The sequence below is a fragment of the Eptatretus burgeri genome, chromosome 6 (assembly GCF_056783735.1).
Source record: "Eptatretus burgeri isolate ZD-2024b chromosome 6, Ebu_testis_v1, whole genome shotgun sequence".
Taxonomy (NCBI): Eukaryota; Metazoa; Chordata; class Myxini; order Myxiniformes; family Myxinidae; genus Eptatretus; species Eptatretus burgeri.
This window is the reverse complement of record NC_140966.1, coordinates 100,503,388-100,647,566: the sequence shown is the minus strand read 5'-3', so window position 1 is coordinate 100,647,566 and position 144,179 is coordinate 100,503,388. Positions and strand designations below refer to the sequence as shown.

Genomic DNA, 144,179 nt, shown 5'->3' with positions numbered 1-144,179 from the left:
CTCTGTGACAGAGTTTGAGGATTATCACAAAGTTGAACAAATCATGTCAGTGTTTTTAATAACAGGAGCCTTTACTGAAAGTCTTTGAACAAAGATTGCACTGCAAAACCATCCTTGACCTCCCTCCATTAATCATTGTGACCGAAAAATAACGTTTCATATTAAACTTCAAATAGCACTAAAATGAGTTGACATTTCGTTATCGGAGGACCCAATGATATAATTCGTTAAGAGTCGATGAGTTTGGCATTTCAAACTCTGCCAAGTAGTGAGTTCCAGGAAAGATTTTAAATATGGTGTGTGTTGCTTCCTTGCTTGACGTGAAACATTTAAAAAGGATTGAACATGGATATATACAGAGTGAGGATGGGAATGGGGGGGTGAGGGGAGAGAGATGGGAGGAGGATAGAAAGGGGAAGAGAGAGAGAGAGAGAGAGAGAGAGAGAGAGAGAGAGAGAGAGAGAGAGAGAGAGAGAGAGAGAGAGAGAGAGAGAGAGAGAGAGAGAGACAGAGAGAGAGAGAGAGACAGAGAGTAAGAGAGAGAGTAAGAGAGAGAGTAAGAGAGAGAGTAAGAGAGAGTAAGAGAGAGAGAGTAAGAGAGAGAGTAAGAGAGAGTAAGAGAGAGAGAGAGGAAGAGAGTAAGAGAGAGAGAGAGTAAGAGAGAGAGAGAGTAAGAGGGAGAGAGAGTAAGAGAGAGAGAGAGAGAGAGTAAGAGAGAGTGAGTGAGTGAGTGAGTGAGTGAGTGAGTGAGTGAGTGAGTGAGTGAGAGAGAGAGAGAGAGAGAGAGAGAGAGAGAGAGAGAGAGAGAGAGAGAGAGAGAGAGAGAGAGAGAGAGAGAGAGAGAGAGAGAGAGAGAGAGAGAGAGAGAGAGAGTAAGAGAGAGTAAGAGAGAGTAAGAGAGAGTAAGAGAGAGTAAGAGAGAGTAAGAGAGAGAGTAAGAGAGAGAGTAAGAGAGAGTAAGAGAGAGTAAGAGAGAGAGAGAGAGTAAGAGTAAGTAAGTGTAAAAATAAAAACCAGATGCCGATCAGGTGTGTGTGTGTGTGTGTGTGTGTGTGTGTGTGTGTGTGTGTGTGTGTGTGTGTGTGTGTGTGTGTGTGTGTGTCGTTGATTGGTATCTACATATGTGAGTTTTAGAATGTGGAATGGAGTCCTCCCAGGGCAGGCTCAAAGCATCCACCTTCATTTCAGTAATTGGTCACGATTCATGGTCCAAGCTGTGGAATTTTCTGTTCTCAAAGTTTTGTTCCGTGGGCTCTTTTCAGGCCCCGGATAGCTTCCAAATGTAGTTTGTTATAAAGTTCCCAGGGATGGGGAGCTTTGTTAGGGTTAGCTCACCTGTAAGGTAGTTCCATGGAGCTTTTTGAATGGTACATCGAACGTACGTACGTCCACAAATACTTGCAACTTCTTCTCAGAAATTACACACACGATTTAAATGAAATTTGAACACAACCTTCATCACCCCTGATGGCATAAAAACAAAACGTGGTCTGAATGGGTCGAGAGAGGGAGTTTACCGGGTGGGGGGAGTGGGTTGCCTCCCCAAAGAGGAATTTACGTTCTTCTTAAACGATACACATAATTCTAATGAAACTTCACGACAACCTTCATCACCCATGACCTACCAACGTTTGTTCATAACATTAGAAAAATCTGTTCGAAGGGGCTTTAAAGGGGGTTGCCCCCCACAATATGTATTTGCTTTCTTCTCCAAAACTACATACGCAATTCCGATGAAACTCGACCACAACCTTCTTCACCCTTGATGTGCCAAGGTTTGTTCATGGCATCTATATTAATATTTCGGCAGCCCCCTTTCTTTGTTCCACCATCAGATTTTTGTTACTGCATGAAATGAAACAAAATTTGGCACATATACTAATGATATTATTGTCTTCCTAAAGAGGCCCCTCAAAATTCGTTTTGATGCATTTTCACAAACTCCAACGGATTCCATTCAAATTCGGTACGATTATGGCTTTTGGTCCAACTTTGGTCATTGGCAATAAATTTTTTCCATAACACTTCCGATATTCGAAAAAATCGATAAATCGATATCCCTTATGGGATTTTCCATTCAAATCCACTCAAGTTTAAGGCCTACGGGGGACGCAAATTTCCACTTTGCCCCGGGCGCTGTTTACCTCCGCTACGCCAAGCTGTTAGGGTTAGGGTTAGGGTTTGGGTTCGTGTTAGGGTTAGGGTTAGCTACCCAAACACTAACCCTAACAGCTAACCCTAACAGCTAACCCTCACCCTAACCCTAACCGCTAACCCTAATCCTAACCGCTAACCCTAACTGCAAACCCTAACCCTAACTGCAACCCTAACCCTAACCGCTAACCCTAACCGCTAACCCTAACCCTAACTGCTAACCCCTAAACGCTAACCACTAACAGCTATTCAGGAAATTTGCAAGAAAGCCTGGGCAACGCCAGGCTTTATTGCTAGCCCGAGCAACGCCGGGCATTACTACTAGTTAAAAATAATCCATAGGAATTTACTTTTTCTCCATTATATATTTTGTGGGTCATCCATGCCTGCCGATGGTTGCCTGATTATCTTATCTAGCCACTACCATGTGAGCACCCGGGGGTATTGCCCCTATGTTTAATATCTCTGTGAGGATCTTTGTCATCATTCCTGTAGGTCCAGCTATCACTGGGACAACTTTGGCATTATTCAGCTTCCCGGATCTTCTCACTTCATTTTTTAGGTCCTGTTGTTTGGTCATTTTCTTGATTTCTGCATCATTTAGTCCAAAATCAGTGCTATTAACGTCTCAATAAGCAATGCCTTCTTCTCTGTTTTTTATACCTAAAGGCCCTGTCACACCTTGATGTTTTAGCCAGCGTATGAAAAATTGTTCTAAAATGCTGGCACACGTCGATTACGTTATGGGTAAGTTTTGTATCCGTTAAGAGCACGCTGAAGCACGCTGGCATACGTCGTAGTATGCCAAGGTCGTCAACAAATTTTAAGCATGCTCTAAATTTCTCGACGTGCTCGGCGTATGACTCACATGTTCCGCATACGCTGGCCATTAGTTGTAGGCACGTTATGCGATCGTTGACACGTGTCGACACACTTTACTTGTAAGTTACTCATAAGTCGAAATACGTCGAGGTAATGTCTCGCGTACCCGAAACTTATTTCTAACCTATGAGTAACGTGCTTTGAACCTAGATGTGTAACGTATCTCAAACACATATTGACGTATTTGACGTCTTCCGGACGACCACAGAACTTACTGAACGTGTTTCTAACTTACAGCTCCGTATAATGGCGTATTGGCAGCGTTTAGGGGAATTGGTATATAAAAATGGGGTTTACAGGAGGAACCCGTCAGTGTTCCAGACCCCATGTTGAGTAGATGTCCATGTCAGTAGTATCAGTAGTAGTAGTAGTAGTAGTAGTAGTAGTAGTAGTGGTAGAAGTAGGTCCATGTCAGTAGTAGTAGGTAAGCGTGATGGGGAGGGTGTGGGTGATGTTGGATCCTCCTTGCGTCCGCGTCCACGGCCACGGCCAGGAGACTTCTTTACAGCATTCTTCGAAGTTTTCTTCGGCATGACGGTGATGTTGACACGTTGATGTCTAGCTTGGTTATGATTAAAATCGTCGAGCGGCAGCATCCATTTAAATAGTCGAGCGTCAACGATTTAAATCGTTGAGCGGCAGCCTATTAATAGACTACGCCACGTGATAATCGGCGATACGCTGCCGTGCGCTATGCATAAGTTAGACTATCGTTGGGCATAAGTTGTGAACGCCGACAACACGCTAAGCATTCGTTGGTAGAAGTTATCTATAAGTTATCGAAACGTTCTGTGTACATTACTAATACGTTATGCATACGTCCAACTCGTTATGAATATGCCCAAAACTGAAAAAAAAATCAATGGTTCAGCATACACCAGCGTTTTACAGACATTTTGATACATTGCCATATGCTGGCTAAAACGTCAAGGTGTGACAGGGCCCTAAGTATGAATACTGGTCTCAATGCTTTGTTTTCGATGTTCACGCTCAATGGGATCGTTAGTTCATACTTGAGCGGAAGGCACTTCCATGTTTTTAGTGATGACTCTTGGTTCATGTTCCCACAAATTTTCTGGAACTGGGACATCAAAGCTTTTGCAGATGTGCCGGTGGATTATATGATAAACTCTGTTGTGTCATTGTGTGTACAGCTGTTCTGACATGAGTTGTTTTTTTTTTGTGTGTTCAGTCATCAAGCATAACATATCATCCTCTTTACTCACTCCACCTCCACTACTCACCTTTCTGTTGTTTTTTTTTCATTCTCTCTCTCTCTCTCTCTCTCTCTCTCTCTCTCTCTCTCTCTCTCTCTCTCTCTCTCTCTCTCTCTCTCTCTCTCTCTCTCTCTCTCTCACACACTCTCACTCACACTCACACTCTCCCTTTCCTCCCTCTCTCAACCGCCCTCCTTAATACATCCCGTCAGCAAAGTGACGGGTTGTATTTGCTTGTATAACATAAGCTCAATTTTGGTATCTTCATCAGATCATCCAAAGTAATGTTTGCACAAATGGAAGAATATTGTAATGAATATTTAAGATATATAAAATATATTATTCGGTTCCTTTATTTATTGCTCCATATGAAGAGATTGTTGGAAAGTTAAGTTAATTGAAGCAATTTCCACAAAGCAAACAACAGTTATATTCAATCCTTTAATATTTCTCATGTGATGTCTGGAATGATTTTGTAATAAAAAGTGGTTATATCGACTCTTTAATCATTTTAATATTATTGATATATCAAAAGGTATGGGGGTTAAATAAGTTACATCTTTGAAATTAGGCTGACTTTGTGTACTTTATATTTTCCTCCAGGACGAAGAAAAATGTCCCGTTTTTTGAAAAGTGTTGGTAAATTTGTCCGTAAGTACAGTGCACAATGACCTCTGATTTAATGCCAATGTTCTGCATTAACCACATATTTACAACTATCAAATACAACCTGTCGATTTTTTTTTTTTTTTTTTGTATACCTTGGTCGAGGCTCGTATGAGAGCTAACACACAACTCACAGCAAGGAGGCATGAGACAAGAGGGGCGGGAGTGGAAGGGACAAAACAGTGGGGAACAGACACATTAGGTGAACTGTGGAAGGGAGAGGGATGGGGATGGGACGGGGAACATGGCGAAGAGAAGATGGACATTACAGGGACTTTCAGGAAGGAAAGCAGGAGAATTGAAGGAAGTGGGCTTGGGTGGATTATCGGGGGTAGAAAAGATCGAGGATTTGGATGGGGGAAGATAAGAGGTGGTGGTGAACAGCTGTTTTGAAAGCCTGGAGGGAAGAATGGGAAAGAATAGAGTGAGGAAGTTTATTCCAAAGGCGGGAAAAAAGAGGAATGAAAGAGTGAAGATGAGCAGTGATTCGTGATTTTGGTAGTTTTACCAGAAGGGGGTTGTTGGCGGACCTTGAGCGCCCTGTGGAAATGTGGTTGGGACAAATAGCAGAGAGAGCAGGGGGGGCAAGGCTGGAGAGGAGTCGGTAGAAGACAGAAAGACCACCGACCAACCTGCGGTGATTGAGTGAGAGGCCCAAAGACTCAGCTTCATTGCGGGAGATGCCAATGATCTTAAAATCCCTGGTTTCGACAGCGTGAAGCCGAGAAAGGTGGGAGGCAGGAGCACCAGCCCAGAGGGGAGAGCAGTACTCCATCAGGCTACGGACAAAAGCTTTGTAAGTAGTCAGGAGCTCAAGAGGGCCGAGGAAGGACTTTGCACGACAAAGGAATATTACACGATTGCACGATTCGCTGATTGGAATATTAAGAGGGGGGGGGAGAGAAAGAGAGAGAGAGGAGGGATGGGAAGGAGAGAGGAGGGAGAGAAAGAGGGAGAAAGGAGGTATGGAACGGAGGAAGAGAGGCAGGAGAAAGGAGGGATGGAAAGGTTAAAGAGAGGATGGAGGAAGGATGGAAGGAATGGAGAGAGAGGGTTAGGGGTGGGAGAGGCAGAGTGGTGAGAGAGTGTGTCGGAGGAAGGGGGGGGAGGGGGAGAATTCCGGCAGATTTTTATACCCAGTTTAACGTCCATCCTGGAGATGGCACACACAATGATGAGTCACCATGCCAGTGAAGGACCGGGATGAGAGTTTATAACTGGGTCAGGCAAGACAGCTGAGAGCGAACATGCACACCTTTTGACTCTCCTGCCCTGAATGAGACAGAGAGAGGAGAGGAGAAGAGAAGAGAAGAGAAGAGAAGAGAAGAGAAGAGAAGAGGAGAGGAGAGGAGAGGAGAGGAGAGGAGAGGAGAGGAGAGGAGAGAAGAGGAGAGACACACACGGACGTGAGCGGATGGGCATGCAGCATGAGTGAAGGGGAAGGTGACATGAGGGGTCAGGAAGGCAGCACAAGTGGGGGAGGGGTGGGGGGAGGAGGCGCAAGGGGAGGGGAAGGCAGCACAATGGGAAGGGAAGGCAGCACGAGGGGTTGGGAAGGCAGCACGAGGGGGGAGCGCAAGGTGAGGCGAAGGCAGCACGAAGGGAGGGGAAGGCAGCGTGAGGAAAAGGAAGGTGATGTGAGGGGAAGGGAAGGCGACGTGAGGGGAAGGGAAGGTGATGTGAGGGGAAGGGAAGGCAACATGAGGGGAGGGGAAGGCAGCGTAAGGGGAAGGGAAGGCAGCATGAGGGGAAGGCAGCATGAAGGGAGGGGAAGGCAGCACAAGGGGAAGGCAAGGCAGTGTGAGGGGAAGGGAAGGTGACATGAGGGTAAGGGAAGGTGACATAAGCAGAAGGGAAGGTGTTGTGAGGGGAAGGGAAGGCGACATGAGGAGAAGTGAAGGCGATGTGAGGGGAAAGGCATGCAGCATGAGTGGAGGGAAAGGCATCATGAGAGGAAGGGAAGGTGACATGAGGAGAAGTGAAGGCGATGTGAGGGGAAAGGCATGCAGCATGAGTGGAGGGAAAGGCAGCATGAGGGGTTGGGAAGGCAGCATGAGGGGGTGGGGGAGGCAGCACCAGGGCAGGGGAAGAAAGTGCGAAGGGAGGTGGAGGCAGCACAAGGGGAAGGAAAGGCAGCGTGAGGGCAAGGGGGGAGTCAGCGCAAGGGGAGGGGAAGGCAGCATGAAGGAAGGGGAAGGCAGCACAAGGGAAAGGGAAGGCAGCATGAGGGGTAGGGAAGGCAGCAGGAGGGGGGCAGCGCAAGGGGAGGGGAAGGCAGTGTGAAGGGAGGGGAAGGCACCATGAGGGGGGAAGGCAGGGTGAGGGAAGGGAAGGTGATGTGAGGGGAAGGAAAGGCGACCTGAGGGGAAGAAAAGGCGACATGAGGGGAAGGGAAGGTGACATGAGGGGAAGGGAACGCAATGTGAGGGGAAGTGAAGGCAGCATGAGGGGAAGGGAAGGCAGCGTGCAGGAAGGGAAGGCAGCACGAGGGGAGGGGAAGGCAGCATGAAGGGTGGGGAATGCAGCATGAAGGGTGGGGAATGCAGCGTGAGGGGAAGGGAAGGCAGCGTGAGGGGAAGGGAAGGTGACATGAGGGGAAGGGAAGGTGACATGAGGGGAAGTGAAGGTGACATGAGCGGAAGGGAAGGTGACGTGAGAGGAAGGGAAGGCAACGTGAGAGGAAGGGAAGGCGACATGAGGGGAAGTGAAGGTGATGTGAGGGCGAGGGCATGCAGCATGAGTGGAGCGGAAGGCAGCATGAGGGGAAGGCAGCATGAGGGGTCGGGAAGGCAGCACGAGGGGGGGCAGTGCAAGGGGAGGGGAAGACAGCGTGAAGGGAGGGGAAGGCAGCACAAGGGGAAGGGAAGGCAGCATGAGGGTAAGGGAAGGCAGCATGATGGGTCGGGAAGTCAGCACGAGAGGGGCAGCGCAAGGGGAGGGGAAGACAGCGTGAAGGGAGGGGAAGGCAGCATTAAGGGAAGGGAAGGCAGAGTGAGGGGAAGGGAAGGTGATGTGAGGGGTAGGGAAGGTGATGTGAGGGTTAGGGAAGGCGATGTGAGGGGAAGGGAAGGTGATATGAGGGGAGGGGAAAGCAGCATGAGGCGTAGGAAAGGCAGCACGAGTGGGGGGGGGAGGCAATGTAAGGGGAAGGGAAGGCGACGTGAGGGGAAGGGAAGGCGACGTGAGGTGAAGGGAAGGCGACGTGACGGGAAGGGAAGGCGACGTGAGGGTGAGGGAAGGCGACGTGAGGGTGAGGGAAGGCGACGTGAGGGTGAGGGAAGGTGACGTGAGGGGAAGGGAAGGTGAAATGAGGGGAAGGGAAGGCAACGTAAGGGGAAAGGAAGGTGACATGACGGGAAGGGAAGGCAACGTGAGGGGATGGGAAGGTGACGTGATCGGAAGGAAGGCGATGTGACGTGAGGGGAGGGAAGGCAATGTGAGGTGAAGGGAAGGTGACATGAGGAGAAGGGAATGCGAAATGAGGGGAAGGGAAGGCAACGTGAGGGGAAGGGAAGGTGATGTGAGGGGAAGGGAAGGCAACGTGAGGGGAAGGGAAGGTGATGTGAGGGGAATGGAAGGTGACATAAAGGGAAGGTGACGTGAGGTGAAGGAAAAGCGACATGGGGGGAAGTGAAGGCAACATGAGGGGAAGTGAAGGTGACGTGAGGGGAAGGGAGGGTCAAGTGAGGTGGTGGGAAGGTGACATGAGGGGAAGGGAAGGCAATGTGAGGGGAAGGGAAGTGGCATTAGGGGAAGGGAGGTGGCATTAGGGGAAGGCAGGTGGTGTGAGGGGAAGGGAGGTGGTGTGAGGGGAAGGGAGGTGGCGTGAGGGGAAAGCAGGTGGTGTGAGGGGAAAGCAGGTGGTGTGAGGGGAAGGCAGGTGGTGTGAGGGAAAGGGAGGTGGCATGAGGGGAAGGCAGGTGGTGTGAAGGGAAGGAAAGGGAAGGCAGAATTAGGGGAAGGCAACGTTTTTATTTTTATTTGTATTTTCGATGCCAAAATGATGGGTCATATCATGAAAGAAGTTCATGAAAAAAGGGGAAAAATGGTGTGAAATAAAATTCCCCACTTTCAGCAAGCCAGCCATCGCCTGATACACCGAAGAACAACATGGGGCCAATGCAGGTGAGTGGCCCCTGAACATTGTTCAAGTCAATCAACACACAGTATTCAGTGACAGTGCAACTCTTGTAGAGCACTCGCCAAGTGGTTTATGCACTCTATTGAAACAGTACATAAGGATCAGCTGGCTGGACAAGTGATTAGTGATTGCCAATCCATCATATTAAACACACACCTCTCGGGGACACCCAAATTACAAATTTTGTCCGAATGAGACAAATGAACACTTTTTAGCAGTCAGAAATGCCGCGAAGTTCAATTCTGGAGCTTAAATTTGGTAGTTTGACTTTGTTTAAGAGATTAAGAGATTCAATAGGTATCCTGGTCAGCCTGTCTCTTCTGTCTGGTGTGAATCAAACAGATGAGGTCAAAAACAGAAAAGACTGACAGTAATGTCAGGCTTATGAAAAACTAACATAACCCGCGCTCTGCGCGACATGTTGGGGTGGGTGTGTTTGAGAAAGGAACTGATGCAGAGTATCAGTAGTAATTTTACTTTAATGCAATAAGTGGAATACGATTTCACTGTTTCAGAACCATTTTATTTACTTTTTTTGTACCTTGCACCTCATATGGTCTTTGAGATAATGTAAGCCGAATATCACGTTACTCGAGCGCAGAACAAAGTCGAAGATAGCGCGACACGAAACCACAAACTCGGAAATAATATACAAGATGCAAAAGCATTCAGTGTCAGAATGAATCAGTATGTTTTTCAAGTACTTGTAAAGCTGTTTATAAAAAGTGTAATTCCTCTCAATGTTTGTGTTGTCAAGTTTTTTGACCTTGTGAAACATTTGTTTGTCATGTGGCAGGTAACTCTTTTGTTGTTGATTGTGAATGTTTGTTGGGATGTCAATCAAAGTACATTATTTATCTTCTCACTTGTTGAGATTGTGGATTGCAATATGTTGGTAAAACTTCTCAATGTTTACCTCTACGTTTGAAAGGACATAAATTACGTCTGGTGTGTCGTCTGGTATTAAGGTATATTCATTTAAACATTTCAATGAAGTTGGGCATGTTTTTAGTCGTTGTTCCATTCATATTATAGACACAGTAAATGTTAATAATTTTTATAATATAGAGGAGTGTAATGTTGAGCTCGGACGTAAAGAGGACTTTTGGGTCAGCCATCCAAGCAGTGTGTGATCTATCCTTTGGGCTTTAATGACAAGGTACAAAGCTCTGGGTCAGTTTCTCTCGGTCATGTTTTCAGTGATGAGTATTTTGCTCATCGAATCAGGAGACCCAGAGGTCATGGGTGTCATAGTCTGTGTCGTACAGCTCCAAAAATGGAAATTTCAGAGAAAATTGATAAACTTATAGGTTTTTATTAAGGAAAGGTTTTTCATGATTTTTATGTTCTTCTGAGCTCATGTTCCAAACAAGTCAAACCTAATATTCTCTGGAGTTTAGCAGGTTCATACGACATTTGTTCAATTTTTATCAAAGCTTTTTGTAGCAGGGTTCTGAAAAAAATACGTCTCCTCCCAAAGTTGATGGGATCCAAGAGTTCTTCATTGGAGATTTTTCCAGCAAGCTGGTAGACAGGCTTCAGCTCCATTCTATTTTTAGGGATACCAGTGTGGAGAATTTATTACCAGATGAAGTGAGGGAGTGAACCACAATGAAGGTTAATGTCACTTTCACTAAGACCCCAGGACAATCCTTATTCAATTACAGTAAATTTCTTAAAACTCTTTGTGTCGAAATAGGAAAGGACATTTTGGAAACTGACTGTGTATGTTCGTCTTCCCCTTTTTATCTGGTCCTTGTGGACACGTAGTTTCTGGGGAGTTGAATATAATTAGTAATCGTGAAATTAGGGATCTGATGAAAATGGGAGATAAATATAGGGAAACAGTAACGCAACCTTGGAGCTGCATTATATCTACAATTGTGGATTCTGTGTCTAATTTTGTTAACTTGCACTTGGTGCACATTTTGTAATCGGAAAACAGTTTCAATGCATGGTTTAACAGAGTTGTGGAAGTCCTGGATAATAGGATTAAGTTTGTTTTATTGGTCTTAAGGGTCTTCCTTTCACTGGGTCGGACAAAACCAGTGTGGAACAAGCCGAGTGTTTGTAAAGATATTTGTGATCTCCATGAGAGCTACATTATAGCTTCAGTGGCTCAGGCTGCCAATAATTTTGTTGTGGTTTGTGAAAAGTTTGATGCAGAGGTTTACAAAAATAGTTTGGGATTCATATGGTTTCTTTCACGAGTATAGTAAATGGTATGTATGTTCCTTGTCACAAGTCACTCCAAGATATTATCTCTGAGCATCAGGAAGTTTTCCTTCATAATTTCAGTATTAAATGCAAAGAGGTAAATCTTTGTATTCCTCAGCTTTTTTGGAGCCCAAAGCTTCATAAGAACCCATACAAGTATAGGTTTGTAGCGGGTGCCAGGCAGTGTCTGAACAAACAGTTATCGGTTATCGTCAACTCTGGCATACAAGTTGTTGGGGAAGAGTTCAGGAAATATTGTTTTGCAATTGAGAATAATTCTGGTATTAACACTTTCTGGAGCATTAATTCTTCTTTCGAGTTCTCAGAGAGAATTAGATGCCTCAACATCAAGACAGTTATTAAAGTTATTGATTTTTCAACTTTATATACAAATTTGGATTTCGTACTAATGAGGGATTCACTCTTCAAACGAATTGACAAGGTTTTTCACTGTTTTAATAAGTGTTTGTATGTCAAATTTGATAAGATCATTCTTTTCTTAAAACAAATACTCAACTTGTCATTGTTTTGAAAAGCAGAAGTTGAAGGATAAAAAAATAAAAAATGACCGTTTTTACAGCCATTTTTCCCTGCTGTGCAGGGGTTTGGCTTTTTCTTGAGGCAATGTTTTATGGCCGGATGCCCTTCCTGACTCCAACCCTGGTCGCCTCTTACGACACACAGGGATATGGTACACCTATTCTAACCGGGGCATACACCGGGACCAGTACACTGGCACTCATTTCGCCGACCTCGGAAGGATGACAGGCTGAGTCAACCCCTTGGTGTTAATTCAGCAGCCAACGGGGCTTGAACTCAGGACCCTGGGATCCCAAGCCACCATCCTAACCACTAAGCCAACACCAGGCTTCAGAAGTTGAAGGATGCTGTTCATTTTAGTTTATTTAATACTTTTGTGTGTTTTTGTGGGATAATGTTTCAACAGGTTAAGGGCATTCCTTTGGGTGGGAATTGCAGTCCCTGTACGAATGGATATTTTTCTTATTTTCTGTGAATTTTCATTAATGCAGAAACTGATGAAGGACAAAAAAAAAGCAGAATTCGCATAAATATTATCTCATAGATGTCGTTATATAGATGTTATTTTGTGTGGTTCACAATAATTATTTTTGATTGGCAGCTTCACAAGATTTATCCAGAGAGCCTGATTGCAAACATGAGTGGTAATGATTGTATCGTTGCTGCATTTCTGGATGTGTTGGATAAGGTTGCAGAATGGTTTTAGTAGAAGTGTGCAGCATAAAGTTGATGATTTCAGTTTCTCTGTGGTCTTGTCCAGCTTTCCGTGTTGTAATCTACCAAGTAAATGGGTTACAATTTCTTTTCATCTCAGCTACTTAGATTCAAAAGAATTTGTTCAGTGAAGGGTGATTTTGTGGAATGTGCTGATAAGGTTTTTCCCCATCACAACAGAGGATATTTGGCTGATTATTTTACGAGGTCTTGTGAGAATGTCTTCAGACTTCGTCACCTTTTATTTATGTTTGGTCGTTTTTCTTGTTAACAAATTCCTTTTGCATTACATTTGTTATAAAAGCTATTGAATTAATTGTTTTTGTGAGGTAAATTCTTTAATTCAGGTTGTTAATTAAACAAGTACACAACCGGTCTAAAGTTTTAGAACACCTCCATTTTTCCAGTTTTAACTGAAATTTAAGCAGTTCAAGTCCAGTGAAGAACTTGAAATGGTACAAAGCGAAGCGGTAAACTGCCAGAGGTTAAAAAAAAGTTTAGGTCACCAAAAACTGAAAATTAATGTAAATTTCAGAGTTGTTAAAAAAGGCCCTTTTCAGGGAGCAAGTAATGGGTTAGCAACTGCAGCTGTTCTGCAGCAATGGAAGTAAATTAAACTTTGAGAGTTGTGCAAACAATTCCTACAGGTGTCTCAACTTTTGTTGATTCGTGACACACAAACAAGCTCATCGGAATAAAAGCAGTGTTCGAACAGACTGTGTTGCTGCACCCTCTGAAGCATTATTTGGACAATATTGCACTGCAGGAAGTAGTATATTGTTGTCATAATGGCGAGAAAAAGACAATAAATAAAGGGAGACAGACATACCATGAAACCCTTAAAAGTGTAGGTCTTTCCTTCAGAGAAGTTGCATGGAAAGCCAAGGTGTCAGTGAGTACAGTTTCCTACACCATGAAAAGGCACTTGGAAACTGCAGGAAACTCTGACAGGAAGAGGTCTGGCAGACCCAAAGCCACAACACAATCAGAAGACAAGTTTCTGAGAGTCAACAGTTTGCGTGATCGGCGGCTCACAGGACAGCAGCTTCAAACACAGCTTAACATCGGTCAAAGTAAGGAAGTCTAAGTTTCAACTGTGAAGAGAAGACTTCGAGCTGCAGGTTTGACAGGTCGATTGGCAGGAAGAAAGCCATTGCGAAGATGGCAAAATAAGAAAAAGAGGCTTGCCTGGGCCATGAAGCACCGCCAGTGGACTACTGAAAACTGCAAGAAGGTCTTCTGGACCGATGAATCAAAATTTGAAATCTTCTGTTCATCACGCAGAGTTTTTAACCTGGTGTTGGCTCAGTGGTTAGGGTGGCGACTTGGGATGCTAGGGTCCTGAGTTCAAGCCCTGTTGGCCGCTGAATTAATACACCAGGGTGTTAACTCATCCTGTCATCCTTCCGAGATCGGCAAAATGAGTACCAGTTCCAGTGTGTGTACTGGTAGAGGGGCACTGCGTCAGCGACACAGTCGTGCTTCAAGAAATGATAGCTTCCCCGGCAGCTAAGCTGCCATATGACCACCACGCAGGGTTTTGTGATCATGAATGTGTGTGATGATTTGCGTGATGCGTTGATCACGCATCACACAGCAATCATTAATGAAAACCAGAAAAAGAACAAGGCACAGAACACTCACTGCCTTGAGGAACTCTCGCAGGAGGAGCTCTTGAGGGACAGGAAGAGGGGATGAGAGAACTCCTTGAAGGGCCACACTTTGGTTGTGACAGGAGAGGAAGTGTGCGAGCAATGAGTGGAGATGTCCTTGGACAGTAATGGAAATGAGTTTGGTGAGCAGTGCGGGGTGCCAGACCTTATCGAAGACACGAGATATTTCCAGGGAGATGGCTCTGATTTCATGTCTGGCATTGAGGACCTCAATCCATTGTTGGGAGTGCAGAAGCAGCATAAGCAGGGTAGAGTGAGCTGGTCGGAATCCAAATTGATGATGAGAAATCATTCCATTGGAGATGAGGAAGGATTTAATGTCAGAAGTGATGATGGATTCCATAACTTTGCTGATGATTGGGAGAAGGCTGATTGGACTGTCGTTGCAGGGATTTGTTTTTGCACCTTTTTATGCAGAGTGGTAAATGCTTCCTGATTTCCAAGCAGATGGCAGATGACCTTGAGCAAATGAGAGGGTGAATAGAACAGAGAGAGGGTGAGCAAGAGCAGTAGATCCGGTTTTTATGACATGTGTGCTGATGCCATCTGGACTGGTTGCAGAATCAGAGTCGAGCTATGACAGCAAGTTCGCCACCTTGTCAGGAGAAAAGGACACAGAGTCTGGCACTGAGGTGGTTCTCTAATAACAGCCAGAGAAATGTCCACTTTGACAAGCATGTGTTAAGATGAACTGATTGGAGTGGAGGGAGAACAACAGATATTTTCAGGGAAATTGGTCAAAATCAGATGCAGAAGAGATGGCGTGCCATTGGTTGAGATCCAGTTTGGGAAGTTGACAGATTGTGTCACTCCGAATGAGTCACAGAAGTGTTTTGCTGAAGTGCCATGGCAGGTGAGAGAGTTACTCACACCCAGGCAACTGGCATGATGCCAATTAATGACAACACATTTGAAGAAGAAAGAGTTGGGATGAGAGGATAGAAGTTGGTCCACGTTTTCAGAGAGTAAGATGCAAATGGAGTCATCACTGTTTGGTGGATGGTACAACACACGTACAAGCATGAGATGGGAGTGGAGGGGAAGACTTAGCCAGAGGTATTTCTGGGGGTGTGTGGGAGAGTGGGCAGTGCATGGTGAGTGAGGAATAGTCTTTGATGAAGAGAGCAACTCCACCACCAGGACGAGGCTCAGGTCTGTCATACCGGAGGAGGGAATAATCAAGAGATAAACTCGGGAGTCAGAGACGTCTTGAAGGAGGAAAGTATATGTTAAGCAGATTGTCTGGTTTGTCAGTGGCAATTTGTGTGGAAAAATCTGTCAGGTTTGAGCGAAGGCCCCTAATGTTTGATGTCCACACTGTTAAGGAAGAGGGAGTGGAGGAGGTTTTGGTTGCAGGGGAGGGGGAAGATAGGACGAGGGACGAAAGGGAGAGGTAAGGAGAGTTGAGAAAGAGTGTTGAGGATTGCAGAAGAGTGATGAGAGAGGGCCAAATGAGGAGAAAAGGCTTGGTGGTGATGGGTTGAGATACAGTGGGGAGTAATAAGGGAGGAGGCAGAGGGCAATTGAAGATTGGAGGAGATGGAATGATGAGATTGAAGAAAGAGGGTTGGGGAAGGAGGTGGCTTTGTGGATGTGAGTGGGGGAAACCTTGGGAAGGGGGAGTGAGGGGTAAGATTGGAGGGAGAAGTGGGAGAGGGGAGTTTTTTAGAAAGGTGAGAGGGAAGCTTGGATGAGGAAGAATGTGAAGCTTGTTTTGAGAGGGGGGGAGAAAATGAGAGCAGGCACGGCCAAGGTGCAGGCGGGCAATGGGAGAGGTGAGGAGAGGGTAAGGATGAGACTTGGTCTTGGTATGGTGAAGAATGGAGCGGGCAGGGGGAGGTACAAGATTTGAAGGGTTGGGAAAAGGTGGAGATGTACTGAGAGGAAGGAAGGAGCATGTTTGAGGTGGTGATGAGTGTACTGATTGAGAGGATGAGATATCTGTTTGGTTAGAATGGAGCCCACAGATTTTAGAACACCACACACTTTGGGACAACAGAGGAGGAGCTGATACTGAAGCAGAAGACAGTGAAGATGTGGCAAGAGCGGAGGGAGGATGAAGGGCAAGGTGGGAGGGGTAAATAGAGGGAATAATATATGAGCGGTGAGGAGGAGGTAGATTTAAGGAGGTGGGGTGAAGTGGCACTGAAGTTGGAAAAAAGGACGATTGATGGAACACGAAGATACATTGCAAACTGGGATGAAAATTTTTTTTCCAAGTCAGAGATGCGATTAAAGACATTATGTGAGGGATGCAAGAAAGGAGAATGAAGAGAATGGATAAAAGAAACGTAACAGTGGGACGTTTTTGACACGGGATGAAGTGAAGGTCGAATTCAAAACAGTCTTTTAAAGAAGAACAAGTGTCATGCATTATGATACAATATCAAGAACCACATGTTTGAAAGAGGAAGTTGGAACATTTTTGAGACTTTTTTTTTTAATTGTAATGATTATGTCAGATTAAGTAAAGGAAAGGTTGAAGAAAAATCATGCATGTGTTTGGCAAATTTGCATCGGCAAACACAGAACAAAGCTGGTATTTCGATGAAAGTTATGGGGAGAAGAAGAGGTGGTAGAGAAACACGTGGTTACGGGTGGTGTAATGTGAGAGGTTAATAGAATAAAGAATTTTATTTTTGTTTTAAGATGAGGTAAGGTTAGTCAAAGGAAATGTTGAATAAATATGCTCAAATGAGCTAAGATCCTCATCCTCTCAATGATGACGTCATAAAAACGAATATGACGTCATTGTGATGTATCAGGTTTGCGATAAATTATCTGTGCTAATGCCCAGCTTGATTGCCGCAAATAAAATTCAAACAGCTCGCCTAATTTCGGAGATAATGGTATAGGCGATTTCCATTAGCGGCGATATTATGACGTCAACTTTTTTCGAGGAAGAATTTCCAAAATCAGAGATGGTTACTGCCTGCGCGTGGGCTTTCTGCATATACATGGCAAGTTTCACGAAGATCCGATGAAAACTCTGGGTTGTGAAAATAAAAATGTCAAAAAATAAGAATGACGTCATAAAAATTGATATAACGTCATAGTGATGTATTATATGTGCGTTAATTCATCCCTGCTTATGCCCTGTTCGATTCCCGCAAACAGAATTCAAAAAGCTTGCCTCATTTCAGAGATAATTTTTAGGCGATTTCCATTAGCGGTGATCTTTTGACGTCATAACTTTTTTTTCTTGGAGGAATTTTCAAAATCGGAGATGGTGACTGTCTGCGTCGGGTATTTTTACATATATATGCCAAGTTTCAGGAAGTTTTGATGAAAACTGGAGGCTGTGAAACAAAAAAGTCCACAAGAAGAAGATGAAGAACAACAACGTGAGTAAGACTGAGAGATCCTCCACGAGGATCTAAAAATCGTGAAGGTGAATGGTGAATACGGGTTGGCAAAAGATGGAGATGGTAGATCAGCAGTAGAAGGAAGAAGAAGAGTCGGTACAGGAAGTCACGTGGTGACATGGGGAATGCGAGGTAAAAGGTTTTTTTTTAATTGTATTTTTTATGTTTTAACACATGAAACGGATGGTTTCGTGGAGAGGAATAGACGGGGGGCGGGAGGGGGGGGGAAGTGGAGAAAATATAAACTGATGGTAATAAGGAGAAAATACAATAAACACGATCGCGCGACAAACGGGAAGAACGGTAGGCCTCAAGGAAACCCGATATGTATTCAAAGGGTTTATATTTTATTGTATGTTTATTGTTTATTTTATTGTTTATTGTATTCAAAGGGCGGAGGAGCTCCTTGTGAGCCAACGGTCATCCATATCTTGTGCCCAACTGTGTCTGCGGACGTCCTCCTGCAGTTGGGTTACTTCTTTTGAGGAGGTTGGTGGCAGGATTTGCACTCCAGCCACCGTAAAACCCTTCATTCCGCAAAACGCAAAAACGCAAAAAAATCTGAAAACCCACTCCGTGGGAGTACCTCCTGTGCAGCTTCCCTTCGCAGGACAGCTCACCGGATGACGGGATTGGGGCAAAGCCTTCGGGACCCCCAATCTTTGATGATAGGAGGGAAACCATGGGGTAACATCCCTGGGTCAGATTGTGGGAGAGTGTGTCGGAGTGGTGCTGAGGTGTCGTCCACCAGATGGCGGTCTCCTTGGGTTAACCTGAGGCGGTCCCTTCGGGTGGGTGCCTGGAATGTCCTATCCCTAAGAGAGGATGATCACCTGTCTCTGTTATCATCTGAGCTCAAGCGTTTGGACATCGGGATTTCAGCTCTCTCTGAGATTCAGAGACCGGATTGCGGCGAGATAATGGTGGGTGGTTACACCTACTATTGGTCTGGTCGCTCTGATGGTTACCATACCCAAGGAGTTGCTGTAGCTATGTCCAATAAGCTGACCCCAATGATAATTGAGGTAACACTGGTCAATGAGCGTATTATGAGATTAAGGATTCGTCACTCCTTAGGTGTCATTTCCCTGGTCTCTGTTTATGCTCCGACTGAGGCGAGTGATCTCACCGTGAAGGATGCATTCTACGCCACACTCGAGTCTGTGGTTGATCAGTGCCCCAGACGAGATACACTTCAAGTCTTGGGGGATTTCAATGCATCGACTGGAACTGATAGGGATGGTTATGAGGTGTGTGTTGGTCCCCATGGGTCAGGAACTATGAACCAGAATAGCACTAAGTTCCTTGACTTTGCAAGAAGTCATGGACTTAGGGTGGCTGGTTCATGGTTTCAGCGCCCACAAGCTCATCGCTGGACTTGGTATTCCAACGCTGGCGGTGTGGCAAAGGAGATTGACCATGTCCTCATTGACGGTCGTTGGAGGATGATCCAGAACTGCAGGGTCTACCGGAGTGCTCAGTTCCTCAATACTGACCACAGGCTTGTTGTAGCAACTCTAAAGCTGCACCTTAAATCCTGGAGAATGGTACCATCCCAGCCTAGGCTGGATGTTGGCAAGCTCAGGGATGAGAGAGTAGCTGAGGAGTTTGCGAACAGTCTGAGTGGACACTTGGCGGGTCTGGGTGCTTTGGGGGGTCCTGAAGAGTTGTGGAGTGCCTTCAAGACCACCGTCCTTGATGTTGCCGGTGGATGTCTTGGAACTCACCGCAGGGCAAAGAAGAATTTTGTGTCTCAAGGGACACTGGACACCATTGATCAGAGTTGCAGGGCCAGGCTGAATGGCAGAGCTGAGCTGTTCAGGGAGCTGAGGTGTAAAACTGTACATGCACTGAGGGTGGACAAGGAGGCCTATGTAAGAGGAATCTGTGAGGGGGTAGAGCATCAGCTGTGGACAGGTGATTCTCGTCCTGCTTACAGAGGAATTTGCGCATTGCGTTCATCCAAGCCCATTGCTCGGAGCACTGCAGTTAGAGCAGAGAGTGGGAGGCTCTTGACAGAGGAGTCTGAAGTGAAGGCCCGCTGGGCCGATTACTTTGAGCAGTTGTACCAGGCTGATCCCCCAGCTGTCGAGTTGGACGTCAACGGTGTTACAATCCCTGTTGCTGACCCTCGAATCAACTGTGGTCCACCTTCGCTTGTGGAAACACGGGCTGCGGTGAACCAGTTGAAATGGGGCAAAGCTCCAGGGATCTGTGGCATCCATGCTGAACTTCTCAAGGCTGGTGGAAATGCTGCACTCGTGTCGTTGCGTGCAGTTCTGTGCTCTGCCTGGAACACAGGCATCATCCCAACTGATTGGAAGAGGGCCTCGTTGTTCCTCTCTGGAAAGGGAAGGGTGATCGCCAAGACTGCAACAATTACCGAGGGGTGACGCTACTCTCAGTGCCGGGCAAGGTCTTTGCTCGGATAATTCTTGATAGGGTTCGCCACCATCTGCTTGAGCAACAGCGTCCAGAGCAGTCAGGCTTTACTCCAAAGAGGTCAACGATTGACCGTATCCTTGCTGTTCGTGTCCTCACCGAACGCAGACGAGAGTTTCGGCAGTGGCTGCTTGCAGCCTATGTTGATCTCTGTAAGGCGTTCGATTCAGTGAATCGGGATATCCTATGGAGGATTCTTGGTCTTCGTGGGGTGCCACCAAAACTGATCGATCTGATTTCTGAACTCTACTCTGGCACTGAGAGTGCTGTGAAGTGTGGTGGTACCATCTCTGACTTATTTCCAGTTGTTACTGGAGTTCGTCATGGATGTGTACTGGCCCCCACACTTTTCAGCACTTGTATGGACTGGATTTTAGGGAGGATGTTGGAGAGATCAAGCTGCGGTGCATCGTTTGGGAATGTCAAGATCTCGGACCTTGATTTTTCAGATGATGCAGTCATCTTTGCGGAGACTTTAGACATCCTCTTGGGGGCCCTCGAGGTGCTGAATGAGGAGTCGGAGCCGCTGGGATTACGGGTTTCTTGGGTCAAAACTAAGATCCAGGCTTTCGGTGACATCTTGGATGCTGCTGTCCTGTCTGTGTCTGTTTGTGGTGAGGATGTTGAGGTCGTGGAGAGATTCACTTACCTTGGCAGTGATATTCATCTCTCTGCTGGCTGTGAGTCAGAGGTCAATAGACGTCTGGGTCGGGCCTGGGGAGTCATGGATTCACTGGATCATGGGGTGTGTGCTGCCGGTACCTGTGCGGGAGGACGAAAGTCCGAGTCTTCAGGTCCTTGGTACTTCCAGTCTTGCTCTATGGATGCGAGACTTGGACTCTGACCAAGGATTTGAGACGAAGACTTAATTCCTTTGGTACCAAGTCTCTTCGGAGAATCCTTGGCTATCGCTGGTCGGATTTTGTGTCCAACGAGCGGTTGCTGAGAGAGACTCGGATGAGATTTGTTACCTGCATGGTCCGTGAGCGTCATTTGCAGCTGTATGGACACGTGGCTCGTTTTCCTGACGCTGATCCTGCTCACCAGATTCTCTCAGCGAGGGAGTCTCATGAGTGGAGGAGGCCAGTGGGCCGACCACGTGCCTCGTGGTTGCAGCAGGTTGACCATCATCTCAAGGAGATGGGGATGGGCCTGGCATCAGCCTGGGGGATGGCCAGACGGAGGCCCCTGGAGGACCGGCGGAAAGTGGACGCAGCGACGCGCTGTTCTGGCACATGCTCCCATACCTGACCTGACCTGATCTAAAAATCGTGAAGGTGTATGGTGAATACGGGTTGGCAAAAGATGGAGATGGTAGATCAGCAGAAGAAGGAAGAAGAAGAGTTGGTACAGGAAGTCACGTGGTTACATGGGGAATGCGAGATAAAAGGTTTTTTAATTGTATTTTTTATGTTTTAACACATGAAACAGATGATATAGTTGAGAGGGATAGATGGAGGGTGGAGGTTAAAGTGGAGAAAATATAAACTGATGGTAATAAGGAGAAAATACAATAAACACGATCGCGCACACAAACGGGAAGAAGGGTAGGCCTCAAGGAAACCCGATATGAGAAAAAACTTATTATGTATCAGTCTTGGGTTCGCAGCAACAATGTCAGAGCACATGTTTTATTGTATGAATGTCAGGCTGCCTTTCCTGTCTGCATTATAATGTATCTTTTGACCACAATTTGCTTTTTGTGTGCTGGTGTCAAAACGACATTCACTGTATTTTGTTTCATAAGCAAACCCTCAGTGTGTGCGACAACTGGGATAATGATTTTATCATGGACACATTGCATTGGCTAAATTATCTTTACCTGTGCCTTGACGAACTTGTTTTATAACTGAACAATTTATATAATGTAACAGTTTTGGTTCTTGTTGTACAGCTTAGATTTATGCACTTAAACTATTGTTTTTAACTTCGATGCTGTTTTCCTTTTCCCTTTTTTTTCAATCCAAATCCTCAAGATATCTTAACACCTGAACCTCCACGTAAGTCAAAAATATTTTAACTTACACTTTATATCAATCAGTATGATGAACTACTATGATATTTGTAAAAAATCGAAAAATATTTTTGTTTCTTTCCAATTATGCTTCCCCAATTGCCCAATTTCTGTAAATGACATTTGTCTGTATCCAGCTTGTTCACCTCTTTGTCCTCATGCTCATCCTCCCCCCAACCCACCCTGCTCTTGTTCTTCACCATGTGCTTTCTTCTTCCATCAATCCTTCAAACATGTCCTTCTAACCTTATATTGATGTGTTATCCCCCTCCATTTACACTGTTTTATGCATACTTTTATCTCCTGCTCCATTCTATGCTTTCTCCATAAACCTCGATTCTGTCTCTAAAAAGTTTTGAAGAAACATTAAATGAGTATGATGAGCTATTTTCTGATTCGTGAACATGGAGAAACCGTCAGAAAAGGAAGATAGTGGAGCCAAGTTCAACACAATCACAACCCATTCTTTCATGATTTGATTCTTGTACTGTGAGAGTCACAAACACAAAGTTCAAAATGGAAGGTATCACCAACTAAGTAAAGATTTCAACAGGGAAGAATCATGAGGTCTTAATTTTAAGTTTCAACCAGCAACTGATTTTCATGAAGGACTGTGGAGGCATCGTGTGACAGGAATCAAATATGAGCAAATCTTACAGCAATTGACCATTTTGAATTTGAAAGAGATGCAAAAAAAATGGGGAATTGGTCATTTCGTCAGACAACAATGGCAGAGCTGTCGTTGTCACAGTGATTAATTATCATGAGAATACGAGCAGGCTTGTTGATGATTTCTGACATCATGACATGACATGACATTTCTGACATCACGCATGTACGATAAGCTCAAAGATGACCCAATCCAGAGGCAGAAAAGGGATTAAAACAAGGGATGCTTACACAGTCCAACAGCAACAAAGATTTTCACAATATAGCTTCCTCGCAGGGGCGACCCAGTGCTGCCTGGTCTAGGGGAGGAGGGGTATGATACCGGGCGCTGCCGAACTGGGTTCGTATTCCCCGACAGTGGCATGTGGACATGTTGGACATCGAAAAGCGATGGAGTTTTTCGCCTCATTGTGGTTACAATTTGCCTACAGGCCGGTGACAGCACTGCCTGACCCCTCTTCCAAATATACACTTTATGGCGGCCTTTGGTAGCTTCAAAACGGATGTCAAGGCCAACATGTGTTTGCTTAAAACCATGCCCAGATTCTGAAGTACCTACACCCAAATCTTTGGGCCTTTAGGTACTATGGTTCGACCCTGAAATAACTTCAGAATTTGGCAAGGTTATAAGCTACCTCCCTTCCTCACCCACAAAATCCCCCATCCCCCAAGGAAATGCTGTGTGTGTATGTTTGTGTAGTTATGAAAACGATCGAAAGAAAATGGCTTGGCCAATCTCCAACAGTTTTGCAAAAGTACTGGGGTACCCAGGTTCAAGCCAATGGTACAAAAACAATAACGCCAAAATTAGCATGTTCCCCACCCCCACAAGGAAGGTATTGCAAATAAAGCATTGTGTCCAGACATAGTTCTCAAACACAAGAAGGAAAAGTCAGCATTGTTGATCAGTTTCAGTTTGCAATGACTTTTGACCAAATGCCACAGAAATCAGGAAAATGACCAAATACCAGGATCTGAAAAATGAGGTAAAGGAAGACTTGGAAATTAATGAAAGCTGAAATTGTACCAGTGATAGTTGGAACTGCAGGAATGACAAAGAAAACCCTAACTGATTATTTCACAATCATTCCGGGGAATCTCACTGGAGGCTGTCAGAGGTTCAGTGAAGATTCTGAAAAGATCCCTTGGAATGAGGCTCTGAGAATGAAACTTCACAGTTTGGTTTAGGAATTGTAATCCTTGACCAAAAAATAAATTATAATCCTTTCAAATCCCATCAAAAAATTGCACATTCATTTGGTGAACTTAAAGGTCATTACGATTCCAGGATCCCTACTTTTGACTGCTTCTCAAAAAGTATTCACCTGATTTTGATAACTTGGTGGGAATCATCTCTGCATTATGCTTTCACAAGTTTGTTCAAGCCATCACCTTATGGACATATTTTGTGGGTTATCCACGCCTACCAGTGATTCCCTGGTTCTACCAGGTGAGCCGAGGGGCATTGAGCTGAATTAACTCACCTGGAACGTAGTTCAGGGGAGATTATGCGATGGCGTGTCGTCCGACCGTACATTTGTCTGTCCATCTGTCCGTCCACAAATACCTATAACTTCTTCTCTGAAACTACACGTATGATTTCAATGAAACTTTACCACAACATTCATCACCCGTGATGTACGAAAATTTCTTCACAGCATTAAAAAAAAAATCGAGGTCTCTGGGGGTCTATGTCGGGGGTTTATGGGGGGTTACCCCTCCCCCCCCAAAGAGTTATTTGCTTTCTTCTCAAAAACAACACGAACAACTCTGATGAAACTTGATTACAACCTTCATCAACCATGGTGTACAAAAGTTTGTTCATGCCATTAAAATTTTTGAGGTCCAAGTGGGTCTGGGAGGGTTGCCACCCCAAAATAGGTATTTGTTTTCTTCTCAGAAACTACACGCACAATTCCGATGAAACAACCACAACCTTCATCACCTATGAGGTGCCAAAGTTTATTCATGATATTAGAAAAATCGGGGCATCATGGGGTGTTAGGGGGGTTGTCCCCAAAATATGTATTTGCTTTCTTCTCAGAAAGTACACACACAATTCTGATGAAATTTGACTCCAACCTTCATCCCTCATGATGTACCATAGATTGTTCACGCCATGAAAAAAATTGGGGTCTGGAGGATCGATGGGGGGGGCAGTGGAGGGTGGAGGGTGGTGTTGCTCCACATAATTGGTTCACAAGTCAGTAAGTGACCACTATATTCGTTATTGGTGTGTGTCTGTCTGTTTGTCTGTCTGTCTGTCTGTCCTGAGCATTGCTCCGTGGTTTTTGATCCGATCCTGATAAAATTTTGGTGGGAGGTTTATATCATGATCTCGTTGTGTTTTCCTGAGAATGGGCGTGGTGCGCCAATTATGGGCGGAGCCACGCCCAAAAAACTTGTGTTTTTAAGGGGTAGCCAGTTTCAAGTTACATCATCTCCGAGGGGTTTGTCGAATCTAGCAGTGGTTTCGTTATTTGGTTCGTCCAATGGCACCTGCATAGCCCCACGGAGCTCGATTTTTCATTTTCGTCCCAAGGTCAAGGTCACAAGGTCACGAACTTAGAAAATGTCAAAAAAAATCAATAAATTGGGCATCGAGCTCCTAGGGTTTTCAACTGTTTCGAATGAAAGTTAGTATGCAAGTCATGCTCTTCGAGTACGACAACTTTCATCATTTACGTTTTTCCCAATTCCCGCCATAAAATAATTTAAAAAATGGCGAACTAGGTTGAGAATTTCGCAATTCGTGGTCGATTTGTAGTGCTCTTCGATTCCTACAACTTTCATCATTTACGTTTTTCCCTATTCCCGCCAGTTTGCCCGTGGCCTGTTTCGAACGAAAGTTGGTATGCAAGTAGTGCTCTTCGAGTACTACAACTTTCATCATTTACGTTTTTCCCGATTCCCGCCAAAAAAAATTTAAAAAGGTGAACTATGTTTAGGATTTCGCAATTTGTGTTCGATTTGTCGTGCTCTTCGATTACTACAACTTTCATCATTTACGTTTTGCCCGATTACCGCCAGTTTGCCCGTGGCGTCCCCTCGAAGGTCAAAAAATAAAAAAGGCGAACCGTGTACATTGCTCGTGAACCATCGCCGTCTCCAGACTTGTATAAATTTGCTTTCTTCTGAGAATCTACACAGAATTTTAATGCAATTTGACCACCACCTTCATCACCTGTAATGTCTTAAAGTTTGTTCACGACATTAAAAAAAAATTGGGGTCTAAGGGGTTCTATGTGGTTTGCCCCCAAAATATGTGTTTGCTTTCTTTTCTGAAACCACACAGACAATTTCAATGAAACTTGACCCCAACATTTATCTCACGTGATGCACCAAAGTTTGTTAATGGCATTAAAAATACATCCATAGGTATTTACTTTCTTCTCCATTACATATTGTGACGTCCACGGGACTTGAACAGTCCCGCTAACGTAGAATGAGCCGAAACGATGGAGGCGGTTTATTTATTTATAACCCAAACATGGCGGTTCTAATCGCTCTACCGCAAACGGGATGAGGAAGGTGGCACGAGTCGCTTTTCACTGAGTTGATGATGTTTATTTGTTTTTATTTTTAACCAGGAATAACAAGGCTCGGCAAGAAGAGGGATGCGGGGCGATTCGACGGGATGGTGCGGGATCGGGCGTGGGGAAAACACAGACAATTCCAATGAATATACAAATCTCAAACCCTCTAAGGCGCCAGGTACACACACACACACACACACACACACACACACACACACACACACACACACACACACACAGTAGCTATTTCTGGTGGTCAGGCTGGACCGTGGTGTGGACGCAACTGTCCCTGGATGGGCGTCGGACGAGCTGGCCTTGCTCTCGTCAGGGGGGCAGGAGAAACCGTGGTGCCGTCGACCTCCTGGTCTTGGCCCGAGTCCGCTCACAGCCGCCAGGGAACCAGTTCTGGCGCCAAATTGCGAGCAGGAGAGGGAGGCAGGTCCGCCCGCCGTTCGACCCCGTACTCTGAGCCAGCAGAACCCCAGAGCCAACCAAGGTGAGGCACGAGGCTCAGCAAGGCTCCAAGACACGATGAAAAACAGGATCGAATCAGCGCAACAACAAGCACGCTTCCAGCACAACGGCCTCCACCACAAAAAAACACGATCTTTAGGTCCCGATCATCTTCCTCTTCGTTTTCGACCCCGAACAGAACCTTTTTATGCTCCCGTCCTCGTCACTTCCAATCGAGCCGTTTATTGGCCCTCCGCCATCGCCTTCTGCCAATCGTGATCACGGGGCGGAGCCATCCGCAGCACTGTCCTGTGATGTCACGGCAAGCCTCCAGAGAATACTAAAAAGGGTTTACGCAGACACACTTACCCTATCCCGTATCCCTATCTAATTACGTGACAATTATCATTTCCGTCTTGAAGAAATGGACATTTACTAGACAACTTATCACCACTGAATTGCTACTTATTACATCGAGATCCTGGTACACTTGAACAGCATGGCATACCTAATTAAACATCCTAATTACCCTTTGAATGCATACCCCCCCCTCAAACGTAACACTGCCCCCTCCTCTGGTACCGCAGCTCCTGCAAGGTATATCACAGGCGCTACCGTACCAGCCTTAACACTTACTGACTCACACCTATTTAACCTAACAAAATAAAGTAGGAGGGGCAATGGGCAGTGAGTCGCAGCTAACTTACCTATCCTGCGTAATGTACGACCCCCTTATGGCCTTATCCTCGCCTAAACAATCATTCATTTTTTTTTTAATTATATTTTATCACATGAGAGCACTGAACGAAGTTGCACTCCACCCTCTGGATCATCGCTCTTGCCCAACACTCATCCAGTGATCTGGGGAGGGGAAACAAAAGGTTCAACAAAAACACAACACTTATTATGTACTTTACATTCCTACTCTAAGCCTTAACGACACTATTCACAGGATATTTACACTGGACCGCCTCCCCCAGTGGATGCTAATAGACCCAGCGTTACCTGGGGAGCCAATTTTCAAATTTGCTTGCCCCAAAATTATGCGGACATCATGCCCGAGCTTCACCTGTCAAGTTGTGCGGGATCGAGTGGGACTCATACATCTTCACAACACTCACACCATGGTCATCATCACATTTCTAGGTCATGGTCCTCATTTTAATCATGCAGGCTGAATCCCGTCATGGCCGTGGGGTGGGTTACCACAAGATGATGGGGGCATCTCAGGTGCAACCATGCCCACAGGTAAGCTTTAGTCCAACCCGGACGTTTCTCCGCCCCGCTCCCTTTGATTCCCACCCCCCTGGTAGCCATCAGCTCTCATCCCGTACAACACACTGGAAGGGGTCTCACTGGCTCCTCTGGCCTTCCTGGGTCGCCAGGGTCCTACCCGCCTTGGTCGCCCAACCAGACCCTCTCCCAGTTTCCTCCAGACACTGTCACCATTAGCCACCAGGGGTGAATCTCCTTGAAGTGGGTCGCAATTCCCGCTCACCGTGAGCTTCAGCAATCCCTGCGGACAAGCACATCATCCCCACCCACAAAACCCACATGACTCCCCCCACCCCATCGGCCTTACATGTGACACCTGCATTTCTAACACTTCACCGACCATGACCTTCCCTGTTACCACACCATGTCCAATAAAAAAAATCAACGTGAGCACCATACATTTCACTTCTTAACTTGAAACAACTCACACAGCACTTCTCCTCACCCGATCCACACACCAGCCATTGGACAGCCACTCGTGCCCGCTTTGTTACCAATTACCCACTGTCCCTATTGTCACTCTAAAACCCAGCAGAACTTACAAACCCATGCCAATTTTCCCACAATTCACTTTTTTCACCAAAGGAGGGCACTTCGCCACAATCTCAGCAGCCGAGCATGGCCCTATATGCTCAGCCCAATCTAGTCTCCCCGACCCCCGACAGTGATCTCCGGACTCGACCTATGAAAGGGCACCTCGGATAGACCTGGCGGTTCAGCAGGAGGATTCATCTCCTGAAGCATTTGGGTAATGCCAATTTCTCCCAGCCCCCCTCCCTGATCCCGAATCTCCGCCTGTCGGATCGTCACCGATGGCCTCTCGGGCACCCGACCCGGCCGCCTCCACGAGGCCAGCCTGGCCGCGCACTCGGTGCACGGTGGGTGGATCCTGTAGCTCTACTAGCGCTCGGACCTCAGGGTCAGGAAGAGCAGCTAAAAATTTCTCGAGTGCCAGTCTGTCCCACGCCTCCACTGTTAGGTCCCGATACGCAATCCTAACTAATTGGTAAATGTCCTGTGCCAGCTCCTGCACCGTCTCACCCGGCTTTAATTTGCGGTGCTGGAGCTGGGCCCGCACCAGATCACAGTTTGCTGCAAACCCAAACCGACGGCTCAACGCCTCGCAAATGTGGGAGCTGGTCAACATCCCCTCCGCGATCATGTTTAACACATCTGCGGCTGGTCCCCGCAACGTTGCCACCAAATTCCCTGTACGTTCCCGCTTATTCCACCCGTTTAGTCGGGAAATACACTCAAATTGCGTCAGAAAAACTTCAAGGCTCCCTGACCCGTCAAAATTTACCAGGGGGATCACTTTTACGGTGGCCCGCTTCTCAGTTTCTCCCTTGTCCGAATCCAGCCCAGGGATCAAACACCCTTGTGGCTGCGTATCCAATTTCAGAGCCCACTGTGGCCAAAGATGTTTTGTGGTGAGGGTCTCATGGGTCAATTTTCCCTCCTGTTCCAAACGTTGAATGGACCGATTCACCTCTTCCCGCAGGATCTTCTGGGCCTGCACAACCTCCTCCAAGGCTCCGTCGCGAGTTTGTAACTGCTCCTCAACCAACCCGGACACCCTACTTACAAAAGACGGCTCTACCAGGCCTTTATCCAAGACTTCATCTTGGCTCATAATTTTATCTTGTTGGTCCAAACGAGCCTCCAACCCTTTTACCTCCTCCGCCAAATTCATCCCTTGCTTCCTCAGCTCTCCCCACTCTTCTATTTGCAGCTGCATACGAGCATCCATACAGGCACGATGACGTTCCAGGCTTTCATCCACTTTATCAACCCGAATGTTCGTTGCATCAATTTTATCTACCAATTTTTTTCGTATATTTTCCCCCTCCAATGTAATTTCTTCCTTTGTTTCCTCCAATCTATCCTCGAATTTACTTTGTATTTCTCCCAATTTAACATCCACACACTCCTGCATCTCAGTTTTCATTTTCTCCATCTTCTCCCCCAATTCATCCCTCATTAAATCAATCCGTGCACCCAACTGTTGCCCCATTACCCCCAATTGATCTGGCATTTCTGCCCCCTGTGCCGTCATGTCTGCCCTCTGTGTCACGAATTGATTTTCCATTTGTGCCGTCATTTCTGCCATTTGTGCCCCCTGTGCCGTCATTTCTGCCCCCTGTGCTGTAATTGCACTCATTAAACGTTCCAACATTGTCCAGATCGTCATCGTGCCGGTTTCCGGCACTGCCGGCTCCGTTACGGGCGATGAAGCACGGTCCACGCTCGGAATGGGGGAGGTTCCAACCCTACCCCCGTCTCTCCCTTCTTCCCCCGACTCGCTGCCAGACACGTGGCCTTCCTCCTCAAACATCTGCACATCCGCCATGGTGCAGAAGTCCCGTTTGCCACCAATGAAATTTAATTTGAAAAATCCCGCCAAAATTTTCCCGCGCTTTTCTGTAGTAATTTTATATTCCAATTCGTGGCGAGATTTCAGTACTGGTATATTCTCCCGATACCGAATATAATTTAGAGGGGTTCGAACATCCAACACCCTGACACCAATGTGACGTCCACGGGACTTGAACAGTCCCGCTAACGTAGAATGAGCTGAAACGATGGAGGCGGTTTATTTATTTATAACCCAAACATGGCGGTTCTAATCGCTCTACCGCAAACGGGACGAGGAAGGTGGCACGAGTCGCTTTTCACTGAGTTGATGATGTTTATTTGTTTTTATTTTTAACCAGGAATAACAAGGCTCGGCAAGAAGAGGGATCCGGGGCGATTTGACGGGATGGTGCGGGATCGGGCGTGGGGAAAACACAGACAATTCCAATGAATATACAAATCTCAAACCCTCTAAGGCACCAGGTACACGCACGCACACACACACACACACGCACGCACACACACACACACACACACACACACACACACACGCACACACACACACACACAAAACGTAGCTATTTCTGGTGGTCAGGCTGGACCGTGGTGTGGACGCAACTGTCCCTGGATGGGCATCAGACGAGCTGGCCTTGCTCTCGTCAGGGGGGCAGGAGAAACTGTGGTGCCGTCGACCTCCTGGTCTTGGCCCAAGTCCGCTCACAGCCGCCAGGGAACCAGTTCTGGCGCCAAATTGCGAGCAGGAGAGGGAGGCAGGTCCGCCCGGCATTCGACCCCATACTCCGAGCCAGCAGAACCCCAGAGCCAACCAAGGTGAGGCACGAGGCTCAGCAAGGCTCCAAGACACGATGAAAAACAGGATCGAATCAGCGCAACAACAAGCACGCTTCCAGCACAACAGCCTCCACCCCAAAAAAAACACGATCTTTCGGTCCCGATCTTCTTCCTCTTCGTTTTCGACCCCGAACAGAACCTTTTTATGCTCCCGTCCTCGTCACTTCCAATCGAGCCGTTTATTGGCCCTCCGCCGTCGCCTTCCACCAATCGTGATCACGGGGCGGAGCCATCCGCAGCACTGTCCTGTGATGTCACGGCAAGCCTCCAGAGAATACTAAAAAGGGTTTACACAGACACACTTACCCTTTCCCGTATCCCTATCTAATTACGTGACAATTATCATTTCCGTCTTGAAGAAATGGACATTTACTAGACAACTTATCACCACTGAATTGCTACTTATTACATCGAGATCCTGGTACACTCGAACAGCATGGCATACCTAATTAAACATCCTAATTACCCTTTGAATGCATACCCCCCCCTCAAATGTAACAATATTTTGCATGTCATGCATGCCTTCCAGTGGTTCCCTGGTTATCTTATCCAGCCACTACCAGGTGAGTGCCCAGGGGTATTACCCCTATGTTTTTAACTAAGATGTGTCGCAGGTCTACAATATCTCTGTGTGGTTGATGTTGCTGTTGTGGTTCTTGTTGGGTGGTCAATTTTTGAAATATGCACCCATTGGTCAGATAGCTGCAAGACCTCACCCACATTTGTCACTTGCCTCCACTCACCATGCCACCCAGACAAAATAATATGGCCACCATCATGGTTTTCTGGTGGGCCAAAGCCAACAGACATGTCGGCCTCTGCTGCTTATGCAGTGCCCAGGTTTGTTGCGTCAGATTTCCATTGTCTTTGTTTGGGTCGAGTGTGACTCACGATGATGGACCCAAAAAAATCTAATCATATGTCAAATAACAATTATTAGTAAGGTTTAATCAAGACCTTCATCAGGCATGGTATGTGACTCTCTCAAGCCGTTCTTGAGGTAATTTTGTTGAACATCATTTAATTTCCATTGGCTTTGTTACTCACAATTCCTTCTGCATTTGTCTTCTGTTACCTCGCTAAAATGTCTTTGGTCACGTGGTCTGTCAGCCATATTGGATTGAAGGAAAATATTTTAAAAATTATTTATCTAAAACCGCCTAATCTATCCATGCGAATCTTTGCCAATATGATCCAATACTATTGCCACACACATGCGAAAATGATGATGTCATCAGTCATGTGGTTTGGCAGCCATATTGGATCGAAAAACAAACCTTATCCAAACAAAATGAAACAACAAATATGAGACTACCCCATGGGAAACAAGTTTTTTTAAATTTATGGCATCATATATCATGTGGTCGGGCAGCCATGTTAGATTGAAAAAAACATCCTTTAAAACCCTCTTGCCCAAAACTGCTTAATAGATGATGTGAAAGTTCACATATATGATCGAATACACATGATAAACAAAGTTTGATAACTAAAACGTCATTGGTCACACAGTCAGCCAGCAATATTGGATTGAATATAAAAGCTTTAAAAACCTTCTAATGTCAAACAGCTGGACCAATCGATGTAAAACTTGAGGTACATCATCGAGTATCCATGACAATAAAAGTTTTATCACTAAAACAACATTGGTTAAGTGGTTTCAGAGAAAATGTTTTTATCGGTTTTCCTTCAAACCAACATGGCTGCCAAACCATATGTTGCCAAACCATGTGTCATTGCAATCACAACTTTCTCCACAGTGGATAATATATTTCAAGTTGCACCTTCATCGGTGAATTAGCTCCAGAGAAAAACATTTTGACATTTTCGATCGATCCAATGTGGCTGCCAAACCATGTAAACTATGATGTTACACTTATCAAACTTTATTCTGTCTCACATTTTTGTAAGTGCCAACGTAGAAATCATTGCTTGCAGTTATAAGTGGCGGTTCTTGGGATGGACGAGCCATGAAAAATATAGTTTGATCAAAATGAAGAAAAAGAATGGCATCATCAGAGCAACAGGCGGTGTGGGATGGCATCGTCACTGGCACGGGTGGCATTCGGTAACCAGCATAACTGCTCTCAGTTATAATTGGCACATCTCGTTGGGGTACCAAGGATTCGATGTTGATACCCGATTGATTTTATTTTGTATATTTTTCAATATTTTATTTCCGTCATTGTTGGATGTTTATTTGCTTTTAAATTCATTTTCTCTGCAACTGCTTGTCTCATTTTCATTGACACAAAATTTTCAAACTAGGAGCGACGACTCATGTATGATTTTTTAATGATAATTATGACATCATATGTCACATGGTGTGGTAGCCAGGTTAGAAAAAGGGAAAATTTTAAACTTCTTATTCTCCGAAACTACTTCAAGGAAAAAATTGAAACTTGGCACATGTCAAGTACAGTAAACCCTCAAATATTGCAGGGGTGAGGTTCCTGGGAAATGCCACGATATTTAAAACCGCGATAGTGAAAACCACCGGCCAATGGGAAAAGTTCACTTCCTGAGCTTCGAAGAAATATAGAGGAAGGTCGGCGGCAGGCAGAAATAAACACATCACAATTGAAACAAACACGTAAAATAGTGAATCAATGAGTGGTATTTGCAGGTAATCAATAAAGCTACAGATAATGGAAATACATGGAACATAACATAGTGCATGGATCCATCCATCCATCTATTGGGACCATACTCTGTGAAGAGTATTGGTGCTTCCGAAGCATTCTCCTTGGCTATTGGGTACAATCCTGGATGGGTCGCCACTCTGACTCAGGATACCAGGAAGCTGGCACTCATTTTGCTGACATCAGAAGGATGACAGGCAGAGTCAACCCCACCTGACATTAATTCAACAGCCAAGGGGAATTTGAACTCAGGATCCAAGGATCCCAAGCCCACCACCCTAACCATTAAGCCAACACCAGGCATATTCAAGCTTCTGGGTCTCACTATCTGCCATGACCTTCATGGGAAAGGCATATTTTCAACCTGGCCTCCAAAGCAAGTCACTGGCAGACTGGGCATCCTCCGTCATGCAAAGTCCTTCCTCGGCCCACGTGAGCTCCTGACCAGATACAAAGCTTTCGTCCACAGCCTGATGGAGTACTGCTCTCCCCTCTGGGCCGGTGCTCCTGCCTCACACCTTTCTCGGCTTCACGCTGTGGAAACCAAGGCATTTAGGATCACTGGTATCTCCCGCGGTGAGGCTGTCTTTGGGCCTTTCACTCTCTCACTGCAGGCAGGTCGGTGGTTTTTCTGTCTTCTACCATCTCCTCTCTGGTCTCGCCCCCTGCTCTGTCTGTGATATGTCCCCCCCCTCCCATTTTTCCGCAGGATGCTCAAGGTCTGCCAGCAAGCCCCTTCTGGTGAAACTACCAAAATCATGAATCACTGCTCACCTTCACTCTTTCATTCCTCTTCTTTCAAGTCTTTGGAACAAACTCACACACACTCTTCAATCCCACTCTTCCCTCCAGGTCTTCAAAACAGCTGTTAACCAACAACTCTCATATTCCCCCATCCAAAACCACGATCTTTTCTACCCCCGTTAATCCACCCCAAACCCACCTCCTTCAAATTCCCTGCCTTTCTTCCTGAAAGTCCCTGTAGTGTCCATCTTGTTTACCCTGTGTATCCCACCCCATCCCTTTCCCTGACAGATCTCCTAATGTCTCTGTTCCCCACTGCTTTGTCCTTCCCTCTCCCCCACCCCCTCTTTTCTCCTGCCCCCCCCTTGTTGTGTGTTGGGTGTTAGCTCTCATACGAGCCTCGACAATCTACACACAAAAGAAAGAACCCTTTGCCCCCGAAGACCCTTTCGATCCTTTCCAACCGTAATTCGCTTAAGAACCTTAGACTCCTTTCTACCCTTTGGACCCTGTTGGCCTTCACAGGTTTCAGACCTTTTCATACCATTGAACCTTTAGACCATTTTTATATGATTTTTGACCTTTTCGACCCATGTATACCTTAAATTACACCCGTTAGATTCCTTCGACCTTTTAAGACCATTTCGGTCATTTAGACACATTTAGACTTTTTCAAACCTTTAGACCTTTTGACCTTTACACCATTTGATCATGACACCTTCACAACTACATCATTTACATCTTCCCTTTGCAATCAATGATCTTTCATTTACAATAGTCCATCCTGCCATTTATTTGCCACACAAAAGAAGTCCTGGTGAGGGTATGCAATCTCTGATTGCTCTTTCTAGTTTGTTTGTTTTGGGGAGCTCCGTCATGACCATCAAGTCATGTTGATGAAAACTAATGTCTGTATCAGTAGACAGGTGGAACAATGGATGAAATCACCAGGACATTGATTGAGGTATGCCCATTGCCACGGGAAGTAGGAAAAACCTGATGTTTTGGGTGTTCACCCTTCATTAGACCAATGATAATTTATTCCCTTCTTTTGTGCTGACAAAGCGTTAATGCCTGAAATATCAGCTTTTTTTTCTTCTTCTTCTTTTTTTAAAATACTAGTGCGGGCCCGTAGGTGCGCGCCCATAGGTGCGTGCCAGTATGTGCAGCTTCATTCCTTCGCTCTCGTAAACGACGACTGGATTGGGGCATTGTTTCAATTAGATCGGACCAACCGTATCATAAATGGCCATAACTTGGGAAACACCTGGGAAACATACTCAGGTCCCCGGCGTCAATTGTGACGTCATATCAAACGAAGAAGAAGAATTGTGCTGCCCCCTCTCTCTCGCACCCCCTCTCTCCCCCCCTCTCTCGCCCCCCTCTCTCTCCCCCCTCTCTCCCCCCTAGTCTCGCCCCTCCTCTCTCCCCCTCCTCTCTCGCCCCCTCTCACCCCCCTCTCCCGTCCCCTCTCTCGCCCCTCCTCACTCCCCCTCTTAAATTGTGACGCCCCTCTCTCTCACCCCCTCTCTCCCCTCCTCTCTCCCCTCCTCTCTCCCCCCTCCTCTCTGTAAATGTATTCACAAATGTCTACCAAGCACAACAATTAATTCAAACCTTGGGAAAAACAGCTTTCAAACCCTTGGGAAACGGCTCTTTCCCTTGGGAAGATTCAAACCTTGGGATTAATTAATAATTTGAACAATTAATTCAAACCTTGGGAAAAAACAGCTTTCAAACCTTGGGAAACACTTGGGAAACAGCTGAAACGGATGAAGAACGATATCAAACCTTGAAAAGGCACATACTCAGGTCCCCAGCGTCGATTGTGACATCATACCAAACGAAGAAGAAGAAGAATTGTGACGTCAATCGTGAAAAAAATGAAATAAAAAAATAAACATTTATTGTGATGTCATTCGTGACGTCATAGCACCGTGTCTTGATATGACAATGGTTGACATAAATGGCCGTAACTTGGGAACCGCTTGTCCGATTAATATCAAACCTTGAAAAGGCACATACTCAGGTCCCCAGCGTCGATTGTGACGTCATACCAAACGAAGAAGAAGAAGAATTGTAACGTCAATCGTGCAAAAAGAAAAAAATTAACATTAATTGTGACGTCATTCGTGACGTCATAGCACTGTGTTCTGTCATTGGTTGACAAGTAAATGGCCGTAACTTGGGAACCGCTCGTCCGATTGATATCAAACTTCGAAAAGACGCATCCGCGGGTCCCCAGCAATATTCCTGGCAAGTTTCAATGAGATCAGGCTTGGGCTCGTCAAGAAACAGCGGTCGCATACAGACAGACACACACACAGAGATTGCTGGAATTATAGATAGATGCAATGTCAAGGGTCGTATAAGAGCTAACACACAGAACGTACAATCAGGGGAGCATGAGACAAGATGGGTGAGACAGGGAAGCACAAAACAGTGGGGAACAGAGACATTAGGAGATCTTTGGAAGGGAAAGGGATGGGGTGGGATACACAGGGTAAACAAGATGGACACTACAGGGACTTTCAGGAAGGAAAGCAGGGAATTTGAAGGAGGTGGGTTTGTGGTGGATTAACGGGGGTAGAAAAGATCATGGTTTTGGATGGGGGAAGATAAGAGATGGTGGTGATCAACTGTTTTGAAGAAACAGCTTTTCTGTTTCTTCAAAACAGCCCCCCAGCTCAAAAAAACAGCCCCCAAGCTGCTCTTACATACTTCAATTCACCTAATGTTGATTTCATCCCTACTTCCAAATATTTGTTTTCTCTCAAATAAAAGGTGCACATGTTTGTTGAATTATTTATTGTGTATGATTGTGTAATATTTAATTATTTTATTTTCAGCACTATTGGACGAGCCAAAAAGGCAAATCAATTGGAGTGCAGAGTAAGTAAACTTTTCATTTAAAAAAACATTGACAGTATGATAAAGCATTGGATTATTCCCATCACAACTTTTCTACAAACAAAATTCTGGCCATTAATAACTCTGATTACAGATCCACATTCATTAATGGTTTACTGAAAGTTCATGACAAACAGGTTTAACTTCCCAAACAACATTTTGATGTTGAATGAATGAAGCTCAAACCAATAATAATCAACTGAACAGTTCAGGTGAAAGCACAATTCCAAGCACACGTTTAATATTAATGAGCAGTTGGCCGTGGTAAAAATACCACAATAGAAAAACATAAAAAGGAAGCCTTTTATTTGTGTCCTGGTGGAAAGAGCTTAAAAATGGGAGGTTAAAAAGGAATATTTTCAGGTGCTCTATGCACCTGGCACTCAAAGAAAGGAAGAGAGCAAAATAAATTTAACAACTTTGGATTGGGCAAATCTCTGTTCTCAATGTTGCACTTTATATGTGTGAAGATGCAATCACTTGAGTACAACGTTGTTTTTGCCTGAGACTCCGCAGGTCGACAAGAGCTCCACATGGTTGTTGTTGTGGTTGTTGTTTGGAGTCGATTTTTGAAAACGGCACCCATTGGTCAGATTGCTGCCAGACCCCTCCTACATTTGTCCCTTGACTCCACCCACCATGGCACCCAAACAAAATTATATGGCCGCCATCTTGGTTTTCTGGTGGGCTTAGACATCAGGCTGAGAAGCCCCTACTGATTATACACTGCCTGGGTTTGTTGCATCAGATTTCCATTGGCTTTGTTTTGGGTCGAGTGTTATTCAAAATTTGGTCGAGTGTTACTCAGATCTCTGAAAAATAATATGGAATAGGCAAAGCCGAGAAGCAAACGTAGAATTCTTCTTACATTAACTTCTCACTTTACCTATTACTTGTTCACAACTGTATACTTGCCAACTATACCGTGGTACGTGTTAGCGCCGCACAGCTGATGATTTTGACGCAATTTCCGGTTTCTTCTGCCTGGATTCGGGATCAGCGATCAAATAATGTAAATCACGATTGAAAAATATTTTTTGATGATGCGGGAGATATCTTTATTAAAATTAACTTTGGGAAAAAATAATTGAATAAATAAATAAACGATCACTTCTGGTCAAGAATAAAAGAAAATAGAAGTTCTGGAAAGAGTTTCAAAATCACTCCCGATAATGTTAAATACAAAATAAACACTTCATGTCATGAAAAAAATCACTTTCGGAACTATGAAATTAACTTTGGGAAAAAAATAATTGAATAAATAAATAAGCACTTCCGGTCATGATCTCCCAGCATGCATCATTTAATTATATGTTGAATAAAATTATTAGTGAGGCTTCATCAAGCACAAGCTGGTGTTGGCCGAGCAGTTAAGGTGGCTCTTTTGTGACCAAAGGGTCCTGAGTTTGAGCCCCTTTTACTGTTGAATTAACACCAGGTGGGAGTGATTCAGCCTGTCGTCCTTCAAAGGTCAGCAAAGTGAGTACCAGTCTCCTGAATTAATAACAAACCAGGGTAACCTGTGTCAGAGTGGCAACCTCTCCAGGACTGTTCTACTTGCTAATTAATCTTCCCCAGCAGCCATCTGCACCTTCATGGTGTGAAAGGAATGGTTATAGTATTATTATTATTATTATTATTATTGATATTATCATTATTATTAATCAAGCCCATCAGTATGCATGGATGCACTTCGTGAAAGGCGTTCATGTGCTTATTTTGTTTAATTAACATCATCCAATTTGTATCGGCTTTGTTATAATGCATCAGCTAGGGGGGTCCGCGTGTGCAAAAAATGTACCCTAAGTTACCCACTGGAATTTTGAAGTTGACCACTTCCCTTGACAGAAAATCTTGGTTACCATTTCCATTATCCGGCAATAAGTGTGAAAATGGTGCCTCTTTTGGGGGTTCCAACGGAAATTGTTGGGCCAATTATTCGGGATAGTGGAAATGAAAACGACTGTTACTTTGCAGTCTTACACCCTATAAAAACAAACTACCTCTCAAAATGTGGGCCTTGAGATCCTCTTTCATATGATATGCAAATTAGGTTCATTGGTTCAAGAAACATGTCACTCGAGGTCAAAAGGTCACGAAAATTTGGGTCAAGTGAAAATCTTACCTGAATCTGACCTGACCTCTGAAACATGCCCCACAGAACATGCCACATCCATATTTTACCCTTTCTGAGGGTCTATCCCATCACCATAGGTGCCAAGGAACACAATCATATGAATAAAGTGGAATTTGTTGCAATAAAATGAAAACAGCACAGAATGGAAAGCGGTCGACTTTCAATCTGATCACTTTTTGGCTACCACTTCAATGATTTCCTGTTGGGAAACTTAAATGGTTATTATGTCACGCCCGTTCACCCAAGATAGACAAATTAACCCTTAAACTGTTTGCCTTCGAAGACTCTTCCATGTGATATTACCTTTGTGGAGATTGGGCCAATAATGAGGTCACTAGAGGTCAAAAGGTCACGGAAATTGGGGTCAAGTGAAAATTTCTGTGGAAAATGCACAACAGTACATGCCAGATCGATATTTTTTCATTGATGAGAATGCCAAAGGAACACAATCAAATCGGTAAAATACAAGGATCTGCTCGATACCCTCCTGCATTTGAAAGAAATGGCAGCGAAATCTCCCAAGAGTGTGCCCCTCCTTCACACATGCCAGGATCACATCGGCTCTGAACTTGTAGACGAATTTGAACGATTCATTTCAAAGTGTTGTGAGGAAAGTGAGACATTCAGTTAATGGAACACCTTTCCACACCTGGTGTTTCATCTTGCGAACCTAATTTGGAGTGATCGCGAGGGAAACTGGAACCTTCAAATACAAGCCATTCAAGATCTGCTACCCTTGTTTGCTGCTTTTGATTCCACGAACTACTTGAGATGGTGCTCCCTCTTCCTTGAGGACATGAGGAGGCTGCCTGAGATAGCACCAGAAGTGCATTCAGAGTTTATGGAGGGCAGATTTGCCGTAAAATGAACAATGGGACGTTTCAAAGCGGTTGGAGCAGACCTTGCGTTGGAACAGACAATCAACAGAGCCCAGAAAAGTGCATCAGGAATAATTGGTAGTTCAAGAAAGAAGAAGTTTGTTGCCAAGTGGGAACATATATCATGAGATGCTTGCCATCACAAACCTTCACAGAGAACTTGCTGGTATAGGTAGTTCCTCCCATGAGTTAGAAGTCAACAGGTCATTGCAGCAAAGCAGCAACCAAGTTTGAGGAGGCCAACATTCAAGCCATATTAAATGTCATAGAGAAGAATGAGAATCCCTTCCTCACTCCCCCAAAAGAGAAAATGCTCCACAATATCTTAACCAAGGAAGTCTTGTCAGAAGATATCAGAGAACAGCTGCTCAATGTGGAGAGAATCGGCAACGATACCTACGAGAAACTTCGTAGAGAAAGGTACATAGAGAAGACCGGTCGACTGTCAGACATGATTCATCGCACCAACCTTAAAACCTTCGCTGCAATCCACAATAATTCATTCCCACACAAAGGAAAAGCAAAACTCAACAAGCGAGATGCTCAGATGAAACGTACACAAGAGATTGCAAAGAAACAAGGACGGACTATGGAGGAACTCCTGCAGTACGATGTGTACAACGTCTCCTCTCTTTGATGACGAAAGCCTAATAGGCCAGCGGTATAGGTCAGCTTTTTTGGTACTTAATCAACCGGTTTGACACAAAGCTACAAGAGGTCTCATATGAAAGATGGGGATCTCAGTAACTCATTTTGCCCTGTTGTCTTCATTTTTTGGTGTGCGGCCCATGAAATATTCACACCTGAAGGATACCCCCATTCGAAAATGTTGACCATTTCCGAAAATCAACGAATTAGCCATAACTCCAAAGCAATGCACCCTATTTTTACATGATTGGTATTGAAATGTACAGAATGAACAGGGGAATACTACTAGTTACTTAATGGAATACTTCTAGATAAATGTATGTACATTTGAGTGCTTTTAATAGAAAAAAGACGTAATTTCCGGACCGCTAACTTCGAAAAACATCAACTACAGAAACAAACATCTGCCAATTGTCATATTTTTTCTTTATTTTATGTGTTCAGTTTACCATATCAATATAATGAGAATATTTTGAAACAAATTTCTACTAGCAAATTATACGATATAATGACTGAAGTTTGCACAAGTGATGTGATAACTATATGTTACACCAATACACATTGTTCTACAAGAAATTAACTAAAACATGCATTTTGAGCGAGTGTCCTCGATATGTTCAACCATCACTGTCCGTGTCATTTTGGTCACCATGTGACAGTTCGTTGCCACACTGCCTGTCACTGGTGGCACACATGCACTCGTTAGTGCAAGGCAAACTGTCTTGTGAGCAGCTGCAGCTGTTGGTACATGGTTCACTACCACGGCATGAACACACAAGACCATCTAACATCTCCAGTGATGTGGGTCCATGAAACAATGTGGGATGCAGCACACCTCCTCTGTACCATCCACGACCCTCTGGTGTGGGAATTTCTGGATTTGCCAGGTGGGCATTCATCCATACTCGGGTTTGGTGAATGGATCTCTTCACATGTTCGAGAAAAGCTGTTTCGGACGGAGGCAACTTATGCACTGGGACATCTTTGGTCGCTGTGAGTTTCTCCCGAAGATCATTCAAATTTGTGTGTGCATCCATATATTTCCCTTGAGAATCATACATGGCACTGACTAAATGTCTTGAAGCAGCCACTACCTCCTGGAGATCGTCAGTGGCGAGGACTTCGAGGTGTGGACCATTATTCTGAAGATGCAGTCTTCATAGCTTTCCATGCTTTCTTTTTACCATAGCCGAAGAATGCTGATACAGTCACATCCTGTCAGGGCATGAAACGCAGGAAGCCGGGTACACATTTCTGGAAGAAAGCTGTAACATATCTGATGGACCGGGATAAGCTTGCATCCTGCTGATGTTCTTTTCTCTATCCATATTTCAGCAGTGTCCCACAACTGTGGAAAGTAGTGGACTGCTAAGCAAGCACATCAGTGTCTGCTGATTTGATTGTAATGCACCCACGCACATTGTTACGTCTAAACTCATCATCGGCATGCTTCACATGAATAAATATTCGAGAATCTGCCTCTTCCTGCATTGATGCGAGTTGACTGTCATGATACATTCTTGCAGATGAAAGGCATGCTGTAAGCGAACCATCAGAGAAGCCACCAGCCAAATAGATCCGCTTTTCTTGGTGATCTGAAAGTTATTTTGCTGCTGGTACATGCTGCGTGACGTGACTACAGATGAAGTGTGTCAAGGTGGATTTGTTTGATGATAGAGCCATGAATTTCGTCCATTGTGGTACTGGGATAGCTCAGGACATGCTTCATGTTCAGGTCAGGGCGGACTTGAGTCAATAGCAAAGCACGGCGGAAAACCATTTCCGGGTTGATTGCTACCAATGCTTTCTGACCCAAAATCAGGATTTTTGTTTTCTTTTTGGAAATCGAAAACGTTTTGAGTTTGGATTTTGGGATTGGCTGGGACATGCTTCTCTGCTGCCCAGTGCAAAGAGATTCTGTGATGTACTCTTCCATCTGTCTTTTCCCCAGGTCATGGACAGACAACAATGACTTCTGAATATCCTTGGAAGTGATGACACCACTTGATATATTCACAAGATGTTCATCTGGATGATCAGTGGTCCGGAACGGATGTGTCATATTATCTTCGACATGACAAATCAATCGTTGTACATGCTGTTCATCACGGTTCAGAGCTGCAGGGCACATTTGTTCATGACCCATGTCGTCCTTGTGGATGGTCCCACTTCTGGATCGTATGGCAGATGCATATTCTCCCAAGCTTTGTCGTGTGATTGTCCACCGAAGTAGTGCAGACTCCTTTCTTGTTAGTCCAACAATGCCACCGCTGCTCTTAGCATCCCTATCCCTAACCCTAACCCTAACCTAAACCATAACCCTAACCCTAACCCGAACATATAATGATGTGGTTGTGATACTACATTATTCTCCTGTCCAATCGACACATTTCGACACCAAATGTGTTGGAAGAGGGATCTTTGTCTTGTAGTTTATGGGAAATTATGTGATTTTCTGAAATGGTCCAAATATTCAGACGGGTGTATCCTTCAAATGTGAATATTTCATGGACTTCACACCAAAATATGACGACAACAGGGCTAAATGTGTTACTGAGATCAGCATCTTTCATATGAGACCTGTTGTAGCTTTGCGTCAAGCCAGTTGATTAAACTCCCAAAATGTAGCCTTTTATCGAGGTTTACCTCTGGCCTATAATGACCAAGCCAATTAAAAGTGAAATTGTCCATGAATTTGAAGCTCATCTCAGCGACCAGGACCCAAGAACACCGAGACCCGATGACTCAATGGGAACATGCTGTATAATTGATGTGATGGCAAACATTCGCAAGATCCAAACAAAGAGTTCAAAATTTTTTAGTGACTTCTGTGATGCCTTTCTAGGCTATGTTGCCTCTACAGCAAAGGGTGCTTTGAGAATTGATTTTGGGTTTGATTCCTACATGGGAACGTCTTTGAAGGATTCTGAGTGGCAAAGACGAGATAAGAAGTCACCCATAGAACTGCATGATGTGTCCAGGGAAACCCCTCTCCCTCGAGAAATGGACATGTTTTTGTCATCTAGTGTCAACAAAGCAATATTTGAATCCCTCATTCATGCAGAGGTGCTGGTACGGAATTGGAGTACCCCTACGTTGGAGATTATAGTCAGTCATTTCTGTGGACCAGACAGCATCATCGTTTCGTGCTGGTCCATGACATCGAGACCTGTAAAGGGTTCTACAACTCAAGTGTAATGTAGAAGAGGCTGACATGAAGATTAATTATATCACATGCAATGCATGCTATTAAACAAGGTTAAAATCGTATCATAGTCCTATCGTCAAACACGGATGTGTTCATTTTGCTGACGTTCTACTGGAGCGAGCTGAATGCGAACGGCCTCGAAGAAGTCTGGGTGAAGGGGTTGGTGACTCAACAAGATACATTCCAATACATATCCTTTCAAAGAGGATCGGACGAAGTTTGTGTCAGGTTTTGCCCGCTGTCCACACGCTAACTGGGTGTGACTGCACAAGTAAAGTTGGAACCAAGCATGCTGCTCTCATAGCCAATCCAGAGATGTACTTAAAGGACTTTGTGGTGGCGACAGGTAACCTGGATACAGTAATTGATAAAGTAGAAGCCTATCTGACACAGGTCCTGAAGAAAGGAACAACGATGAAAACCATGAACCAGCTCCGAAGCCACAGGTATCATCATGCCAAGCGGTCATGTTTGGATGACCTGCCATCCACAAGTCATGCCATTCGGTTGCACATTTTGAGAGCCTACTTTGCGACAAAAGAGATGGTGTCCCTCCTCTCATCATGCGAATCCTCTGACCCAAGATAATTTGGTTTCGAATTTATCGATGATCTTCTGGTCCCAAGCAGGGGAAACAATCCAATTCCTGAAGACATTGCAATCCACTGCACATGTCAAAAGTGTGGAACTCGGAGATGCCCTTGCCGTGGTTGCACATCCCTGTTGTACATTTTGCACTTGTCAAAGTGACTTGGAAAAGTGAGGATGTCAAAATGTATTTGGTGTCGTCAGAAAATGAGTGACTGACTCATAAGTTTATACGCATTTCCAAACCAGAATCACATTCCACCAGTTGGTATGTGTTTACTTACTATGTTGGAGTGGCAGGTTTTGTTTATTGTTTAGGCCCTATGGTGGTCATTAAGTACATTCCATTCATATCTGTCCATTCCTTTCTGTATTTTTTGTATCTATTCCAAAAAACTGACCCCAATAGAGGACAAAAATATGGATCTGGCTGGCATGTGCTGTTGTGCATTTTCCACAGAAATTTTCACTTGACCCCAATTTCCGTGACCTTTTGACCTCTGGTGACCTCATTATTGGCCCAATCTCCACAAGGGTAATATCACATGGAAGAGTCTTCTAAGGCAAACAGTTTAAGGGTTAATTTGTCTATCTAGGGTGAACAGGCATGACGTAATAACCATTAAGTTTCCCAACAGGAAATCATTGAAGTGGTGGCCAAAAAGTGATCAGATTGAAAGTCGACCGCTTTCCATTCTGTGCTGTTTTCATTTTATTGCAACAAATTCCACTTTATTCATATGATTGTGTTACTTGGAACCTATAGTGATGGGATAAACCCTCAGAGAGAGAGAGAGTAAAATATGGAGGTGACATGTTCTGTGGGGCATGTTTCAGAGATAGGTCAGATTTTCACTTGACCCAAATTTTCGTGACCTTTTGACCGCCAGTGCTATCACTCTTGAACCGATGAACCTAATTTGCATATCGTATGAAAGAGGGTCTCACGACCGACATTTTGAGTGGTAGTTTGTTTTTCTAGGGTGTAAAACTGCAAAGTAACAGTCGTTTTCATTTCCACTACCCCGAATAATTGGCCCGACAATTTCCGTCGGAACCCCCAAAAGAGGCACCATTTTCGCACTTATTGCCGGGTTATGAAAATGGTAACCAAGTTTTTCTGTCAAGGGAAGTGGTCAACTTCAAAATTCCAGTGGGTAACTTAGGGTACATTTTTGGCACATGAGGACCCCCCGAGCTGATGCATTATTACTCAGGATGTGGTCCGCATGTGTATTTTGTTACCTCTACCACAAATGAGTAAAATGTGCTTCACTCGTGATTAAAACTTACCACCACTTGGCGAAAGTCATCTGCTCAATGTATGTGTTCTTTTGGAAAGTATTCCTCATCAACATTTGTGTACAATTTGTTTGTTCTACATAAAATAAATGCACAGTAAAATAATAGCATAAATGAGAGGGGGAGGTGGGGAGGGGGTTCCCTTTGTTCTTTACGTATCATTTTTTAAAATCAATCAGACATTCACCTTGTGCTCTACTTCCCTTGGAATGTTGTTTTAGACGATCAGTTGTGCCAATCTCAATTCACATATGCAATGCTAATGTAAAAAGTGTATAATACAACCTTAAGAATGAACTTTCAAACTTGTCTCCCTCCTCTAAAACCTGGTGTTGCCTTGTAGAATTTGTCTCTGGTGTATGCTCCCCTTTCCATCACTTACCACTCTTCAAATGGCACCACAGAAGACTCTGCTCATGAGAAGACTGATTGCCTCAATTCTATGTTTGCTTCCAAATCTTGTATCCCCAACCCTTCACTCTTTGTACCCATCCTTCCCTGTCATACCCAACTGCTCCTGGATTCATATAGAGATTGAAGAAGGTTCTTTCAACCCTCGACTTTGATTCTGCAACTTGACCGGATGGCATTCGCTCACGTGTCATAAAATGCTGCTCTGCTGCTCTTTCTCATTCTCTCACTCCCCCTTTCACCCTGTCATTTCCTCTCAGTCATATTTCATCTGCTTGGAAATCCACCAACATCACTGCATTACATTTAAAAGTGCAAAAACTGATCCCCTTCACTGCAAAACAATTAGCTTACTTCCATCATCATCAAGGTCATGGAATCCATCATTTCAATTGAAATGAAATCCTTCCTTTTCTCCAATAACCTCACTTCAGTTCACCAATTTGGTTTCAGACAAGATCATTCCACCTTAGACATGCTGCTTCAACTCATCTAATAATGGCTGGAGGTCCTCAATGTCAGAGATGAGATCAGAGCCATCTCTCTAGAGATATCTCCTGCCTTGTTACCATTTGACATCCTGCCTTATTCTCCAAATTTTCTGCCTATGGTATCCATATTCTGTCTTTGATAAAAACGCACCCTTTTTCAATTGAATTGCTAGCAGTTGAAATTTTTTGGCGTCACATGGACAATAAAGAATAATGAAATGAAAGGAAATACTCCCTCCCCTCGCATGCTTCCAACCTTGACCCTCATGTGGTGTGACGTGGCCTGTCATGCAAAGGCTGTTAGGGTTAGCACTCATCAAGAGGGAGGGCCCTCCAGTGGGGATCGTGCAGGTGATGATATCGCTGTGATGGCATCACAGCCTCAGAAATGTGCCAACGTTGGAGGGAGGGGGAGAAAAGGGATCTAACTTTGCTGCATTGTCATGCTTGGAATGTAAAGATCCCTACCTTTTCTAGCTTGGCCTTTTCCTGTTCAAATAGCGAGACCAGGTCACATGACCCCTGAAGCGAGATGTCCTCTGACTGCTCACCACATTATCTCTCCTGACAGCTTACATTTACCAACCTCGCCTGAACATGAAATTCTTAATACAGAAGAGGGAAAAATGAACCACTCTTTTTGAGCACATGTCCATGCTAAGGCCTTACACATTAAGAATTGCCCCCCTGTGCCCAATAAACATAATATTTTTCACCACAGTTTGAACTTTCCTCATTGTTGTAGTTCTATTTTGAAGAATATAAATAATCAAACTGACATCTCCTTTTCTGAATAGGAAGAGAGATGAACTTTTGGATGACATTATAAGTTTCAAACCAGAAGCTGAGAGTGTACAATCTGCCAAAATACTGATGCTTGGGCATGTAGGATCGGGCAAATCCAGCTTCGTGAACTCGATCAACATGGTTTTTGCAGAACGCCTTTACCAGAATGCCCCAGTTGGTACTGCAGGAGGAAGTTTCACCTTGAAGGTAAAGTTCTGTTTCAATTGAATGTGCGTTAATCTCCTCTCTCAGAATACAATGTACCACAAAGCAATTGCAGTCTTCCCTCGACCATTCTCATGTTGTTACCTCCAACACTGAAGATGCGCAGATGTTATGTTTTTACCACTGTCTGTCTGTCTGTGAACATGACATCTCAAAATGTTGTGGAAGGATTGCGTGAGAGGTTGGGTGTGTGACAAGGATAAAATGATTCAAGTTTGGTGAAGATCGGGATCTGGATGCAGATGCTGGAATATTTTAAGTGATTCTTCACCATTGAGCGATCGGGCCAAATGCGATATATAGTACAATATCTCAAAAAGTTGTCGACGAGTAGGTTTGCTGACAAGAACAAGCTGATTCGATTTTGGTTAGGGCCTCAATCCAGATCCTGCCCATCATTGGGATATAAAATGTAAACTTTTCAGCCTGGCGGAGGTATGCGCTCGTTGGAGTGCCATTCTTTTTGATAATACTTTGTAATGTGCGAAGAAAGAACTCGATGCAGATATATATTATAAAACTGTGTGATGACGATGGTGATTTGACAAGTTGATTGTTCTTCACTAGTACTCTCGATTCAAACTCTGGGACACAACATCTCCTTTAAGATTCAATGGAATCTCAGGGGAACTTAAAAATACACAATTCTCCTTCTGCTGATCAGTTTCAAATTGTGACTGGTATAAACCAACTGCTTTGTCCAACATTTAATTTTGGGATGCAGTGTAAAACTCGAATAGATTTAAAACGAATGTGATAAATTATAAATCTCCATTTCATTCAAATTATTTATAAGACCATTAAATAGTCGCACCAAGCATTTGTTAAATTATCGTGACATATTTCTCTTGTCCTGCTTCATTGGAGATTGCATTTGAAGAATTGATTTCAATATCTCTCATCAACTTTCATCAGATTTTTACTATGTTCATCATCTTTCTCTCTTTAAGTGATGATGGCTCTTTGTTGAGAAATATTCAGCTGCAATTCCACTTGAGAGTAAGATGTGAAACAGACTGACAGAAGGTTTACACAGGATTTTGTTTCTTCAGAGCAGACATGGCATAAATAGGCTTCATTTTTGATTGTCTTTGAATGCAAATGATAGTCTTTGAAAACTTATGATAGCCTTTCAATGCTAAACTGTAGTAGAGCTCAAGCTCTCAGTGACAGCACCTTCCTATTAATAATATTTTCATTTATGGAGCACCAAAATCGAATCCATAATTTTTCATCAGGGGAAGATCCCTGGGAATGTCTTGTGTTAATAGTAACAGACGGGAGGATCTACAACACTGTTTTTTATGAGTAGAATTGTCAAAATACAACAGAATAGGTGCAACAAAGACAACATATTCAAATATTTAAGCAATTTGTATGAATGGGGGCACTAAAGGAACTTGCCACTCGTAGACAGATAATGATGATAAAATTGGTGGTTCTTCCACAGCAAGGAATTTCGTGATTTTGATACAATATGTGGAAGAAGTTACAGAGAGGTGTTTCTGGACATTACAGAGGATTTGTGTTGACAAACATTGGAAAAGGGCACAACACTCAGGAATATAACCCAGGTATGGAGGAAAATGAAATGGCAAAGGTAATCTGTCAGAAGAGGTTTGGAAGAGAATAGAAAAGATGAAAGATGGAGGACGACAACCAGATGAAGGCTTCTTGTACTTGTATTGCACTTGTACATGCAGAAGAAGAAAGCAGCAAAGAGAGAGGTGAATAGTGCAAGTAATGAGATGGAAGCTGTCGTGCACAAGTTGGATGAGGAGGGAGGGAAGTAATTACATGAGAAGGAAGGTTCCACAGCAAATAATTACATAACTTTGATACGACATGAGAATGTTCAACTCAGCAAGTTGTTTAGTCATGTTCGTGAAATAACTCGACTTTCCCCACTTTTGGCGCAAGAGCAGCATTCATCCTCTTCATCTTCATTTGTCCTCTTAATCCTCTTCTCCTCACTTTTTAAAAATACATACATTTCGTACATTTAACATGGTCCGAGTATTTGGTTTGTGCTTTATTTTGCAGTCATCTGTTGTAAATGTTTGTTCAATGTATTATTGTATTATTGCAATTATTGTTGGTATTATTGTAATTATTGTGCTCGAGAGGACAGTGCGTAATTGTATCACTGATAATTCAGTGTGATTTCATTGCTTGTAAATATTTCCACCTTTTATCAGAACATCGTACAAAACTGACAATTGTTCAAGTCATTAATTGATGACACAATCCAAACAAAAGCACTGGATAGACAACATTTTCTCAACAATATCACTTTTTGTTCCACAGTTTCGCTTCTGGAATATTAAAGCTGTTCAAGGCAAGGCTCTACCTGTGCAACTTTGTGATACCATGGGATTGGACAATAGTGACAAGAATGGAATTAGTGAAGAGGACCTCATGAGCACCATCATGGGACACGTTCAAAAAGATTATGTGGTATGTTTGTGTGTCATGTTACGTTTTGCTTTTTGAAGGGTTAAGGCTCAGAAATTTTTTCCAAATCTCAAACACAGCATTCCGAAGGTGATGCTTCACTTTCAACTCAAGATATAATAAAATAATGAACAAATCATTTCGACTCGACTCAGTGCAGCATAATGGTAACTGAAATCTCTTAGCAGCTTTTGAATTTTTTTATTCACTTGTTGAGTATGTACATCATTGTGAGGTCTGTTGGGCTGACAGGATGGCCTCGAGTTCCGCACATTCACTTATCAGCTGCTTGGCCTGGGTTAGAATCCTGATTCAGCTATAAACTGTCGTGTGTATGTGTGTGTGTGTGTGTGTGTGTGTGTGTGTGTGTGTGTGTGTGTGCGTGCGTGCGTGTGTGTGTGTGTGTGTGTGTGTGTGTGTGTGTGTGTGTGTGTGTGTGTGTGTGTGTGTGTGTGTGTGTGTGTGTGTGTGTGTGCGCGCGCCATCCCTCGAATTTATATTAAACGGATCTCCCGTCTGCCGGCCATCGTGTCCTTTGTGAAGAATAGGCGAGCTATCGCTGACACCATGAACAAATTACAAATTCCTGCCCTAAGGCCGAGGTCACATTTGCCACGGCGGCCGTGGGTTCTCCAAAATCTATGGCCACTTACAATTATACGGCGGCCACAGTATTTCCACGGTCACACAATGTAGTCGTCACATATGTTTTTATTTTTCGGGTAGCCGCACGGGGTATTTATAAATTGTGGAGACCGAAAACGTGGGGGTGCCGTATGGTCTTTGATTTGATGTCACACGGTGACCTTAGGGCGTTCCTGCGGCGGCCATAGAACTTTCAAAGCAGACGCAAGGTGCCCGCAAGGCGACCGCAGGGGGATCGCAGGGGGGCCCTAAGGCGAACGTGCGGCCAGATGGACGGTAACGAGTGGGTTCTTTTTTTTTTACCAGTTCTTTTGTTTCGGCTTGTAGAATTGCTACGGCGAATGTAGGAATGAAAAAAGTTATAACTCCGCGCTATAATTCCACGGCGACCCTACGGCCTGTAAAATATAGCCATACGGCGCAGGGCCACCCTGAGGCCACCTCAGAAACTCTGCGGCCGCTGCATGTTTCTGTCAATTGAGAGGGCTTACGGCCGCCATATCCTCGCCGTAGAGCAAATGTGACTTAGGCCTAACCAGCAGAGGGTATTGCAGTCGTATCACAGCCACACCCTCAGCCAATCATGTTATTCCAGAATATTGTGCTGCACACAAAGAAAAGAAGAAATGAGGTCTGCCCTGAAACTGGAGGTAAGCGTTTCAACCTGACCCTGACCGAGTCATACTTCAGATTTTTAAAAAAAAATTTACGTGTTGCTTCCTTGCTTGATGCTCAGCATTTAAAAAGGATACTCCACGAACAAACGACTTTATGTTGACAATCATTGTTCAGGCTTTTTGGACCTCAAGTACTCTTGCAATGTATTTCCTTGGAAGGAACTCAAATGTAGTATAATGAACAAATATTATCAATTACCCACTCATGATGTGTAAAATTGCTGCAAGGAACAAGAAAAAGAGCAATCAGAGATTGCCAACCCTCACCAGGACTTGTTTTGTGTGGTGTATTTTGTATAATGGAAGGATGCACTGAATGAACGGTCATTGATTGCAAATGACACATCTAAATGTTTTCATTGTAAATGTGTAACAGTCACAGGTCTTCAAAGTTGTAAAGATCAAATGGTCTGAAAGTTGAAAAGTTGAAAGGTTGAAAGGGTTGATATAAACTGTGATAGCCTTTCAATGCAAAATGAAGATGAAGATGAAGACCTTAATGGTCTCAACTGTCGAAAGGGTCTTAAAAAGTCGAAGTGGTTTAAAGGGTACAATTTAAGGTCTAAAGGGTCAAAGTTCTCTGAAAGAATCTAAAGGGTCTTAAAACGTTTAAAAAGGGTCTAAACTCCAAAGGGGTTTACAGGATATTACAAGGTCAAAAAGATGTGAAGGTCTTAAGGCTGAAAAAGGTCTAAAAGTTAGAAAGGGGACTTAGGGGCTCTGAAGGATATGAGATAATCTAAAGGGTCTTAGAGGTCTCAGGGTCTCACGGTTCTAAAGGCTGAAATGTTATAAAAGGTGAAATGTGGTCTTAGGGTTCTAAGTGGGTATATAGGTTTTATAGGTTTCTAAAGAGTCTTCGGGTCTTTGAGGTGAAAAGGGTCGAAAGGATCTTAGGGGTATTAATGATTCTTAGGTGTCTTGGGGTCTTAAAGAGTCTGAAAGCATCTAAGGGTTCGCAAGGGTCTAAATGATCTTATGGGTGGAAAGGGTCTTGTGGGACTGAGGGGTCTTGAGGGTCTTCGTGGTCTTTAGGGTCATAAAAGGTCAAAAGGATATTGAGGGTCTTAGAGTTCGTTAGGGCCTCAAATAGTCTTAGGGTGAAAAAGGCTCTTAAGGTTCTTGGGGGTTTTCGGTGTTATAGGGCTTCTGAGGGTCTCGGGGGTCTCAGTGGTTTTAGGGGTCTAAAGGGTTTTTTTGCACACATAACACTGAAGAACAAATTTCAAAAAAATTTTTTTACTGGAGATGTGTAAAGTGATTAAGACTAATTTGGGTACGCTGATTTCAAAAATCATAACCGTTTTGCTGTATCACGTCAGGATTTTCAGGAACAGAAATATTCCCATTGCCTGGAAGTCAGGATTTCAATGAAATTTACATATGTCTTTAACATGTCTATTTCGTACAATTGTTGTTAACTTGTGTTATATTTCTTTCTTTCAGATAAAGATGAGTAGGCGTTCCTGCACCAATCATCCTGACAACTTCTGTTATGTCTGTGGTCGGTATACCAAAAAAGATCAACAGCGAAGTATATCTACAGCAGTGAAAATGAAGGCCGCCTACTTTCACTACTTCGGGTGTAAGGTGGGGGACCAAGAACAGAGCTGGGCACCACACATCTGCTGCACAAGCTGTCACACAACCTTGACTCAGTGGTTGGTGGGCAAGCGCGCGAGCATGCCATTTGCGGTGCCCATGATATGGCGTGAGCCACAGAATCATCATGATGATTGTTATTTCTGCTGCACAAGCATCGCCGGCTTCAACAAGAAGAATAAAGGTCACATCAAGTACGCTGACTGCGTCTCTGCTCGTAAACCTGTGCCTCATGATGACGAGAACCCCGTTCCAACACCTCCAGCTGATCAGAACATAGCTGTAAGCAGTGATGAAGAGGATGGTGATGATGAACCTTTTGAACCCAACACTCAAGAATCACACCTTCTGAACCAGGGAGACTTAAATGATCTTGTAAGAGATCTCTCGCTGTCAAAGGCGAAGGCAGAGCTGCTTGGATCAAGGCTGCAGCAGTGGAATCTACTTGAACCTAACACCAAGATATCCTTGTTCAGAGCACGTCACAGAGACATGGCTGAGTTCTTTGAGATGGAAGACACGATGACATTCTGCAGTGACATCAACGGTCTGTTGAAAGAACTTGGGTGTGATCACGATCCTGCAGACTGGCGCCTCTTCATCGACTCGGGGAAGAACAGCTTGAAGGCTGTTTTGCTCCACAATGGCAACGAGAAACCATCAGTCCCACTGGCTCACGCGTTCGGCATGACAGAGACCTATGAGACTATGTGGCAGCTGCTTGATTCCATCAAGTACAATGACTTCAACTGGCACATCTGTGGAGACTTGAAAGTGGTGGCGCTGTTGTTAGGGCTGCAGTCAGGCTACACGAAATACATGTGCTTCCTTTGTCTCTGGGATAGCAGAGACGACAAGAATCACTGGACGAAGAAAGATTGGGAAGAGCGAAAAGAGCATGTACCTGGTCGACACAACGTGAAGCATGTCGCCCTTGTCGACCCAGCCAAGGTTTTCCTTCCACCACTCCACATAAAGCTCGGCTTGATGAAAAGTTTTGTACGGGCAATGGATCTGAATGGGCGTGGGTTTTTATACCTCAAGGAAAAGTTTGGCAACACCTTGTCGGAGGCCAAGATCAAGGCTGGTGTCTTTGTTGGACCGCAAATCCGACAGATTATGAAGGACGAAACTTTTCCGACAACTCTAAACCCCAAAGAGCTGGAAGCGTGGAGGAGCTTCAAAGCTGTGACGGACAACTTCTTGGGGAACGAGCGCACGGACAACTATGAAGAAATAGTGCAGCAGCTGCTGGAGTCCTTCAGGAAACTTGGCTCCAGGATGTCCCTGAAAATCCATTTCCTACACCAGCACCTGAACTTCTTCCCTGACAACTTGGGAGCAGTCTCGGACGAGTACGGTGAGCGATTCCACCAAGAGATTTCACTCATGGAGACGCGTTACCAAGGGCGGCACAACCCGAACATGATGGGCGATTTCTGCTGGTTCCTGCATCGTGAAACTGACACAGAGCAGCACAAACGCAAAGCCAAATGCCTAAAGCATTTTTAATTACATTCTAGTGGAGCTTTTCTGTAATTTCTATAATTTTGAAGCATTCATGATGAAATAAATGAATAAATGAATTTTTGTAAATTTCATTGAAATCCTGACTTCTAGGCAATGGGAATATTTCTGTTACTGAAAATCCTGACGTGATACAGCAAAACGGTTATGATTTTTGAAATCAGCGTACCCAAATTAGTCTAAATCACTTTACACATCTCCAGTAAAAAAAATTTTTGTTGTTCAGTGTAATCGAGGCTTGTGGAAAATCAAGTAAATTGTATGGATCAGGATGTAACAGACAAAACAGGATGCAAAACACGCATGCACGAGGTGGACAAGATGGATGCAGAGGATGCACGGGGTAGAGAAGATGGATACAGGAGGAAACTCCAAGGAGGGAAAACTGGAAAATTAGAAGGAAGGATTTGTGTGGTGTTAATGGGGGTAGAAAATATCATGGTTTTGGATTGGGGACAAGCTGAGATAGTGGTGAACAGCTGTCTTGAAGACTTGGAGGGAAGAATGAGATGGAAGAGAATGTGGAAGTTGATTCCACAGGTTGGAAAAAATAAGAATAAATGAGTGGAGGTGAGCAGTGATCTTGGATGTCGGTAATTTCACCAGAACGGTGTTGTTGGTGAACACTGTGAGCCAGACAGAGACTTGGGGAGAGGGATGGGGGGGATAATGAACAAAAAAGCAGAGGTTGCAACACCAGAAATGAGGTGCCATAAGACAGAGAGACTACCGACCTGTCTGCAATGGCAAAGTGATAGACCCAAAGACTCAGATTTGTTGCGAGAGATTCCAGTAATGTTAAAGGCCTTGGTTTCCACAGCGTGAGCCAGGGGAGCCAGCCGAGAGGGGAGAGCAGTACTCCATCAAGCTGTGGATCAAGGCCTTATTGGTAGATAGGAGTTCAGGTGTGCAAAAGGGACTTTTATGATGGAAGATGCCCAGTCCGCAGCTGACTTTGGAGGCCAACTTTAAAATGCGGCTTGCTCAAAAAATTCATGGCTGATATTGAGACCCGGGAGTTTGAATGACAAAGAATAGTTTGAGTCCAAATCAGACATGCTTTGCATTTTGAGATTTTTAATACTTTTATTGTTTTAATGCTTTTGCTGCCCCTTTCCTGAGTTTGATAGCTGTTTAAATGTGTTGGACTTCCATCGGACATGTTTGTGGCCCGTTGTGGGTTGTGTAATTAGCAGTCAATTGCATGAACTCAATTTCCATCACTGCATCCATTGCAATTATGTCTTGTGTTGGTTGAATGGTTGGAGTAGTGGGCTTGGGATCCCAGTGTTCTGAGCTCAAACCCTGCTTGGCTGTTGAATTAATACCAGGTGGGGTTGACTCAGGCTGTTACCCTTCTGAGTTTGGCAAAATGAGTACCAGCTTGCTGGGATGATTGAGCAATTTGAGTATCTTGCGTCAGAGTGGTGACCTGTTCAGGATTGTGCCCACGAGCCAAGGAGACTGTTTTAGTAGCACCAACACTCGACACAGAGTGTGGTCCCAATGGATTTGGATTTTTTTTTAATCCATTTCATTGTGCAATCTCTTTGCCTTGGGAAAGACAAGACATGCAGTTAGGAACCAGCCATTTAGAGGAGCTTGCATGTGGGATTTGTACGTGCATTATGGATTGATCATCGTCATGTTGCCAGCTGCTGAAGCTATTGTCTTCGTGATTGTACAAGCGGTATGCTTGGTGGTCGGAAGAATACTTTTTTGGGATGATTCAGAATAGAAATGAATTATACTTTGTTAGATTTCCTTTCAACAATGTGGTATTTGTTATTCTTGAGGTATCTGTGAATTTAAGGGGAGCGGGAAGAGGCGATGGGAAGGAAAGATTCCGTGTCTTTCAATTCTGAAAGCATTTTGAACATTTTTTTTTCTTTTTGAGGAAATGTTGGCTGTTTATGTCATGTTTGACATTTCATGACGTTGAATCATCCTTGAGGTTCCATAAATATTTGCATGTTGTTATGTCACGTGACTTGCTTGTATCTTTGTTTCTTCACTGCTGACTTCATATGAATTGATGATTTCTGGATAACATTCAAGTGGTATATCCATGTGTCATATTTTGAAATGATAACTATCTTGACTTGACATATTCTGGCCACACGTAACTTGATTATATTCCTCTTTTTTACGTTTCTTCTGCAGTACAATCCAATCCAATCCATTCAAATGAATGATCCAAAATACACACCGGATCCACTGTTGGGAGATCAAGTGCATTGTGTTGTGTATGTGATCAACTGTTGTGACATCTCTGTTCTGATTGAAAAAATGTTGAACAAATACCAAAACCTCCGGAAAACCATCAGCAACAAAGGTCGGAAAATTATTTTTTAAACTAAAACACTTTTGAAAAATACAGGATAGAAAATATGTTAAAGGTATTTTTGGATTGGTAATTGTCGAGTGGTGAAGATACTGAACAAGTATCTCCAAGAGTGGTTAAAGGTTCAATTTTTATTGTGAGCAATAGTATTAATGGTTTGGAACAGAAGATTCTGCAAAGAGAGATTGTCTCAGGAGAATCAGCATGTTGCTATTGATTTGTTGGTAAAACACTATAAGGCTCATTGGTGACCTCCAAGGATGGAGTTATCTGCCTTCCTCATGTGATGTGAATTTGATGTTCTGTATCTGGTGTTTGATGACGAAACGAAGACTCACGAGCTGTGTCGATAATCAATCTGAAGGTTTCCATCCGAGGAGCCTCCAGAAAGGTCCTGTGGATTCGGTGGCAGGAAATGGTCACCATTGTGGAAGTATTCGGAAATATACCGTACTCCATTCCTCCTGGCAATCAATAAAGTTTGTAATTGTTTGTCAGAATGAACCAAGTACAGCACATTTTTCATTCGGAAACAAAACTCAGCTGTTCACCACCATCACAGTACATTCCCCATCGAAAACAGTGGTTTATCATTCATTCCCATTAACCCCTCCCCCCACCTCCACCCCCCCACCTCCACCCCCCCCCACCCAATCCCACCTCTTTCTTTGCTGAAAATTTGCTTCTCCATCTCTCTCTCTCTCTCTTTCTCTATTTCTCTCTTTCTCCTCTTATTTTTTGTTTTGTTGTCAAAAACTTATCTGTCGGTTTTTGTCGTCAAATTTTATTCCAGCCTTGAAAAACTAAACCAAATAAAGATGGCTACAATCGAAAAGCGGAAGCAGGATCCACCCTGAACACATTAACACACTGTCACACTAATAGGAAGGAAGGCATTCCAGATTATTGGAAGTACTGTGGCATCATGCTTCTAAGTCATGTCATGAAGTTACAAGAGAGGATTCTGGATGGGAAGATGAGGAAATGACAGGCAGGCAGAGCAGAAGATAGGTGAAGAACAATAAGTGTTTAAAGAGAGTTGATGAGCAATGGATGGGATGTTTCTGCTGAGATAGTTGGTTGTTTTTTCACATGTCGCCTACAGATGCTGGCTGCATCATTTCTTGAAGCATGGCTTTGACACTGATGCAGTATCTCTGTTACCAGTAAATGGTCCTCATTTTGCCGATCTTGGAAGGATGGCAGGCTTGGTCAACCCATCTGGTGTTATTTCAATGTTACAAGAGGAGCTTGGACTCAAGACCCTAACATCTAAAGCCAGCCACCTTAACCATTAAGCCAACACCAGGCTTAGATAGTTGGTGGAGAAAAGGTTGTATGTGCAAGGGGGAATGGCATTACGATTTGTGGACCTTGAGAAGGCTTATGACACTGTCCTGAGAGAGATGGTGATGGAAATGCTCATAAGGATCGGAGTGCCTGAAGCAGAAGTTGGCTTGATGGAAGCTATGCAGGAGGGAATGAAGGAAAGAGTTTTGGTTAGTCTTAGGTTTGCAGAAGAGTTCAGTGGGAGATACCCATGATCATCAATGCCTTGGTTTCCACAGCATGAAGCCGAGAAAGGTGTTAGGCAGGAGCACCAGCCCAGAGGAGAAAGCAGTACTCCATCAGGCTGTGGATGAAAGCTTTGTATCACTTAAAAAATTATCATAGCTCGATCCAGATCTTCACCAAAATCGAATGAGTTCATCCTTGTCACACACCCAAATTTCATCTGAATCCGTCCACAACTTTTTTAGATATCCTGCACACAAACAGAGGAAAAAAAACAGCAAACAGACAGACAGACAGGGGTGAAAACATAACCTCCTTCTACCTTCGGTGGCAGAGGCAAATTATACAATAAAAAGTAGATCCCCCGAATGGTGCCAATACTGGACTCGCATGAACAGTGAGGACAGGTGAGGACTTCCAATTGAATGAGCAACCACATCTCTGTTTGCCACGGCAAATCCTGGTCGTCAGCTGTCACCATGGCACTTTGATACAGCAAGGCTGTATGAATTGACAATGAGCTGAAGCGATAAATGAAGAGTTAGCTGAGTGTCCTCAAGCTGACAAGCAGAGACCTGGGCAGATGTTCCACAGCTGAGGGATATCGCAAGCCAAGAGGAAGAGAGGATGTTGAGGTAATTTGGGTCGCACATACATGGCCGTGGATTTTTTTTCAGCAAAGGACCACCCTTTAGCACGCAGCTGGTATTGTGATTGACTGTTCTACCTCCCGAGAGGGGTGCCTCCACGTTGTCCCGCCCACTCAATGTTTTCCCATGCCATTGCTGCAAGCACACTTTTCCACCAGGTGCGTAGTCCTCTTCAAATGAGTCAGTGCGGAGATTCCCCAAGCCTTACACATCGTGCTTTTATTTGTCCATGTTCACTTCCCTCAAGCCCTTCACCTGACCTCACCTGTGGATTAGAGGTTTTGCACAATAAAGTCCTTACCCTGCACTGTTCTGTGATGGATGATCACTACATCCCCAGGTTACATATTACATTGAACTTATCTCTTATGTGTCCCTAGTAACAGGGGCAAATCTATCCTGCTCGAGCATATCGATGTGCTATTGGAAGTTGCATGAACATGAAGAGAGTTAACTATGAAATTGTGTTCAAACCTGGCCATCAAAATGTGACTGCAGACTGTTTATCATGGTTACCACTCCCCATGACAGAGCCTTACCATGAACTGGATGTAGAAATGGTGGCTTTAGTGTCCGGTGACTGTGCTGCTCTACCTGCGGAACAATTCAAAGAAACTTGCAATATATTCCCTATTCTATAGAAGGTGCAAAGATATGTCTCCAAAGAATGGCCTTGCACTGTGAAGGGCATTGACCCAACTGTACTTTCCTACTTTCACATTCAGAAGGAACTGGCTGAACAGGAGGATTACTTCATTTGGGGCACTCGCCTTGTGATAGTGCCAACAGAACTTCAACCCAAGTTAATCCAGCTTGCCCATGATATGCGTCAAGGTATTGTAAGGACTAAACAAAGGCTGCATGACCACTACTGGTCTACTGGTGGACTCCCAAGTGGAAGTTGCCATCAAGTCGTGCATTATTTGCCAAATGCATGATAAAACAGCTATCACTCAGGTTTCAACTTTGCAACCAGGTCCGCTTCCTAATGCTGCTTGGGAAAAGCTTGCCATTGATATAGTGGGACCACTTGATAACGGCCGAATGGACTGTCATTATGTCATTACCTTAATTGATTACTTCAGCAAATGGCCAGAAGTAGCCTTTACGTCCCAAGTAACATCTCCTACAGTTATCAAGTTCCTGACTCCAGTATTCAGTCGTGAAGGAAATCCGTGGGAACTTATCTCTGACATTGGATCTCAGCTTGAGTCAACTGAGTTTGAAACATTCCTGTGGGAAAGAAACATCAAACACTGCCATAGTTCCATATATTACCCACAAGCCAACGGAGAGATAGAACGATTCAACAGAGTGTTTAAAGACTGTTTACACACTGCAAATCTCGAAGGGAAGCCCTGGAAATCATTCGTACCCAACTTCTTGCAAAGTATTGAGCTACATGATATGCACCAACTCATCAAACCCCTGCTGAGCTTCTACATAGATGTACATTGCACACCAAGTTGCACATTGGGGACCATTAAATCAGCGTACCTGCTGCAAGACTCAAGGATGTGAGACAATGTTCAACAGAAAAAAGAGAAGTATAAACGATACACAGACAAGCGTCGGGGAGCGAAACCTTCCACCTTTCAATGTCATTCTTTCGTGCGAGTTCAGAAACCTGAAATTCACCAGAAAGGACAACACAATTTTATCCAACCCCTCAAGATCAGTGAACAGAGAGGTCCTGCTACCTTCAGATCTCTGATGGGAAAGTGTGGAATACAATTCATCGAGCACCTGCAATTGAGACCTCAAATGGACCTTCTGCCGGAAGTACAACAGGTTCTGAGGTCTATTGGGCACAGAGCTTTGTCCAACAAATGCTTCCGCAAGTTTTTACCCCAGGTGTTCGTCGTGGGACGAGATATTGTTGTGGGCTGGGTATCGGCTGTGAGCACGACCGCTAGATGGAGCAGTAGAGTCGGCCCCGCCGCACACCTGGAATCTAGATCGTACCCTCGGATAACTCTGAAGGTACGGGTCCCTTACAGGACTGAATCATCAATAATTAACCACGGGGGCACAGGATTATTTGCCAAACTTCAAAATACCTATAGGCCCACGTGGCGTGCCACTGAGGATTCACACCCTCGACGGAGCTCGAACAAGCCAAGCCAGAATTGTGCTCAACCCATGCATAACCCGAGCGGGTGCTTACCAAGGTCCCGTCGGTCCAAATGCACCACTACAGCAACAACAGCCTTTTTAATTCCCAAACACGCGCCTTGCCAAGCCAATGAAGGAAAGGACAAAGACGAGCTGAAACATTCAACAAAAGGGATATTTGTTTACAATAGGCAGGGAGGGAACACATGAAGGGCCGAGTTTAACCGACGAAAAAGGATGCAAGTATGTACAAGGAGCATCGGCACTTAGGCCTAGTTCACATTTGCCACGGCGGCCGTGAGGTCTCCAAAATCTACGGCCACTAGCAATTATACGGCGGCCGCAGTATTTCCACGGTCACACAATGTAGCAGTCACATATGTTTTTATTTTTCGGGGAGCCGCACGGCGTATTTATAAATTGTAGAGACCGAAAACGTGGGGGTGCCGTACGGTCTTTGATTTGATGTTGCACGGTGACCTAAGGGCGTTCCTGCGGTGGCCATAGAATTTTCAAGGCAGACGCAAGGTGCCCGCAAGGCGACCACAGGGGGCCGCAGGGGGGACCTAGGGTGAACGTGCGGCCAGACGGACGGTAACGAGTGGGTATTTTTTTTTCTTTTTTTTTACCAGTTCTTTTGTTTCGGCTTGTCGAATTGCTATGGCCAACGTAGAAATGAAAAAAGTTATAACTCCGCGCTATAATTCCACGGCGCCCCTACGGCCTGTAAAATATAGCCATACGACGTAGGGCCACCGTGAGGCCACCTCAGAAACACTGCGGCCGCCGCACGTTTCTGTCAATTCAGACGGTGTACGGCCGTAGAGCAAATGTGACTTAGGCCTTAACAGTTCTACTGAGACAAGACAGGGCCCCAGACACACACACTCACTCACTCACAGATACCCAGAAAGCAAAATGGACCTTCCCGCCTCGTGCGGTTTGGCCGAGACAAGCGAACCAGACCGGCGTCGAGAGGCGACCAGCGCATGAGCATATCAGCGAGCAGCGCCGAGATGCGACCCGTGCTCGAGATGTGACCCGCGCTCCAGCAGACCAGAGCAATTTTATCCGAGAGGTGACACGTGCTCGAGCAGATCAGCCGCAATCCTTTCTCCTTCGTCGTTCTCGGGCGCGGTCTGCTTAGGCGTGGCCTGCGCCTATTGGTCGACTGTCAGCAACCTCGCTCGCATCCCCCGGATTGGGCGAGAGAGATGTCAGTCTCTTGTGAACTCCACCCACGTACGTGCTGACACGCATGTGTGCAATGGTGCCAGTGGAGGATGGTGGGAGGAAGCGAAGGCAGGTGTCGTAGTTATTGTTGATGTAAAAATCCTAACTATCAAAATAACTCCGCAACGCATGAACATCCAATTCCCACTCGACTAGGGACGGGACCCTAACGAGAAACACACACTTACCGATATAACTGAGCTATAGGGGGCGGCTGTCTGTCTGTGTGCGCAAGGCTTCCAAATTCGTAACAATATCATCGAGCCCCTGAATGGACCAAGGACTTTGTCATGTGACATGCTTTATACATTTATTATTATTTTTTTTTTTGGGGGGGGGGGATTCTCATCACCAGTTGTTATTTTCACGAAAAAAGGAACATATGGCATTGGGAGTTGCATGAATATGAATGAATGCATGATGAGCCGGAACTGACGAGGCGGAACCAAGAGTGACGTCAGCGGGCTGTCGAGTGTGGAGCACGAGACGTGATTTAAGGCAGATGAACGAAGGATCCTTCGTGTGGGATGTCATTGCTCATACACAACAATAGACTGTACTATCTTAACACATTATAGCTATTGCCCCTCCCCCCCACCACGCTATGCTGTTCTTATCATGACATGAAGGTAACAGTTGTTATCTTTGTTTTCCAGAAATTCCCCAGGTTGCCATTCTTACCCACTGTGATGAGGCATGTCCAGAAGTTGAGAAAAATCTGACCAACATTTTCAGGAGCAAATACATCAGTAAAATGGTAATGCCTCCATGATTACTGTTTCACTTGGTTTGCAGATCCAATTTGTCATTGTGATGAATTGGAGAAGACATTGTATTCTAATCTCTACATTCTAATTTTCGCAGAAGAATACGCTGTGATTAAACTGGCCTTGTTTATTTTAATGTTACCATTCATGAATTTTTCTGATCATACATGCAAGTTAGGTCAGTAGACTTACAGAATATCAGAGGGTAACAGCAGTGGCGGATTAACATTTTCTGGGCCTTAGGCTTCGAATGTATGACCGGGCACTCATATAAATATACCATAAAAATTTAATTTTCATTGAGGGAGTCATGCATAATAGCGCACATAACAAGTATATTTTTCACCAAAAAAAGTTAAACGAGGGTAAAATAAAGAGCTTCTGTCACTGGTGAGAAAATAGAGAGAACATGGCTTTGTTACTCACCCAGCTCTGGACGAGTGTTCTGCTTCATTTGCAAGCTATTTTTTCATCCAGAGAACCGGGACCGGAACCCTTTTATTCATGGTGGCTATAATGATTGGAAAAATGCGAACTCATGTGCAGAACGACACGAAAACAGTCCTGAGCATTGCAATGCTGCTATCGACTTGACTATGTGTTCAAAGTTAATTGGAAGAGTTGACAGTTTGGTGGTAAAACAACATAATGCAGAACGTGCATATCCACGATCTATGCTGGAAAGAGTTGTCGCAACTATCAATTTTTTAGCTGAACGTGGATAACCATTTCGTGGACATGATGAGGTTCTAAACTCGCCTGCAAATGGCAATTTTCTGGGGACATTAGAACTACTGGCTCAGTTTGACCCGTTTCTAGCCAATCACTTGTAAACGCATGGCGGAAAGGGCAGAGGTTCTGTCTTGTACATATCGTCTACTGCATGTGATGAGTTGATTGAACTTATAGGATAGAAACTATTCAAAGAATTTATCACTGAAATAAAAGAAACTAAATATTTTTTCAATATCTTCAGATTCCACTCCAGATATTGCTAACTTGGACAAACTTGCACTGACTTTTCGATATGTTCACAAGGACAGACCAGTGGAACGTTTTACAAAGTTCCTTGATATGCATGGTCATACTGCTCATGATATTGCAGAAAGTTTTTTTCTCTTTCATGAAAGAGAAATCATTTGAACATTTTCAACTGGCGAGGTCAATCTTATGACAACGCAAGTAATAGGAGTGGAAAGTATAATGGTGTGCAGGCATTGATTCACAAGGAAAACGCTTGAGCCGACTATGTACCATGCTCTGCTCACTCGTTGAATCTGATTGGGCAATCTGCTATTGACTGTGTGCCGCATGTCTTCCACTTCTTTGACTTCATACAAAATTGTTATACATTTTTCAGAGCCTCTAAACATCGATGGAGATTGCTTCTGAGGGAATTTGGTGAACAACTGCCTGCACTCAAACATCTATCAGACACACGGTGGTCTGCACATGCTTCCAGTGTAAATGCTTTGGATCAAGGATACTCTGAGATTCATAAGTGTTTGGAGAAAATGGCTGAGGATCCATATGAAAAATCAGATGTGTGCTGTGAAGCAAAAGCTCTTGCTGAAAAAAATGGAAAATTTAGAGACAAGTGTTCTACGGAGTGTCTGGACAACGCTCCTACAACGCTTCCACTGAACAAGCATAAGTCTGCAAAGTTCAACACTGGATCTGTATACAGCAGTAAAACTTCTTCATTGGCTGAAAGAATTTGTTGCATCACAGAAAGAGATGTTTGATGAATTTGAAAAGAATGGCATTCTGAAGACTGCCACATCAACTTACAAGGAATAAATAACCAGAAAACATAAGCACAGTGCGAAATGAAGTTTGATGATGGACCAGCACAGGAGACTGACCTGTCAGGCTCAGCACGTGAATCATTCCGTATCAATGTCTTTCTACCTGTCATTGATCAGCTGTGAAGTGCCTTGAGTAAATGGATGGATGCTTACTCAGACTGAACACAAAGTATGGATTCTTGACAAATCTTTTGCAGTTCAAGGATGAAGAATTGCAACAGGCTGCACACCATCTGATTTCTTGTGATCCTAAGGATCTTGAACCCAGCATTAGAGATGAATTGATTCAGTTCAAAGAGTATATGAAACTTAATGTATATGCAGTTGGAACTGACACTGAATGTAATTTTGAACTTCATATGTTTAAACAAATTGTATCAAACAACCTCTCTTCAGTTTTTCCCAATGCATATCTATATTTCCCTTCGAATGTACCTCTGCCTGATTGTATCCAACTGCAGTGGAGAGAGATCATTTTCTGCTCTAAAACGAATCAAGAATTACCGAAGGTCAACAATGAAAGACGAAAAGCTGAACTACTTCTCATTGACGCACATCGAGTCGGAGCATTTGCGTAAAATTGACAGTCAGGATATTATTATTAATAATGAATTTGCAGACAAAAAATGTCGAAAATTAAAAATTTTAATTTTATTTTTCGATTATTGATATGGATTTTTAGAGCTTCCATTTGTGGTGGAAGTGCTTTCATGTTGATCTTATTTAGTTTTAGTTTTAATGTGATAAAAAGCAAAATTCTTTCAGTTTTCTTTTTTATTTTTATTTTACTTACGGATTCATGTATTTTAATGTTTCCTCGACGACCCGTGAGCCCGTTGGGTTCCCATTGTGACAGCGGTTGATAAAAAAAAGAAACATAGCTCCAGCAAACTATACCGCTGAGGTTGTTTGCATTGATCAAATTCTCCCAAAGAGTACTTCACTGAATCGGGAATTGATTTTTTCATAATTTTTTTCATTGCCCGATTTGAAGGAAACTTGATATTGTGCGTCAATGTGAAAAAAAAAAACACGGAGAAAAGAAAGTCGAAGAAATTATTGTGCGTAATCTCAACACAATTTTATTTTTTAATGAACATGGAAGTATTAGATCAAAATGGCGATGTTTATTTTATGCTTAAAAATAAATCTTTCTTTGTCTATACTAAATGTTTGAGATTTTAAAATTAATCATTTCAAGAAAAAAAAAAGATAGCTCCAGCGAACTATACCGCTGAGGTTGTTTGCATTGATCAAATAATCCCGAAGAGAACTTGACTGAATCGGGAATTGATTTTTAATAATTTTTCTTTGCCCGATTTGAACGAAACATGATACTGCACACCGCAGGAGAATGGTGAGTAAGGTGGCCATAAAACCTTTGCGCTATCGTGTATCGTTTGGCTGTATTTCGGGAATATACATACATGCATATATACATTCATACAAGATGAGAGTTTTCGTAATATATAGATGGATCTTGTTTTCTGAAATAAATACTTTTGTTTGATTGTTATTTTTTTACTTGTTCACATATTTTTGGCAGGCCCCAAAGACATCCGGGCCTTAGGTTTCAGCCTATGCAGCCAATAGGACTATCCGCCACTGGGTAATAGGTAGAAAACAAACACACTGATGAACCATCATACGTGAAGGAGGTAGCAGACAAACAATGGAGGCAGAGGTCAGTGAGTTTGCAAAAAGCTCAGTGGTATGGAAGAAACTTCAGGAATGATGGGTTACATAATTGAAGGACTTGTTGGAAAAGCTCAATACAACTCATTCAGGGAGAATGTTTCACCGATGAAAGATCAGGAGAATGTGATGTATCGACTTGCAGAGTGTAAGTTGGTTTGGAATGCTAATAGGATAAAATATGGACAGGGATAATAATGGGGTTTTCGGACCAAGTCCCGAAGGGAGGCAGTGAAGCACATCCAGGCTTCCAACCTGTCGCGTTATTCTCATTTATAATTTATCTTAATCGTTTTACTAGGTTTTATTCCATCACCATTATCCTTTTTATCATTGAATTCCTTGTGTAAGGAAATCTGCATTATTAAAGGTTGGAGTTTTCATAAAGTCGATCGTCGTGTGCCACAACTTAAACTGAATGACGAAATGGATTTCCACAATTTCTACAACACTTTTGATTGATGTTATTTGAATAGTTTTGTTATTCTTTTATCAAATCATTATATTACACAAATACACAAACAAAATCGTGTCTTTATCAGATGAATCAAGCTTCACAGAAACTCGGAATCCCTTTGAACTGTATCTTCCCTGTGGTAAATTATTCAACTCAAGTGGAGACAACGACCAACATGGACGTCCTGCTGCTGTCTTCTTTCAAACACATGATCAACTTCGCTGGGGACTTCATTGGCGAGAACATAAACAGTGAGATATACATTTGTTTTTGTTTTTATGAAAGCTGCTACAACATGACAGTTGCATCCTCTGGAATATTTCATATAAGCCTGTATTACCACATTCTGTCCAAGTCTATGTGTGAAAGTTTATAGATGTATGTTGATAAATAAATAATGAATGTGAAATAACATCACGTTGAAACTGTGCAATGTGCTGAGTTCTGGAAACTCGAGCTGAATGACCAAAATCAAAATGATCAAATGGTGATTTTTAAAAGAGTTGAAATTGAATTGAAGTTAACTCAGGTTATTCTGGGGCCAAATGAAGAATAATCCAAAACATTAACAAGCAAAACATCATTTGTAAATGCATGTTGGCAGGTGATAATATTTTTAATATTCAGTTTTGGGGATATTTTGGTAGAACTGCTTATGGTAGAGGGGCTTTGTACTGTTCCTGCTCCCTGATTGGAGTAAGCCTGGGGTCAGTGATTGGTCAGCTGTGCCTGATGTGGAGAGACCACTGTGGCCAGAGGTTAGTTTGTGTGGGTGGTTGAGAGAGCAGTGCAGAGAACACTCGTTCTGGAGTGAAATAGTGATTTTTTGAGTACCATCAATGAGTGGAGAGGAGTAAATCTGGCAATAAAAGCACATGCTTGCTTCTTGCTGGCTCTCTCCTCTTTTAGTGGGGATCCAGCTCTTGGACTGAAAAGGCTCTTTCTGGTGGGACATGTCCAAGCTCCACTCCTTGCAGCCTCGCTGTGATGCTTTGAACTGATGCATGGAGCCACCCACTATACCAGCACTTATAAGTTATACAAAATCTTAGACTTCGATGCACAATTCTTTCCTCCATTACTTGCCTGCGTTGAGGACTTGACTCTTGTGTGTGTTTGGTGACATAGTCGGAGGTTAGTTTCTTTGTGCAATAAATATTGTTCCTTGATGAATTGTTGCACTGTTTTTTTTGTGAGGAAATCTATGCACTCTGTTCTGTATCTACACTTTTGTTATGTGGAATATGGGTGGGGCAGAGGTCTGAGCTATATTTTCTTCAGAATAGTATGGACCAAGTGATCAAGTCTGTTAGATTTCTCCTTAAATCAGGATATTTGTCAGAGATAATTTGTCTTGTAATACTTTTATTGAGGAGGCAGTGAGCATTCATTATAGAGCAGAATAGATTATCACTGTACCGTGTGCAACCTCGTGTAATAGGGGAGACCAGATGAACACTTGTGTCACCCAGCAAGGCACGCTGAAAGCACTTCAAAGAAAACTCTCACCGGCTGTTTGGCCAGCGCAACATAAGCCATTGCGGCATAGTATGCGATAGAGCTCTGGGTGTGGACGGAGCACTTTTGTTCTGTTCAGGGCCCTCCTATGGAGTGGTATGGCCATGAAGATAGTGACACCCACAGGCAGTGGGCAGCCAATGATGGGTCTCATCTCCCAAGAAGACTGTCCCAGAGATTATGAAGGCCATGACCACACTGGTGCAAGCAGTTGAGCCTTGTTCCTTGAAGATGTAGAATTTTTCTTTGCTCTCCTTCTGTTTTGTCACTAAAGAAGGATGCATGGTGCCATAAACAGTGGACAATGTCTCCCCAGCATCGCAACTCATCTTCCTTGTTGCCATTTGTCGCAACATGCCACATCATCCTGCAGCAATCTGCACAGCACAATCAGCTATTGTCTGCCCCAAGCCCTCACTTGGCCCCCTTTGTTCCTCATTCTGAGAATCCAGTCGTTGGTGCCACCATGCATTTCTTTATTCCTTCTTGTGTTCATGTCTGGTTTTTCATGTCTTACCATTCCCATTTGTCTATCCCCCTGTGCCAGATCATTCCAGGTATTGTTGTCTTGACTCCATGTGTCTCATTTCTTTCTTTAAAATCACTCGTAACTAGAACTGCCACTTTATAACTGCTGGCAGTGATGACCGGGTACCCAGTTCGTCCGCCTTTGACACAACTGATACAACATGAGACTTAAATCATAGTCCCAAAGTTTCGCATTTATCGGATAAGCGGTGCCAGAGAAAACATTATTTCATGATGATACAAACACAGGCCTGCTTCGAGACGGCGCGGAACAGACGAGTTACGAACCGGGCAGCACAAAGCGTTCAATTTCCTTATTACTGGCGAACAGATTCAAATAATTAAATAATTCTGGCTGCCAAACCGCGTGACCGATCAGGTTGAAATTTTAAACTTTTGTTTCGCATGTCGGCTAAATTAAAAATTTGAAGTTTCGTATATATATAGAAGCAGCGGTTACAGAGTCAACATTAATTAATATTTATCCTTCAATCCAAGATGGCGGCCAAAGCATGTGACTTGTGACATCATAATTTTCACCACATGTGCAAACATGATCGCAGACGATAACTGCAAATTTTCGCTTCGCTAGGTTAAGCATTTCCAGAGAAAACATTATTTAATATTTTTCTTAAAACCAACATGGCTGCCAAACCCTGGGCCCGATCCCGTTGAAATTTCAAACCCTCATTCCGCATGACTGTTCCACCACAAAGTTGATGTTTCACCTTTATTGATGCAGTAGTTCCAGAGTAAACATTAATTAATATTTTTCCTTCAATCCACTATGGCTGCCAAACGTTGTGTCGTAGCTCAAAAGGGGGTGAGAACATTTTATTCGCCATGGAGAGGCGGTCATAGTGGTGGAGTTTCGCCTGGATCTGTTCAGTCGTTTCAGAGAAAAAGACGTTTAAAGATATTATTTTTCAATCCAAGATGGCTGACGAACCATGTGACCTATGACATCACAAATTTATATTCTGCTTCCAACTGGGTATTGGAACACGTTTGTGAAGTTTCGTGTTAATCGGTAAAGGTGTGTTTTTCTATCCAAGATGGCCGCCAAACCATGTGACGAGTGATGTCATAATTTTTACCACGCGTGCACACCGGATGGTGGATGATAATTGCAAAGTTTCAATTCATTAGGTTAAGCGGTTCCAGAGAAAACATTATTTAATATTTTTCTTTAATCCAACATGGCGGCCAAACTGTGTGACTTATCAATTCGAAATTAACAAACTTATATCGCCTACATGTCCCGAATATAGTTCTGAAATCTCCCCTTCATCGGACCAGCGCTTCTGGAGAAGAAGATGTTTGAAGGTTTAGGGTTTTTTCAAGATGGCCACCAAACCATGTGACCGATCAAGAAGAAATTAACAAACTTGAGAAAGGACCTCATGTGGAATATATGTGTGAAGTTTCGTCTTAATCTGTCTTGCCCTTCTGGAGAAGAAGATTTTTAAAATTTATTCATTTTCAATCCAAAATGGCTGCCGAACCTTGTGACCTATGATTTCATAAATTTAAATTCTGCTTTCCATCGTCGACCCAAACAAGTATGTGAAGTTTCGTGTAAATCGGATAAGGTCTATTTTTCTATCCAAGATGGCCGCCAAACCATGTGACTTCTGAGGTAAAAATTTTTTTACCATGTATACAGACGTGAGGGCGGAAGGCACTTGCAAATTTTCGCTTCGATGGCTTATGAAATTCCAGAGAAAACATTATCCTTCAATCCAAGATGGTGGCCAAAGCATGTGACTTGTGACGTCATAATTTTCACCACATGTGCAAACATGATCGCAGACGATAACTGCAAATTTTCGCTTCGCTAGGTTAAGCATTTCCAGAGAAAACATTATTTAATATTTTTCTTAAATGCAACATGGCGGCCAAACCATGTGACCTATCACTTCGAAATTAACAAACTTGCATCGCATGCATGTCACGAATATAGTTCTGAAATCTTGCCTTCATTGGACCAGCGCTTCTGGAGAAGAAGATGTTTGAAGGTTTTAAGATTTTTCAAGATGGCCGCCAAACCATGTGACCTGTCAACAAGAAATTAACAAACTTGAGAAAGGACCTCTTGGGGAATGTACCTGTAAAGTGTCGCCTCAATCTGTCCAGCCCTTCTGGAGAAGAAGATTTTTGTTTAAAAAAAACACTAAAAAACAAGATGGCGGCCGAATTACGTCATCGATGACGTGAAAAAAAAACATTTTTGACGATGAATTTTGGCGTAGATGACGCTCAAAAAATTTCAGATTTTTCCTATACGGCGTTCTACTTGACGAATTTTCACCGGTATATCGCTTCACCTATGACGTCACGAAAAATCACACGTGTTCCCCATAGTGAGCTTAGTAAAATGTATCAAACGAAATTTTTTTCCATTGCACAGTTTCCGAGATACAGATGTCCAAAGTCTATCGCTTTTTTCAAGATGGCGACCGCACCACGTGACCAATGACGTCATAATTATAACGTGATTGTGCTATCAAAAAAAGATACAAACTATGGTGAAAATTTCCTGTCGATCGGCCTTAGTGTCCCAGAGAAAATTATTTTTAAAGCGAAAAAGGGTGCAAAATGCCGGCGGAAAATAATAATAATGCGTAATAATAATAAACAAAAGAAAAACAATAGGGTACCCTGTACTCACAGGGTACCCTAATTATAAGAAAAGTTTTCCCACCTTTTGCCTTCCCCGCATTTTCCCAACAGGTTCAGCTTTTATTGGATGGTCCTTGGAGAATCTATTAGTAATATTGAACACAGAAATTTAAGCACCGTTTCGGGATCTGCGGAGGCCTTGAAAGACCTCTGGCTCAGTCAGCTCATACTTACGGTTCATCTGAAACGATAATATATTATTTATTTATTAAAGAGATGGCGTGTTCCTCATGAACCCACCATTTTTTTCACACTGACATTTATTGGTCTTAATGGAGGGCTTAATTGGGTGTAATACTGATTTATTACCAATGTGTTAGACTGCTGAAGTACAGATGAATGTCACCACTCGCCATCAGTTAGGAAAGGGGCTGTCACACCTTGACGATTTAGCCAGCGTATGCCGATTTATGAAAAATTTGTCTAAAACGCTGGCACATGTCGAATACGTTATGGGTACGTTATGTGTACGTGAGGTGCACGCTGAAAAACACTACCATAGGTCGTATTACGCTGGTTTAAAACGTTGTACTTTTTGGTTGTCCAAAAAATTTTCCATGCTTGAAATTTTACAACGTACTCGGCGTTTGGCTCACACGTTCCGCGACGCTGGCCATAAGTTGTAGGCACGTTATGCGATCGTTGACACACGTTAATTGTATGTTACTCATAAGTCGAAACACGTAGAGGTAACATTCGCGTTCCCAAAACTTATTTCTAACCTATGAGTAACTTTTTGTAAGCATGCTACACGAACGTTGTTCACACTTCACAACATGCTACTTGAAAGTTCCTCATACATCGAAACGCATCAAAGTAATGTTTAGGGTACCCGTGACTTATTTATAACCTATAAATAACGTGCTTGGGAATTATTACGCTTTGCATACGCTAGACTATCGTTGGGCATAGGTTGTGGACGACTAAAACACGATAAACAATCGTTGGTATAACTTATCTATAAGTTATTGAAGCGTTCTGTGTTCATTACTAGTACATTATGCATTTGTCAAAGTCGTTTTTAATACTTTATAAAGTAAAATAAAGAAATATTTCATCGTGGGATGAGGAAAAAAAAATTAGCCGAAAAGATCATCGAACAATGGTGCAAAGTAGTCTCCTATTTGTGGACGATAAGAGGATCCATCATCACCCACACCCTCCCCATCACGCTCACATACTACTACTGACACAGATACTACTACATACTACTACTGACATGCTACTACTACAACTACTACTACTATTACGACTGTCACGCACACCAACTGCTACTAATAGTATTACTACTACTGATATGACTGGCATTGACATCTACTCAACATGGAGTCTGGAACAATGATGGGTTCTTCTTGTGAAGCCCATTTGAATATACCAATTCCCCTTCACGCTGCCAATACGCCATTACACCGTAGATGTAAGTTAGAAACACGTTCAGTAAGTGCTGTGGTCGTCCGGAAGACGTCAATCTAATTTGTCTACATATGACAATGTGCGTTTTAGATACGTTACAAATAGGTTCATAGCATGTTACTCAAAGGTTATAAGCACGTTATACTTAGGTTCAAAGCATGCTACACATAGTTTATCGCACGTTACTCATAGGTTCATAGCACGCTAGTCATTGGTTCAAGGCAAGTTACAAAGAGGTTCAATGCACGTTACTCATAGGTTTCAAGCACGTTAAACATCGGTTCAGAGCACGCTACTCATAGGTTAAAAGGACGTTACCCATTGGTTGAAAATTAGGTTGCGGGTATGTTAAATATTACCTTGACGTGTTTCGACTTATGATTAACTTCAAGTAAGGTGTGTCCGTCGTGTGTAAACGATCGCGGAGCATGCCAGGAACATATGACAAGGCATGCGGAACGTGTTAGCCATACGCCGAGTAAGTCGTAAAATTTTCAGCATGCTTGAAATTTCATGACGTATTACACGTACCACGTAATATGACAGCGTAATTCATTGTTTTCCAGCCTATCTGAACGTATACACAACTTACCTATACCGTATTTGACGTGCGCCTAGCGTTTTAGACACATTTTTCATAGGCCAGCATACGCTGGCAAAATCGTCAAGGTGTGACTGCAATGTTGACACTTCAAATTCTCAGGCGGTTATGATTTAAATCGGCATCCAGCAGGTTCTTAACAGGCTATGCCACGAGTTCGCCGGTGATACGTTTAGTGCGCTATGCGTAAGTTAAACTATCATTGGGCATAGGTTGTGAATGCCGACAACAGGCTAATCATTCGTTGGTAAAAGTTATCAATAACACAATGAAACGTTCTGTGCCCGTTACTAATATGTTATGCATACGACCAACACATTATGAATACGCCCAAAACTTAAAAAAACATCAAAATTTCAGCGTACGCCAACGTTTTACATACATTTTTATAGTTGCCATTGCTGGATTCAGTGAATCGGGATGTCCTCTGGAGGATTCTTGGTCTTCGTGGGGTGCCACCAAAACTGATCGATCTGATGTCTGAACTCTACTCTGGTACTGAGAGTGCTGTGAAGTGTGGTGGTACCATCTCTGACTTATTTTCAGTTGTTACTGGAGTTCGTCAGGGATGTGTACTGGTCCCCACACTTTTCAGCACTTGTATGCACTGGATTTTAGGGAGGATGTCGGGGAGATCAAGTTGCGATGCATCGTTTGGGAATGTCAAGATCTCGGACCTTGATTTTGCAGATGATGCAGTCATCTTTGCGGAGACTTTAGACATCCTTTTGGGGGCCCTCGAGGTGCTGAATGAGGAGTCGGAGCCGCTGGGATTATGGGTTTCTTGGGTCAAAACTAAGATCCAGGCTTTCGGTGACATCTTGGATGCTGCTGTCCTGTCTGTGTCTGTTTGTGGTGAGGATGTTTAGGTCGTGGAGAGATTCACTTACCTTGGCAGTGATATTCATGTCTCTGCTGGCTGCGAGTCAGAGGTCAAGAGACGTCTGGGTCGGGCCTGGGGAGTCATGGATTCACTGGATCATGGGGTGTGGCGCTGTTAGTACCTGTGCGGGAGGACGAAAGTCCGAGTCTTCAGGTCCTTGGAACTTCCAGTCTTGCTCTATGGATGCGAGACTTGGACTCTGACCAAGGATCTGAGACGGAGACTTAATTCCTTTGGTACCAGGTCTCTTCGGAGAATCCTTGGCTATCGCTGCTCGGATTTTGTGTCCAACAAGCGGTTGCTGAGAGAGACTCGGATGAGATTTGTTACCTGCATAGTCCGTGAGCGTCAGTTGCGGCTGTATGGACATGTGGCTCGTTTTCCTGAAGCTGATCCTGCTCACCAGATTCTCTCAGCGAGGGAGTCTCATGAGTGGAAGAGGCCAGTGGGCCGACCACATGACTCGTGGTTGCAGCAGGTTGACCATCATCTCAAGGAGATGGGGATGGGCCTGGTTACTGCCTGGGGGATGGCCAGACGGAGGCCCCTGGAATACCGGCGGAAAGTGGACGCAGCGACGCGCTGTTCTGGCACATGCTCCCATACCTGACCTGACCATTGCTGGCTAAAACGTCAAGGTGTGACAGGGCCCTAAGTAAAAGTGATGGCTTTGGTTAATCCTCAGTGCATTGGCTATGGTTTGGTGGGGAACTGCCGACATTGTGGTTCCACATAATCTGGTGGGGATGGTCCACACGACAACAGATTACGATGTCTTAAAACTGCAGCAAAGAGGAAAACGTGATTGTTTGCATAATACTGTAGAATCTGAAGATGATGTTTGTGATTAGTCTTTTTCTTTACTTTGTGGAAGCAAAACATTTTTCTTAAAACATTTTCTTCTGTATTTTACAGGTGACTGAGATGAACAAGTATCAGATCTGTTCAATCAAGCAAACCTTCACCTTTATATTGCTCGTTGTTCTTATCCTTCATTTTTTTTCCAAGAATGTTAAAAACTGTTGTTTTCCGACCAACAGAGCCACATACATAGTCATTTTTGGCCTTTTCAATCTGATTGTTCTTGATGCTTTATGATGTTGTTGCATGCTTTCAATATTTTAAAATAAAATTGATTGTCAAAAATAATGCTCTTGCAGTGGCTCCACCCCATTTAATATTAGCCATTTCAGGAGAGTCAAGAGAAGAGACAGGAAGGATATAGGATAGTGGCTCTTCAGATCAGTGTTTGGCTGGAGTAGCTTCAGAATAGCTTTGACATTGACTCTTTCAAGAAGCAAGGGACTGTGGACAAGCACTGTGTGTGACATGAAACATCTGAGCCAATCAAAAAGTATAAGTATAGGACCAGCTTGGGTCAACTGCCCAGCACGTATAATATATAGGCCTTTTACTTTGTATGTTTTCGTGTGCAACACACTGTTTTAAACTCAGATAAAGATAAATCACAGATGGCCCACAGCTGTCAAATGGTGAATAACATATCCTTAAATTTGGCATTGACCGGGTGGGAGAAAGCCTTGTCGAGGTGTGGGTTTGTGCAATTGATGACAAAAGTTCATGCAATGGTGACTGGAGTCAATGGGGCAGGGTTGTCATTTGTTTATCACTTCGTGAGTCGATTAATAATTTACCAGGCTTTCCAAATTGAGTGCTTATTGTTCATGTTCTCAACCAATTTTTACCAACTCAACTTGAGTTGGGATGCTAGCAGAGAGACATCCTCTCATTTGCTGCATTTCTCATGACATAATGAAGTCTTTCACAAACAGCCTTTCATTCAGGGATGAAAGTGTTATGGCACCATCGTGGAATGCAAAGCTTTGAGGCAGCACTCCTCTTTCATGAGCAGCATAAGGCTGCGAGTGACATAATTGGCTGGAGGTGTCATTTTGCCACAAATGCAATGCCCTTGTTAGCAGTACACCGGTACTCATTTTGCTGACCTCATAAGGATGACCGGCTGAGTCAACCCAACCTGCTGATAATTAAATGGCCCAACAGAGGCTTGAACTCAGGACCCTAGGAACCTAAGCAAGTCCCCTTAACCGTCAATCCAACACCAGACCTGGAGGCAACACTGACTTCATCATTAAATATCTGCAGGTACCATTAATATCTGCAGAACTTTGGACAGGAAGAATAGCAGTGAAATCACCGATAATGTTGCTGAAGCTTTCCCAGTCAACCTTAGGGAAGAACTAACTCTTGGCTGTTGGGGTCTGGTGGGAAATTCCCTTGAGTATGGATTTATTGTCAGAGTGAGTGGTATTGTTCCACCTGTTGGAGTGAAAGGTGATGAGTTGTCACCTATCAAAGAGAAGGATCAAGTCTGACAATGAACCCCAGTTGTAGCGTTCTTCCCCATTACCTGTTGAGTAATAGTATCCCCAGTTCGGATGTTGGTAATTGAAGTCGCCCATGAAAAGTGTTGGAGGAGGGGCTGGAGGAAGGTCACCAGGTTGTAAACGCGCAGGTGTAGGTTTATGTACACTTAAAATGTGTCGACCTTGTACTTTGATAAAGTGCCTATGCAGGTTTTCATCTGGTGTAACCATGGTGATCACTGTGCAGTCGTGTGTTGTAAACCTTACCGAAGTGCAATTCTATGCTGAAACCCTCCTGTGAAATGCATGGAGATTGAATCCTCAAATATTTGCTCTACTTTCATCGCACAAATGCATCTCTTTTAGCAGAATCACAAGCACATCGTTGTCAGTGGATGTATGATGAAATACTTCTCACTTTGCAGGGTAAAGCACTTTACATAAAACTGCAAGATTTCAAGGATAATTGTAGTTTTGGGATAAACAGTGAAGTAGTCCAGACACTGTAAAAATATAACTTCACAAGTAACCAAGATAAGAACTCGTTTGCTTTCTGGTGGATACTTCCAGGATGGCCCAGGTGGAGGTCAATTGGTGTGCTATCACCTGGTTCATCCTAATTTAAACTGCATCCCTGCGAGGTTTATTGAATAATCGGGGATTTGGTCCATCGGTCCATCAGAAAGTAATTTGGACCTCTGTGACTCTACCGAGAGCTTACATCATGACAATAATTGTTGCATTTTTTTAAATATTTCTATTGTTGAAAAGATATTCTTGGAGTATTTGGAATAAATAAATAAAATTTCCCCCCCCCTTTTTATTCACTGAATATTAATGATATGTTATTAAACTTATGCTCTTGTCACTTACTCTTTGGTTGCAGAAAAATATGAAATTATTGTTATTGAAATGGATTTAACTTTTGTGTTTTCTGACAGGTTGGATATTAAATCTTCACTTTATCCATCGTGATGTTGTTTTCATTACAAACATGGGATGTTAAGGTCAGTATTGATTTGAAGTTGTCAAAGCAGAAATGTCAGTGTTCAGAAAAAAAGCAAGTCTGTACTGAAATAATGTTTGGCAAACACCATATCGCTTCATTTCTATAGATGGCCGGGTTACATACATTCGGCATGTTATTACCTCCACCAGATTATGTTTTCACCCCTCTTTGTCTATCAGTTTGTGAACAGAATATCTCATAAGGTTCTGGATCTGGATCCAAGAGTTTTTTTTGTTAATTATATCTTTACCATTGAGAGATGGTGCCAAAAACGATGTACAGTACTGTATATCATTATCTTTCAAAAAGTTGTGGATGAGTTATGACAAAACTTGGTTGATGAGTTGGTTGTGACAACTATCCAATTCGATTTTGGTTAAGGTCCAAATTCAGATCCAACCCATCAGTGGGATACAAAGTGTAAACTGTTCACCCTGGCAGAGGTATGCACTCTACCGAGAGCCATTCTAGTTTGAAATGTTGTAGTCATCAGACATACTGTAGAGAAGAAAACAAAATCGTTCGTTATTTCAAAAGATAGGCAGTAGATCCTCTGACGTTCAGCCAAAGTATGCAGAGACTGCGAGTGGCATTCCAAATCACTGATCAGGTTTTTTTTTCCTCTGCACTGAAAATACTGATATGTTGTCCTCGCGAGTTAAGGTATGACAAATTGGCAAGGCGACTTCAAAAGCCCAATGTTAGCAGAAATTGCTTTTGCTGTTGTGTCAAAATGACTTTCTGGTTACAAAAGCCACGCACAACTCTGACGATGAGCTGGTTTTTTTTTTGTATACAATGTCGAGGCTCGTATGAGAGCTAACACACAACGCACATCAAGGGGGGGCATGAGACAGGAGGGGAGGGAGTGGGAAGGACAAAACAGTGGGGAACAGAGACATTAGGAGATCTGTGGAAGTGAGAGGGATGGGACGGGGAACATGGGGAATACGAGATAGACATTACAGGGACTTTCAAGAAGGAAAGCAGGGAATTTGAAGGAGGTGCGCTTGGGTAGATTATCGGGGGAAGAAAAGATCGAGGATTTGGATGGGGGATGATAAGAGGAGGTGGTGAACAGCTGTTTTGAAGGCCTTGAGGGAAGAATGGGATTGAAGACAGTGTGGGAGTTTATTCCAAAGGTGGGGAAAAAGAGGAATGAAAGAGTGAAGGTGAGCAGTGATTCGTGATTTTGGTAGTTTTACCAGAAGGGGGTTGTTGGCGGACCTTGAGCACCCTGCGGAAATGTGGTGGGGACAAATTGCAGAGAGAGCAGGGGGGGGAGCGAGACTGGAGAGTAGATGGTAGAAGACAGAAAGACCACCGACCAACCTGTGGTGATTGAGTGAGAGGCCCAAAGACTCAGCCTCATTGCGGGAGATGCCAATGATCCGAAATGCCTTGGTTTCTACAGCGTGAAGCCGAGAAAGGTGGGATGCAGGAGCACCAGCTGAGACAGGAGAGCAGTACTCCATCAGGCTGCGGACAAAAGCTTTGTAAGTGGTCAGGAGCTCAGGTGGGCCGAGGAAGGACTTTGCACGATGGAGGTTTCCCAGTCGGCGACTGGCTCTGGAGGCGAGGTTTGAAATGTGGCTTTCCCAGGAAAGGTCATGGCAGATAGTGAGACCCAGAAGCTTGAAAGATAGTGACAGAAGCAGATAGTGAGACCCATAAATATATATTATTAAAAGTCTCATCATGTATGTATGTATGTTCCCGAAATACAGCCAAAACGGTACACGATAGCGCAAAAATTTTCGGCCCACCTTACTCACTATTCTCCTGCGGTGTGTAGTATCAAGTTTCGTTCAAATCTGGCAACGAAAAAATTATGAAAATTTTTTTGAAAATGAAAATTTATGAAATTTATGAAAAAATGAAAAAAAATCCGCACGCCGGGCGGACCACAATTCGTTACAATACATTGCAATGCTTTTAAACTCCCGGAGATGCCAGCGTTCGTGGCTTTATTTCATTTCCGCATATGCCTTAACCTCGAGAATCTCTTCATCGAAGCTGAATTGCAATTCCCAATTCAGTGAAGCTCTCTTCAGGAGAATTTGATCAATGCAAACAACCTCAGCGGTATAGTTGGCTGGAGCTATCTTTTTTTTTACTTGAAATGATTCAATAAAAAATCTCAAACATTGAATATAGACAAAGAATAATTTATTTTTAAGCATAAAATAAACATCGCCATTTTTATCTAATAATTCTGTGTTTATTAATTTATAAAATTGTTTCGAAGATTACGCACAATAATGTATTTGCCTTTCTTTTCACCGTTTTTTTTTATTACATTGACGTGCGATATCGTTTCATTCATTTCGGGCAACGAAAAAAATTATTTACAAAAATCAATTCACGATTCAGTCAAGTGCTCTTCAGGAATATTTAATCAATGCAAACAACCTCAGTGGTATAGTTCGCTGGAGGTATCTTTTTCTTTTTTTTTTGAAATGATTTTTTTTATCAACAGCTGTCACAACGGGAAAGCACCGGGTTTACGGGTCGTCTAGTATACTAATTAATGACAGTGTGTGTGTGTGTGTGTGTGTGTGTGTGTGTGTGTGTGTGTGTGTGTGTGTGTGTGTGTGTGTGTGTGTGTGTGTGTGTGTGTGTGTGTGTGTGTGTGTGTGTGTGTGTGTGTGTGTGTGTTTTTCTCCTCCATAACTCCACAACCAGGAAACCAAAGGGAACTCCAAGGATGTGCAAGAGTGAAAATTTGGTGTTTGGGTTAATTAAAACACCCCCTTTTGAAGATAATTAACGGCCTTATTTCATTAAATCCTTTATCAGGCGCATCCTCAGCCACCTCCCTCTCGATGGGGTCTCAAGGCACATCCTGGGTTACATTGCTGCGGTCTGAAGCCACCATGAACTTTGGCCTGCTCAACCATGCCTTGACTTGGAACAGGCCGCAACGATTTCTGAGCAATAAAGGTTTGTTTTTTTATTCCACTTTGCTCACTTACATGATTGAATGTCTGATTATCATACCTGTGAATCGCTCGATACTGTTACGGCTGTGGAAATTCGCAGACCACCAGAAAGGACCTGAGATCAGTTATGACGATAAGTAATTGTGTTGTTAGATTTCCCCACCATTGTTTAAAGGGAATTTCCGTGTTCACACGGCTGTGATCCTTTGAGTTAGCCGTTTTTCTTTTCTCTATGATTATTTTGGACCAATCATCCCCCAACAACCAAATCGCCACCACCAACAACGCCCCCAAACAACTACACCGAACCACCACCACCACCTTCGCCTCTTTACCTCCACCACTCCACCTCGCAAACATCGCTTCACCGCCATTCTCAAACGATGCCCGCTAGCAACCAAATCGCCACCACCAACACCCTTCCCAAACCACCGCAGCAAACTCCCACCACCTCCGCCTTTCTACCACACGTCGTACCATGGGTTGTGAACGGGTTCCTTTTGCCTCGAAAAGCAGATCAGGAATGATTCACGCCCACTTTTCATCCATCCAATGACTGAGCATCAGGTGGTGTAGCCCCGCCTCCGAACCCGCTGTGATCCAGAAATTTGCATATACACTCCTACCTCGGCCTATATAAGCGCGAGCACAATGCAGCTCGCGGCAGTCAAGTGGCAGTCAAGTCTGGAGTCGGTGGAGTGGAAGTCAAGCAGTGTCGGCGGGGCAGTCAAGTCGAGTGCAGGGTCGGCAGTGCAGTGTGTCAGTGTCGGCAGTCTGGAGAATAGGGAGACGGGGCAGTCAAGTGTGTCGGTCGCGGCAGTCAAGTCTGGAGTCTGTGGAGTGGCAATCTGGAGAAGCGGGAGACAGGGCAGTCAAGTGTGTCGGTCACGGCAGTCAAGTCTGGAGTCTGTGGAGTGGCAGTCTAGAGAAGCGGGAGACGGGGCAGTCAAGTCTGCAGTGTGTCGGTGTCGGCAGCCTGGAGAATCGGGAGACGGGGCAGTCAAGTCGAGTGTAGTGTCGGCGGGGCAGTCAAGTCGGGAGACGGAGCTCGAAGCCGACAGGAAAGGCAGACGGGGAGCGCCGGAGAGAGCTCACCGACCACGCCAGGGGCACGAAGCCAGGCGCAGCTACGCTGAAATCGCAGCTTGCCCGCCATCGCACAACGAGGGCGCGGGTAAGACCCTTCGGTCTCGTGGACCTGGCCGCTCATCCAGGTTCCACGCAGATTTGGTCCACGAACCTGTCTGCCACCCTTGCCTTTGAGGGTGGCTTTTCCTTTGCTTTTTGTGTAAATGCATGTGGTGGCGCCGTCTTGTAAGTAAAACTGTCTAAGTGTGCTTGTGAAATAAAGACTTTATTCAGTTGTAACTCTGCCTTTGCTTGCTTTCACTGTATACGTGCCTGAATTACTGTATGGCTGTAAAATACGTGCTTGTCTGAGTGTGCAATAAATGTGCTTGTCGAACTGTTCCCCGTTTCGTTGCGTCCTTTCCCTTGTTTGAAACTTCCATCTTGCATCACGGAAGGAATTGGTAGAGGGGCGTAAGCACCCGGTAAATAATCACATCCGTCGGGGCCGGCGATAACACCGCTCGGTTATCACTGAAGCACGGAACGGACCGCTTTAGCGGTTCGTGTGCTAGGCCGGCCAGCGGCGAGGTACGATCGCCCAGTTAACTACCCGCGCAGGTACTTGGGTAGGTCAAATTTGGCGAACAACCCTATCCTGCACGGGTGGCCAATTGGCACAATTGTGGTGGGGTCGAAAGACCCACCTGTGACTAGCTCCTGACGGTAGTTCCAAAGAAGGTCACGACTGAATTGTCCATTCCAGTGGGCGATGCGGTCGCGATTTGAGTTACGTGGCCGATCGCACGCCGGGCGGACCGAAATTCATAACAATACATTGCAATGCTTATAAACTCCCGGAGATGCCATCGTTCGTGGCTTTATTTCATTTCCGCATATGCCATAACCTCGAGAATCTCTTGATCGAAGCTGACTTACAAATTTAATCTCCAGAACTGAACTTTGCAGCAGTTCTGACAACGAAAAAAAAAATTGTTCATTTGTCCAATTCGAACATTTTTGGTATATCAGGTGTCTCTGGGAAGTATGTATTTAGTATGATGGCTCAGTGATTGTGAAATGCTTGCCAATGGAGCTATTCCTTATGAACTGTTTCATTGTTGTCCTTCAGCCACTTGGCGAGCACTCCACAATATTCACACTCCCACTGAATACTGCATATCTATCGACAATAACAAACTTCAGGGGCCACTCGCCTGTGTTGTCCCGCATTAAAATACAAATAAAAAAAAGTGGAACACTTCATTAACATCATATCGTGGCAGCAGAGCCAACACGAGCAGGCCGCCCTCAGCTATCAAGCCTGGGTTTGAATCCGAACCCAGGTATAAACTGTCATCCCGGTATTTCACAGGCAGGGTGCTTCATCAATGTCTGTGCCGGTAAGCTGGATGTCATATCTGCTGGAATCCCACCCTTCTTCCCTCCTCCCTCACTCCTCCCCTGTCTTCTCCCCCTCCCCCCACTGCACTCCCTCTCTCCTCACTTTCACCCCTCTCTCACCCCTCTCCCTCGCTCTCTCACCCCTCTCCCTCGCTCTCTCACCCCTCTCCCTCGCTCTCTCACCCCTCTCCCTCGCTCTCTCACCCCTCTCCCTCGCTCTCTCTCCCTCGCTCTCTCACCCCTCTCTCACCCCTCTCCCTCGCTCTCTCACCCCTCTCCCTTGCTCACTCACCCCGTCCGCCTCTCCGTCGCTCACTCACCCCGTCCGCCTCTCCGTCGCTCACTCACCCCGTCCGCCTCTCCCTCGCTCACTCACCCCGTCCGCCTCTCCCTCGCTCACTCACCCCGTCTGCCTTTCCCTCGCTCACAAAACCCCGTCCGCCTCTCCCTCGCTTACTCACCCCGTCCTCTCTCGCTCACTCACCCTATCCGCCTCTCCCTCGATCGCTCACCCCATCCGCCTCTCCCTCGGTCACTCACCCCGTCCGCCTCTCCGTCGCTCACTCACCCCGTCCGCCTCTCCGTCGCTCACTCACCCCGTCCGCCTCTCCGTCGCTCACTCACCCCGTCCGCCTCTCCCTCGCTCACTCACCCCGTCCGCCTCTCCCTCGCTCACTCACCCCGTCCGCCTCTCCCTCGCTCACTCACCCCGTCCGCCTCTCCCTCGCTCACTCACCCCTCCCACACTTATCTCTCTCTCTCTCTCTCTCTCTCTCTCTCTCTCTCTCTCTCTCTCTCTCTCTCTCTCTCTCTCTCCGTCTCCGTCTCCGTCTCCGTCTCCGTCTCCGTCTCCGTCTCCGTCTCCGTCTCCGTCTCCGTCTCCGTCTCCGTCTCCGTCTCCGTCTCCGTCTCCGTCTCCGTCTCCGTCTCCGTCTCCGTCTCCGTCTCCGTCTCCGTCTCCGTCTCTGTCTCTGTCTCTCTGTAATCAGGTGTAATCCTGAAACTTCAAACACACTTTTCTCCGAACATATTCTGTTCATACTTCCGAAATCTTCACATTATGTGTTCCATGTATTTACGCAGGTGATAGCGGATTCAGAAAATCGAATATCGATAGCACTTTCAAAGAGGGAATCGATGATGTCACAATCAGCAGCGTTCGGCGGCAAACCGACGGCCGTGTCCCAGACGACCTGCTTTATTTAACTAAGTCCATGAGTTCAGGACGTTTAGTCAACTCAGCATTTACAACTTTTAGCCTGCCATGTTGTTAATCTGTTGATTGAGGTAATATAGAAATGATGAAAATGTCAAATCGTTTGTGTTACTCATACGGCACTATGTGTCAAGGCCAACAATCTAAAGCGACCGGTCTCAAACGCTACCATGAGCACCCAGACATGCCACCAATATGAACTGAGCTGTTGAATGCGGAGCAAAAAATCCAAAGAAACTACCGTAACCGAGTATTGTGATCCATCCTGTCCCCCATACCCATCATAGACGGGTATCCGCTAGTTAAGATTCAAATTGACGATCTTAATCAAAGCTCAGGCCAACCAAATGAAAATTGATGATTTTTTTCTGACAAAAATTAACGATTTTAAAAGTTTGATCTTGAGTTTACCTTTGACCTTTTGACCTCAAACATAGTTGGTTTCCCAATTCAGTGAGGTGCGATGCAATTCCTGTTAAAATATCAAGCCAATTGGATGAAAATTGATTTTAAAAGTTTGACCTTCAGTTCATTTTTGACCTTTTGACCTCAAAATAGTTGGTTTCCTAATTCATTGACCCAATATACAAACTTTCAAGTCGATCGAATGAAAAATAAGGGACTTCAGAAATTCGAACTCAAGATGACCTTTGACCTCAAAATCATTCGGCTTCTTTGTTGTGACAACCTGTAAAACTTGATAAAGTTTAATGACGATCGGTTTAGATTTTAGAATGATGACCTGTCGGCGATAGACAGACAGACAGAGAGAATAATGCATGCGACCGACCAATATACTAACAAACGTTCGATTTTGCAAGTAACAAACAAACAGACAAACAGGGTGAAAGCAGAACCTTCCACCTTCGGTGATGGAGGTAATAAAGGCAAGAAGAATATTTTAAATATAATGACTGCTCCATGCACACAGCACGTTTCCCACTTTTTCCACCATCCCTGTTGGCCAATTGTCCAGATTACTGTATTATAATTCAGGAGGAAAAAAAAGAAGGTTGTTTCCGCCAAGAAATACCAGAATCAAGGAATCTGGCAAGCATCTGTAGAAGCCAGAGATCATTTATTGCAATAAATACAGTCCCAGCAGGCAACTATGGAATCCAGCTGCCAATGCCACCAAGGGCTTCCACAGTGCTACATGAAGATAGCAGTACTGGAGTTTGCCAGGTTTACGTGCAATGCCAGGCAGAGCTGTGTATTGCAAAGAAAAATGTGCCGAGCAAGCAGTGCATGAACTGGAATGGGCTTATAGAAGGGAAAAAATAGAGCTCTATTTAGCTATCGACCTTTTTCTCATTCTCCCCCACCACCAGCAACCCTTCCCTCTCCTTCACCCCTCCCTGCCCTCCTGCCCTCCCCCCCCACCCATTTTCTTTTCTTCCACTCACCATTTCAGGATGACTGCATGTGTCTCTTGCAAGCTAGTTATTTATGAAGGTGCTACCCCCTCCCCTCCCCCCCTTTTGTAAACTCACTCCCCCCCCCCGTGCCACCACCCATCATTTTTATATAGCACGGTCTCTGCACAGTGTCCTCTGTCCCAGTTCTTTGTCAGGGTACCTGGCAATGCATTGCCCAGACTTACTGCACCAAACAATGCCAGCAATTTTGGCTCTCGAGAACAAGTGCCAAAGGGGAAATCCCTCCTGTTTCCCTCTCACCCTTGCTTTCCTGCTTTCCCATGTGCAGCATGAGGCCAGGATTCAGAATCTTGTGCCTCACCATCATAGTGTCCCGTCAGACCAAGTCAAGCTGTGTTTTGGGTCCAACAATCGTGCCAAAATCACAATGGGATGTCAGAATGGTGTTCCACTCGTATATGTTTTGTTTTTTTCATCATGCCTGACTTCTTATTTCTGCACATTAATTCTCCCTCCCTCTCTGAACACCCCCCCACGCATCCCTCTATCCTTCTTTCGACCTCTCCTTCCCCCCCCCACCACCTCCCCCTCATGTCTCTGTCTCTGTCTCTGTCTCTGTCTTTCTCTCTCTCTTCCTTTTTCTCTTTCCTTCTCTCTCTCTCTCTCTCTCTCTCTCTCTCTCTCTCTCTCTCTCTCTCTCTCTCTCTCTCTCTCTCTCTCTCTCTCTCTCTCTCTCTCTCTCTCTCTCTCTCTCTCTCTCTCTCTCTCTCTCTCTCTCTCTCTCTCTCTCTCTCTCTCTCTCTCTTTCTCTCTCTTTCTCTCTCTCTCTCTCTCTCTCTCTCTCTCTCTCTCTCTCTCTCTCTCTCTCTCTCTCTCTCTCTCTCTCTCTCTCTCTCTCTCTCTCTCTCTCTCTCTCTCTCTCTCTCTCTTTTTCCTTCTCTCTCTTTTTCCTTCTCTCTCTTTTTCCTTCTCTCTCTCTTTCCTTCTCTCTCTCTTTCCTTCTCTCTCTCTCTTTCCTTCTCTCTCTCTTTCCTTCTCTCTCTCTTTCCTTCTTTCTCTCTTTCCTTCTTTCTCTCTTTCCTTCTTTCTCTCTCTCTCTTTCCTTCTCTCTCTCTCTTTCCTTCTCTCTCTCTTTCCTTCTCTCTCTCTTTCTTTCTCTCTCTCTGTCCCTTCCTACTCCAAAACGTCTGGATGCAATTATACTTGCCTCATGACATCTGCCAAGTTTTGACCTGTTCCTGTGTTTAATCATATTCGAAACAATGCAGCAACCTGAGTGTCTTTTATGCCAACTTTCTCGAGCATTGCTCACCCTCTCTGCAAGCTTTGCTCCCTTTTCTTGTGTAATCTTCTTCCGATTACACTAAACCGACTCGACTAAACTGTCTCCCCCACCAGGTTTTCTGGTGAGGAGGGTGTTTGGATATGGACACCCAGCAGGATTAAAAACAAAACCTGTCAAAGGGCAGATGAGCTCCTTCTGAGCCAACGGCCATCCATATCTAGTGCCCAAATGTATCTGCGGACGTCCTCCTGCAGTTGGGTTACTTCTTATTAGGAGGTTGGTGGCAGGATTTGCACTCCGGCCACCGTAAAACCCTTCATTCCGCAAAACACAAAAACGCAAAAAAATCTGAAAACCCACTCCGTGGGAGTACCTCCTGTGCAGCTTCCCTTCGCAAGGCAGCTCACCGGATGACGGGATTGGGGCAAAGCCTTCGGGACCCCAAATCTTTGATGATAGGAGGGAAACCACGTGGTAACATTGCGGGAGAGTGTGTCGGAGTGGTGCTGAGGTGTCGTCCACCAGACGGCAGTCTCCTTGGGTTAACCTGAGGCGGTCCCTTCGGGTGGGTGCCTGGAATGTCCTATCCCTAAGAGAGGATGATCACCTGTCTCTGTTATCATCTGAGCTCAAGCGTTTGGACATCGGGATTGCAGCTCTCTCTGACTTTCGGAGACCGGATTGCGGCGAGATAATGGTGGGTGGTTACAACTACTATTGGTCTGGTCGCTCTGATGGTTACCATACCCAAGGAGTTGCTGTAGCTGTGTCCGATAAGCTGACCCCAATAATAATTGAGGTTACACCGGTCAACGAGCGTATTATGAGATTAAGGATTCGTCACTCCTTAGGTGTCATTTCCCTGGTCTCTGTTTATGCTTCGACTGTAGCGAGTGATCTCACCGTGAAGGATGCATTCTTCGCCACGCTCGAGTCTGTGGTTGATCAGTGCCCCAGACGAGATACACTTCTAGTCTTGGGAGATTTCAATGCATCGACTGGAACTGATAGTGATGGTTATGAGACGTGTGTTGGTCCCCATGGGTCAGGAACTATGAACCAGAATAGCACTAAGTTCCTTGACTTTGCAAGAAGTCATGGACTTAGGGTGGCTGGGTAATAGTTTCAGCGCCCACAAGCTCATCGCTGGACTTGGTATTCCAACGCTGGCGGTGCGGCAAAGGAGATTGACCATGTCCTCATTGACGGTCGCTGGAGGATGATCCAGAACTGCAAGGTCTACCGGAGTGCTCAGTTCCTCAATACTGACCACAGGCTTGTTGTTGCAACTCTAAAGCTGCACCTTAAATCCTGGAGAATGGTACCATCCCAGCCTAGGCTGGATATTGGCAAGCTCAGGGATGAGAGAGTAGCTGAGGAGTTTGTGAACAGGTGGAGTGGACACTTGGGGGGTCTGGGTGCTTTGGGGGGTCCTGAAGAGTTGTGGAGTGCCTTCAAGACCACCATCCTTGATGTTGCCGGTGGATGTCTTGGAACTCACCGCAGGGCAAAGAAGAATTTTGTCTCTCAAGGGACACTGGATACCATTGACCAGAGTCGCAGGGCCAGGCTGAATGGCAGAGCTGAGCAGTTCGGGGAGCTGAGGCGTAAAACTGTACGTGCACTGAGGGTGGACAAGGAGGCCTATGTGCGAGGAATCTGTGAGGGGGTAGAGCATCACCTGTGGACAGGTGATTCTCGTCCCGCTTACAGGGGAATTCGCGCATTGCGTTCATCCAAGCCCATCCCTCGGAGCACTGCAGTTAGAGCAGAGAGTGGTAGGCTCTTGACAGAGGAGTCTGAAGTGAAGGCCCGCTCGGCCGGTGACTTTGAGCGGTTGTACCATGCTGATCCCCCAGCTGTCGAGTTGGACGTCAAGGGTGTTACTATCCCTGTTGTTGGCCCTCGAATCAACTGTGGTCCACCTTCGCTTGTGGAAACACGGGCTACGGTGAACCGGTTGAAACGGGGCAAAACTCCAGGGATCTGTGGCATCCATGCTGAACTTCTCAAGGCTGGTGGAAATGCTGCACTCGTGTCGTTGCATGCAGTTTTGTGCTCTGCCTGGAACACAGGCATCATCCCAACTGACTGGAAGAGGGGCCTTGTTGTTCCTCTCTGGAAAGGGAAGGGTGATCGCCAAGACTGCAACAACTACCGAGGGGTGACGCTGCTCTCAGTGCCGGGCAAGGTCTTTGCTCGGATAATTCTCGATAGGGTTTGCCACCATCTGCTTGAGCACCAGCGTCCAGAGCAGTCAGGCTTTACACCAAAGAGGTCAACGATTGACCGTATCCTTGCTCTTCGTGTCCTCACCGAACGCAGACGAGAGTTTCGGCAGGGCCTGCTTGCAGCCTATGTTTATCTCTGTAAAGCGTTCGATTCAGTGAATCGGGATGTCCTCTGGAGGATTGTTGGTCTTCGTGGGGTGCCACCAAAACTGATCGATCTGATGTCTGAACTCTACTCTGGTACTGAGAGTGCTGTGAAGTGTGGTGGTACCATCTCTGACTTATTTCCACTTGTTACTGGAGTTCGTCAGGGGTGTGTACTGGCCCCCAAACTTTTCAGCACTTTGTATGGACTGGATTTTAGGGATGATGTTGGAGAGATCAAGCTGCGGTGCATCGTTTGGTAATGTCAAGATCTCGGACCTTGATTTTGCAGATGATGCAGTCATCTTTGCGGAGACTTTAGATATCCTTTTGGGGCCCTCGAGGTGCTGAATGAGGAGTCGGAGCCACTGGGATTATGGGTTTCTTGGGTCAAAACTAAGATCCAGGCTTTCGGTGACATCTTGGATGCTGCTGTCCTGTCTGTGTCTGTTTGTGGTGAGGATGTTGAGGTCGTGGAGAGATTCACTTCCCTTGGCAGTGATATTCATGTCTGCTGGCTGTGAGTCAGAGGTCAATAGACGTCTGGATCGGGCCTGGGGAGTCATGGATTCACTGGATCATGGGGAGTGGCGCTGCCGGTACCGATGCGGGAGGACGAAAGTCCAAGTCTTCAGGTCCTTGGTACTTCCAGTCTTGTTCTATGGATGCGAGACTTGACTCTGACCAAGGATCTGAGACGGAGACTTAATTCCTTTGGTACCGGGTCTCTTTGGAGAATCCTTGGCTGTCGCTGATCGGATTTTGTGTCCAACGAGCGGTTGCTGAGAGAGACTCGGATGAGATTTCTAACCTGCATAGTCCGTGAGCGTCAGTTGCGGCTGTATGGACATGTGGCTCGTTTTCCTGACGCTGATCATGCTCACCAGATTCTCTCGAGGGGGAGTCTCGTGAGTGGAGGAGGTCAGTGGGCCAACCACATTCCTCGTGGTTGCAGCAGGTTCACCATCATCTCAAGGAGATGGGGATGGGCCTGGCATCTGCCTGGGGGATGGCGACACGGAGGCCCCTGGAGTACCGGCGGAAAGTGGACGCAGCGACTCGCTGTTCTGGCACAGCTCCCATACCTGACCTGACCTTCTTCCGATGCTCCGACCTTTAACATCTACCCCCCAATTCTCGCCCCCCCCCCCCCGAGTCGACAACATCTCTCGCGGTTTCGGAGATGTTTGAACCTTTTCCTTACAAAAACATCACAGACCACAAGATACATTTCAGCAAGAGAAAGAAAACTTTCCAACTCTTTGTACACACGGTGTTTGGAGAAGATCTGCGTTCTTTAAAATAATAAACCTTTTGCAAAGGCACATCACTTTCAAGAAGAGAAATTCACACTGGTGACACTTCCACAAACCTGTTAAAAAAATTCCCAGTTCCATGTGCTGTATTTCCTATTTTCCATTCATCACAGCCCTAAATGAATGCTCCCTTAACCACAGTTTCAACCTAAGGGGGAGGGGGAATCAAATGGAGGGTGAGCAAACAATGAGGTTGCATCGATCAAATACTTTGGACAAAAATAAAAATAAAACTTTAACATAATCAGAAAACTTTCACATTTTTCTATCCCATCCACAATATCCTCCAGATTAGAAGTAAACCAGAGTTGGTATCAAAGCCACCCAATGCTCGCCCGTTTACATTTATCGTTTTTAAAAGACTCGTCTAATAATTAATTTTTTTATGAAGCATTGCAGTGAAGTCTGATCCAAATAATTTTAAAGCAAAATATGTATTTGTATATTGTAATCAGTAACAAGAGAGCAAGTGATTACAATATACGCCCGAACAAGAAGGTATATACAGAATTGTACTACTACATGGAAAACATCATCCTGGTTGCCATGGCAACCACTTTAGATGACAAACGTATGTCGTGACACACCGTCTCCACAGTCGTTACCTATGTACCAGATATGAAACGTGAAAGTTAAACTTTGGGAGTTAGAGTGCGGACAGGAACGGATGGAAAACAGCATCCTGGTTGCCATGGCAACCACTTTAGATAACAAACGTTTGTCACGACACACCGTCTCCACAGTCTGTACCGATGTACCAAATATGAAAGTTGAAAACTTTGGGAGTTATAGTGCAGACAGGAACGGACGGACGGACGGACGGACGGACGGACGGACGGACAGACGGACGGACAGACAGACAGACGACCGGTATCACATAATACGCCCCGATATATATATATATATATATATATATATATATATATATATATATATATATATATATATATATATATATATATATATATATATATATATATATATATATCGGGTGTATAAAAAATAGTGTGGTTGATAAAAACATTAGAAAGGAAAAAATAACTTGCACCAAAAACTCTAACATTTTCACGTTCACGCTGACGCTGACGCTGACACTCATGCCGGGGGTATCGCTATAGCTCTCTGTTCTTCGAAAACGACTTCAACACCATACGATTTGATAAACAGCAATTCATGGACATGCCATATGTTTATATCCCTGGTGTTGGCTTTATGGTTATGGTGGTGGGCTTGGATCCGAGGGTTCCTGAGTTCAAATCCTATTCAGCTGTTGAATTGATACCAGGTGGGGTTGACTCGGCCTTCCAAGGTCGGCAAAATGAGTGCCAGCATGCTGGTATACTGTCGGAGTGGCCACCTGTCCAGGATTGTGCCCTATAGCCAAGGAGACTGCTTAAGCAGCACTCATGCTCTGCACAGAGTCCCAATCTCCTCCTGTTATGTTTCTGATAAGCTGCATTATTTATTGATCTACATGTATAAAACTGTGTGTTTGTCTATTTGTCTGTCCTCTTCATGAGGACAATTTAACAAGGGTTTTTCAAGGCCAATCTTTGAACACGACATTCCCTCCTCCCCTTTTTATAAGGTAATGCAAGCCCTCAATCTCTTACACTGGCATCGGCCCAGAGCCTAAACAATGTTGCCATTATCTTGGACAGTTGAAAGCAATGCTTTCATTTTGATGAGCTTTTGTACGGGTACAAACATAAAACCTCATACTTGATTTTTTAATGCCAACAAATTTCTTTTTTTCTTTTTTCACAGGATTCACTGGTTACTTTTGACATACACAAGCAATATGGCACAGAAAGTGAATACCAGTACAGTGAAAGTGCAGTCTTGATTGAAAGAACAAAAGGCAACAGTGCACATAACAAAAACCAATTCAAAGTTGTTTTTCTTTCTTACTTACTTTCCTCCTTCCTTACTTCCTTCCCTCCCTCCCCTTTTCATAGGGTAATGCAAGCCCTAAATCTCTTACACCGGAATTTGTGTGAAGCTCTGGCATCGGCCCAGAGCCTAAACAATGCTGCCATTATCTTGGACAGTTGAAAGCAATGCTTTTTTCTGTTGTATCTTGGGACAAGCATCCTTTTACAGCACTCTTTTGACTGATTGCTGGAACACTGCTTTCTGGCAGTTTGGAGAGCAATACTTGTAAGAGAAGTGTGTGTAACCATATGCCATTCCTCTTGAACCAATCTCTCAACCACAGCCAGCTCGCACAAAATCCAGCCGTTTGCTCACAGGAGGCATCCCCAATATTAGCTTCTACAGTCCTTTTGGATAGCCATTCATGCAGCATACATTGTATCACAAAAAATCGTAAATACACCAAGACACGTATTTAATCCTGAAGTGGAAAACAAAGCCAGATTTCATGCACTTGCATCAAAACAGCACATTGAAAATCGAGGTAAAAGCTCTCCTTCTTTTATGCTCAAAATTTTTTCAACAATAGGACACTCAACAAAGTGCATATCATCGCCATGCAATGCCCGTTCCAGTAGATCATATTGAGCCCAATAAATTTTTAGCTTCTCTGGAATTTACATTCCAGATAATGTATTGTCATCACACACCGTCCGTCCATCCATCTTCTTTTCCGTCTTCTCTGGCCAAACCTGCTCGGCTGACCTCGCTGAAATTTAGCAACAACATTCCGTTCCTGACTGGTAACAGGAATTGCATCGCCCGTTCCGGTCACATGACTTAAAGTGGGTCAAAATGACCGGCTTAGTAAAAATTTTTTTAAATCTTCTTCTTCACACCCACCAGTCAGAATGCTACCAAATTTGGGTATCAACATTGGGCCAGGATAGAGATGCTGTATTGTGAAGGTCATGCCAATCACATGACCAGAAGTGTGTCAAAATTGCCGACATTGTCATTTTTTGAGAAAATCACGTAAATTAATTTAAAAATATTCCTCACCAGAACCACCAATCAGAAATCTACCAAATTTGGGTTACAGCATTAGGCCAGGGCCCCGAAAAGCTTCAGGTCCCGTGGTCCTATTTTTGAAATATGCCATATATCATTTTAGGTCGCCCCATCTCTCAATGGTGAAGAATCGCTTTAAGAATTGTAAAAAAATTCTTGTATCCAGATCGAGATTTGGATCTTCACCAAAATCGAACAAATTCTTCCTCATCACATACCCAACCTTTCCACTAAGTTTCGTCCAAATCCGTCCACAACTTTTTGAGATATCGTGCTCTATATTGTTTTAGCCCTTTCTCCAAATGGTGAAGAATCACAAAAATTATCGGATCCAGATTTGGATCTTCACCAAAAATTCTTCTTTGTCACACACCCAAATCATCTTGGTTCAAAGGCAAGGCATTTTTGAGCAGGCCGAACAAAATGGCAGCTTAGGAACCCAACCCAGGTGAGTAACAGAGGGCTGACAAAGATGGTGCGTCGCCATTTTGGTGAGGCTTATTTTGCTTTTTGTGATGAGCACCCCCTAAATTTTCTTCAAAAGGGGTGTTTAAATTGACCCAAACACCAAGTTTTCATTCATGCACTACCTTAGAATTCCCTTCATATGCCGGCAAAGTTTCATGCCACGAGGTTTCATGGTTTTGGAGGTATGGAGGAGACGCACACACGCACTGGCTGACACTCTGACACACACACACACACACATACTGGCTGACACTCTGACACACACACACACACACACACACACACACACACACACTGGCTGACACTCTGACACACACACACACACACACACACACACACACACACACACACACACACACACACACACACACACACTAATTATTATACATTGATGATGAATATTCAAGAGTTGTTTGTGAATTTAATTAGTTTTTTTGTGACTTTGCTCGATTTAATTTAAATGTAACCAGAGTTTGTGTCAAAGCCACCCAATGCTCGCCTGTTTATACATTTATCGTTTTTAAAAGACTCGTCTAATAATTAATATTTTTTAGAAAGCATTGCAGTGAAGTCTGATCCAAATAATTTTTAAGCAATATATGTATTTGTATATTGTAATCAGGAACAAGAGAGCAAGTGATTACAATATACGCCCGAACAAGAAGGTATATACAGAATTGTGCTGCAACATGGAAAACAGCATCCTGGTTGCCATGGCAACCACTTTAGATGGCGAACGTATGTCAAGACACACCGTCTCCACAGTCTGTACCTATGTACCAAATATGAAAGTTGAAAATTTTGGGAGTTAGAGTGCGGACAGGAACAGACGGACGGACAGACAGACAGACAGAGACGGATGGACGACCGGTATCACATAATACGCCCCGATATATATATATATATATATATATATATATATATATATATATATATATATATATATATATATATATATATATATATATATATATATATATATATATATATATATATATATATATATATATATATATATATATATATATATATATATATATATATATATATATATATGTATATATATGTATATATATATATATATATATATATATATATATATATATATATATATATATATATATATATATATATATATATATATATATATATATATATATATATGTATATGTATATGTATATATATATATATATATATATATATATATATATATATATATATATATATATATATATATATATATATATATATATATATATATATATATATATATATATATATATATATATATATATGTATATATATATATATATGTATATATATATATATATATATATATATATATATATATATATATATATATATATATATGTATATATATATATATATATATATATATATATATATATATATATATATATATATATATATATATATATATATATATATATATATATATATATATATATATATATATATATATATATATATATATATATATATGTATATATATATATATATATATATATATATATATATATATATATATATATATATATATATATATATATATATATATATATATATATATATATATATATATATATATATATATATATGTATATATATATATATATATATATATATATATATATATATGTATATATATATATATGTATATATATGTATATGTATATATATATATATATATATATATATATATATATGTATATATATATATATATGTATATGTATATATATATATATATATATATATATGTATATGTATATATATATATATATGTATATGTATATATATATATATATATATATATATATATGTATATATATATGTATATGTATATGTATATGTATATATACATAGACATATATATATACATATACATATATACATATATGTATATGTATATATATATATATATATATATATATATATATGTATATATATATATATATATATATATATATATATATATATATATATATATATATGTATATGTATATGTATATGTATATATATATATATATATATATATATATATATTGTTGTGGTTACCAAATTCGCAAACCACCATTCAGGTCCCTTAGGTGAGGTATCTCGGTAAGTGCATGTGTAGTTAGGCCCAAACCCGTTGTCTAGTGGGAATACATGTCATTTATGCGAGCTGCGACTCTTCAGGATAGCCGTTTTTCTTTTACTATCTTTATTTTGGACCACCCGCCATGATTACCATCACAACCACAACATCAACCACCGACCACAACCACCGCTTCACCACAACCGCCACGACCTTCCCGTCACACCTCGCAACCGTAGCATCGCCACCGTTCTTGCCCCGCTGTGGGTACCGGTGTTGGACTCATGCAGAACGCGCGTCGAACAGCGTGTACAAAATCACGGATTTTGTGCTTCAAAAACGGATCAAAAACGACACACGCCCACTTTTTGCCGTCCAATCGGTGAGCGAGGGGCGAATTGGCCCCGCCCCCAGGGCGATCGATATATGCAAATTTGTGGATCAAAAAGCCTTCACGCCCACTTTTTCTCGGGCCAATGGGGAGCAAGGTGAAAGGTCAAAGGGAGGGGGTCAAAGGCGAAGTTACGGGGGGATAAAAGGACGGTGTTCGTCAGTCAGAAAAAGGAGAACGAGAACGAAGAAGGAGGAGAACGAGAAGGAGTCGAAAGGAGAACGAGAACGAGAACGAGAACGAGAACGAGAAGGAGTCGGAACGGAGGGGACGAGTGTGGAAGTCTGGAGCCCGAAGCCTGCAGTGGCTGGAGAAGCTGAAGAGAGTCGGACGAGGGGGTGCTCGCGTCGGTGCCAGGAGCTGCACGCCCGAGGGAGGCCGGCAGCGCGACCTGGCCGAGGTGGAGACGCACACCAGGGATAATAAAGATCCTCTATACCCCGAGCATCAGCAACCCCCTCCTGTTTCCCCCCGCGCTGAGATAGTGCGACCAAGGGGGCCCCGTTCCCACCCCCTGCCAGGCACTGTCCACGAGGCCCGCGGGTTGCGGGGCCATCGCCGCTCCGCGTCTCATCACCAGACGGGTAGGCCCGACCCGGTCTCGGCCTCAGGCCTGCCTCATTCTTGAGGGTATTTCTTTTCCTTGGTTTTGGGTATGTGTTGTCGGCGCCGTCTGTGAAGTAGAATTGTATAAGTGTTGCCGTGTGCTCGGTAGTCGGTATTAGCTCTGCACTGTGTTTTCACTTTTATGTTTGCTTTTTGTGTAAATGGAATTGTGTTTTCTTTTTTGTGTGCATTTGGTGGAATTGTATTTGTGTGCTTTCCGTTCGTCGCGAATAAATGTGCTTTATTGTTGAACTGTTCTCCCGCTTCGCTTCGTCTTTTCCTCCATTGAATCCCCATCTTGCTTCACGTAAAGGGTTGGTAGTGGGCTGAATACGCCCGATAATTAATCGAACCGTCGAGGTCGACGATAACACCGCTCGGTTATTCTGATAGTACGGAACGGGTCGCTTAAGTGGCCCGTGTCCGAAGTCGACCTGCGGCGAGGTGCGATCGCCCGGTCTACCCTCCGCGTGGGTACTTAGGTAGTTCGAATTTGGCGAGCAACCCTATCCCACGCGGGGGCTGATTGGCTCGATCGCGGTGAGACCGAAAGGTCCACCCGTGACTGGTTCCCGGCGTTAGTCCGAGAGGGTCACGACTGGATTGTCCGTCCGGTGGGCGACGTGCCGCGATTCGAGTTACGTGGCCGTTCGCACGCCGGCGGGCGCGAATCCGCAACACTGGTGTCAGGTCGTGCGATATAAATTCATCGCCCTCCTCGCGGCACTGGTATTGGAGAGCGGGACAACAGGCTCTCCTGTCTCCAGCGAAATTCACGGGAATCGGTCCAGGGGTGAGAGAAGCGACCCCCGATTCCCTCCAAATTACGAGCGAGCAAATTAACCCTTCACGAGAAGCAAGATGGCGTCTCAAGGCGAGCGGGAGCCGGGGGTATTAGAAATGTATATGTGTAGTAATGTAGAATCCATGGCACAGGATGGAATCCCCGAGCAGGAAATGTTGATTGTGCAGGAACACGGACTCGCCCAACTGAACCCAGAACCTGAGGTGGGTGCGGCAGCGGCCGCGGTGTATGACACCTCCCCCCCCCCTCTCCACCAAAACCCTTCCCCGACCCCTGCCGAAACGGCTCACCCAAGCGCACCCGACATGACCCAGCTATACACCATGCTGGCAAAAATGTATGCGGAAACGACAGCGAAGATGATTGCGAACATGAACAAGCAAATGGACGAAGTAAAAACAAAGATGGAAGCGAATATGAAAAACGAAATGAAAGGCATGAACGAACAAATGAACGAAAAGATGGATACAAATACAAATGAAGTGAAAACGACGATGGATGCGAATACACAACAAATAAACGAAAAGATGGATACAAAAATGAACGGAATGGAAACAAACATGAAGGAGGAAATGAAAGAGCTACGGGGTGAGACGCAGAACATGGGCCGAAGCCTGCAGGCGGGCATGAAGGCCGTGACCGGGGAGATAAAAATGGCGACTCCACGTGTGGGAGCAAACGAGCTGGGTGGGGGTGCAACGGCTGACAGGCCCGCGGTGGAGGCGGGTGAAAAAATAATTCGTGGAACGTGTTGGGCGAGGGTCGTGACGATGACCGAAAGGGAAAAATTAAATGGGGAGACCAAAACGTGTGAGACGAGACACGAGGTGACGACAACAGAAATAATAGTTGAGACAAGGGAGGTAAAGGGTGAAGAGTTGGCAGAGACACGGGAGATGGGAACGATAGAGGGAAGACTACACGATGAAGACGGGGTAAGTGACGCGCACGCACACACGGAGGTAGTGGAGGATAATGGGGGTGAGCTGGCGGACTGGGCAGGGACCCAGTGCGAGCACCTGGATGGCCTCCTCCAGGAACGAGGGGAGGGAGTATGCCCCCTTGAGGTGAGTCACGACCAGGTGAGTTCGGTCGTGTTTTGCGAGGTTGAGGGGACGGGTGCTGTGGACAGGTGCACGGAGAGCTTGGGGGGTGTAGAGGCCCCGGAGACCCTTGTGGGGACACGAATCCCCAGTGTGGTTGTCCCTGTGTGTGTGGTGCAAGGTGTGAGTGCGTCCCCGTGTGTGGAAGCGACCCCGTGTGTGAGTGGTGTGGTGGCGATGGTGCCGGAGTGCGTGCTTCCCAGCACGCCGTGTGTGGATGAGGCACCGTGTGTGAGAGAGGCCGTGTGTGTGGATGAAACGGCCAGTATGAATGAGGCACCACGTGTGAGTGGTGTGGTGGCGATGTTGCCGGAGTACGTGCTTCCCAGCACACCGTGTGTGGATGAGGCACGAAGTGTGGATGAGGCACCGCGGTTGAGTGCCCCCGCGTGTGTGGATGAGGCACGGAGTATGAGTGAGGTACCCCGGGTGAGTGCCCCCGCGTGTGTGGATGAGGCACGGAGTGCGAGTGAGGCACCGCGGGTGAGTGCCCCCGCACACGTGAGTGAACGGCCGTGTGCAAGGTCGCTGTGTGCCAGGGAGACCGTGTGTGTGAGAGAGCGGTATGAGAGGGAGATGTCGGTCGGCATGCGGGAGCACGCAGCCGCGTCTCCCCGTGTGAATGTGATTGAGTGGACTGTGTGCATCGTGACACGCAGGTATGCGTGTGTGGAATGGAGACGACGACGGCGACATGCGAGTCAAGAAAGCCGGGTCGCGGCTGTGGCTGTTTCGGGGACCGTGCCGGGTTCACCCAGCAGTGAGCACGCGGTTCGTGCTGTGCAACGCACGAGACCGCCACGTGCTCGCTTGCGAGAGTGAAGTCCCGGTCCGGAAACGCACGCGGTGGATTTGCCGATCCCGCGGACGGACAAAGTTTAGGCAGGTAAATGGATTTGGACCGGACGGGTTCTCCACGCGATCGTGTGTGTTAAGCTCCAACGGGCAAAGCACATGTGTTCGCGTGGGGAACCCCTCGAGACGTGGGGCTTGTGTTTTTTTTTTGCGCACGGTGACGCCATGGCTGCACGTGGGGTTGGAATCCGGCAGGAGGGGTATCTCTGCCGGATGGTCCCGTCCAAGGAGGGACGAGGAACACGTGCAGCTGCATGACGTCACGGGCAGGTGCAAAGTGCGCGAGCTCTGAGTTGCCGCGCTGGCGCTGCGCATGTAAAGAAAAAAAAAATAAAAAAAGAACAAGCCTCACTTTCGGGTACACAGGATTCCTGGGCAAGGGGTGAAAGACCCCCTTGGCCTGGGCACAGGATGAAAACTAGTTAGGGGGAAGGGTTAGCTTAGTTAGACCGACTTCATGGGGCAGGGGTAAGTCCTCATGGAGTCCGTGGAATGGATTAGTTAGAGGGATTGTAGCCAGATTTAGGTTGGGAAATAAAATGAATGATTTGGAGACAGTGACAAACTTGTGGATGTGTAGCGGGGACGTAGTTTAGCTACGTAGGTTAAATGGAACGTGCTATAGCTTAAGGGACGACGTGGGAGCACGAGTTAGTTAGGGGAGGTAGTTAGAAGGATGGCAGAGTTCAGCGGTGTGTGTGTTGAAGAGTTGTTGGTGAGTTGTGAGGTGAGTACTTGTTGAGTGAGTGAGGCCAGCGGGTCTGTGTGTATGGAGCGAATGGGGAATGCATGGTGCGATGAGTGATTGGGGGGAGGAGTGACTCCCGCCCAAGGGACCCCGGGGTCAGAGTAAAGTGAGTTAGCTGGGTTAGTCAAATTGAAAAATGGAGGTCGTTTTGTTGTTGGTGGGAAAGTAGGCTCGAGACCCATTTGGAGGGGTGCAGGAGCCCTGTTGACGGGCTTGGGAGCGTGGCTGCGAAAGGTGAGTATCGCTGAGTGGGTACCCCGGGCACCAGGCTAGTCGGCCGCGGTAGGCCAAGGGCCCATGGGGGGCCGGGATAGCGTAGTGGGCACGGGTGCGCCTGCTTGGTGCGGGGGCCTGGGGCGCCATTAGCCGCGTGGGCAGTGTTGTGGGCACGGGTGACCCTCGGAAAGGGGCCCGGGAGGCCGGCCTGCCACGTGTGCGTTTCAGGGGAGGTGCCATGGGGGGCACTCCCCGGTGTTAGGGAGCTGGTAGGCTCGGAGGCAGTGTAGTGCCCGGGGGTGCCATAGCGGGAGAATCGGCAGAGGGTCGTGCCTGCCAAAGGGAGCCACGTGTCCCAGCCAGGAGACCGTGTGAGGGCACGGAGAGAAAATTGGGGGGCGAGGCCCGAAATTGTAAGGACACCAACACAGGCGACGGGAATCTGGGTTGTTAGAACCAATAGTTTAAGCGAGAGGCGCTTGTTGAAAGCCCCGGGGTAGTTTAACAGTTAAATGGTTAGGGTAGATTAGGAAGTGTACCCCTCCGCACCATCCATCCCCTCGCTGTCGTTGTGGGCCGCTGGACCCACTTTGGTTATAGATCGCCGAACTCTGGGGAGGCCATTCTGAGGCTTGAATTGGGCCTCGGCACAGGACGTTAGCTCTCCCTTATCCCCCTCCGGGAAGGGAACGTAGGGGTTGGGAGTAGGCTAGGTGACAGAATAGGTTAGCCGAACAAGGACGATAAAGGGGGTTAGGGGACGATTTATAGTGGGGGAGTAAAAATAAAAACAACAGAAAAAAATTAAGTTGGGGCTAAATTGGGGTTTGACAAATTAAGGGAGTGGGTATGTACAGTGACAGGCAAAGGCGATAGGTTGGAAGGGAGACAGGTAGGTAGGTCCGAGCCCGCCTTCCAAGTGGCCAGCACCACCGCACTCCCTCCACCAACCTCCATTGAACGGCAAAGGCTGGCCAACTTCATCGGCTGGCCGTGTTTTTCTTCGAGGCGGAGGCCGGCCAACTTCGTCTGCAGCTGCTGTGCTGCGGGGCCTGTGCGGGCTGGATCGTCTGCAGCTGCTGTGCTGCAAGGCCTGTGCCGGCCAGTTCATCTGCTGGCTGTTTTTCTTCAAGGCCTGTGCCGGCCAGTTCATCTGCCGGCTGTGTTTGCCTGCAGCGGCCTTCTTCTGCGGGCTGTGTTTGCCTGCTGCCTTTGCCATGCCATGCCCACTGCCCACATTCACCAGCCCCGTTCAATTTTTGCTTTGCCCCCCCCTGTTCATTTCCATGTGCGCCAGGATCAAGGCAACAGTTTGCAAGCTGCGAGAACTGCCCTGTTGGCAGCTACAACACGGGCCTGCAGTGGCGGCCCGTGCACCGTGTTTGTGTTCATGCATCCATTCGTTGTGCTCATTGCGTGTGCCACTTGAGCTGGCACGGAGACTGCGTTGTGCAGCCCATGCACCGTTGTGGTTCACTGCGTTCAGTTCAAAAGGGAAGGCCTTGGACTGCGTGTGAGCAGCCAGCCACGTTCCCTGTCACCTGCATGGTTTTGAGCCAGAGACTGCATGTGGGCAGCCTGGCTCCCTGCTAACTGCTTTTCTTTGCAGAGTTCAGTGATCCTGGGCCATGGTTTCGTGTAAAATTTGTAAGTTAAGGTAAGATGTACTGTAAATATGAGTGCGCCCCCGGCATGTATGTCTTAGCGCCGGCAATTTTATTTAAGTCGTCCGTGTGAGTGAGTTTGTTTAGATAGTTACGCAGCCCTCAGGTTATTTATTTTGGGGACACGAATACCATGAATGTCGCACTCAGGGATCCGTAGGTAAAATGTACTAGGGGAAAACTACACATGATGGCACACGAAAATTTGACGACTCGGGACGAGTCTGTAAAAAGGGAAGGGGGTAGTGTTGTGGTTACCAAATTCGCAAACCACCATTCAGGTCCCTTAGGTGAGGTATCTCGGTAAGTGCATGTGTAGTTAGGCCCAAACCCGTTGTCTAGTGGGAATACATGTCATTTATGCGAGCTGCGACTCTTCAGGATAGCCGTTTTTCTTTTACTATCTTTATTTTTGACCACCCGCCATGATTACCATCACAACCACAACATCAACCACCGACCACAACCACCGCTTCACCACAACCGCCACGACCTTCCCGTCACACCTCGCAACCGTAGCATCGCCACCGTTCTTGCCCCGCTGTGGGTACCGGTGTTGGACTCATGCAGAACGCGCGTCGAACAGCGTGTACAAAATCACGGATTTTGTGCTTCAAAAACGGATCAAAAAGGACACACGCCCACTTTTTGCCGTCCAATCGGTGAGCGAGGGGCGAATTGGCCCCGCCCCCAGGGCGATCGATATATGCAAATTTGTGGATCAAAAAGCCTTCACGCCCACTTTTTCTCGGGCCAATGGGGAGCGAGGTGAAAGGTCAAAGGGAGGGGGTCAAAGGCGAAGTTACGGGGGGATAAAAGGACGGTGTTCGTCAGTCAGAAAAAGGAGAACGAGAACGAAGAAGGAGGAGAACGAGAAGGAGTCGAAAGGAGAACGAGAACGAGAACGAGAAGGAGTCGGAACGGAGGGGACGAGTGTGGAAGTCTGGAGCCCGAAGCCTGCAGTGGCTGGAGAAGCTGAAGAGAGTCGGACGAGGGGGTGCTCGCGTCGGTGCCAGGAGCTGCACGCCCGAGGGAGGCCGGCAGCGCGACCTGGCCGAGGTGGAGACGCACACCAGGGATAATAAAGATCCTCTATACCCCGAGCATCAGCAACCCCCTCCTGTTTCCCCCCGCGCTGAGATAGTGCGACCAAGGGGGCCCCGTTCCCACCCCCTGCCAGGCACTGTCCACGAGGCCCGCGGGTTGCGGGGCCATCGCCGCTCCGCGTCTCATCACCAGACGGGTAGGCCCGACCCGGTCTCGGCCTCAGGCCTGCCTCATTCTTGAGGGTATTTCTTTTCCTTGGTTTTGGGTATGTGTTGTCGGCGCCGTCTGTGAAGTAGAATTGTATAAGTGTTGCCGTGTGCTCGGTAGTCGGTATTAGCTCTGCACTGTGTTTTCACTTTTATGTTTGCTTTTTGTGTAAATGGAATTGTGTTTTCTTTTTTTGTGTGCATTTGGTGGAATTGTATTTGTGTGCTTTCCGTTCGTCGCGAATAAATGTGCTTTATTGTTGAACTGTTCTCCCGCTTCGCTTCGTCTTTTCCTCCATTGAATCCCCATCTTGCTTCACGTAAAGGGTTGGTAGTGGGCTGAATACGCCCGATAATTAATCGAACCGTCGAGGTCGACGATAACACCGCTCGGTTATTCTGATAGTACGGAACGGGTCGCTTAAGTGGCCCGTGTCCGAAGTCGACCTGCGGCGAGGTGCGATCGCCCGGTCTACCCTCCGCGTGGGTACTTAGGTAGTTCGAATTTGGCGAGCAACCCTATCCCACGCGGGGGCTGATTGGCTCGATCGCGGTGAGACCGAAAGGTCCACCCGTGACTGGTTCCCGGCGTTAGTCCGAGAGGGTCACGACTGGATTGTCCGTCCGGTGGGCGACGTGCCGCGATTCGAGTTACGTGGCCGTTCGCACGCCGGCGGGCGCGAATCTGCAACAATATATATATATATATATATATATATATATATATATATATATATATATATATATATATATATATATATATATATATATATATATATATATATATATCGGGCGTATAAAAAATAGTGTGGTAGATAAAAACATTAGAAAGGAAAAAATAACTTGCACCAAAAACTTTAACATTTTCACGCTGACGCTGACACTCACGTCGGGGGGTTTCGCTATAGCTCTCTGTTCTTCGAACAGGCGCACTAAAAACGAATGAATTATGTCGAAGACACTGAAGTGGCTTGTTCCAAATAAAAACGATGACTGCTGAGATTATTTTCAGAATGTGCAAAAACATGGAACATTGAATCATATTTCTGGGATTTTAAATAAACTATTTTTGACACCTCATTGCTATGATGACATGTCATTGAAATAACAAGGTATGTCAAAAATGATGAATGGAAAATAACTATAAACATGTTGTTTGAGTTATTTTTCTCTGTTGCTGTTCAAGACTAATCATCAGTTCCATAATTATTCTAAAACAATTAATGTTCAAGGTTGAACAATTATTGTCTAATTGTTTTTATGATATGGTCCCATTCCTTATTTCAGTTAAATGGACAATCATTTCAAAATTGTAAAACTGTACACTTACAATTTTAAATTTGAAACTTCTCAAAAAGTTTAGATCAGAAAGATGAAGTGTAAAACAAAGTAAATATACCATTTCATGATGATTGGGATTTTGAGACATTTCATCAAAACTCATGTACAAACGAGAACAACAATCAGAAGCGCACATACCTCTGCCAGGCTGAACAGCTTATGCCATGTATCCCACTGATAGGCAGGATTTGTGTTCAGACATGAACCAAAATCTAATTGGCTTGTCCTTGTAACCTAACCAACTCATCCACATCGTTTTATCAGAAATTAAATCCTTCCTCTTCTCCATTGGCTTGATTTCTGATCATCAATTTGGATTCAAACCAGGTCATGGATATGACGAGGTCATGGATATCTACCCTCGATATGCTGCTTCTGTTCTCCCAACAATCGATGGAGGTTCTCAATGCCAGACATGAAATTGGAACCATATCTCTTGACATATCGCGTGCCTTTTACACGGTCTAGCACCCAGCCCTGCTCACCAAACTCTCTTCCTATGGTATCCAAATCCATCTCCATTCATGGCTCGCAGACTTCCTCTCCTGTCATAGCCAACGTGTGTCCCTTCATGGAGTTCTCTCATCCCCTCTTCTTGTCCAGGCTAGAATTCCTCAAGTCAGCATTCTGGGCCCTCTTCTTTTTCTGGTTTTCATCAATAATCTCTCCAACTCTCTGTAAAATCCTCTTTATCTGTTTGCTGATGACTCCACCCTCTGCCGTACCATGAGTCATCCCTCAGACCGGCAAGCAGCAGCTTGTTCGCTCACTGCAGATCTGGATAAAATCACAAACTGGTCCAACACGTGGAACATGTCTTTCAATCCGGACAAATCTCACACTCTCACTATGTCTCTTCGAAAGGACCGTTTAGAACCCCCCCCCATCCACTTTCTCAACAATCCTCGAGAAGAAGTCCTTTCTTTCAAGCTTCTGGGTCTCACGATCTGCCATGACCTTTTCTGGGAAAGCCACATTTCAAACCTCGCCTCCAAAGCCAGTCGCCGACTGTGAATCATCCGTCGTGCAAAGTCCTTCCTCGGCCCACCTGAGCTTCTGACCATCATAAAGCTTTTGTCCGCAGCCTGATGGAGTACTGCTCTCCCCTCTGGGCTGGTGAGACTGCTCTCCCACCTTTCTCGGCTTCACGCTGTAGAAACCAAGGAATTTCGGATCATTGGCATCTCCCACAATGAGGCTGAGTCTCTGGGCCTCTCACTCAATCACCGCAGGTTGGTCGGTGGTCTTTCTGTCTTCTCCCGTCTCCTCTCCAGCCTCGCCCCCCCCTTCCCCTGCTCTCTCTGCGATTTGTCCCCACCACATTTCCACAGGGCGCTCAAGGTCCGCCAACAACCCCCTTCTGGTAAAACTACCAAAATCACGAATCACTGCTCACCTTCACTCTTTCATTCCTCTTTTTCCCCACCTTTGGAATAAACTCCCTCACACGATTCATTCCCATTCTTCCCTCCATGCCTTCAAAACAGCTGTTCACCACCTCCTGTTATCATCCAAATCCAAAACCACCCCCATCCAAATCCTCGATCTTTTCTACCCCCGATAATCCACCCAAGCCCACCTCCTTCAAATTCTCTGCTTTCCTTCCTGAAAGTCCCTGTAATGTCCATCTTGTATTCCCCATGTTCCCCATCCCATCCCTCTCCCTTCTCCAGATCTCCTAATTCTCTGTTCCCCACTGTTTTCTCCTTCCCACTCCCTCCCCTCTTGTCTCACGTCCCCCATGATGTGCGTTGTGTGTTCGCTCTCACACGAGCCTCGACAAGTAATAAAACAAAAAAAAAACTCTGTAAAATCCTCTTTATCTGTTTGCTGATGACTCCACCCTCTGCCGTACCATCTGTCACCCCTCAGACCAGCAAGCAGCAGCTTCTTCGCTCTCTGCAGATATGGATAAAATCACAAGTTGGTGCAACACTTGGATCCTATCTTTCAATCCTGATAAGTCTCACACTCTTACTCTGTCTCTCCGAAAGAACCGTCTGGAACCCCCCGCTCTCAACTTTATCAAGAATCCTCTTGAAGAAGTCTTTTCTTTCAAGCTTCTGGGTCTCACTATCTGCCATGACCTTTCCTTGGAAAACCACATTTCCAACTTTGCCTCCAAAGCCGACTGGGCATCCTACATCATGCAATGTCCTTCCTTGGCAGTTCCTGACAACGTACAAAGCTTTCGTCTGCAGCCTCATGGAGTACTGCTCTCCCCTCTGAGCTGATACTTCCGACTTTCACCTTTCCCGGCTTCACGCTGTGGGAAACAAAGGCATTTAGGATCATTAGTATCTCCCACGATGAGACTGTCTTTGGGTCTCTCACTTTTTCACCACAAGCAGGTCTGTGGTCTTTCTGTCTTCTGTCATCTCCTCTCTGGCCTCGCCCCCCTGCTCTGTCTGAGATATGTCCCCCCCTCCCCAATTGCAGCTGGGTGCTAAAGGTCTGCAAGCAACCCTCTTCTGATAAAACTACCAATATCATGAATCACTGCTCACCCTCACTCATTCATTCCTCTTTTTTCCTGCCTTTGAAACAAACTCCCACACTCTCTTCAACACTACTCTTCCCTCCAGGTCTTCAAACCAGCTCTTCACCACCATCTTGTGGAGGGTGTATTTTCTTTTATTTCATTTCATTGTATTTTATTGTTCAGAACAAACAGACAGGGATGAAAATATAACTGTCCCCCTTCTGTGGCAGAGGTGATAAGTTTTGCATTCTATTTCATGCTTGGTTTTCAGTTTCACAAAAACTATATTTTACTTAGCCTTCAGAATAAAGCCGATTTCATATTGATGGTTTTAGACAATAGTAGATGTCAGAATGTAATTCTGCAATTAATTGTCAGCCATTTGTAGTAAACTCTCGTTGCCACTCGTTTTTAGAACCAAATTACCAAATATGCATCATTGGGTGAACTTTGCGACACAAAGTGCTTGTTAAAGAAAAAATGTCTGAATAGTTGTGCCTGTAAATGCATCTCCCGACAAGAATAACCCCAATAATAAATATGGGTTTCTGCCTTAAGTGAGCACTTCCATGCTATTTCCTGACAGCTTGCTCATCCACAGTAAAAACCTGCTTTTGAAAATGATTGCTTCATTGATGTCTAAGAGTTAGAATGTGGTCAAGGCAGTTTGAAAAAGATAACTTTAGGGAAGTGAAACAAGGATATCACTTCTCAGAAATGACCGTCAGTTATGGAAGTAAGTGTACACATCACGAAACGCAATATAAACTCCCGAAACCCCGGAGAGGAAGAGTGGTGGGAGCGAGAGAGAGAGAGAGAGAGAGAGAGAGAGAGGTGGGGGAGAGAGAGAGAGAGAGAGAGAGAGAGAGAGAGAGAGAGAGAGAGAGAGAGAGAGAGAGAGAGAGAGAGAGAGAGAGAGAGAGAGAGAGAGAGAGAGAGAGAGAGAGAGAGAGAGAGAGAGAGAGAGAGAGAGAGAGAGAGAGAGAGAGAGAGAGAGAGAGAGAGAGAGAGAAAGAGAGAAAGAGAGAAAGAGAGAAAGAGAGAAAGAGAGAAAGAGAGAGAGAGAGAAAGAGAGAAAGAGAGAAAGAGAGAAAGAGAGAAAGAGAGAAAGAGAGAAAGAGAGAAAGAGATATATATATGAGGGGAGGGTGAGGTGGGAGGGAGAGGGGAGGTGGGGAGAAATTCCAGCAGATGTCATGCCCATTTTAACATCTCTCCATGGGACGGCACACACATTAATGAATCGCCCTGCCAGTGAAACACCAGGGTGACAGTTTATATCTGTGTCAGAATTCAAACCCAGGCCAAACAGCTTTGAGCGAGCATTTGTACCTCTCAGCTATCCTGCCTTGGTTTGGGGATTCTTTGCTTTGTTGGAACTGATAATATTTTCTCCTCATTCTTACCCTTTTGTTTCTTTGAATCTGCATTCTCAACCATCACTCGTAGGTACTCTTTCTGGTGTTTGGTTTTAAAATGTTATAGCATGTTGGGGGTATTACAGTGATGAGCAATGTCTATTGAACAAAGTCAGCATGCAACTTTCGGATTGTCTTCTTGAACCTTCCAGAAATAGATCCTTACTGCACTTCTGGACCTTTTGAATGACATGTTGTCAAAACTTTCTCAGTTGACGTATTGCTTACCCATCCATAAGCAAAGCAATCAGCATATTTAACCAATCGACTCCAAAAGGAACACGCCTTTGGGGCATGTTTAATTTGCAAATGATTTGCTTTTGCTGCTACATTTCAAATGGGATGCTTCAGGAGTGTGTTCCTTTTAAATTAATATGTAACCCGACCATGTGTAACTCCAACATGCCCAACAGGTAAAAAAAAATTTCCGCAAAACAAACGCTTATTTCTCTGAAGTTAGAATTATTCAGAATTGATGTTGATTAGAGTTCACTGCACAATTCCTTTCAATTCCATGGTTGGAATCGAGTGCTTCGGAAGCAATTCTGCCCACCACTATTAAGCACTAAAGCAAGCACTCCAACTAAATTGATGGGGTTTATAAGGAACTGGTGGCTTGGCAAGCGACTAGCGATTGGTTATGACAAACACCACACAGAGATGCCCGAAATGTGAAGCACTGTCCGAAATTTGACCATTGAACACTTTAGCAGTTGGAACTGCTGCAAAGGTCAATTACGCAGTTTAAATTTTGAAATTCGACTCAGCTTAAAAGATTCCAGAGGTTATCATACATGCGGAAATGAAATAAAGACATGAACACTGGTGTTTCTGGGCATTTATAAGCATTCCGATGTATCCAGTGATGCGTCGGTATGAAGATCGGACATGTGATGATATGAGCGAAGAAATTGGAGGAAAAAAAAACATTTTGAGCACTTTAAGAAACCATTGTGGCCTGTTCCGAGTTGAGGCATTGTTGAGTCGGCCGAACAAAATGGTGAATTAAAACCCCAGCGAGATGACAGAGGTCTGATTAAGGGGCTGACAAAGGATGAATCCTCGATAAAGAATAATTAAATAAGTTTGTTAATTATCTTCAAAAGGGATATTAAAATTAACCCAAACATCCAATTTTCATTCTTGCACTCCCTTGGAGTTCCCTGAGTATGCATGTAAAGTTTCAGGCTGTTGGGTTTCATGGTTTTGGAGTTATGTAAGAGATACACACATATTTATGATTAGATTTCCTGATCTATTCGATGTGTGTTCGAAGGGTGTCATGAGTGTGAGTATTTTTTTAACAAAGGTATGGAACTTTGTGTTGGAGCTAAAATGACAGTGATTGGAAGGCTTTCTGGGCCAGAAACGTTTTCAGTCATTAATTTAAGAAGTGACAAAAACAATTTTAACTGGAGGGGCACCCGGTGGAGCACGGTCCACCAGGCTGAGCAGTTTACATTTTGTATCCCACTGATAGGCCGGATCTGGATTCGGACCTGAACCAAAATCGGATCGGCTTGTTCTGTCACCTTACCAACTCATCCACCCAGTTTTACACAACTTGTACACAACATTTTGAAATAGCATTTTATATATTGTTTTTGGCTCCATTTCTCGGTGGTGAAGAATCACAAGAAAATTAAAAAAAACTCTTATCCAGATCCGGTTTTGCATCTTCACCAAAACCGAATCAATTCTTCCTTGTCACACACCCAACCTTTCCACCAAGTTTTGTCTGAATCCGTGCACAACCTTTTGAGATACCGTGCTCACCGACAAACAGACAGTGGTGAAAACATAACATCTGCCCATCTTCGGTGGTGGGGGTAACAATGTGAGAATTGCAGTGGGAAGACGACGACTGCTTCGTGGCACATTGTATTCTGAGATAGGAGATTAACACACATTCGATTGAATCAGAACACGAGCTTCAAGGTGAAACTTCCTGCTCCAGTCAGGGAGGGCAGTCTGGCGAAGGTGTCTTACAAAAACCGTGTTGATGGAGTTCACGAAGCTCGATTGGCCCGACCCTACAAGCCCCAGCATATGGATTTTGGAAGCTTTTACACTCTCAGCTTCTGGTTTGAAACTTTAAATCTCCTCCAAAAGTTCGTCTATCATCCTGTTCAGAAAAGGAGATGTCAGTTTGGTGATTTATATTCTTCAAAATTTAACCACAACAATGAGGAAAGTTTAAACTGTGGTGAAAAATATTGTTATGTTTATAAGGTACAGGGGGCAGTTATTAATGTGGACAAAATAGAACTACAACCAGCCATCTCTTGTGAACTCTCGTTGCCCCTCGTTTTTCGAAGCAAATCACCAAACATGCATCATTTGCACAAAAAGTAATTGTTATTTGAATAGTTGTGAGTGTAAATGCATCTCCCTGGAACAATAACCCCAATAATAAATCAGGGTTTCTGCCTCTTGTGATTTGTTCTGAAAATTGGAAAAATATAAATAAATTATTGACAACTGAATTCATTCCCTGATCTTGCACGCCCTCCAGTGTGATATAGGAACTTTTGGGAAGTGAAACAATGACGTCACTTCTCAGAACTGACCGTCATCACCTCACGAACCGCTTTATAAACCCCAACACTCGATTATCTCACTCCAGCTCTGCTCGAAAACGGTGAATAGTCGGTAAGGGTTTTATTTCTCAAACTTCATTTTAGTTATTTAAATATTATTACCTTTGTCGGTTGAAGAGTGAAACCCGATTATGTTTTCTTTATTCTTCGTGTGATTTACTCGTGTTTATAAATGTTGTGAAAGACTCTTCAGGAAATCTTATCTTGTGACTCAAATTATATTTTACTCGCTTATATCACCTGTCAGCGAGGGAATACTACGAGAGGGGAGGGTGAGAGAGGAGAGGGTGAGAGAGGGGAGGGTGAGAGAGGTGGAGGGAGAGAGAGAGAGGGGGAGGGAGAGAGGGGAGGGAGGGAGAGAGGGGGAGGGCGAGAGAGAGAGAGTGGTGGAGGGCGAGAGAGAGGGGGAGGGCGAGAGAGGAGGGCGAGAGAGAGGGGAGGGCGAGAGAGAGGGGGAGGGCGAGAGAGAGGGGGAGGGCGAGAGAGAGGGGAGGGTGAGGGAGAGGGGAGGGGAGGGAGAGGGGGAGGGGAGGGAGAGAGGGAGGGGGAGGGAGAGAGAGTGGTGGAGGGCGAGGGAGGGGGAGGGCGAGAGAGGTGGAGGGAGCGAGAGAGGTGGAGGGAGCGAGAGAGGTGGAGGGAGCGAGAGAGGTGGAGGGCGAGAGAGGTGGAGGGCGAGAGAGGTGGAGGGCGAGAGAGGGAGAGAGGTGTGGAAGGAATGGAAAGAGATAGAGATACTGTGTGTGTATATATATATATATATATATATATATATATATATATATATATATATATATATATATATATATATATATACATATATATTGTTGTGGTTGACGAAATTCGCAAACCACCATTCAGGTCCCTTAGGTGAGATATCTCTGTAAGTATATGTGTAGTTAGGCCCAAACCCGTTGTTTCGAGGGAATAAATGTCATTCAGTCGGGCTGCGACTCTTCAGGATAGCCGTTTTTGTTTTACTATCTTTATTTTGGACCAGCCGCCATTACTACCACCACCAACCACAACACCGCTTCACAACAACAACCACCAACCACAACGCCGCTTCACAACAACCAACCACAACGCCGCTTCACAACAACCAACCACAACGCCGCTTCACAACAACCACCAACCACAACGCCGTTTCACAACAACAGCCACGACCTTAACCGTCACAACTCGCCACCATCGCATCACCCACGCCACTTGTGGGTGCCGATGCTGGACTCGTGCGGGGCGCGCACCGAGCAGCGTGTTCAGAGACATCACAGACTTTCCGAAGAAAAACGGATCAAAAACGACTCATGCCCACTTCTGTTCCGTCCTATCGGCGAGCTGGGGCGAATTGGCCCCGCCTCCAGGGCGTTGGAGTGAGGACGCTATATGCAAATTCATGGATCAAAAAGCATTCACGCCCACTTTTCCTCGGTCCAATGGGGAGCCAGTTAGAGAGGTGAAGGGTCGGAGGCAGAGGGTCAAAGGTGAAGGAGCGAAGCCACGGGGCTTATATAAACGGCCGCGCTCGCCAAACAGGGGGCAGTTGTGAGTTCGGAGGGGAGAAGTCAAGAGTGAAGAGTTGGGACGAGCCAAGAGAGGAGACGGAGAGGGCGATTAGACGGAGCTGTGGAGAGGTGGCGACGGCGAAGGCGGACGAGGGGGTGCTCGCGTCGGTGCCGGGAGCTGCAGAGGGAGAGGCCGGCGGCGCGACCGAGGTCGAGGTGGAGACGCTCGTCGCAGGACCCGAGACAGGGTGATATCCTCCTCCCCCCCGAGCATCAACAACCCCCTCCTGTTCCCCCCCCCCCGCGCTGAGATAGTGCGACAAGGGGGCCCCTTTCCCACCCCCTACCAGACACTGTCCGCGAGGCCCGCGGAGTTGAGGCGCCACCGCCGCTCCGCGTCTCATCATCAGACGGGTAGGCCCGACACGGTCTCAGCCCCAGGCCCGCCTACCCCCTCATCCTTGAGGGTGGTTCTTTTCTTTTGCTTTGGGAATATATGTTGTCGGCGCCGTCTGTGAAGTAAAATTGTATAAGTGTTCCCGTGTGCTCGGTAGTCGGATAGCTCTGCATTGTGTTTCTCTTTTATATTTGCTTTTTGTGTAATATTGTGTTTCTTCTCCTTTTACATGTGCTTTTGGTGTAATTGTATATGTGTGCTTCCCGTTCTTCGCGAAATAAATGTGAGTTATGTTGAACTGTTTTACCGCTTCGCTTCGTCTTTTCTTTCATTGAATCTCCATCTTGCTTCACGTAAAGGGTTGGTCGTGGGCTAAAACGCCCGATAATTAATCGAACCGTCGAGGCCGACGAATAACACCGCTCGGTTATCCCGATAGTACGGAACGTGTCGTTAAAGTGGCCCGTGTCCGAAGTCGACCTGCGGCGAGGTGCGATCGCCCGGTCTACCCTCCGTGTGGGTACTTAGGTAGGTCGAATTTGGCGAGCAACCCTATCCTACATGGGGGCCGATTGGCACGATCGTGGTGAGACCGAAAGGTCCACCCGTGACTAGTTCCCGGCGTTAGTCCGAGAGGGTCACGACTGGATTGTCCGTCCGGTGGGCGACGTGCCGCGATTCGAGTTACGTGGCCGTCCGCACGCCGGCGGGCGCGAATCCGCAACAATATATTTATTCACATTGATGAATCATGCTGCCTGTGAAACACCGGGATGACAGTTTACAGCTGGATCGGGATTCAAACACAGGCGAGACAGCTTAGAGGGAGCGTAAGTACCTCTCGTCTATCCTGCCATGATCTGGCGATTCATTGCTTTGTAATAACTGAAAACATTTTTATCCATTCCAATGCTTTCGTTTCTTTGAATCTGCATTCTCGACCATCATTAATATTGTTACGAATCTGGAAACCATGCACACTCAACATAACATGCAGGTCCCAAAGTTAGTTATGCCAGTAAGTACGTGTGTCTTCAGGACCCCGTCCTTTTGTTTAGGTGGAGGATTAAATGTGTGCCTTGTGATGGCTGGTTCGGTTATTACATCTCATCTTGCATCTGTCATCCCATCTGCACGACCCAACCAGCCCATCATACTCCATCACCGCCCGTTGGCCGCTCGAACCTTGATTTGCCGAGAGGGGGGGGCCTCACGGTTCCGGTCCTCGGGCCCCGCAAACGATGTTTTTTGTACGGTGGGCCTTTCAGGGCAGACCCTCTTGCTCTGTGCGAGCGAGGCCACATGGCCACATGGAGAATATGGGGTCTCCTTGCAAGGGCCACGGCTCCGTCCCGGTGGGGTGCGGCCGTAGGCCAATGAGGGACGGACAGCGAGATGATTCTCGCCAAGGCCCCTCCCCGTGGTGGGAGGAGATGTATATCTCGGAGACTCGGAGGGTGGAGGTGGTTGGCGTTGGCGCTGGGAGAGCTTGTTTGCGGTGACGGAGCGACAGAGTTTGGGTCACGGTGGCTGCACGGGAAAGAGGTTTTGTCAGCGCGTGCACGGACAGGGGTCTGAAAAGAAGTGGTGGTCGGGACGTGTACGGAGATGAGACAACCAAGAGTCGTGTCTTGCGCTGAGTCAGGTGGTGCGAGGAAAGAGTCGTGGTTGGTACGTGCACGGAGAGGAGTTTGGGAGCTCTGACGATTCGCCACGCAAGTTCCGTCATGAGCCACGAGCATGGCACGAACTCCCAGACCATGCCCCGACGACCATTAGCCACGCAAGGTGCCGCATTACCAAGCACGCTTTCCTGCGACGACAGGTACCCATGAACTCTGACCCCCAGCTCGTCTATCCTCATGGCTGCGAGGGATCAAATCAAGACTCTGGGGGTTTTTTTCATTTTGTGTGTGTCTGCGTGTGGGCCCGTCTTTAAATAGAATTGTATAAGTGTTTTTGTATCATTGTAAATTCCTGCATATTCGTTCAAGTCTCGCCTCTTCTGTCTTTTGATTTTGCTGTAAATAAATTTATTAGAAATGAACCCAGTCTGTTTCCGTCCCTCATATTGGTCCAGCATGGTTCGTATCCGAGTTTAGATGGGGTTTCACCCCCGGTAATAGGTACATCATAGCTGGGACGTCCTGGGCAGGCCCGCTCGACTGCATCCGAGCCGGAGTTGGTAGCTGGTAGAGTGATCCGGTTCAGCCAGACATTCCAGGGCGTGAATCCCCGGTAGCCAAGGCTGCGTGGTTCGTTAGGTATATTGGATCTAGACAATTAACCCTAAGCCACGTGGTCGAGATAGTGGCGTTTCACGGTCGATTAATCGATCCGCCACCTCGCGGAGTTATCCGAGCGACGGCCTACAATTCCAGGGAGTCTGGTGAGAGACGGCGTAAATTTCCCCACCTAGCAGTCGTTCTCGCCACCGACCCCCGGTCCACAACAATATGTACTCTCTCTGGTGTTTTCAAATGTTTTGTCACATTCGATGTGTTATACTGACGAGCAATGAACAAAGTGAGCATGCAACTTTCGGTCTGTCTTCTCTGACCTTCCCAAAATAGTTCCAAACTGCACTTCTGGACCTTTTGAACGACATGTTGTCAAAACTTTATCAGTCCATGTGTTGCCTACCCATCCATCAGTAAAGCAAACAGCACGCTTCACCGGGCAACTCAAAATGCCTTGCTATTGAACAACAACACCAGCAATTGTGAGGTTGTCACTTCCTGTTGTTGGCATGAGGTTGTGAAAGCTCGACCAAAATAAGACACGTGTTTTTTTGTGTGTTTTGTGTCTTTTCTTGTCGTGATTTGTGTTAGGGGCTGGGTACTGTATTTATAAAGGTGTATTTGTGTTCATAACAGTTTTGGCAGGAATTTGTGTTCATTTATTGAAAGAAGCAAGGGGAGGCCAAGTATTAAGTTCAGTGTTTAATTCAGTTGGGGCTTTGGGAGTATGGGGGTAAAAAAAGGGCATAAATAGAGACTAAAGGAGAAAGGAAGAGGAGTACATAAAATGTGATAGTTGCTCAATGTCGGCCACATCAACAATAGGCGAAGCATCGGGTACTTACTGTTGTGGGAAGTGTGAGGATAGTTATTTCAAGGTTGAAGGAATGGATTGATAATTTGCAGCAAGTCGCAGAATGTGAGAAATTTGTAGATAATAGTACGTTATCATTGTGGAGTGAGGTTGCTTAGGATATTGGAAGTGGTGACAGTGCTATGGGAGCAGGCAGTGGTGATGGTGCAGCATGAGCAGGCAGTGGTGATGTTGCAGCATGAGCAGGCAGTGGTGATGGTGCAGCATGAGCAGGCAGTGATGATGGTGCCGTCGGAGCAGGCAGTAGTGATGGTGCAGCAGGAGCAGGAAGTGGTGATGATGCCGTAGGAGCAGGCAGTGGTGATGGTGCAGCGGGAGCAGGAAGTGGTGATGTTGCAATGCGAGCAGGCAGTGGTGATGGTGCAGCATGAGCAGGCAGTGGTGATGGTGCCGTCGGAGCAGGCAGTGGTGTTGGTGCAGTGGGAGCAGGAAGTGGTGATGGTGCAGCAGGAGCAGGAAGTGGTGATGGTGCCGTAGGAGCAGGCAGTGGTGATGGTGCAGCAGGAGCAGGAAGTGGTGATGGTGCCGTCAGAGCAGGCAGTGGTGATGGTGCAGCGGGAGCAGGAAGTGGTGATGTTGCAATGCGAGCAGGCAGTGGTGATGGTGCCGTAGGAGCAGGCAGTGGTGATGGTGCAGCAGGAGCAGGAAGTGGTGATGGTGCCGTAGGAGCAGGCAGTGGTGATGGTGCAGCAGGAGCAGGAAGTGGTGATGGTGCCGTCAGAGCAGGCAGTGGTGATGGTGCAGCGGGAGCAGGAAGTGGTGATGTTGCAATGCGAGCAGGCAGTGGTGATGGTGCCGTAGGAGCAGGCAGTGGTGGTGATGCAGCAGGAGCAGGCAGTGGTGGTGATGCAGCAGGAGCAGCAAGTGGTGATGGTGCAATGGGAGCAGGCAGTGGTGATTGTGCAGCAGGAGCAGGAAGTAGTGATGGTGCTGGCGGAGCAGGCAGTGGTGATGGTGCAGCAGGAGCAGGAAGTGGTGATGGCGCCATAGGAGCAGGCAGTGGTGATGGTGCAGCAGGAGCAGGAAGTGGTGATGGTGCAGCAGGAGCAGGAAGTGGTGATGGTGCCGTAGGAGCAGGCAGTGGTGATGGTGCAGCAGGAGCAGGAAGTGGTGATGGTGCAATGGGAGCAGGCAGTGGTGATGGTGCAGCAGGAGCAGGCAGTGGTGATTGTGCAGTGGGAGCTGTGGTGCACTGGCATACGTGGGTGAGGCACAATGCGGGGATCGTTGTGGAGGCGTGGAGGAGTGGTTTTGGTGGTCACATGTCTGCAAGGGATATAGGGGTTCGCACCGCTTGAGGCGTCTTTGTGTAGTCTGCAGTGGTGTGCATTCGGACGGGCAATAAACAGAGTTCGACAACCCTCATGACTATCCTAGTCATACGGCCCTCTGGACACTACACTGGCGATGAGTCTGTTTCGAATCGACGTGTGCAGGGTGCCTGGGTTGCATCGGTATTGATTTGGGGTCTTTGGCCGGAGCGATTGGATCGCTGGAGCGGGAAATCAGCGCGGTTCGAGTTCGACTACCTGGCGTGAAGCCCTGGGAAGCGCGTCGCGAGTTTCGCGCGCCCGCACGCACTGTCTTCGGTGCGGGTCGAGTCCTGCAGCCAGACGTCTCGCCGTCACCTGCCGTCGAGTGAACTGCAGGACAGCTCGAGGATGGCGGAAGGTCGGGGCACGGCGCACGGTCGAGTACGCGTCTTCGTCGGAGACGACTTCGAGTTGTTTTCTGAACAATTGGGGTGCTATTTCCATGCGAATGATGTAGATGACGAGAGCAAACGCAAATCGATCTTGCTCGCCTCGCTATCAACGGAACATTATCGGCTACTAAGTGATTTGGTAGCGCCGGATAAGCCCAGAGACGACGGGCTGTCATTTCAAGACGTGGAAGGGAAGATGAAAGCCAACATGGCGTCGGAGAAGTCATTGCAGCTGGCTCGGTACCAGTTCGATCACCTCGCGAAGGGTGCGGAGGAGCGCGTCGCAGATTTCATGGCACGGGTGAAGAATTCGGCCGTGGTTTGCAAGTTCACGGCAGAAGAGTGTCCAGCTCGACTCAGAGATCGCTTTATTTCTGGGCTGCAAGATGCCAAAATGGTGTCGGCGATTCTGCGAATGCGAAGTGTCGTCGTTACATTCGACTCAGCGGTCGAGACTGCGTCAGCTGTCGAGCAGACGCTCACAGATGTCTGCGCCATCGCCGGCCACGACGTGATGGGGGGGTTCCAGCTGGGGCATGTCGGGTGATCCCGGGGTCCACGCGATGACCCACGTGCCCCAGGTCACGCGCACGTCTTTTGGTGCGAGCCGTGGGCGCGCGCGGCTGCACGGGGAGCGAGATGGACACCCAGGGGTGCTGGGGATGTGGTGGACCACACCTGCGGCGGGTGTGCCCGTATAAGAACACCGTGTGTTTGCATTGTCACAAGGTGGGACATCTGAAGCGTGTGTGACGAATGGCGGGGGCTGCCGTGAAGGTCTTGAATAGCGAGGTGCGGGACGACCCCAGCGACTTGGGAAGCGGCCTGCAGCCAGGGCATAGCGAACCTGGCGGCCCAGAGCAGGAAATGCAACCAATGTTGAGCCTGTTTTCAATTGGTCCGGAGGTGACAAGACCAATAACAGTGGAGGTCGAGGTGAATGGCGCGCCGATCGTGTTTCAAGTTGACACCGGGGCTGCAGTGTCGGTCATGGGCGAGCGGGCTGCTCGTGACCTTCGCGGTGTTCACCTGGTCAAGACGACCTTGTCGCTGTGCACGTACACCGGCGAAGCGATTGCACCACTTGCTGTGGCAGACGTCTCGGTGGTCTACCGAGGTCAAAGCGCCCTACTCTCATTGTTTGTGGTACGAGGGGAGGGGCCTGCCCTTTTGGGCCGGAACTGGCTGGCGCGCCTCAGGCTAGACTGGATGGCGTCAGCTGGTGGCCTTGGACGGCCAGGCACGGGGGAGGGGGAGGAGGTTGCTGTTTTGGAGTTCGTGCCTCCAGGTGCACCTGTGCCTCCTTCGAGACCCGAGGGCAAGGTTCTGGCGGCAGGAGCCGCGACGATGCAACGTGGGCTGCCGTTCATTGCTTCCGGCGACGACGATATGCGGGTCTGGGGCAACGGGAGCCATGCCAGCGGCGACGGGCTCTCGCGCTCCCGCTACGCTCATGATACAGTGCACACCGGTGTCGTTCAGGCGATTTCAGTGGGGGATTGGAGCGAGCCGGTCGCGTTCAAGAAGTTCGCGGAACGCGACCATCGACGACAAGCAAGTCCTCGCAACGTCGTGACAACCAAGAGGCGTGCACACGATGTGATTCATGAATTACTAATTGTTGTGGTGTATTTGATTCTCGCTACACAAGTGATTCGATTTAGCGTTGTTAAAGCAAATGCCGACAGTTCGCGTGTGAGTATAATATGGTTGGCTGGGATCAATCGATGGGATGTCCGATATGATCGATGTGATGTGGAGAGCTTGGGGGCGATCGTGGCGAATAAAGAGGTTTTTCCGATCTCCAGCTGCGGGGGCAGTCCACGGTTCGCTACCCTGTCATGTGTGGGGATTATGCTGGGAGGACGCGCTGTACGTGATGGGGAGGTTGCATTGGAGCAGACAATGTTTTTGTTGTTGTCTGACACTGATATGTCTCCAGGCTGCACTGACCGTCCGTGTGGACGTGTATGGTTTTCTCGTTTGGGTTGGATGCGCGGTTTTGGTGTGGGACTCAGAGATCGGCTCGGAGCCGGGGCTGGTTCGCTGTTCAGCGTCACCCCCACCCCTGGTTTCGCCAAGGTCAGACGTGCCTGGCGCCCTGGAGCGCAAACCTCTGTTCTCGCCAAGGTCGGCCACAATGGCGCCGCGGGGCTTGCAGGCTCGGGGTGTTTACCTGGCGCGGTCCTGTCTGAGGGAGATGTGCCAGCTTGTCGACCGGGGGCGTTTTATGGAGCTTGTTGGCCGGGGGCGCGGGAGGTCATCGCAACCTCGCCGGAAGGCGTGTAAGCATGAACCGCCTGGGGGCGCTTTGTGTGGGGGAGCGTTGTGGAGGCATGGAGGAGTGGTTTTGGTGGTCACGTGTCTGCAAGGGATATAGGGGTTCGCGCCGCTTGAGGCATCTTTGTGTAGTCTGCAGTAGTGTGCATTCGGACGGGCAATAAACAGATTTCGACAACCCTCACGACACGACACGACACGACACTACAGGAGCAAGAAGTGGTGATGGTGCTGTCGGAGCAGGCAGTGGTGATGGTGCAGCAGGAGCAGGAAGTGATGATGGCGCCATAGGAGCAAGCAGTGGTGATGGTGCAGCAGGAGCAGGCAGTGATGATGGTGCCGTAGGAGCAGGCAGTGGTGGTGATGCAGTGGGAGCAGGCAGTGGTGAGGGTGTACTGGGAATAGGCAATGGTGAGGGTGTACTGGGAATAGGCAATGGTGAGGGTGCAGCAGAAGCAGGTAGTGGGAGCAAGCAGTGGTGATGGTGCAGTAGGAGCAGGCAGTGGTGAAGGCAGCGGTGAGGGTGTAGCGGGAGCAGGCAGTGGTGAGGGTGCAGCAGGAACAGGCAGTGGTGAGGGTGCCGCGGGAGCAGGCAGTGGTGAGGGTGCAGCGGGAGCAATATACACTGTGTATGTATATATATATATATATATATATATATATATATATATATATATATATATATATATATATATATATATATATATATATATATATATATATATAATCTCAATTTTAAGGAAAAAAAAAATCAAAATTTTAGTTTTTTAAATTTGCATTTTTAAAATTCAAAATCAGACTTACATTGACAGAAAATGTACAAACTATACATATAATAACGCACAAGTACCGTTAATGTGAAATTCAACATTAAAAAGACGAAGGAAAACAGCGACTGCTGGAGCGACTGAAGTTGGGTGTTGCCAGAAACGATTTATCTATTTTTCTGAAATTGAAATGAAAGTCATTGAGAAGGCACTTTCTTCCACATTAACTGTACTTGTGTGTCATTATATGTATCGTTTGTACATTTTCTGTCAATGTAAATCTGATTTTGAATTAAAAAAATGCTAATTGAAAAAACTAAAATTTTGATTTTTTTTTTCCTTAAAATTGAGATAGCATAAAAACTTGACCTGATTGAGCGAAATGAGATACATTTCTGAATTCAGCATGCAAAAAACATATAGGGTCCGTTGAGAAAATCTAGACCTCTGAAAAAAATATTTTAAATGCAGCCCAGTGAGAATTGTATGTGCTATCCTGTACTTTTATACGACTGGCAGCGCTACGACGGCTATGACATCACTCGGTGATGGGACCTTTTCAGCTCCATTATAATCTTATGGGACCACCGTCGTATATGCGATCCGTTGTTGGCCGTAACGTCGTCAAGCGGCGCATGACTGCATATACATATATGTGTCGGAGTGGCGACCTGTCCAGAACTGTGTCCAATAGCCAAGGAGACTGCTTCGGCAGCACCAATGCTCTGCACAGAGTATGGTCCCAATGGATGGATGGATACATTTTATATATATATATATATATATATATATATATATATATATTATTTTTATTTCTTTGCCAATTACTCTTTGGTGACATGAAACATTACATTAATTATTAATTTATCTGCTGTATTTTGTGACAGGTTTTGATATTGAATCTTCATTTCATCCTTTGTGAAGTTGTTTCCAGCGCTACCATGGGAATTAGTGAGTGTGAAGTTGAAAATGTTGAAATAATGAATGCCTATGCTCAGAAAAAATACCATATGCAGAAAACACCATATTGCCTCATTTCTATTTACTAGAACCACTAGTAAATCCCTAAGAGAGTGGCCAGGGGAGGATCTCGTTGTTATTTCCAGTTATTATTAAGGTTTCAAGGCTGGGAAAACTATTATTATTGTTTGGATTAGTTATTATTTTTCAGTTTTGCTTTGGTAGGTTTATTGGCTTTTACATTCATTGAATCGATCATCCTTTGTCCAATTGGCACATTTTCAAAATAGTATGCGACTACTCATGTAGATTTGTTTTTTGGTGATAATTATGATGTCATAGGTCACGTGTTGTGGCCGCCATGTTAAAAAAAAGAAAAATTTGGACCTCTATTTCTCTGTAAACGCTCCATGGAAATGTTTAAAATATGGTTTGTTGTCAAGTACTCCCCATAACCTTGTAACTATCCTGCTAACAGCTTCATGATGATGACATTATAATATGACAAATACAACACTTTATTCAATCAGTGTGAAAATTATTGAGGGTCATCCACACATAGATTGTGTTGGAAAATGTAAATTTAAAACTTCATCGGTCACATGGTTCGGCACCCATGTATATTTTTTGAAAACTTTCAAAAATCTTCTTCTCTGAAACAGCTGAACAGATCGAGATGAAACTTTACAGGTGTGACCACCTATCCACGAGGAACAAAACTTTCTGTCCCTATGATGTCACAGGTCACATGGTTTGACACCCATATCGCATTTACCTGAAAACCTTTAAAATGTTTCTTCTCCAGAACGGCTAGACAAATTGAGGGGAAACTTCACACACTTGTTACCCAGGTCTTGGGGATGTCAGGGTGTTCACAAATAATTGATAGATCACATGGTCTGGCAGCAATATTGGATTGAACGAAAATCATTTAAAAAACTTTCTCTTGAACTGCTTCATCGATCGATGTGAAACTTCACAATCATGATCTCGTAGTCATGGAGAATATGTTTCAAATTTCAACCTTATTGGAGGTATCGTCGAGCAGTCAAAATTATTTATTTTGACAAAATGATTAAATCTTGGTGCTTTTTGATTTTTTTTTTTTTTATGAGACTCACTTGGCTGTGCCTGTATGGGTTTCAGGGTAGAGGGGTAGCAGCTGAAAACCAAATCATGTCCAGATCATTTGAATTTAATTTATTTTAATCCCATTCTCTTCAATTGAATGTGTCATGGGTCAGGGTCAAGTGTCCAATAAAAGCAGGGTTGCATCAAAGCGGGACGTTTTGGTGCCCATTCATCACAGCCAGTAGTTATAAAGTGGCAGTTCTTGTTGTGTGTATTATTAATTGTGTAATACACCAATACACAAATACCACGCAAAACAAGTCCTGGTGAGGGTCTGCAATCTGATTCCTCTTTTTGTTGTTACTTTTGCTGTTAGAAGCGGCCTTGGAAAATGCCACGATTAGTTATCTTAACATGGAATATACACCTTAACATGTATTTGGCCCAAGGTGGGAAACCCCCTTGGGGGAGGGTGGCAATTGAAGTCGCTACAACCTTTATTGCATGACCCTTAGTCCTGTCAAGCTTGGTTGAGATTGCATAAATAATGACCGTTTGTATCGCGGTTAGACACAAGAGAGACCAACAGACCCCAAATTACGTATTTTAGTATGATCACCTCCGCCATCAAAAGTGGATGGAGGTTATGTTTTCACAACTGTCTGTGAGCATGATATCTCAAAAGGTTGTGGATGATTTCGGATGAAATTTGGTGCACAGGTTGGGTGTGACAAGGACAAATTGATTAGATTTTGTTGAAGATCCGGATCCGAATATGAGAATCTTTTATATATTGTTAGGTTATTCTTCACCATTGAGAGGATGGGTCCCAAAACGAGATGTAGTACGATATTTCAAAAAGATGTGGACAGATTATGACAAAACTTGGTGGTTGAGTTGGCTTGGTGACAAGAACAAGCCGATCACCACTCACTTTTTTATATTCTTTTTCATAAACTTAACAACCATGAAAGTATTTGTATACATTTATCTGAAATAATGTAAAGAATATACCAAACACTGGATATTACCTTTGACCTGCGTGAGTGAAGCAATGCAGCGAGCCACTGCTATTTTATGTACCACTTGGTGTTATTAGCCCACATGAGCAAAGCGAAAAGCTGTGTGAAGCAATTGGTTCACTTTGGTTGTCTGCCTATCTTCAGATCAAGTTTATGATCGAGGAAATAATTAATTTCAATTTATTGTTATATTTTGAAGATTGTAAAACATGAATTGAAACATTAATCTAAACATGAACCTACAGTTTACTGTTTAGCAGTACTTTGGGTTTGAATTAGCAAATTGTACAGAATGTCTTCCCGATCGTGTGTGCATAGAGATCAGTGAGGGATTACTTTTTTTAGCCTGTCTGCTTGTCTGGCAGTCAAACAAAATTGAAAATCATTCCAAATAGGAAACTTACTGGTTTTAGGGATGCAATAAAGTACACAAACAACAGGCATGAAGAACTCATGAAACTTGTTAAATAAGGTGGTGTAAAAGATGCTGCATCAATGGTGGTAAACTTCCAAGCATCCTTTAAAAGCTTTATTTTATTTTAATGGAGTTATATACTTGTACTGAAGAACACAAATCACATTCTTGTCACTTTCAAAAACCTTCCTTTTAGCAGCACTTGTACAAAATATTATGGCATTTTATGTCATCTTGACCAATCACATTTTCCACTCGCTCTCTCAGACAAAATGGCACCTCATAAGAAATATATATATATATATATATATATATATATATATATATATATATATCGTGATCGGAACCGCAATAAGCAAGAGTTTAAAAGACCTTTAAAAAGTATAGAAATAGTTTAAAAGACCTCACATCCTTTTTTTCAAGACTGAGTGATCTTGAGAAGTCTCAATTTGTTGCCTGCTCATGTAATCTTATGCTCCATTGACTTTATAAGATCGATGTGTTTTATTCACTTTCAACTCTATTATACCATTGCTGTGTTTGTAAACATGTTTCTTTATAATGCATTGAGATTTCTGCTTTCATTCTTCTTTTTCAGAATCATCACAACCACAAAGGTTGGTGAGCATTTAAAAAAAAAATACAAAATCCATAATGTACAGGTAATGTAAGGGGAATTTAGATGTTTTTGTCTCATTACCCTCACCAAAGGAGAGGTCTGTTTGGGTCTCTTTGTTACTCCATTTGGGTCTGTTTGTTACTTGACAAAAAAATAAAAAAATTGACAAGTATGTTGATCACCTCCGTTTGTTTGTGTGTTTGTGTGTATGTTTGTTTGTCTGTCCGCTCACCTCCAGCCCAAACTGCTCAACCGATCGTTCTGAAATTTTCAAAGATTAATGTCACCGATCCTGCGCCGGTCAGGCGTTGAAGTTTTGAAAAATTTGGTCGACCAAAAAGGTCTACATCAGCCAATAGGCCAATTTGAGCCAAATTTTCTAAAATCCTCACATTTCCTCCAATTGATTTGAAATTTGACCAGGATTTGCTTAGTGCCTCACTGAATTGGAAAACCAACTATGTTTGAGATCAAAAGGTCAAAGGTATACTCAAGATCAAACTTCTAAAATCATTAATTTTTGTCTGAAAAATCATAAATTTTCATTTGATTGGCCTGAGCTTTGATTAAGATCGTCAATTTTAAACTTTATGAAATGGACAATTTGATGAATCTATGGCAACTTCTTTTTTTGGGGGGGGGGGGGGTGAATTTTGCAAGTATCGTGCCAAGAACAACGCGTATCTTGTTTGTTTGTGTGCAGGATATCTCAAAAAGTTGTGGACAGAATCAGATGACACTTGGTGTTCACGTTGGGTGTGTGACAAGGAAGAATTGATTCCATTTGGTGGAGATCCGAAAATGGATCCGATAATTTTAAAAGTGGTACTTCACCAATGAGAGATAGGGCTGAACTGAGATATCTTACACTCATAAAAGTGTGTGTGCGTGCGTGCGTGCGTATCAGTGTGTGTGTCAATTTTCATATTTGAATTTTTTTCAAAAATCCTCAATTTTCATCCAATTGACTTGAAATTTGAAGAGCATTTTCATGTCAAGTTGCTGAATTCAACTAATAATTAATGTTAAGGTCAACACAGGCCTGATTACTAAAATTGTTAGATCGGGCCAAAAATTAAATATATCATTACATCTCAAAAAGTTGTGGATGAGTTGTGACAAAACAAGGTGGAAGAGTTGAATAGGTGACAAGAACAAGCAGATTAGAGTTTGTTTCAGATCCAGCCCATCAGTGGGATACAAAATGTGAACTATTCCCCCCTGGCAGAGATATGCACTCTACCTTGTGCCATTCTACTTTGTGCTGTTTTGCCAAGTTGTCACTCCATGAGTGATTTTTCATTTGTTATCTTGCCAAAACGAAGTTAAGTCAGCTTTTATGTTTTTTTTTTAATTAATTTTTTATTTTTTTGTTTGTCTGTAATGACGTATAAAAAATTCTGCAGAGCACAGTTATCATTGGAAATTTTTGTAACTTCGCATATCAGAGGCCTCTAGAGGTCCCTTTCAGCGCATAAAATTTTGAAGGTCAAGGTCAAAGGTCAAGGTCACTTTGTCGCAAATCAGGGGAGTCGACGAAACCCTTATTTTTTGAGTAATTTTGATCGGATGGTCTTCAAACTTCATGGGAATATAGTTCATGGTCTGGCCCTCAGCTGATTAATTTTTGGTGGTGATTGGCCTTGACCTTCATATGTTTTGTTTTTTTTGTCTGTAATCACGTATAAATCACTCTGCAGAGCACAGTTGTCATTGGAAATTTTTGTAACTTCGCATATCAGAGGCCTATAGAGGTCCCTTTCAGCACATAAAATTTTGAAGGTCAAGGTCAAAGGTCAAGGTCACTTTGTCGCAAATCAGGGGAGTCGACGAAACCCTTATTTTTTGAGTAATTTTGATCGGATCGTCTTCAAACTTCATGAGAATATAGTTCATGGTCTGGTGCTCAGCTGATTAATTTCTGGTGGCGATTGGCCTTGACCTTCATGGTTAACGCCTAAGGTCAAACATATTTGACTCCAAGGTCAAATTTTTAAGTTTTAGGAACCATATCGTGTAGTACCTCAAATTGAAAACCTCGATGAGTGCTTTCTAGATATGTAAAGCTTGAGACATTATGACGTCATTTGGTGACGTTATGAGGCAAACGCATATTTTTCATGGTTACTCTGTAGAACGATTCTCATCGGAATCTCTCGTAGGCAGATATTCCTCAAGGAGTCGCTCCTGGTGGATAGCAGCTCTGTTCACCTCAGTGTGACCTTAAAGAAGTCACACGTGGTCACCTTTTGGCAAGATACGGGTCACCCTGCGGGTGACATTGGTTTATTTGTCTGTCTGTCTGTCTGCACAGAACTTTCCTGTTTTTCTCCACAACGGCTTGTCAGATTGAAACAAAATTTTTATCATTGGTGCGACTACTGTAAAATGTTATAATGATAATTATGACGTCATAGCTCATGTGTTGTGGCAGCCATATTGAAAAAACGGAAAAACATTGGACCTCTATATCTCTGAAACCATACCAAGGAAAAATTTTTAACTTGGCACAAAGCAAGTTCTCCTCACAGAAAATAAGTGATTTTTTTAATGATGTCATAAGTGCCTTCGTTATGACGTCATAATTGCATATGTAGAACTCCACATCCCATCAGTATGAAAATTTTTGAGGGTCATCTGGGGATAAAATGGTCCACAGAAAAAAAAATTGATTATATCGGTCACATGATTCGGCAGCCATTTTTTTTTTTTTTAAACCTTCAAAAACCTCTGAAGTGGATGAACAGATCGGGACGAAACTTTACACGTATGACTGCCTGTCCATGAGGAACAAAAGGGTCACACATATGATGTCATCGGTCACATGGTTTGGCAGCCATATTGGATTTACCCTAAAACCAATAAAAAATACACCTCTCAAAAGAAATCCTGGCGAGGGTCTGTCATCTCTGATTGCTCTTTTTCTTGTTGTTTATGTGATGTTCAGACAAGTTTGTGTTCTTCTAAGCTGTAAAATCCACGTGCAGAGAAGTCCCTGAGAAACTGGCAGCATATCCACACCCAATGTGTACTGTGTGCCAAATGAACCACAGAAGAAGAGAGTCCAGGATGGGCACAAACCAACCAGTGGGTTATTAACAGGAGTTGTACCGAACTGCCATCCAATGTACATCATTATCCCAGAAACGATAAACTATGGATACTGGCCACTGCAGAACACATGCCAAGTGAGAGTTAAGGATCAGTAATATCTCGGTGGCAAAAGCCAAACATGGTGAATTCAACTTCTGCCACCACAATCAGCACGAGTTCTACACACAAGCTATATATTCACTCAGACATCTCTTCCCAAAATGTGCCTTTAGCTGCATGCTGCTAAATGTGTCATATAATTTTCCAGCAACTACACATGCTTCCTCTTCACCACTCGGATTCATAATCTGACTTATTGGTGGTGGACCATATGGTTTGAGGACCACCCCCTCTTTCACACCTTCGGCCATGCAAACATGCCTCTAACTGTCCTTGGTAGATTTGCTTGGTCTCTGTTACCGGCCATGCGCAAGCATCTGAAAATCTGGATGTCAACAAATGTTTATACAAGTCATATACAGAAGTCCTCAGAAATTATCTCCACTTTGTCCAACCTTAATGGCGCAATCCTCCTCACCATCTGCCACAAAACTCTCAGTAACCATGTAATCTTTATACATGTGGGATAGCATTACCCCATAGAAGATGAGACGATATATGCAATTCCTCTCTTTTGTCGAACATCTGTAATTTGTAACAATCCATCCCAAGTCACCATATCAGCTGCTTGTGAGGCCGCTCTGCAATAACTATCCATATTGTTGCAGCTTCGGCCTTTAAGGAAATGCAATGAACACAAGGAACTTTAACGCAGGATGTAGCTATTTCGCCCATTTGGTCGACCAACACCAACACCACAGTGATCCAGTGTATCAGTTTATCAACTCAATGTCTCTGGAGCTGGTTGGGGAGGGTTGAGAGCAGGGGTGTGGGTTGAGGAAGCATGCATTGGGTTAAGCACAGGGAGTGCCGAACGAAGATCATCGAAGAGTAAGAACACTCACATCCTTGTCACTGTATAAACCTATCTTTTTGTGAAGTTCCTAAAAATATTTGCAGATAGATACAATGCTCGATGTCAGTCCAGTCACTGTGGTGTAATTGAAATGGCATTTGCAAATTATGGTTTTCTTTTGTATCATGTAACACCCAGTCGAGTTGTGATGTCACCGAGCAAATGGTATGTGATTAAAGAGAATGCAGGCTCAGTTTGCACCCATTCCACTACCTATGGTGATTATTGTGGCTCTTGCAAATTCTCAATGTGTACACAACAAATTTGGTGACTCTGATGGGAAGGTCTTGCTGTCATTATACATCAGAACTCTGCTCAACCAGCCTGATAGGTTTGGACACATTGGACAGTTTGCTGAGGCAATAACATGATCTGAGGCTCTCTGGAACAAGCGATTGACATTTGTAATGGTCACCAAGAAACTGACAAATGGTGGTTCATGTTGGCAGGATGGAACCGTTTGCAGGTCTGGAGGGCTGTCAAGCCTACTAAGAGGGACTGTCGCAGTAATTTGTCACGTATGGCATTGGTCATGGACAAGCAAGTACCAGTATATGATGATGGACAAGCAAGTGTCTGAGGCAGTGAATAATTTGGCTTCTTTAGATTCTTACTGCACCAGATAAACCGTCCACTGAAATGAAGATTTGGTGAAAATTTCTCCATTATCATTTTGCCCAAAGGCCAGAATAATTCTGCAGACATTTTTTAGGCGATTTGTTAAAATGAGTTGTGGGAGAGACCAAGGATTATCTTTTTCATTGTGCTCCAATGTTCTGTTTGTGGGTGATACCTTTTTGGTCAATCTCGAAAAATTATGCAATTTATTTGTATTGGATCAATGTCAAAAGCATTGTCAGCACAACAGAAAAAAAAAATAGAAAAACCTTAATGGTGGTTTAGTACTCCTCAAGGTGTTCGACCTTGACCTTTAGCTCAGAAGGGTGTGATGTAAATCAAGCATAAATGCGCCATACACTAGGCTATTTAGGGAGGGCAATTTCATTCTGATCGGCAAATCTTCGTTGAGTAACGGTGAGAAATGTTAAAATGTCTATAATTCGGTCATAACCTTCAAGTGATTTCAATGTCGCTGTTTGTTCATTTTTGAAACAACAACTATATCTCCCCCACACCCCAGACAGAAAAATATTTTTTAAAACACTGTTTTGCTAAATGTGCGTTTGACCAGACCTTGTTTTCTGGCTTTCCTTAGAGTGTGGACACACATTTGTTTCCAAGCTCATCACATGATCATTTCAACGTTGTAATGCAATCATTGTACATATCAAAATGGGATGATGAAATGGATGAACATGTAATAATTTCGTTCTCCCATTCTCTTCCCCCAGGTCTAGTCCTCCTCGCCACCCTGAGCCATCACGTGAGTTACTGCATGTAATTGATTATTATGGAGTCACAGACAAAGACACCCACTCCCTGTGGGGTGGTCGAGTGGGGAGGATCACATGTATGTGCACATCTACTTTGTTGAGTTACATTTGTATTCAGTCAGATTCGCCAAAATTGTATATTTTCACACTCGCTTAGCAAATTATTCTTTTGACTCAGCCTTTTTATTATCCTGATGATTATTATTATTATCATTGTTAATACCATTATTCTTAATGTCATTATTTTGCAATAATGTTCATATTATTATTGTGCCTTTGTAATGATGCCAATATCATTATCATTATGACATTATTCCCGTCACTAGTAAAGTCAGTGCTGCCTCTTTTTGTCTTCTACTGTCTCCTCTCCAACCTCACCCACCAATTGGGACCATACTCTGTCCAGAGCATCGGTGCTGCCGAGGCAGTTTTCTGGGCAATTGGACACAATCCTGGATGGGTCGCCACTCTGACGCAGAATACTCGAATGGCTCAATCATCCCAGCAAGCTGTGACTCATTTGCTGACCTCGGAAGGATGACAGGCTGAGTCAACTCCACCTGGTATTAATTCAAAGGCTGAGCGGGATTTGAACTCAGGACACCTAGGATCGCAAGCCCGCCAACCTAACCATTAAGCCAACATCAGGCATATTTGATGATATGAGTGAGGAGAGTGAAACAAAACAATGTATCATTAAGAAACCATTGCGGCCTGTTCCAAATCAAGGCATTGTTTTACAGGCCAAAATATAAGGCAAATTAAGACCGCAGCGAGGGACAATGAGGTGACCAAGAATGAGCCATGATAAAGGATAATTAAATCCTGCCGTTAATTATCTTCAAAAGGGGTGTTTAGATTAACCCAAACACCCAATTTTGTGCCTTTGTGCCAAACAAACAATTTGTAGAAGAGCCTTTGGTAGTGAGTACAGCTTCAATTCTTCTTGGGTATGTGTATATCAGCTTTGCCCATCTGGATTTGGGGATTTTCTCACATTCTTCCTTGCAGATTTGCTTTAGCTTTGTTAAGTTGGATGGGAGGCATCAGTGAATATCAATCTTCAGCTTTTCACAGATTCTCAATGGGATTCAAGTCTGAGCTTTGGCTGGGCCACTCAAGGACTTTCACATTCTTGTTCTGAAGCCATTCCATTGTTGCTTTGGCTGGATGCTTGGGGTCATTGTCCTGTTGGAATGTAAATCTTCGCTACAGTCTAAGGTCTTTCGCATTCTGAAGTCAGTTCTCCTCAAGGATTTGCCTGTATTTAGATCCATTCATTGTTCCCTCAATCATTGCAAATCTCCGAATCCCGACCACTGAAAAATATCCCCATGACATGATGCTGCCACCACCATACTTCAGAGTAGTGATGGTGTTTGATTGCTGATGTGCAGTGCTCAGTTTCCACCAGACATGGAGCTTTGTATTTTGGCCAAATAGTTAAATTTTCATTTCAGCAGACCACAGATTATTTTGCCTCATGCTCTCAGTTTTTCACGTGCCTTGTTGTAAACTCTTGGTGTGCTGTCATGTGCCTTTTTCTCAGCAGTGGCTTCTGCAAGGCCACTCTCCTATAAAGCCTAGATTTATGAAGTGCTGCAGAGATTGTTGTCCTCTGGCAGGTTCTCCCATCTCAGCCAAGGAACTCTGTAGTTCCATCACAGTGGTCATTGGGTTCTTGGTAATCTCTGTGACCAAGGCCCTTCTTTCCCAGTTGCTCAGTTTTGTTGGATGGCCAGCTCTCGGAAGAGTCTGTGTAGTTTCATTTCATATTCTTTCCATTTCATAATGATGGAACTCACTGTGCTATTGGGAGCTTTCAACACTCTTAGAGATTGTTTTATATCCTTCCCCAGATCTACGTATTCTCAAAATTCTAAGTAACCATTAAAATATCCTTAACTGGATTCGGATCCTCAGAAGATTCACTATCTGTATGAACGACATTCACAACCTTGTTGGGCACGCATACAGTCTGAACTGAAATGCTTCAACTCAGAGCAATTGTCGTAAAGCTGTCCAAACACTGGGCAAAAGCTTGGCCCACAGAGATGTAGCTGACCGCAAAACACCCACACATCCCATATATTAAGTCTTTTTGCTTTAGTGATACAGTTGGTGTTGAAGTCAAGGCTTATCAAACATCTTCTGATCAGGTCTCTTCACCATTGTCTTAGGTCTGGCTCCTGCTGTGCGTTGGACTGTATGTACTGTTGATGTAGGCAAGACTTCAACAGCTTGAATGTGTTCCTTCGACAATTTTGTAGCACGATATAGCTGCTTTCTCTTAGTCAACTCAAGATCTGCTTCTCGGAGTAAACATTCGCACTGCATAGATTCATTTGTGATTACCAATGTGTTCCAAAATTACAGGTGGCTGCCCGAATTTTCAGCTCTGTCACATATTTATCCATTTCCTCACCACTCTCTTGGTCTCTGGTGAAGAAACGACAGCGCTCAACCATCTCATTGGTCCGTGGGTGGCAATAGGCACCAAACACTTGCAGGAGTTCAACCACAGTGTGCTCACTTTAGCTATGTCGAATGACATGGAGCGAGAGATCTCCCGACCTTCTGTGCCAATCAAATAGAGAATCAACTTTACCTTCCTCTCTTCTGACAGATCATTCATGGCAATTCTTGGTGTCACTTCAGTCGGCCCCGTTACAGTGTCTAACTCGTCAAACATCTTCTGCGATCTGACTTAGGCAGTTTAGGATCAAAAGTAAGCATCAAGCTCTTGGCAGAGTTGATGGAATCAACAAGCAAGATGGAACAATCCACTCATGTCCGTTCACAATTGTCGGCACTCTTTGCACTGGACACGGTCATTTTCCATCCTTCCATCCTTCTCAGCACCCTCTGCAGGAGGATGCACTCACTTCTGACACCATGTTTCAAGCAATGTGAAGAACTCAAAGAACGGTTGATCCATCAGGCTTTATTCACACATCACACAGATTCTGCCATCAACCAACAAGGTCAGTCTTTCCCGCCTCACCACAGCTCCACAGGTGCGCACCCACGTGAAGCACTCGCTGTACAACCTCTGAGTCCTGCAACAGTAGTGGAGCGGTAAAGTGTAGAAATAAATAAATCAAGGTGGTATGTAGTTTGCTGTTGGCTTAATGGTTAAGGTGGTGGGCTTGGGATCCAAGGGTCTTGAATTCAAATCCTGCTCAGCTGTTTAATTACATCAAGATGGGGTTGATTTAGCCTGTCATCCTCCTGAGGTTGGCAAAATGAGTACCAGCTTTCTGGAACGATTGAGCCATTTGAGTAACCTGTGTCAGAGTGTCGACCCATCCAGGATTGTGCCCAAATAGCCCAGGAGCCTGCTGCGGCAGCTCCAACGCTCTGAAGAGAGTATGGTCCCAATGGATGGATGTAGTTAGCGGTGATGATAAAGTGTCGATAAATATATCAAATAGAACGGGCACTCGGTAGAGCGCATACCTTCGCCGCCGCAACTGTTTTCCGGGCACATTTGAAAAACGTCATTTTAAAACGTCCATGACATCACAACCGTCAGTCCGATTGACGTCAAATTTGGTGTGTAACCTCCTTGAAGGCAGTCCAACAAAATGGAATGATAAACACTGAAAAATTAAAAAGTTGAAAAATGACGTCATCTTTTGACGTCATTTTGACGCACTTCCGGGGACGTCACGTCCAATCGGGGACTACCATTCTGAAAGCTCGTAGTTCACTGAACGTTTTAACGTTGGTTTCATGTCAATAGCTCTATTATATCTGAAGCTATGCCTACAAGTATATTTTGACCTTGAGTGTGACCTTGACCTTGACTGCAGAGTTAATTGGCAAAACCTGTACATCAATAAACAGATATTTTGGTACTGATCCTAATGCCTGGATTTGGGAGACTTTGCTTTATAAATTATATAGATATTTGAATGTAAAATATCAGGACATTTTAGCCACAATTGAAAAACGTCAATGACGTCATAACGGTCAGTCCGATCGAAGTCAAATTTGGTGTGTGACGTCAAGTTAAGTCCTACAAAACGGTATGATCAAAACTGATGAGATCGAAAATTGAAAATTTACGTCATCTTGTGACGTCATTTAGACTCACTTCCGATGACGTTACGTCAAATCCGACACTACATATCCGAAAGGTATCTCGTCATGGAGCAATATGGCGGTGGTTGCATGTTGATAGCTTTATTATGAAGGAAGTTATGCTCAAAAGAGTGTTTTTGACCTTTTCATGACCTTGACCTTTGACCCGATCGCTCCGAAAATCTAATCAAATCGTCCTTGGATACTCACAAATCATCCCACCAAATTTCATGCAATTCGGTTTAATACTTTCTGAGTTATGCGAATAACAAACAAACACACATATTCACAAATAAATAAATACACAGCGACCAAAACATAACCTTTCGCAGAATGCGAAGGTAATGACTCAATGTTGTGTTAGTGGTGGAGATTTTAAAGTGTATATAATTAAATAATGGTTCTTCAAAGCATACATAATCTGCAAATATTCTCTTCATTAAAAAATAAATTGAGACGTGCACATTCAGAAATAAAATCGTGTCCCACGACATTTTGCTCCAATCCCAAAATCATTTGACATGTCTGATGCCCAGATGTTATTGCAAAGATGTGCAGAATATGAAAGAAATTCATCCAGTCATTTTTGAGGGGAGGTTCCAGCCAGACAAATTGATATCAGCAGACGTACTGACAGCACCCAAATTAATAGCTCCAGCCAGGCTGATGCTGTTGAGGGCTCAGAACTGGCTAAGAACTAGTCTTGTTGGTGAAGACCAGCTTCTGTGTTAGCGGACACGTAGAACAATGGATTGAATTAACATGATATTCATTGAAGTTGGAAGAGGAGGAAGTAGGAGTACAAGAAGAACTCAGAAAGGCATGTGGTAAGGGAAGAGTATTGACTATGGGGGATTTCAACTTGCCAGGGATAGATTGGGTCAAGGAACAAGGAAAAGGCAGGGCAGATGAGGATTTCCGAGATTTAGTCCAGGATTGCTTTTTCACCAAGTTTGCAGATAAGCCAACTAAAGGGAGTGCAGTGTTAGACCTCCTTTTAAGTAATGATCCCAATATGGTGGAGGAGGTGGAGGTTGGAGAGCATTTAGCAGCAAGTGACCATAACATTGTGTGTGCAAGGAATCTGTTAAGGGTTAGAGTTTAGGATAGTAGGGAAAGGCTATGAGATTTCAGGAAGGCAAACCTTGATGGTATGAGGAGAAAGTTGGGTGATGTAGATTGCGGGAAGTTAACAATAGAACAATGAAAATCAGAGAAATGAGAAAATGTGGAGTAAGTACATTCCAAAGAGGTGTGAAACGAGAAGCAGAAAGAGTCCAGGCTGGTTGAGTAGTGAGAAAAGGAACAGTATGAAGGAGAAGCAGAAGGTAATTATTAGGGATAAAATAACAGGACTGGAGTGAGATTTATATCACTATCGAAGTAAACAGAGTTAAGTTAAGATAACTCAGCAAGCCAAAAGGGAGCATGATTTACTGGAGGATTTGAGAGTAACAAATGTAACACCATTATTTAAGAAAGGATCCAGTGAAGAATTTGGGAAATTTAGACCTGTTAGTTTGACTTCAGTTGTGAGGAAGGTGTTGGACACATTAATTCAGGATCAGATAAGGAACCATTTAAATAATAACAAACTAATTAAAGGTAGTCAGTTTTAACATTGTACAATAATTTGTTGAGGTCTCGTCTCGAATATTATGTGCGGTTTTGGTCACCACAACTCCGGAAGGACATGGCTGCCATCGAGAGGGTTCAGTGCCGGGCGACGAGGTTGTTTCTGGGTCTCGCTAAACTCAGCATTGAGGAGCGGCTGAATGAGACAGGGCTTTATACAGTAGAAAGGAGGTGGTTATGAGGTGATATGTTGGAGATGTTTAAGATAATGAAGGGTACAGATAAAATATGTGCAGAATAATTACTCAGCAGAGTAGACAGTGGTAGGAATAGGGACCATAGCCTGAGAGTAAAGAAGAGGAGAGTTAATACAATAGTAAGGCAGGGTCCTTCAATCAGAGAGTAGTTATGAATGCATGGAGTGGTCTCTCTGGAAAGGTAGTGGCAGCAGAAACAGTAGATAACTCCAAAATGGAATTAGATAGGTATCTCGAAGTATTGGAATGTTGACAGGATTTTTGGTAGCTTAACCGTTAATGGGTGATTGCGTGCATTTGTGTGGAATGTTGTTTGTGGGGGTCTCATCAAGGGGTGTTGTGTGGTAGGTGAAGATTCTTTCCAGGTGACAGGACATTGATGTGTGTGTGTTTTCTTTTACTTGGACAAAGAAAATCTACGAAAAAAAAAACCTTAAAAAAAATACAGAACAAAAACAAAACTCAAGAAAGAAACTTCATGAAAAAAAATATACACAAAAAAAAGATCTTCAGAAAAAAAACAAAAAACATTTCTTTATATTTTTTTCTCAAACATGAAGTGAACAAGTCTGTTGAATTTCTAGTGGGTGATCGTGCAATATTTTGTTGTTTTGCTTTCAGCACTACTTGACGAGCCGACAAGGAAAATCGTTTGGAGTGCAGAGTAAGTAAACTTTTTTCTGTTGACCAATCTGATATATTTCCCGAGATGAACCTCACAATTTTTCATGAAGATTGAATGCAGCGTTCTACGTGTCGAATTTTGACCGGAATACCACTTCACCAATTACCTCGTCGTCAAATCACACTAATTCCCCATGCAGAGTAGTTGCCAAGTGCCAAGTACGTATGGATGGATGGATGGATGGATGGACAACCCAAAAATATAATGCCACCGGTGACTTCCTCACCGGAGGCATAAAAAAAAAGGAATTAACAGCATGATAAAGCATTGGTTTATTACCATAACTTTTCTACAAACTAAACTCTTGCCATCAGGAACTCTGATTACAGATCCATATTAATTGGTGGTTTAATGAAAGTTCATGACAAACAGGTTTAACTTCCCAATTAGCATTTGGATGCTGAATGAATGAAGCTCAAACCAATGAACAACTGAACAATACAGTCTTCAGAAACATTCAAAGCACACGTTTAATATCATTTTTAAGAGGGCCACAGTATTCTGAATGTTGAATGCTTCAGGAAGGATGGTGGGTTCGAGATTCAGAATATTTAAGTATTTGGAAACATCAACTTTGTGACATCTTAATATTCTTTTTAAAATAACAACTTTAAATCATGAAGCTTTTCAAACCAAGGTAAACTTCCAATTGAAATATGTCGATCCAGTGAAGATCTTCAGCCTTATCTTGTCATTCTACAAATCATATTGTTCACTGTGAAGTTGTAATTTTGTGTCATGTAATCTTAAAAAGAAAATGCTTTGTAAATACAATGCTTCATGCTATCTGTAACCAAGGCCAGATTGAGGGAAGGGAAGGACCAACGGGACATTTGTCCAGGGCCCAAACAACAGGGGGCCCACAAATACGATACATTTATTTACTTATAAATCTTGTATTATTTATTCCCTTGTTAACTCAAAGGTTGCAGAGCCAGGGAAGTGGTATATGGGGTCACACCTGTTATGTAAGGCTGCCAATTCGACTTTCCCCATCCAGTTTTTGATAAATTTGTGTTGAAGCTCCGTCAAAATCACTTTATCAATTCGATCTCACTCTATTAAGCTCTAACTGATAATTAGCTCAACCAAAAGCCTGGTGTTGGCTCAGTGGTTAGGGTGGTGGCTTGGGATCCTAGGGTTCTGAGTTCAAGCCCCGTTGGCCGCTGAATTAATACACCAGGGGGTTGACTCAGCCTGTCATCCTTCCGAGGTCGGCGAAATGAGTACCAGTTCCAGTGTGTGTACTGGTAGAGGGGCACTGCATCAGCGACACAGTCGTGCTTCAAGAAATGATAGCTACCCCGGCAGCTAAGCTGCCATACGACCACCACCACCAACACCCACTGAGGATGGACGGAGGTTAAATTTTCACCACTGACTGTTTGTTTGTGAACAAAATATCTCAAAAAGTGTTATGGACGGATTAGGACGAAATTTGGTGGAGAGCTTGAGCACAAGACAAAGACGAGATGATTAGATTTTGGTGAAGATCCAAATCTGGATCCAATACCGAGAATTTTTAAAGTGATTTTTCACCTTTGAGTGATTGGACTAAAAACGATATATTGTACGAAGTCTCAAAAAGTTGTTGATGGATGAAACTTAGTGAATGGGTTGGTCAGGTTACAAGAACAAGCCGATTCAATATTAGTTGAGGTCTGAATCCAGATCTGGCCCATCAGTGGGATACAAAATATAAACTAATCAGCTTGGTGGACGTACGCGCTCCATCGAGTGCCCTTCCAGTTTAAAATATTTCAAATTTATCTTCAGTTTAAAAAAACAAAAGTGTTGCAGTGAAACGTTTACAGATTTATACACAGAAATGCTCTTTCTTAATTTTTCTCTTCGGAAGGTTGGTGGTTGGGGGGAGGGGGGGTGGGGGGGTAGTTCTACTACTCGAATGTCCCGTTGGCTGTGAAACTTAAATCCGGCTCTGTCAGTAACTGTTCTGTGCAGTGTTAGTGCTGCCAAAGCAGTCTCTTTGGCTATTGGACACAATCTTGGACGGGTCGCCACTCCGACACAGTATACCAGCACGCTGGCACTCATTTTGCCGACCTCGGAAGGATGACAGGCAGAGACAACCCCACCTGGTATTAATTCAACAGCCGAGTGGAATTTGAACTCAGGATCCTCGGATCCCAAGCCCACCACCCTAACCATGAAGCCAACACCAGGCATAGTTGACTTGATACAGCCTTAATGTACGAGTGATGGGGAAAAAAATGAGGTTTGGGTTGTGGTAATTGCAGTTTCCATGTCATTATTGCATAATTATGGTATTTGGAAATGCTCAAGGTGAACGCAGCAAAAATTGTAACAAGGATAGCATGGACTTGCTGTGGTAAAAAGATCTAAACTCCTCTGTACCAACATGACAAGTACAGACCCATGGCACAGTGCTGAGGTAAACAATGGTGGTTGATTACCTTTTTAAGATTTCCTCAAGAACATGCTTGTTAGAGATGATTACCTAAATGACCGTTTTTACAGCCATTTTTCCCTGCTGTGCAGGGGTTTGGCTTTTTCTTGAGGCAATGTTTTATGGCTGGATGCCCTTCCTGACGCCAACCCTGGTCGCCTCTTACGACACACAGGGATATGGTACACCTATTCGAACCGGGGCATACACCGGGACCAGTACACTGGTACTCATTTCGCCGACCTCGGAAGGATGACAGGCTGAGTCAACCCCCTGGTGTTAATTCAGCAGCCAACGGGGCTTGAACTCACGACCCTGGGATCCCAAGCCGCCACCTTAACCACTAAGCCAACACCAGGCTTAGAGATGATTACCCAAACTGAGTTTAAAATCCATTTGTTAAATTTGGCACCAAAAGTCACAAGACACGACAATTTGAACATTCTTTCAACTGAGTGTGGTCCTCTGGACCCAATGTAACATTGTGAAATCAACACATATGGACCTTTGCCTTAATGACATAATTATAATCAAACTATTTTTGAAAATGCCTTTCATTTTTGAAAGTTTGTTGTTTTTTAAAAGATAAATTCCTGATTTGAGTGCAAAAGCTAAACATTTACTTTTTTTGAATACGTAGTCCAGGTTCATCGAAGAGTTAGAACACTGAATACAGAAGGATGCAACAGGACAAAAGGAGCAGTAGAGGGAGGGGTGGACACCAACGAAGGACAAAATAGAAGGAGACTTGGACAAACAATCGGTGTTGGGAGTAATGGTGTGCGAGAAAGGACACATGAGGAAGACAAGATGGATGAAGATGGAAACTCAGGAAAGAAAAACTGGAAAGTTGGAAGGAGGAGGACTTGGGTGTGGCTGTGGAGGGGGGGTGGAGAGTGGGGACGGCAAGGGGGCTACGAGTGCAGAAAAGATAATGGTTTTGGATTGGGGATGATCTGATTTGTCAGGTCAGGTCAGGCCAGATCAGATCTGTGGCTTGTTACAGGTATCATGCAAACCGGTACTAACCTGTTTCATGGTCGGTTTGTCGGCGACTAAACCGTCTCCACCACCAGGTTTCCTGGTGAGGAGGGGCTATGATATGGACACCCAGCAGGATTAAAAAACAAAACCTGTCAAAGGGCGGAGGAGCTCCTTGTGAGCCAACAGCCATCCATTTCTCGTGCCCAACTGTGCAGATTTCCTCCTGCAGTTGGGGTGCTTTTTTGGGAGGAAGGTTTGTGGCAGGATTTGCACTCAGACCACAATAAAACCATTTATGCTGCAAAACACATGAAAAAGGCAAAAAACATTCCAAACCCACTCCATGGGAGTACCTCCTGTGCAACTGACCTCCACAAGGCAGCTCACAGGATGATGGGATTGAGGCAAAGTCTTCAGGGCCCCCACTCTTTGGTGATAGGAAGAAAACCATGGGGGTAACCATCCCAGGGTAGATTGTGGGAGTGTGTGGCGGAGAGGTGCTGAGGTGTCGTCCACCAGACAGTGGTCTCCTTGGGTTAACCTGAGGCAGCCCCTTGGGTCTCCTTGGGTTAACCCGAGTGCCTGGAATGTCCTAATATAAGAAGTTGATTACGTTGATCGAAGAGAGAGTTGATCTTCTGTCTCTGTTATCATCTGAGTTCAAGCATTTGAACATCGTTATTGCAGCACTCTCTGAGGTTCGGACACTGGATAGTGGCAAGATCATGGCAGGTGGCTACTCCTACTTTTGGTCTGGTCGCTCTGAGGGTTACCATTCCCAAGGAGATGCCGAAGCTGTGTCCAATAAGCTGACTCCAATGATAATTGAGGTAACACCAGTCAATAAGCGCATTATGAGACAAAGGATTCGTCACTCCTTGGGTGTCATTTCCCTGGTCTCTGGATATGCTCCAACTGAGGTGAGTGATCTCACCATGAAGGACAAATTCGATGCCATGCTCGAGTCTATGGTTGATTAGTGCCCCAGGCGGGATACTCCTCCAGTCTTGGTGGATTTCAATGTATCAACTGGAACTGATAGGGATGGTTACAAGATATGTGTTGGTCCCCATGGGTCTGGAACTGTGAACCAGAATAGCACTAAGTTCCTTGATTTTGTAAGAAGTCATGGACTTAGGGTGACTGGTTAATGGTTTCAGTGCACACAGGCTCATCGCTAGACTTGGTATTCTAATGCTGGTGGTGTGGCAAAAGAGATTGACAATGTGCTCATTGATGGTTGCTGCAGGCTGATCCAGAACTGCAGGGTATACAGGAGTGCTTATTTCTTCAATACCAACCACAGGCTTTTGGGAGCAAGTCTGAAGTTGCAGCTTAAATCTGGGAGAATGGTACCATCCCAGCCGAGGCTGGATCTTGGCAAGCTCAAGGAAAAGAGCTGAGGAGTTTGCGAACAGGCTGAGTGGGGATTTCGGGGGTCGTGATTCTTTTGGGAATCCTGAAGCGTTGTGAAGTGCCTTCAAGACCACCATCCTTGATGTTGCCGGAAGATGTCATGGAACTCACCGAAGGGTGAAGAAGAATTTTGTCTCTCAAGGGACACAGGATACCATTGACCAGAGTCGCAGGGCCAGGCTGAATGGTCGAATCTGGCATCATATTGCATGCTTTTGACATGGTCTGGCACCCTGGCCTGCTCACTACCCTCTCTTCCTATGGTATCCAAGGCCATCTCCACTCATGGCTCACAGACTTCCTCTCCTGTTGCAGCCAACGTATGGCCTTAAATGGGGTTCTCTCATCACCGATTCCTGTCCAGGCTGGAGTTCCTCAAGTTAGCGTTCTGGGCCCTGTTCTTTTTCTGGTTTTCATCAATGATCTCTCTGACTCTGGAAAATCCTCTTTATCTCTTTGCTGATAACTCCACCTGCCGCTGTCCCATCTGTCATCTCTCAGTCTGGCAAGTAGCAGCTTCTTCGCTCTCTGCATATCTGGATAAAATCACAAACTGGTCCAACACATGGAACATATCTTTCAATCCTGACAAATCTCACACGCTCACTGTGTCTCTCCGAAAGGACCGTTTGGAACCCCCCCCCCCCCAATCTACTTTCTCAACAATACTATGGAAGAATTCCTTTCATTCAAGCATAAATGTCTCACTATCTGCCTTGATCTCTCTTCTGAAAGACACATTTCTAACCTGGCCCCCAAAGCCAGTCGCCGACTGGGAATCCTCTGTCGTGCAGTCTTTCCTCGGCCCACCTGAACTCATGATCATGTATAAAGCTTTCGACCGCAGCC

At 44.7% G+C, this 144,179-nt stretch overlaps 2 protein-coding genes across 4 annotated transcripts in view; both read left to right on the top strand.

Moving 5' to 3' along the window:
- The first annotated feature begins 26,296 nt into the window (after positions 1-26,296).
- Positions 26,297-78,565, top strand: LOC147025457 (interferon-induced protein 44-like). Of its 3 annotated transcripts, none has more exons than XM_085886465.1 (8): positions 26,297-26,408; positions 37,398-37,440; positions 47,919-48,114; positions 50,440-50,589; positions 57,201-57,372; positions 63,551-63,651; positions 67,707-67,872; positions 76,162-78,565. In XM_085886465.1, the coding sequence occupies exons 1-8, from the start codon at positions 26,312-26,314 to the stop codon at positions 76,167-76,169; spliced, it is 933 nt and encodes a 310-aa protein (XP_085742591.1). In that variant the 5' UTR covers positions 26,297-26,311; the 3' UTR covers positions 76,170-78,565. The 3 variants fall into 3 exon arrangements, with proteins under 3 accessions (XP_085742591.1, XP_085742590.1, XP_085742592.1); XM_085886464.1 differs by lacking the exon at positions 76,162-78,565 and adding an exon at positions 68,531-68,794; XM_085886466.1 differs by lacking the exons at positions 26,297-26,408; positions 76,162-78,565 and adding exons at positions 33,185-33,230; positions 68,531-68,794.
- Positions 78,566-112,557: 33,992 nt separating this feature from the next.
- LOC147025456 (interferon-induced protein 44-like) overlaps positions 112,558-144,179 on the top strand; it is a 90,953-nt gene continuing 59,331 nt past the window's right edge. Inside the window, exons 1-5 of the mRNA XM_085886468.1 lie at positions 112,558-112,636; positions 126,416-126,434; positions 127,140-127,192; positions 131,858-131,889; positions 138,439-138,481. Coding sequence (XP_085742594.1) covers positions 127,170-127,192; positions 131,858-131,889; positions 138,439-138,481 — 98 coding nt within the window. The 5' untranslated portion in view covers positions 112,558-112,636; positions 126,416-126,434; positions 127,140-127,169. The remainder of the gene's footprint in view (positions 112,637-126,415; positions 126,435-127,139; positions 127,193-131,857; positions 131,890-138,438; positions 138,482-144,179) is intronic.

Bases quoted from the DNA above. Each gene is read 5' to 3' on its own strand.
- LOC147025457 (XM_085886464.1), top strand. From the start codon at position 26,312: ATGCGGGGCGATTCGACGGGATGGTGCGGGATCGGGCGTGGGGAAAAC. The intron at 26,409-37,397 runs GTACACACACAC...TTTTATTTTCAG, and splicing joins CAAACCCTCTAAGGCGCCAG to CACTATTGGACGAGCCAAAA. The intron at 48,115-50,439 runs GTAAAGTTCTGT...TTTGTTCCACAG, and splicing joins GAGGAAGTTTCACCTTGAAG to TTTCGCTTCTGGAATATTAA.